At 39.8% G+C, this 112,859-nt stretch overlaps 6 protein-coding genes across 10 annotated transcripts; 2 read left to right on the forward strand and 4 right to left on the reverse strand.

Annotated features, from left to right (window-relative positions):
• Nucleotides 1-4,044: 4,044 nt before the first annotated feature.
• il12rb1 (interleukin 12 receptor subunit beta 1) lies at nt 4,045-21,350 on the reverse strand. Its single transcript, XM_072660401.1, has 16 exons — nt 21,221-21,350; nt 19,826-19,936; nt 18,382-18,505; nt 17,993-18,171; nt 15,519-15,658; nt 15,398-15,428; nt 14,339-14,461; nt 13,754-13,827; nt 12,630-12,837; nt 10,590-10,721; nt 8,747-8,845; nt 8,371-8,517; nt 8,055-8,219; nt 7,879-7,963; nt 7,635-7,707; nt 4,045-6,726 (listed from the first exon to the last, which is right to left on the reverse strand). Exons 2-16 carry the CDS (start codon nt 19,875-19,877, stop codon nt 6,418-6,420), a joined length of 1,941 nt encoding a protein of 646 aa, XP_072516502.1. The 5' UTR covers nt 19,878-19,936; nt 21,221-21,350; the 3' UTR covers nt 4,045-6,417.
• A 9,378-nt stretch (nt 21,351-30,728) lies between these two features.
• mast3b (microtubule associated serine/threonine kinase 3b) lies at nt 30,729-56,533 on the forward strand. 3 transcript variants are annotated; one of them, XM_072661129.1, is made up of 28 exons: nt 30,729-31,017; nt 36,293-36,379; nt 38,796-38,878; nt 39,477-39,549; nt 39,729-39,749; nt 40,183-40,261; nt 41,578-41,735; nt 42,371-42,446; nt 43,369-43,578; nt 47,176-47,277; nt 47,370-47,502; nt 47,587-47,654; nt 47,758-47,852; nt 48,058-48,266; nt 48,354-48,492; nt 48,602-48,734; nt 48,934-49,099; nt 49,254-49,355; nt 49,676-49,798; nt 49,924-50,036; nt 50,134-50,315; nt 50,446-50,567; nt 50,673-50,873; nt 50,965-51,200; nt 51,660-51,782; nt 51,915-52,051; nt 52,147-52,328; nt 53,046-56,533. In XM_072661129.1, the coding sequence occupies exons 1-28, from the start codon at nt 30,974-30,976 to the stop codon at nt 54,074-54,076; spliced, it is 4,428 nt and encodes a 1,475-aa protein (XP_072517230.1). In that variant the 5' UTR covers nt 30,729-30,973; the 3' UTR covers nt 54,077-56,533. The 3 variants fall into 3 exon arrangements, with proteins under 3 accessions (XP_072517230.1, XP_072517232.1, XP_072517231.1); XM_072661131.1 differs by lacking the exon at nt 36,293-36,379; XM_072661130.1 differs by lacking the exons at nt 30,729-31,017; nt 36,293-36,379 and adding an exon at nt 37,469-38,061.
• A 7,356-nt stretch (nt 56,534-63,889) lies between these two features.
• On the reverse strand, nt 63,890-84,508 carry abcb11b (ATP-binding cassette, sub-family B (MDR/TAP), member 11b). 3 transcript variants are annotated; one of them, XM_072660893.1, is made up of 28 exons: nt 84,433-84,508; nt 84,314-84,332; nt 83,042-83,071; nt 82,905-82,962; nt 81,448-81,692; nt 80,317-80,404; nt 80,051-80,184; nt 79,743-79,914; nt 79,149-79,273; nt 76,228-76,402; nt 76,008-76,121; nt 75,444-75,554; nt 75,042-75,167; nt 74,443-74,646; nt 74,115-74,285; nt 73,142-73,343; nt 72,948-73,026; nt 71,790-71,904; nt 71,208-71,381; nt 70,991-71,095; nt 70,179-70,340; nt 69,891-70,094; nt 68,334-68,575; nt 68,040-68,196; nt 67,694-67,891; nt 66,737-66,943; nt 65,107-65,253; nt 63,890-64,155 (listed from the first exon to the last, which is right to left on the reverse strand). In XM_072660893.1, exons 1-28 carry the CDS (start codon nt 84,506-84,508, stop codon nt 63,955-63,957), a joined length of 4,041 nt encoding a protein of 1,346 aa, XP_072516994.1. In that variant the 3' UTR covers nt 63,890-63,954. The 3 variants fall into 3 exon arrangements, with proteins under 3 accessions (XP_072516994.1, XP_072516996.1, XP_072516995.1); XM_072660895.1 differs by lacking the exon at nt 84,314-84,332 and having other exon boundaries at nt 71,208-71,357; nt 72,948-73,017; nt 84,447-84,508; XM_072660894.1 differs by lacking the exon at nt 83,042-83,071 and having other exon boundaries at nt 71,208-71,401; nt 71,825-71,904.
• Nucleotides 84,509-89,622: 5,114 nt separating this feature from the next.
• LOC140537842 (retinol dehydrogenase 7-like) lies at nt 89,623-96,262 on the forward strand. The gene is made up of 5 exons (XM_072660107.1): nt 89,623-89,691; nt 92,170-92,487; nt 94,704-94,962; nt 95,401-95,564; nt 95,699-96,262. The coding sequence occupies exons 2-5, from the start codon at nt 92,175-92,177 to the stop codon at nt 95,920-95,922; spliced, it is 960 nt and encodes a 319-aa protein (XP_072516208.1). The 5' UTR covers nt 89,623-89,691; nt 92,170-92,174; the 3' UTR covers nt 95,923-96,262.
• A 967-nt stretch (nt 96,263-97,229) lies between these two features.
• On the reverse strand, nt 97,230-100,682 carry atp5f1b (ATP synthase F1 subunit beta). The gene is made up of 10 exons (XM_072660106.1): nt 100,541-100,682; nt 99,640-99,813; nt 99,325-99,499; nt 99,101-99,222; nt 98,814-98,998; nt 98,523-98,681; nt 98,316-98,438; nt 98,012-98,224; nt 97,650-97,851; nt 97,230-97,499 (listed from the first exon to the last, which is right to left on the reverse strand). The coding sequence occupies exons 1-10, from the start codon at nt 100,644-100,646 to the stop codon at nt 97,402-97,404; spliced, it is 1,557 nt and encodes a 518-aa protein (XP_072516207.1). The 5' UTR covers nt 100,647-100,682; the 3' UTR covers nt 97,230-97,401.
• A 2,686-nt stretch (nt 100,683-103,368) lies between these two features.
• On the reverse strand, nt 103,369-110,274 carry LOC140538446 (transmembrane protein 275-like). Its single transcript, XM_072660968.1, has 2 exons — nt 110,177-110,274; nt 103,369-107,342 (listed from the first exon to the last, which is right to left on the reverse strand). Exon 2 carries the CDS (start codon nt 107,290-107,292, stop codon nt 106,726-106,728), a length of 567 nt encoding a protein of 188 aa, XP_072517069.1. The 5' UTR covers nt 107,293-107,342; nt 110,177-110,274; the 3' UTR covers nt 103,369-106,725.
• Nucleotides 110,275-112,859: the final 2,585 nt, after the last annotated feature.

Below are 112,859 nucleotides of genomic sequence, written 5' to 3' on the forward strand. Positions count from 1 at the left end.
ATCTATTTTGCCCTAAAATAAAATAATTTGCAATAATTTGCTTCAAAATACAATAAGAAGTTACTTTAATATTAAATTACGAATTTCTAAATTAATTTCCTTTCCTATACTCCAGTACGAGGATTATAGTATATAATAGACAAGACAAGACCATTACTAACTCACTATTAGTGTTACACAGGAATTCAGCCTCCGCCTTTAACCTATCCGGGCTTTGAACACACACATGCATAATAGGGATTACACACACACACACACACACACATACACACACGTGTCCGGAGTGGTGGGCAGCCTTTGCTGCAGCACCCCAGGGAGCAGAGTGGGTGCCCAACAGTGCCCAACAGTGCCCAACAGTGCCAGCTTGCCGAGCCCGGTTATCAGACCCACAACCCTGTGATCAATAGCCTGGTGTTCTAACCGCTGAGCCACCACTGCCCCTAACGTTAAACAGCAATGAAACTTACAGCTCACATCTGACTACATTACGCTGTCATTATCACGATCATTTATAAAAATATTTGTCAAAAGAAGTTTGAATAATAAAAAGTTTCCAAGCAAAACCTTCCTGAAGAGCTATATTTTAGTGCTTGGATGGTATGAATTATTTAATTTCCAGACAAAATGAATTAATTAAATGCATGAATTAATTAAAGGCATTGTCTGATGTTAAATGTGAGTATAAATAATTAAATGTGGCATCATGTACACTGACCAAGCAGTTATATAATCAGTCAATCGTTTATTATTATTACTATCATTATTATTATTATTAATAAATTATTTTTTTATTTTATTTTAAAGCACTTTTTAAAGATCCAAAGACACTACTGATAGGATGAACTGCAATTGGAAGGAAGAGGTAAATGACAAACCGTATAGATGTGTAAATACATGAATAAGAACAGATCAGAGTAAATGACACAAGACATAATAGAATTCAGGATGGAGGGAGTTTGAATAGAGACAGAGTTTGACTGTTGAATTTGTGGTGGGAGAGAGCTCCAGAGGCATGGACCAAGTGTGGAGGGAAATGAAAGAAGTCCAGTTAAAGAAGGCCTGAGAGTGTGCTTAGGTGTGTTAGGTTGAATAAGGTCAGGCAGGTAGGGAGGAGCTACATTACTGAGAGCTTTGTAAGTAAGCAGAAAGAGCCAGTGGGTGAGAAGTGGGTGTGGGTGAGAAAACCTGCAGCGGATTCTGAACCATCTGAAGTTTATGGACTAATGAAGAGCTAATGCCAGCAAGAAGAGAGTTGCAGGATTCAAGGCGGCTAGAGATGAATGCATGACGACGAGTTTCAGTCACAAAAAAGTGGGTCAAGTCAAAGGGGTAGAGTCAAGGATGGCCCCCAGATTACGGACCACAGAGAAGGGAGAATGATTTCTGAGAGGCTGAATTCAAAATTGTCAAGAAGTGGAGTACTTTTGGAATTGGTCTGGAGATAAATCTGTCTGTCTTCTGCATAACAAATAAAGTCAGGATTAAAACATATGCATATGATCTGACCAAGGGAGAGTATATAAGTAATATATAATAAAGGTCCAAGCACTGAGCCTTGAGGGACACCCTTGAGTGACAAATTGTTTTACAATCACTCAGGTAAGAAGTAAACCAGTCAAGGGGAGAACCAACGACACCCAGCTCATGCAGTCTTGAAAGAAGGAATGGCTCACTGTCTTAGAATCAAGGGGAAAATGCGAACTCCAATGGTTTTCAGCACAGTTTACTCAGAATGAGCAGATGTTCTGTAAATCATAACACCTTCAGGTCAACAGAATGGCCACAGGAACTCCGGTAACCACTCTGTTCAGCTGTTGAGCAAAAATTCTTTTTACATTTAATAATTTATGCTCCACATAAAATGAAACTCCAGAATATATGAAACAAAAATATATAGAAAAAACTGTTAATAATAATTTAGCATATGTATTAAATACAGTTTATATTTGGAACTTTTTTGTCTGTACTAGTGTATCAAAACTCAAAAGCAAAATGCAGTGATGGATGGAATGTGAACCGTACCTGACCTCCCTTTCAGTGATATGCACAAAAGCCACTGGAGTGTTAATAACTCCCCCTTGTGGACTAGAGGGCACATCTCAGTGTTAGCTAGCATAACAGAATTGGCAGTTTGCATCCTCCTTGTTTTGCCTTGCCTTTTAGCAGAAACACACATCCAACACCAAACATGTCTTAGCTGATCCACTACGTTTGAGGTAAGGAGCCATGGTCTGGACCAGTGTCGCCTTGTTCTTCATTTCTTTCTTTTGATCAGTTTACATTTAATGTAGTGATGCAGTGCAGTGAAACTGTGTCCTACAAAACAACAGTAGTGGTTGAGTGTCAATCATGATTGACCACAGATTCCAAGATGATCAGTTCAGACATTGGTGGTAAGTACACGTTATTTGCCAAGGTCTGGAAGAAGATCCAAACTGTCACCCTCAGCTGAGAGTAATTTTTTTCTGATGGCCAGGAACAACCCAAGAACCATCAAGGCACAGGCTTGACATGAACTGGAACTGCTGGAACACCAGTGACACTGTCTACAGTCAAGTGAGTTTTACATCACCGTGTACTGAGAGGCTGCGGTTCATTAAAGAAGCGTTTATACAAACACATGGACAAAGAAAAAGCGCTCAGGAGAAAAGCGTAATGGTCAGATAAGACAAAGATTGAGTTGTTTGGCGACAATGTCCACAGGGGTAAAGGTGAGGCATTAAGGCTGATGACCCTGTACCAACTGTTAAACATGGTGGTGCCAGTGGAACTGGTACATTTCTTAAAAGTCGGTTCTGTGCCAGGAACTCAGGAAGAAAAATGGTCAAATGTCCAACCAGATCTCTACCAAAAGCATCTGGTCAGGATGTAACCTGCTGAAGGGCATTTAACCAAAAATTAGGTGACCTGTAGTTGTGTTTGTGTGTTTACATGTGTATGTCATTGCTGTCCTGCAAAAACCTTAATTCTCCATTTTTGCCATTTTTCACCTTTTCACATAATTTGAACGTGGCCATTGTTTTTTCTATTGTGTCCGAATTTTTTTATTATTATTAATTCATTAATTAACATTAATTTCCATTGAAAGTTAACATTTTTTCCTTCTCCTGTAAAGTAACCATTTTGGAGGTACTAGGTTTTTGCATGATGTAATGCATATGCATATTATTAGTGTCGGTGCAGGTCAGATCTCGTGTTATTTTGGGATCCTTTGGGGTGTTTCGTTTCCTGAAAACATTTTGTTTCAGTTGTTCTTCAGTCAGAGGTCGTTGTTTTGACCACTTCTTGTCCAGCAGATGTCACTGCGGTGCAATGATTCGAACGTTTTACAAGATTGCATCATTTTCTGAATCATTTGTTTTGTTTGCTTCCATCTGTGAAAAGCTTATGGCATCACGACTTGTCACCAGACTATTCTATTTAAAAAGTTCAGTAAAGAGTCTGAACTCTTTTATAATAAAATATATAATATATATAATGTATAATAATATAAATACATTTTTACAAAAAAATAACAGTAAAGAACTGGCTGCCGTGTTGCCCACATGCCTTCTAGGGGTTCAATGACTTAAATTACATTTTCCTCAATACTAATGTGCAATTAGTGCAATATTTCTCTCTACAGGAAACACCTCCACATGTACACTTTAAAGTGTAGCACAATAGTTTAGGATTGTAGTGTTTCCTTATTCACAGATTATAAAATAAAACACATTGGTGGAATGTTCCAAACTATGTCAAGTAAAAACTGAAGAGGTCAAAAGCTCCTGCAAGACTCACAAATCCACACGTCATGTAGGTCATTAGCCTAGTTTTCTGTGTTAACACTGAGAATTTAACTTCAACCAAAGCTGAGATATCACTGACTTGTGTTGAACTGTAAAAATGAAGAATACTTAAAATAATAAAATTGACTGTTCATTTACAGCCAAAATGTATTTTATAATGAAGAGCTTTTTTAAAAAGAATAACAGGATAATATTGATGCAAAATGGCTGTTCTTTTACACAGTGATCTCTTAAACACAAAAAGAAAGTCCATCTCTACACGGATATGATGTTTAATGAGAACTGAAAAGCACAGTAAGTGTGATAAAGTGTATGAGGTACCTTTGGTTCAGTACGTCTGTGGACTGTATAGGTTTCTGTTTCGACAGACAGACAGTTTGTCAGACAGATAAACTTGCATCAGACAGATCGTATGAGGAAGAAATGTTTAAATATTGCAAAATATCATCAAAAACAATAAAAATAAATTATAAACATGTCAAACATCAAAACTGACAGACACAAGGATTTGCACCATTAAAAAGGAACTAAGGGAGCTGAGTTCACATCTCTTCTTCAAGTGTCATATGAATGTTTTTTTTTACATTACATTACATGGATTTGGGCAACAGTAGTAAGTTATATAAATAATATACAGTAACAATCTTTTTCTAGAACTTTTTTAGGTTATCTGCTGTGTAATCTGAAAAGCAAGTCATTATAGATTAATCGAATTATTAATTTATTATTAAAAACTGCATGCAGTCATATTAGCATCATCTACAGCTCTGTTTGTCACTCTGGATATAAAATCTTTTAAATTTTACAGCTTCTTGCTAAGTAATTTTGTAGAATTTATTATGAAGTTGCACAGGACCAAAATATTGTCACCTGTCATTTGAAAGATAAGAATCAAGCGTAAATAAAAGACGGGAGTGTGAGACGTAAAATGTCCTGGCATGGATGCATGTGTTTTTAAACTCAGTCGAGACTTTCTCTTACCAGCCTCTACCTCGCTTACAGCGTAGAACTGCAAACATAAACCACGACACCAAACTCACGCTACACTCACGTCCAATCAACCCTCCAATCATCTGTTTCCACTTGATTCGTATCTGAATATTGTGGAAACTATATATCTGATCTGTTGTGAGATAGGATAGGTGCTGACAACCACACACTTCGGTAACCTTCAGTAGGGTAACCTACTAAACTCTGTTCCAGGGTCAGATTCATATCACAGATTCAGCAGAGTAATTAGGCCTGTCACGATAATTACGTTATTGACTTAGCGTACAGTATAGGGACATGGTTATTTTTGCTGACCTCAATATTGCTCAGAGTGTTTACATTTTTTATTCTACTTGTCGTTACTCATACCATATCTTCCTTAATCTGTTGTAAACTCCACAAGTACGCATTTGAGAGTGAGTAAGCTCTGACATTTCAGCCCATTTGCTGAGAAGTTCTCAGGTTGGTTCTTAGTACTTGGGTCATTAATAGTTTCACGTTAGGTAAACAATGTGGGGAGATCTAAAATTGCCGTTTTGGCAAATCATTTCAGCAATGTTGCAGAGCTAGAATAATCTGTGCATGATCTATAATGTGACCCTTTATTTGTCTCTAATGTCTCAATGGGGGCAGTGGCGTCCAATTACCATTCACAAACCCACCTGCAGGTCCAGACTCCTAACCCTTGTTTCAATATTGTAGCCAGTGACAATACAACGAACCTAAAAGCTCTTTATTGTTTGTTCTACTTGTTGTCATTACTTATACTATATTTTACTTACTTTGCACTTTTTGTTAAGAAAGGTTCTCAAGTCTATTTTAATTTAAAGGTTAACTGAGCCTAAGAGTCTGTTTGATTAAACTGTCTATTTATTTCCGATATTTAAACATTTTTGTACTCCAATTCCAATGTAGGAATATTCTCAATAATTTGATGTTTGTTGCTTTTTAAAAAGGTGTAATTGCATTGCTACACTCATAAACTGACAATAATCCAGAAAAGCAGGTATCGTTACAGGCCTAATAGTAACCTACTGCAACCTGTTCTTTGGTAAGATAAACTTCTACGTACGTTATTTCATTGTTTTGGCATACCTGGAACCACCAATTCCTTTTTACCAGCGCAGTGTACATTTAAAATAGCTCCTGAACAACTGAAGAAGATGTTTTGTTCATGAAACCGAACACTTGTGTTAAAAACCGTTACCACAACGGGGTGTTTGAGACTGAAAGCTCTGCCACCTCAGCCCATTTGCTGAGAACTTTTCAGGTCATTTCTTAGAACTTGGGTTATTTCCAGTTTCACGTTAGGTAAACAATGTGGGGAGATCTCAAATTGCTGTTTTTGCAAATCATTTCAGCAACGTTGCAGAGCTTATTGTGTCACGACCTAGAATAATCTGTGCATGCTCTACCTTGTAAAGCTTTTTGCTCATATTTGCTCATGGCTTATTGTCTCTAAAGTCTCATCAGGCACAGTGACGTCTGCTCATCGTCATTCACAAACCCACCTGCAGGCCCAGACTCCCATCCCATGTTCTTGCTAAATACCTGAAAGAGTCATTTTTGCATTGTTATGCATGTAGTATAATGTGTCCTGTGTTTTAGAATGAGAACGTAAGAGTATTCCGTTAAGGGGTCAAAGAGCAGATCCAAGTCTGTATGAGGGTGTGCTGATGGCGTCACAGTGATTTTCCTGTTGGCTTTTGTCTGCTACCTCCAGCGACTCGGGGAGCCTAAGCATCTGCCCTTTGTAGTTGGGATTTGGAAAGGAATTGATCAAATTCTCGTCCTCTTGGTCCTCTTCCTCCTCCTCTTCCCAACCGCTGAGTTGACAGTCTTGCAGAAAAGTGCTTTGCTCCATGTTGGGGCATCTGCTGTGTTTTTTCAGTTCAACGTGGTACAGAAGAGTCACATCATGCACCTCCTCTGTCGCTCCCTTCAGATTCTGCAAGAGTGATCAGTCGTTAGTCAGATTGGGCATCCACCAACATATACACAACACCCACCACCACCAAACACGCAGACACTCATGCATGCATGTTTTCTGAGGTCTAACCTTTGCAAGATGTTTATGCTGTGCTCTGCACCTGTGCAGCTTTTTTTTTTTTGCTTCACCACAAAGAGAAACATTTATGTAGGTCACGCTTTGCAGCCATTAATAACCAGGACATAACACTCCCTGCTCCTGATGTTAAAGGTGTAAACAATAACGCAAATGCCTAAACACCAACACCATTTAACCCTTTAAACTGCAGCCATATTATTCAGTTATCAATCTTAGGTCATATTATCCAGTAACTACTATGTAAGTAACTAATATGTATTATGAAAAACTACTATGAATGATTAAAAACTACCACAGATTATTCAGTAACATCTATAAATTGTTCATTCGCTACCAAAAATTTAAATAACATTGTAAATAAGTAATACAGTAATAATAATATAATAATTAAAATATAATAATTAATAATATATAATATAAAGTAACTAAAATAAAAAGGTACTCATTATTCAGTACAATAGCTATTACAAATAATCATTACTTATTTCAGAACTAATAATTTATATGGATTATTCAGTAATTTCTACAGATTATTTAGTAACTTTTACAGATTATTTAATAACATCTACACATTATTTAGTAACTTCTACAAATAATTTAGCAATGTTTATGAATTATTCAGTAACTTCTATGAATTATCCAATATCATCTATTAATTATCTAGTAACCTCTATGGATTGTTCAGTAACTTCTATAGATTATCCATTAACTTCTAAGGATTATTACAAATTATTAGATTATTAAAAGGGTTAAACCTTTAATCATTCAAATTCAACAGTGATTCAAACCTGGTGACTAAGATAGGAAGCTGTGACAGGAATCACAGGCCTTGGGATCACTGGTAGGAGCTTCCTTCTTAACCTAGAATGTAGATCACACACAAAAATGCATTACACCAAGGATCATATTTTTTTTATGACTTTGACTAAGCACAGGGAAACACAGTGAAATCGTGGTAATCGATGTAGCAGATTGTGCAGATTGAATAGAAAAATATTGGAGCATTCCTTCAAGTAAGGCTCCCAGCCTTACCTTTTGAGAGCAACAGAGAAGCAAACTGAGAGCAGAAGCAGAACCCCAGAAACTCCACAAACAGTCAGGACGGTCTTTGTTAACCCTAATGAAAGAGCAGATATCTTTGCTGATAAGCTGCACAGACTGATGATACGATACATGGACATTTGTAATGACTAAAAGTTGAAGTGTACCATTGTTGGGCACGGGGAAGGGGGTTGTGTTTGTCAAGAAGTTTGCAGTGGAATTAGGCCCAGCTCCAGCTTTAGTCCGCCCAGCAATATAGACCGTGTAAGAGGATCCTGTAGTGAGGTTTCTGAGAAGCAAACTAGTTTGATTTTCTGGCACTTCATGATAAGCTGAGAGAAACAAAAACAGTTACATGAAAGAGTGAGAGTATTCTTCCCATTCTAACAAGGATAGAGTAATAATGAGAGTGTAATAGTAATAACACTTTCACTGCATTACAATGAAAAAACCCAGAGTAATGTCAGTAGTGGGATGCCTCACCTGTGTAAGAGCCTTCCCCTGAGATCCAGACTGCATAATGCAGCAGGAACCCACGCTGGTCCCGGACTGGAATCGGCCCCCACGACAACACAGCTGATTCATAAGTCACGTTTATAACTGTGACATTCTGTGGCTCTGCAACAGGTGCTGCAAAAAACAACAATTTAATAAAAAAATTATTTAAAAGTTATTTACCAGAAATAAAAAAAATATCACTATGAATTTACATCATTTAAATGTGGCAAATGGTTGCAATTGAATAATGTGCGTTTTATGGACATAATTCTTGTCAACAATCAATCAATCAATTCAACTTTTTATGTTTTCTCTATGTCAGCAGGTATATTAATCATAGTTCTGCCTATTTTGAACTTACCTCCCTCTTCAGAATAAATAGGACACATGGTTTTGGTATGTCGATGTTTGTTACGTCCGGCATGAATGAAGTAGTAATAGCGTACAAATTTCTCCATACCTGAAATCAATATCATATTGAAAGCCAAGTACAGTACAGTTAGCTCTAATATGTTTCTAATTTGCATTTTGTCAGATAAAAAACCTTGTAAATCATTTTCTTTTTCCTCATTTTTACACATTTTTTACAAAACGTCAGCTGCCCTTTAGTAAAAGGTACTAAAAAAAATGTTACTAAGGTTTCTGAGTGCTTTACAGATACTTGATGTACATGAAGCATTCATGGCAGTAACACTCCAATTCAGTGACATAATCATATTGACATTCATTAACCCCTTAAAAAAGGCAGAAAGTGTGATTACAAACTTCTATTAGGAAAGTACACCTTAGTGTGTAATAAACCTTGGAGTGTTAAGGGGTTAAACATATTCATTAATATGTGAGGAGAGTATGGTGTAATGGTTTAAAAATGATGTTTATTGTCTAACGTTCAGGATGATTCTAAGGGTCTGTGTCTGACAGGGGCCCTAAAAATGTATAACTGAGTATTTTAGCTAGTTTCTAGAGTGGTGGGGCTCAGTGTTATCTCTATTCATGGGGACCAAAATCTCAGGTTGCGCCCCTGAATTCAGGATGCAATCGTGAATACATTTAAATATACATTTCTTCTTTTTAGGTTTTTAGGCTTTTAATTTTTTTTTTTCATATAATGTTGCTACCTTGAAAGATAGAAATCAAGTCATTTTGCTTAAAATGTTTTTTAAATGAGTCATCTTTAATTGTGTGCTTTTTGGAAATCAGGTCCTCTTTTATTGTTTGGCCAGAGAACTTTTGCAATGTAACGTAAAGCCCATCGTACACTGGCGCCGGCATCGCATGCTGATGCACACAGGCCCTTCATGACTCCAAGTGCACCACGTTACATTAAGATAAAGCCATATCGAGACCACAAAAAGCCACATTAGATCACATGTGACTTGAAATCTAGACAAGGAAAGGCAGCTAGTCTTACCTCAGGTTACCTCTAGGTTACCTCAGCTAACCTGACTATCCTAGCTCTGTACGTTTTTTTTTTTTTTCAGCTCACAGTGGAATAGCCAGCGCACAGTGGAAGAAAGATGCCATGTGTGCAAAGTTTTGCAGCATAATTTAGCTGTATTTCAACTCTTATGTGATATTTTCTAAATGTAGTACCTTTTTTTACATTCATTTCACAGGGTGGAAGAATAAATGTGGGTCAGCCACCGCTGCTGGAAAAACATGCTATGGGAAACACTGGCTTAGCTATTCACAGTTCAGGGAATTTTTGTTGCTGTTGCTCCATTTTTGCAGTTTTTCTTTTTTTGACATAATTTGAGGTGGAAGCGTTCAGGAATCACAGCAACTCAGCCACAAAGTGGCAAACCATACAAAGTTACAGAGCAGGGTTGCCGAGTGCTGAGTTGCTCAGTGCATAGAAGTCGCCAATGCTCTGCTGACTAACTGCAGAGTTCAGAACCTGCTCTGGTAGTCAGCACAAAAAAATGTGCACCTGAAGCTTCATGGAATGGGTTTTCAAGCGGCCAAGCAGCTCCACGCAAGCAGCTCACATCACCAAGTACAATGCCAAATGTTGGATGGAGTAGTGTAAAGCACACCACACCTGAACTAAAGTTTGGTGGAGGAGGGATAATGTTATAGGGTTGATTTTCAGGGGTTGGCCTAGGCCCCTTAGTTCCAACATACCAGAAGAGAGGAAACTGTAAAGTGGGGTTGCCAACTCCATAGTAATATCTATTGATTTAGAATATATATAAAATTCTTACCTTTCTTGATACTTTCCACTGTAGCATGTGTGGATGTGTTCATGTGTGTTGACCGCGTTTCACCATCTATGAGCTGGTACCATTCCAAGCAGCGTTTTTTTGAAAGGCGTGTGCTTGAATATGTGTGGCAGTCTTTGAGAGATACAAACAGAAAATACAGTTGAAGGATAAGGATAAGGATATGGGCCATATTTTAAAAATAATTAGTCTTATTTATAAAGTTACAGTTTCATTTCTCAAATTGTTGCTAATTACATGCTAATGAGCTCATGTTAACTGACATGTTGTTGAGCTTATGCATATATTATTGTATACAAACAATATCAGAGTAATGTCGAATGTAAAAAGGGAAATACTAAAAAGCAAAAAAAAAAAAAGCTTTTTGATATCACACATAGTTTGACACACACTGCAGAGGCACTTCTGATCAGGAATTCTTTTAAATCATGGCAGTGCAGCAGAATGACCTTTTCTCAATCTATATCTATAATCTATATCTATTCTGATTGGCTAAATTATGTTCAAATGCTATTAAAAATATGTGAACTCTGAAATCCTGCACAGGCATCTGTTAGCTGGTGCAGTGGAGCTGGGGACCCGGCGCTTGTCTGCTGCCCAGCAAAAAATAGGCGGCGGCTGGCTTTGCATGTATCAGAGGAGTCATTACCCTCCTAGTGTCGGGAGCATTGCTAGTGCTAGGGGGAGTTACAGACAGGTAGATCAATTGGCAGTAGACAGGTAGATCAAACTGGGAGAATAAAATCTCAAAAAGTACTCAAGTTTCATTTGGGGCCCCCCAGACCACCACCTCAGCACCAGATGCTTCATCATTTTATAGGCTACACTGTGTGTTTGTAACATAACCACTATCATTAGCATAATTTGTAATTAGCTTACATCATACTGGTGTCATTCTGGTTAAACTTACAGGGGGAGCAAACTCACAAAAACGTTCTCTTTTGAATACAGAGTGGTGTGTACATATCCAGTAACATCAGCAGACATAACACTGCATTTACAGTAAACAAATGAATCAGTTTCATTTCTTTTGTTTTAAAATTTTGAACAGATGTGCAAAAGTGTGAGGTAGGCTCCTATTATCGACAGGTCCCCTAACTCCAACTCCATCTGCATATTGCACAATTCACTTTCTCTCTGGGTCAGAAAAAAACAATCAAAAAAGGAAGTGGAAGACCTAAGGTGGGGGTCTTTTTTTTTTTTCTTAGAGTGATTTGCCTAGAAAAATATATTGTGCAATAGTCAGAAGTACTCAGGCCTTTATTGACCACCAAAACGATGCATATCTGAATTTTCCCAACAGTGGCAGCAGCCAACAGCAGGAATTGATTAACCTAGTATTGGTGTGCCAACTCTAAAATTTATTAATATAATTAATATAAAAATATACCTGTGTACTACCATTTTGTTTTATTATTCAATGTTATTTTTAAAATATTAAGATAATTCTGATCTTAATGTCAGATTATTATATATATATATATGACACTGCTATCTAGTGGTTGGGGTTTAAACACAACACAAAATGAAGCACTGTCTGCCACCAATCTTTACATGTAAACTATTCATTAAAAATTAACACTATGTTTTTGAGAATATATGCAGTATTGCAAAACAGAATATTGGGATGTTTTAATATATTTTCCTATACCCCAACTTTTACACATATCTGTAAACCAGCTGAATATGTGTCCATGCATGTTTGATTGCTTGTGCGACCAAACATGCTTGAAAACACCTTATGGAAAAGCTTATTAACTCAACTTACATGCAGTGTATATTTTTGCATGGCAATGAGGTGTCATGAATTGCTAAAGGCACATGCAAATGTGGGCAATTGTTGAAGTGTCAGATATTATGTGAACTATAAAACATGCTGGTAGTCATTTATGAATCTGCAAATACATTATAACAACAGTAACATCACAGTATATCTGGTGGTGTGATTTACTTATCAGAACTTTTCTCTGTTACCTGCATACTCACACACACACACACACAAACATTTCCAAAGAGACTTACGTTTTAAATGTTGGACAGGGGGGATGATAATCTTCTGAAAGGCTGATGTCGATACTTTGTTTATAGCACTGATAGACACCCTGACTTCTGAATTAGTTGCTGTAAGAGTGTAAGACGTTTTGTTTGTGGTTTTGTTTTTGGTTTCACAAGGAACATTCAGAGTCAGGTTATATGTAACACCTCCGTAACTGGCTTCAGGAGGTGGTGCCTAAATAAAAAAAAGTCAGAAGTGTACAATTCAGACGAATTCCACTCTATATACTCTTGAGTAGATTTAACATCACTTTCATGTGAGTAAAACATTTTTATATACAGTGATGTGACAAAATTAGAATCAGGTGCAGCACATCAGCTGCAAGCTCTGGTCATTTCTAGGCTTGACTACAGCAACATGCTCCTGGCTGGCCATTCCATGAGGACCATCAGGCCGTTACAGTTGGTCCAGAATGTGGCGGTTCTGCTTGTCTTCAACCTTCCAAAGTTCACTCACGTCACTTCTCTGCTGGGCTCCCTTCACTGGCTCCCTGTAGCCGCTCGCATCACATTCAAAACCCTGACGCTGGCCTACAAAGCCAAAAATAGACCAGCCACTCCCTACCTCATGGTCAGAACTCGGTCTGTACCTCAAACCCTTCGAGCTTCAAGTACCCCCCCCCCTTACAGAATCCACTATGAATTATTTACTGCATCAGAAGGGGGCTCGAGGAATCTGTATTAAAACTAAAGTTGAAACGTCACACAGCTGAAATAATTCTTCATGGAGGAGAGGGAAAAACCTTCTACCAGTCTATATGGGACTAGTAGATGGTTTTAGGCAATGTCTAAGGAATTTCAACTAAAGGGGGAAATGCCAGCTATTAGAGCATAAGGTGTTCTTACTTTGTCCTCACAAGAAAACTGCATTTCTATTAATTACATTTTAAAAATGATTGACAAAAATAAACAAATTGACTAAATTGGACTGATGTATTTCATATTTATATACATATATATATATAAATTATAAGCATGTTAATTCAATGCAGCGTTATCAGTATTTAGTACTGAAAAAGATAATGTCGCTAAGTTAGTATTTAGTATCTCCTAAATCTGTGCAGTTTTTATACACTTGATCAGAAACTTACATCCCATCTGAGAATAATTGTCCGCTTGCGTTCCTTTTTTTCTTCTCTCCAGCGAACAACAGGTGCTTTAATTTCTGGAAAACAGCGTCACATCCTCTAAATAAACCCTGTTACTTGTAATGCATACAAGCATATTGTGATACAGTTTCTAGTCAGAGATCAAGAAAAATCAGTTTGATTTTTGATATTTTATGTTTTAAAATAAAGTTTTATTTATACACTAGGCCGCAGAACATGTCCTCAGAAAACAAACAATGGTGCAGTTCAGGTAGAACTGTATTGACTAAAAATAAACTCATACTGGTTCACACAATTATAGGGTCTAGAGCCCAGTCTGATTGTCTGTTACAGCCTGAACCTAGACTGGGTTAGAACATTATTATAACATTGCCTCTCCATGCTTTACTCCGATAGGATGCACCAAATTGCCAAATTTTCGTAGTGGACATTGGTTTAAATAAGTCAGGGCAAGTGAAAGGCCCTCTGAGGACACAAATGGTTGGAATTTCAAATTGTCAGTTGAATGCACCCTTACACCCTTGACTTTATGGTTATACAGCAGATTGAAAGCAGGTGAGCACTCACCAACAGGAACATCAACTGTATTGCTCCAGTCACTCCAGAGGTGGTATTGCTTGGCCTTGCGTCTAATCTCGACCTGGTACACTGAATGGTCCTGCAGCTGCAGAGGGTAGGAGTCCCATGAAACTGTAGTGTGCGGAGAAATGTTGGAAAAAATGGAATATCTCACCAAAAACACCATAATGTTAAAACCTCATCCCCAATATAACCATCATATTATTGTGACATATTGCGGCCTTCAAGTTATAGAGGTCCTATATGTTATGGGGAGTTGTAAACATAGACTTATATTTTCTTATAATTTAAGACTATTACTATTATTCAGTAAATGCTAAAAACGATTCAATAGCTGATATGAAGCTAATATCTTACTTATGTTGTTATACAGGCCCAACATATACAGACTTAACTGCGTAAAGACCCAAGGAACTATCTAGTTCCTGAAGGTGACAAAATGTGGTTTTATGGCATCACTTTAAAGAACCTATTTTGGCACCTTTGTTCTAAAGAAACATATGGTCGTCTTTAGAAACCCTTGGTCTGGATTCTCAAAAAACAAATCAAATCCTATCACTCTACTATGTTGTAAGCCCAAGTAAGAGAACTGTTTCTATGTACAGTATATGAGTAATCCTTTTTCACTATATTGTAAATTTTACTAAACATGAGTACCTTTTCTTTGGGGGTATTTTCGAGGGGTTTTCTCCCCAATTTATTCACTGCAAAATGTGACCTTCTGGCTAGGACTTCCCCTATCACACAAGACTGCCAGCCTTAAGCAGTTGCTGAGATTTGGTGATAGCTATGGGTCTCAGGCTTGATTTTGTGCTCAGAATGACTAAACATTACCTTATTATTTTAGGTCACCTGTCTAATAACCACACAATGCACCCACAAAATTAGTGGCTGGGATTTGTTTTTCCAAAATACCAATCCACTTTGTTTACTTCACAACCCTCCTAGCTTTGGTGAACACCTGCCATCTGTGTGCAGAGACCAAACTGGCTTGCAAATTACATTTATTACTTGTTTGACATGATAATGATAAGAAGAGAAACAAACCTTCTTTTCTGTCCTCAGTCTCAAAAGTGTGCTGTGATTTGATGAAACATCAGATTAATAAATCTCTACACTCCTTAGAGAACTAAAATATGTGGTGTAAGATATAAAGAGGGGCACTTACATGCTGCCAAAAATCTTCATCAATCTTTTTCCATTTGATCTCATGAATAGCACCTTTTTTGACCTCTACTCGGGGCCAGCTTAGAGTGAGAATCCCAGCTGATCTTACCTTTTTCTGTATATCGGGGGCACTATATTTGACTGAAAAGTGAAATAACATCATAAGAGCTTCAGAATGTCCATCTTTTGTACCTGATGATTAATAGTAACTTTACCGTACTGGAGAGTGAGGCACAAAACTGATGCAGTAAAATATAGCATTGACATTTTATGTATTTGCACAGATACAAGTTGAACATGCTCATGGTCATTTTCCCAACCTCATTTGTGGCATCTACCTTGAAGACCTGTTTACCCTGTCTGTCTTTGTCTTTCCTTAAAGGTACCTGTTTGTTGATTACTAAGTTGTAATATATGTATGTATGTAATATATACACTACCGCTCAAAAGTTTAGGATCACTTGCAAATTTCCCTCTTTTTGGAAAAAAAAAACACATTTTCATGCAATTCACAAACTTAAAAAATTTATTTAAGTGAACAGATGAATAAAAAATTTGCATTAAAGCCTGTTTTTGTATAGAGGCTTATTTTGCATATAGTCCTATTATCAGCAATTCTCACAAACTGGCTCTAACAAGGACAGAAAAAGGAGGGGGAGGCTCTGATGCACACATGTGCAAGAAGATAAATACCTTTGCAGTGCAGTGCAGTTTGAGAGGAAGACGCCTCACAGGCTGTCAACTGACAGCTGCACTAAATGGAGCCCGTCAAACACCAGTATCAGCATCAATGGTCAAGAGGCAACTTCAGGACGATGGACTTCATGGCAGAATTGCCAAGAAAAAGCCATACCTCACACTGGCCAATAAAAAGAAAAGACTGCGATGGGCCAAAGAGAAAAGACATTGGACAGATGAGTCCAAGTTTGAGGTCTTTGGATGAAACAGAAGAACATTTGTGAGGCGCAGGACCAATGAAAAGATGCATGACCAATGCTTAATGCCATCTGTCAAGCATGGTGGAGGCAGCGTGATGGTCTGGGGATGCTTTGGAGGTGGTAAAATAGGAGATTTATACAGAGCGGAAGGGATCTTAAAGAAAGAAGGCTACCACAAGATTTTGCAAGCCATGCCATACCCTGTGGACAGCACTTGATTGGGGCCAATTTAATCCTACAACAGGATAATGACCCTAAACACACCTCCAAATTGAGTCAGCCGGAATTCTGAATGTAATAGAGTGGCCAGCACAGTCTCCGGATCTGAACCCTACTGAGCTGTTGTGGGAGCAGCTTGACCGTATGGTACGGAGGAAGCAAATCCATGTTGTGGGAGATGCTACAGGAAGCATGGGGTAATATCACATCAGATTACCTCGAAAAGGTGACAGCTAGAATGCCTAGAGTCTGCCAGGCTGTAATTGCTGCAAAAGGTGGCTTTTTTGATAAGGGCAAAATCTGAAGTACACAGTCATCATTTTCATTAAAATCAATATTTCTTACTCTGACAATGTCTGCATGTCCTGTTTATTTGCTTTATGTCATAATCTTAAGTGTGTTTCCATTGAAAACAAGAATATTTCACTATGATCCCAAACTTTTGAGCCACAGTGTATATATATATTATTTATTAAGGTGGAAAAGCTTGTCTGGTTCATGCTGCTCTCCCACGCACCCAGGACCTCTACAACAAGAGAGGAAAACCATCAACATCTCCTCTGACCCCACTCAACCCAGCCACTTCCTGCTCCAACCCATGCCACCCAAACAGAGGTACATGAGCATCAGAGCTCATGTTAAACAGTGTTAAACTGGTCTCACCAGCAATACCAACTACAACCTGAGCACACACACACACAAACTGGTACTGCTACTGGTCACTCTGATCCTCCCAGTTCACTCAGCAGAGCCACACACTGAGCCTCCACCAGCTCAGGGACGGTATTCACTGTGTACTGTGTTTTTACCTGAACGCTAAGCTGCTACGCTCATTGCTTGCTCTATACACTTTGTTTACATGGCTATGTGATGCTGCTTACAAACCATGCGCATCTTTTTTGCTGGTTCAGACCATGTCTTCATCTTATGATGATGATTTGGAGAAGACTGTGAGAGAGGGGGCAAATTCTTTTTTGGATTGGAGTCTCCCCACTAATATGTGGAGCCAGGAATGATAGATGACAGGTTAGGGAGGAAGGGGACAGGGAGATGGAGGGTTGCGCATTTCTAGGATGTTAGATTAGGGAGGAGGAGCATCAGGCATCCTCCCAAAATTCAGTTATTTCATGACACGACTTGGTTGTACCTCACTCTCCATTTAGTTATGTTAAGGGGCCGAAATTTTACTCCACGTCACCTTGGAGCATTTCTGTTGGTCCATTTATGATTAAATAATTCGAGCTACAGTGCAAAGGGCAGGTCTTTGTGCCTGCACTGATATACTCGTCTCATTAGAATACAGAATACAGAGTCTTACCCAAATTGTCAAGGATTACAGTGGTCTTGTTGGAGATGCAGGTTATATTGTCTATTTGTCTCTGTACCCATAGGTGTGACTGAATTTTAGTAAGTATATATTCCAGAGGCACGTGTACATTCAGGTTTCTGCTGCTGAACATGACAGTTTCAGGAGAAACATTAGCAGTTGATGTACTCCTGAGGAGAAGAAAGAGAATTATTTAGGGGGGTTGAATTGGAGATGGAACTCCAATAACTGGGCTAGACTATCTGCTACATCTAAGTCGACTTTTAAGACATCTGAAATATAGCATTTTTTTAGACATGGGGAAGGAAAGTGTGCGTGAGGCTAAGATAATATCATCAGTATAGTCACAGACAAAGACAAAATGATTTAACTCTACTTACTGTATAAAAAGACTATATGTAGCACCCTGAACATGTTCTCGGTCTTTCCATTCGCAATTGAAATCTTCATCATATTGGGTAGTTTTCTTGTAACATTGTAGATTTGTAACCGGGCAATCTGCATCTATTGGAGTATAGAGATTAGAAAATTATCCCACACCTGCATTTACAACTATAGACCAGTAATATAAAGGCATTTATCAGACGCTCTATTTACTCAAGAATAACCTCAGCTAGTGTGAATAGGCTAAAAATTCAAAGATACCTCTGAGTTTAGACACTACTAAACACAAGTCAATAAGGAGACCATAGTACTCTACTATTCGCCCAAGTACTCTTGGAAGAGGAGGGTCTTCAGTCTGCATTTGAAGACAGTGAGCGACTCTGCTGTTCGGACACTCAGGGGAAGTTCATTCCATCACTTTGGTGCAGGACAGAAAAAAGCCTGGACGCTTGTGTTCTGTGGATTTTGAGGGATGGCGGATCTGGATTTGAAGAACATAACTTTATGTTGCACCCATTGCTGACACAGATGTGCAAATGCACACACAGCACAGCCAATTAGTACTGCCAATAGAAAAGGACTATCTGGAGCAGATAAACATGAACCTAATGCCAAATGTCAAGCATGGGCTAGAGGTGATCATCCAACATCCCAACCTCACTAATGTTTTTTTTTTTTTGGCTGAATGCACTCACAGTGAAATCTGGTAGAAAGTCTTAGCTGAGCATTAGAGACAGTTACTTTAACAAAAGAAGGATAAACTCTTAATACCCTTGGTTTCAGAAGAAACAGTGTCCCAATACTTTTGTCCCAATCGTTTATATTCTTGGTGTGCAGAAATCTTTGCAGCATCAGATAATGTCTAACTGTGAAGTGATTCTCTATAGAGTGAATTGCTTCATACTTCCTCCACTACTACGAAGGTCATTGGACACAATGAAAAAATGACTGTATTGACTGGATTCAAGTGTATTACACAATTGTTGTTTTTAGTTTACCACTTTTGTTGAGGATTCTGTCAGTGTACCATTTTATTCATGTGTTACAAGGTGACATATCTGAATCATGTAAATTCCCAGCATTATTATTTTCAGTGTAGACTGACAGTGACATTCAGGTGGTGTGCAAAAAGAACACAGGTTTTCCCCTTGGCCAACAAAAGTGATTTTTCTTTACATGCCTCCTTTTTCCTAATGGCCAAACATGGTAATATGTCGTTTACATGTCCATGCCAGTTCTAGTACAGGTAATACTACAACACTATAGTGCACCTCATTCAGAACCCTGTGCAGTCAGTTCACAGATAATATCTTCACAGGTAAAAATAAATCGGCTTCTTAGTTCGATTTCCGCTCCAGCATATCAGCAACATCTCCTTTTTGTGGTGATGATACTTATCAGCATCAGCGTCTACAGTGTAGTAGTGAGTGGAGGACGTACCTTCAGCACCGAGCACGGCAGCGACAAGCAGTAAAAGTCCTACAGCCTCCATAGCCTCCAGCACTCAGACAGCTTCTTACGAGAAAGAGACAGTGGGCCAAAAGCCTCTACCTGCCATTGTGAGCAGAAGGAGAAGGCTTTAGAGTTAGGTGGCATCTGTCCTTTTTGTCTCAAACTGAAACCTCAGGGGACTCGCGTCAGCATGTTGTAGTTTTTTGCGTACAGACAGCTATACTGCATGACCACAGACCACAAAACATGCTGGGGAGGGGACTTTTGTGATAACTCATGAGAGCTGAGATGAACGCACAGGAGTCTCACAATAGTAAACGTCTAGCTACTCACATTTTGTTGTCAGAAGAAGAGTTAAGGTAGATGCTGGAACGTGAAGACTGTGACTGCTTAATTGGTGATTGTTCACCATTAAATTGTCCGTTAAATTGGAATTTACTTCAAATGTGTGCAACATTGGTACATGATAAAGGCATATTACTAAACTGTTAGCAATTATTGTGTTGGTGGGAAATAATCCTGCTGGACAGAACAATATATGTTAAGAGGTATATGCATCATAACTTTTCTAAAGCTTGGTTAGCAACCACAGAATCTGAAACATCCACAGGCTGAAAGAATCTTCAAGGGTGGCAAGGGTGTTTAACCCTCCTGTTATGTTCAGCTGTAAGGAAAAGCAATTCGATTCCTAGGTCAAACTAACATACCCCCTTACAGATTATGTTTTTTCTCTAAAATGGCAAAAACTAGACAGCATACATATGTTTTATTTATTCTCATTTCATTTTAATTTTTTTTATTGTTGACAAATTGTTTAATAATACAAATAAATCATCTTATTTCTTCCCAGGCAAATGAACTAATTGTAATTGAAAAACATCAACAATAATTTTGTCATTTTAAAACAATGTTATTTTTTAAATAGTCTTTAAAACAAAAAAGCTAAAAAAAAATAATGTGTGAGTATGTGTGTGTGTGTGTGTGTGTGTGCTCCAAAAATTATTACAAATATTTTTCCTGTATTTCCTGCAGTCTTTGAAACAGGTAAATTTGACCCACCAGATAACAGGAGGGTTGAAGGACCTCCACATTGTGTAATATTTGTATACCAGTTAAAAGGTTAATAGCTTTTCCCATAACTAACCAAGCCCAGGGCTGTGTACACTGTTCAAGTGTACACAATTGAATCAAACACATTCACTGCATCACTTTCGCACTTGTTTTGTGAAATTTTGAATCAAAGGGAGGATCATCAAATAACTCAGGTTCCACACCAGAGGTTCCGTATAAAAAGGTCCATTTATTTCACAATAAACACAAACAAACCGAAAACAAACATGGCACAATGCTTTCAGCTTCACATTGAGACTTGCCGTTACTCACCACTCACTGGATCGAGAGACCCCGTCAATCCTGGTAAGAGACACCCGTCTCAGTAAACCACCGAGCTGGACCTGCAGTTCTACTTAGCCGACTCTCACTAGAAAAGAGGGGGAAACCCATCCTTTATATCTTTAACAAAACAAAGAACTGTGCATGGGCGGAGGTGGGGGCTAACCGCTCCCACCAGGCACAGTCTTCCCTTGACCCTTCATTCCAGTGGTTAAAAACAGCACCCTCATGAAAAACAAGTTATATAATTGATTATATAAACATTAGTTTACAGTATTACATAACCTGTGACTTAAAACAGCTGTATAGACCTGTTTCAACACATTGCCAATACATTATGACCTTGATATTATATACCTTTAATTTCAGGTGAACATGGACGCCTGATAACCTTGTATTCGGATATGTAGACGATATTAGCGTGGTTCCGCAGTGCACCTGCACCACCTCATAATGCCTTTCATAGTACAAACACCCTAGCAGCCTATCCAAAGCGGTGGGCCTCTTCCTAGTGGTTATATCCCATAACCGAACAGTAAGTTGCTTATACGATACTAATTGTGTACTAATTGAACAGAGTATACCCCAAGCCGGAGCCTGGGCTTCAGCAGGGTAGAATTCATTCTTATTACAGCACTAAAGGCTAGGGGCAGATGCTGGTAAAACAGGACCTTAGCATAATTAGGAATCGGCTCCTGAAACCTCTGTTTTTACATCCTCATTCTATTCTAAATCCTCTCCCATATCCCTAAAAAGGCCAAGATCCAATCACAGATGAGTGTACTTTCGCCAAACCCAAGGTTCTCCACCTATGACGGACAGCTGCATTCTGTCCGTCATAGGTGGAGAACCTTGGGTTTGGCGAAAGTACACTCATACTCTTGCTCGGTCAAATCCGTGCAAGGTCTAGTGTGTTCTTTCTCAGGTCATGCAGTAGTACGGTTTTTGCACAAGAGTAAAATTCACTAGCCCTCAATGTCAGGACTCTCTCTCTCTGTATTTTTACCATGGTGTTCTTAACCAATGCCATGATGACATTATAATTTAAGGTGAGAAGCTTTTGACCAGGATTTTTATGGATGTTCTTAAATCCATAGCATTCACATGTAAAGAACATAAAGAAAAAACAGTAAGACCAGCATCGAAACACACGAAACTAGATAACCACTGTAAAATGAACACTTTGTGCCATTTTGAGTTTCTTTTTTGCCGTCCTTTAAAAATACCAGCTCCTCTTAATGTTATCTGAACATTTCATCTTGAAGGAACCGATAGACCGATAGATAGTAGTGTAGCAAGAACATACTGTACATTAAAGTTAAGAACAGATATCTTTCTACAACAAAGTTACTGTAAACAAACCATTACAGAAGGTCTTGTACTCATATTTAGTGCTGTGCAAATGTCCAATGTTCAGCTGAACTCTAATGGGGACAGACTGCTAACTAAGCAGCAGTCACATGATCGCAAAAGTGTGCTGCCCTGTACAGCGGCAAAGACAACAGAGCTCAAGATGGCCTACCACCAGTCAGCAGAAACTCATACCAACATACCAGACGTGTTACCTGATTCTTTTCTAATCTAAGAAAGCCTTTTGATGTTTTGCTAAGATCTTTGTTATCTTTGATCTTTGATATTGTAATATTCTGCAGTAACAGGATTCCAGAAAACAGCCTGCTCTAAACTGTTTTATGGTAGCACGTGGTCAGAGTTTGGTGCATGTTATCTTTTGCTTCTGGATGCTACGAAGCTCCAGGCAGAAAGAAAATCACATACTTGAAATGTTAGAACCGCCAAACAAAAATGTGTCACCTTGCATGTTTAAGGTGGTAATAACTTCAGACTCCTGCAGATGGTGTTGCACGAGGGTGCAAATCAGGCTATATCAAAGAGCAGATGTTATTGATTAGCAAAAAAAAAAGAGTGATTGCATTTGGGCATGCCATTGCTGGCAGCCAAAACTTGAAAAACTTACCAAACAAAAACCAAAAAATGTAAGGCAAATATCCCAATATTCAAATTCAGAGAAACATCATTAATGAACAAATATTTTCCTGAATTATTCTAACCCATCTTTAAAGACAATTTCTGTAAATGTATTGTTTTCCCGCTGAATTTAGCTTTGAATATTTGACTTTAATTTAATGTTTTTTGTTTGGTAGCTATTTTCTTTTAACAGTATATCTGCCTAATCAGCCTACAGCAGTTTAGCCTGCCTACTCCCACTGCAGTTATGTAGTAAAGGAGTGTTTTGGTCTAGACTGCTTTTAGAACGAGGCACAAAAAACAGGATAAAAATAGATGTGAAAAATGAAGTATGACTGTATTTGTTACATGAAACCACACAGATATCATAAACAGACATGATGGGAAATATACAATGGATGAAAATGTAATATATGGGACCTTTAAATCAATCTATGGAAAGCAGACCACCCTCATAATATATAATCAGCGGTGGCTCTGTGATGGTCCTTTTCCACTGATCGATGGGGTAGATGGTAATTGGTAATTGTGCAGAAACAGATGGACTAACTGCAAACCTCCAAAGCGTACTTAACAGTGCTTGGTCCTGGACCAAAGTAAATAGGTTTACTTAACAAACTGGCAACTCTGTGTAAAATGTAAAATGACGGTGACTGAATGTAACTGGGCCTCTTCACTTCTACAACAGCACTCCACCCTCACTTTCAGTTACAGCAAAGACTTTCCATTTCTTTGAAATCACACATGGACCTTAGTCTCCACCCCTTGGTAAGGGGAGCCTTGGCCTTGGCTTCCTATTGGTTTGTTTGTATGCTTTTTTGTTTTTTTAACAGAAGCACACAAGCCTTCATCCTTGCGTTCACACATACTTTACATACAATGACTCATATTGTATTGTTGCACCTTGCAATTATGAACTCCTAAACTAAAAATATCCCTATTTAGCCCCCCCTTCAGCATGTCACTGATTGGCCACAACCAGGGTTCATGGGTCTCACTTCTTAATTTCTGTGGTTGTGGGTGAGATGATAAGGAAAATATTCTAACCACATGACTGTGGTCGAGAATACACTTCCATGTGACATATAAGTGACATGTAAGTAAAGGGAAACAGCCTTTGTAGGTAATGCAAACTGCTCAGATTCACAATACATTATATGTCCAAATGTTTGTGGACTCTTCTAATCAGTGCATTCACCCACTGCTGACACAAATGTGCAAATGCCCACACAGACACACAGCTTGTCTACTTCCTGTACTCCCTGAGTGGTACTGCCGATACAACAGGACTCTCTGGAGCAGATGAACACGAACCTGTTGGCCACACGCCTAATGGCAAGTGTGGATTAGAAGGGGTATGAAGTCCACCAGCATTGAACTGTGGAGCAGTGGAATGATGGATATTGGTGCTCCATCCAATACTTTTGGGATGAGTTGGGGAGTTGAAGATGAGGTGGGGTGGAGATCATCCAGTATCCTGACCTCACTTGCTGAATAATAATCAAATCCTCACAGCAGTGCTAGTAAAAATCTAGTGGAAAGCCTTTATCCCTGGGCAGTACAGACATTTACTCCAGTAAAAAAAGCAGGATCAACTCTTTTTAATACCCTTGATTTCAGATGAAACAATAAATGAGCAGGTGTCCCAAAACTTTTTCCATATAGTGTTCTTTAACACAAATCTGACCGTCACTGTCTCTCCAGAACAGCAATTTTACATGAGAAGAAAAAAGCCTTCTAAGCTTTCAATTGAAGTCAATGTCCAAATTTTATTAGGAGCATTTTGGAGCAATTGGGTCACAATGTAAAGAACAACTGTCGGAGTTTGTCAAAAAGGGAAAATCTACAAAAAAGAACCCTGTATTTCACCATAGTGCGAATGCTTACGTTATTAGGCTTTCATAAACAAAAGGTCACATGAAACAACCTCTAACATCTGTTTTTGTGAGCTGTGCAAATGTGGGTCAGAGTTCCAGTTCCTGGAAATTACCCTTTAAGACTTCAGCGTAAACAAAGATTTTCCTGCACATAAAAAAGGTTCAAAAGGAGTAAAAAAAACAATTAGCGTTTTTAGTCAACATCAAAAGGATTATAATGGCAAAAAACTGCTTTGACTAATTTCATGATGTCTAAAGGTGCTTTAACACAAGACCTGAGCTATCATACAGTGTGAGTGTACTTTAAGGTGGGTGGAGATAAAAGCCTTACTGAACTCAAAGCTTTGGAGCTGCAATGAAACGATGACTCAAGTAGAAGTAAAATAGCTTCCAAAAACAATTTCAGTAAAATGTCTTCAAATCCTGCAGTTGCCTATCAAAGTTTTACTTTAAAAATGTATGCCCTTACAGATTACTGATGACCTGGAACGTAATCCTTAGAATTACTGAACCATCTAATGTCCACATAGACCACGTCTCCTCTGTGTCCTCTTGAAGTAAATCCCATGTCTACTACATTATATATACCATTACTGCTGGAAATATGAAAAAACGTACCTCCAAAATAGGAACTTCAAAAGCACAGGACAAAATAATGTAATGTTAATGTAAAAAATGAATATTAACAAAGTCCATTCATCATTTATCTGAAACAATCAGTTTAGACAACCATGAATCAATCCCACGTCTATCTAAAATGGTCCAAACTGGTTCATGCTGGTCTGCTTCAAGCCTGGTTTGCTGTTGTGTGCTAGTTTTCTAGCAGGACAGTGTAAAGATACAGCTTTTTTAGATTGTTGTTTGATTGATGTAAAAAACAAAAACGTCAGAATTTAAGCAGGTTTTATTATGTCAGTAAGAATAGTACTAAAATATTACACTAAAAAAACACCTGCACACTTGTTTTACTACCAAAAAGAAAGATTTAGACAACACAGTGTCCAGCAGACAGCTAACCATACAGCAGTACTACGTAAACTCAATGGCGAGTTTCTAATGTTTCTTATGCTGGTGACAAAGGATTCTTACTCATGTGGGTATTATACTATATAATAATATAGAGCTTTTATCTGTAAGGATCCATAATAAAAGCTTGGGGCAGAGGGGTTGGAGCAAGTCTTAAGAGTCTCATTGTAGGTCTTCAACATTAAAAAATATTTGGTAAAAAAAAATCAAGATGCTCCTCCATACCACTGTCGGGCCACTGACGGTAAAGCTAGCAGCCCAATGACGGCTGCCTCTAGTGATGCACTGGCTTTTTATTGGCTGTATTCTGAGAGGTCCACTAGTGGTTTAGCAGGTAGCTTCTTTTAGCGGCTCATCAGCACTTCCTGAGTGCATAACGGCACAGCCTCAGATATGTCATTGTAAAAGAGAGACATGTGTATCGAATGTAGCACAGTGTTAGCAGCAACAAGCTCGTTTAACCAGGCCTATATATATATATATATATATATATATATATATATTTTTTTTTTTTTTTTTTTTTTTTTTTTTTTTTAATGGTGTTAATAGTTTTGTGATTGCTCTTGTGCAAGGCTGAGGCTAAGGCTGAGGCTGAGGCTAAACCAAACCAACTACACAAGAATGAATAATCTTATAACTAAGCCGCCTTGTGGATATTCATGGCTACAACATGTGCATGGATATTTATTGTAAAAACCTAAACAAGCAAGTGAACATGTCCATCTAAAATCTATATATTACTTAATTCAAATGAATCCATTTATATGCCAATAATTCATCATTTTAGGACATTTTATAGATTTATTCATTAATTCCTAAATTTACCTTAATTTTTTATTGCAGCCAGAAAACTATAAACCCATATACACAATGTGTGATGAATGCAGAAGCAAACACTGCCTTGAAATCAACTACAAATCCCAAAAAAGACATATAATCACCGCCCAAACAAAAGCATTTTGCAGTGATTTAACTCCCCGTTTTATCATAACCTGTCTTTTTTTAAAGTACAGAAGTTACAGAGTTAAACTCACCAACACGTTGCCATTATGGCTTGTAACTTATTTTTAATAACTTATTTTTAAATCAGTGATATGCTGTCTTCATCCCTCTTCTCCTACGTTGCATGCCTCAGGATTTTGACAGAGGGGTCTGTGGGGGTGCAGTCATTGGTGTACAGTTAGAATGGCAGTGGGGAGAGCACACATCCTTGGGGGACACCAGCACTGACTGTTTAAGTGCCTAGAGGGAAATTTCCCTGTCTCATCCGCTGGACCTGTGAGGATGCTGGTGATCTTCTGGCACTGAAGATGAGTGATTAGTGAACACTGATCCTTAGCAGCATTGAATTCATGTTGACATACCAACCTGGGAGAGACGTTGACAACCTAATGTCTTAGCAACACTGAAATTAGACTTCAACTTCATTCTGAAGTTGTGACATTGGGTGCCTGAACTACTCAGCAAGGAATATAAATATACAAAGATCAAAAATAAAGATTTCCAGAATATTGTTCATAACCTGAGAGCATTAGGGAGCCGCTGGGAACTTCCAGGAGAGGTGGGATGTCTTTACTTTGACATTGTCTGCTCTTGTAGCCTTGTGGATCCATGTAGTAGTCAGCTCTGCCTGTAATTAGGCACAATCAGGTAAAGCAGCCAAGGAAATAAAGCCTTAGCAAACTACCTGGACACACCACAAGTGAGCAGAGTTGATTGTGAATCTTGAGGTCATGTCTGATGAAAAGTTGGTTTGAAAAACACGCCAGCTTTCTTTCCTAGGTTCTTTCCTAGCAATTAAACTCAGGAATATATTAATATGATTAGCCCTTCCAATTGATTTTGGGTGACACAAGTACAGTTCTGATGGGTTTTAATTTACAAGGCAATGTGTTCAGACAGAACCATCTGAATAGTGCAGATTTTACTTACATTAGCCTCGTGGCTTTAGTGCAGATCTTTAGAACCAAACATGCTTGTACTGATCAATTTTATTTGGGTTATTCCCACCCCCATTCCTACATGCTTATATTATCTAAAGTCAAATGGGGCCTTATTTTATATCATCTGTAATCCAGTGAAGATATCTGATCATGACAAAGCTGTTAGCTTTGTCTGCCGCGTGATTCCTGATTGAGTCATAAAACATCCACGTGTTTAGAGTGTGTGTGTGTGTGTGTGAGAGAGAGAGGGGGGTGTATATAACCTTAATGTTGAGCATCACATTCTTTCTTCTCCCTGAAGGCAACACTGAACACAGATAGTCATGGTATAGGTAATCCTCATCACCATGGTAACTGAGAGACCTCATCTTTCCTCTCCTCTTCCTCTCTTGCTCTATGTTATTCTGTAGCTCCAGGCTTTTTTTTTCTTCATAGTAGAGATAAGAAGAGAGGAAAGCCCCAAAATAGGATGCCCCCCCCCATTGATCGCAAAATTAGCCTTTATCTGTTTATTGTGTTCAAGTCTATTAAAGCACTAATCATACGCTATTGTGTTCAAGCTTCCGTCTGAACATTAAATGAAATTACAGGATACTGAGCAGCAGTGTGTTTCTCAGTCCTGGCCTGACTTACCCTGCCCTGTGTCAGAGCAAGGAAAACACAAATACATCGCCATTGTAGGCAAAAAAAAAATATCTCTAAATGTTGCTTTTTCTTAAGTCTTCTGTGTCAAAATGTCACGATTAATCGACCAATAGAAATGCTCCAAAATGATTGGGATCATTTTTCACAGGGTTTTTTTTCCTCTATTTTTATAGATACCCATTTTTACATGACAGACACAATCTTCATATGGCCTGGTCGTATGAAGCATCATTGATCATGTCATATTATTATTTTTTTAAAAAGGGGATTGTTTTCCCAAAACCATTTATTAACATGAAAATGCTTTTACCTGCCTACACAACATCTGATCACTGTGCACCGGGGACAAATAATAGTAATACGGCTCCACTGATATGGAAATTGTGGGCCAAGACTGATACCCAATATTGTTCACATACATATACAGCAAAGCTGAAGCTGAAACATATTGAAAATGGAATATTTAAATTAAGATGGTTTAGCATTACAGATACATGTGAACAATTCCTTTTTAGGGTTACAAACTTGGACAAATAAATCTAACGGTCTTAACATCCTTTAAGCCTGCTGGTTAACTTCTCAGTACGATTTTAAATGAGACTGACTTTCAGTCATAGGCCTGCGGTGACCTGTGGGCAACACTGTCAACATTATTTCCACAGAACAAAACATGACGAGAGGAAAGCACCGCTTCAGCTGAACTACACTGACACCTACAGGCTAAAGGAAAAGGAATTCACTCCCGCATCTTTGTAGTACTTTTGCTTCCCGCTGATGTCAAAGGTGGTTTGGAGATAAAATTGAAGAAGCATCTCCAAACCACCTTCCCCCAAAAAACCTCCCCCCAAACCAGTCCCAGAAGAGATACAAGCGCATCAATTCAATCGGAATTAGTGATGGGGTGTTTGATTCATTTCGCCGAACCGATTCTTTCGAATCTCACGGATGTGTAGACGGATTGAATGCAGCGACACACTGATTCACACGGCAACTGTCTGTTTGGTTCAGTAAGTGAGTCTGGAGTTTTACCAAAGCAGAAACAGGGGTTCAGATATCCAGAGAGAGAGAGAGAGAGAGAGAGAGTGAGTGCAATGCCAGTTCAGAGGGGCTGTCAGGATTTGATTGCATTCAGCGACAAGAGCTTTAGTGGGGATGGTCACCACCCACAATGCCAGAGAGCAGTCATTGGTTCCACTGCTCCACAGTCTTCATACTCCTCTAGCCCACACCTGACACTAGGCATGGTGCCAATAGGTTCATGTTCATCTGCTTCAGAGAGTCCTATTCTTTTGGCAAGACCAGTGGCAGTTCACTACAGGGGTTGTTTAAAACGTGCATGCCTTAAAATACTGTACATTTCCAATACTATTAAATATGATGTACAGGTTGTTATGTTTGTGGAGATCTGTTTTAATAAATGCATTCAGCTACTTTAAGTTGCACCCATTGCTGATTCAGATGTGCAAAATGCACACAAACACAGCTTATCCAGCCCCTGTAGAAACGCACTGCCAATTGAATAGGACTCTCTGAGGCAGATAAACATGAACCTATTGGCATATATTGGCATCGCGCCTAATGCCAGGTGTGGCCTAGAGGAGTGTAAAGACCTCCAGTATTGAGCTGTGGAGCAGAGAAGCCAATGACTGTGGAACCGCGTTCTCTGGAATCATGGGTCTCCATCCAGTACTTTGGGATGACAGTGGTGCTCCAAAATCTGGTGAAAAAAAAAAAATCATTCATAATGCCATTAATGCAATGAATAAGCAGGTGTCCAAATACTTTTGTCCATACCGTGTGTATTCTACATTTCATCAAGTTGAATTACAACAACGCTTTCGTATGGTTAGCCTGCACGTGGGCGGACGACATGCAAGAGGTCTTCGGCCTCCAACACGAAGATAAACACGTGCGTAGATGCTGCATTCAGTTTGATTCAGTTTGACTCACGAGTCGGTTCTGTTGAATTCTTCAAAAGAACCGGCTCAAAAGAACGATTCTTTTACAAGTCGTTCACCGCTCATCAGAATCATGTTTAGACTCGGAGAGGTGTGCAGCGTTGTCACACGACTCACTTCGGATTTTTCCGGACTGAAATAAATTAGACCCTCCCGCCTCAAATGGCGTTCATATTCCTGTAACAGAGACCACGAAGCACCAGCATGTGTGAAGCGCGGCTCGTTTTCGGCTGCTCTTGTTGTGCCTTCTTTGAGATTTGAGAAAGAAAGCTTCGCTGCCGGCTCTTCCTGCTCCTTTCCGTCCGAGGGATGAAGAGGAGAGACAAGCTGAAAATCCCCTCCCTCACTTTGGAGTAAGTTCGCCTTTTTCATTTTTCACTATTGATGAATAATTTAGCGGCGGCAGCAGCAGCTGGAAGACTCGGGGAAATCCCTCAGTGCTGGTGAGTAGAGGCTGCACGGCGAGGCAGACCCAGAAGCTGCGAGTGTAACATCAATTTTTCTGGAGGCTCTTTTTTTTTAATATACATTTTTTATGTCGTATGATTGTGTGTGTGTTTTTTTTTTTTAGGGATTTGTCCATTTCTAACGAACAATGAAGGAAGGTTAGCCTTACAGTTATGCAGCACATTCATGTTGAAATCTGAAAGAAATAAATGACATATAGGCAGTAGGAGAGCAGGCCACCGGAGTCAGATGAAAGATGTGCTAGCCTGCCTTTGTCACACTGAAGAGCTGAGAGATGCTGTAAGCAATGCTGAGTGTCTGCATGCTCATTCTTCTAGCATCCCCTTTTCTCCAATACGCAGCATGACAGGAACTGCCCTGTGCGAGACTGATCTGAGGGTGTTCACCTATTCTTCTCCATGCAAACTGAGAACACACTTTCCTGCGTATTTACTGCTGCTACAGTTACAAATGTGGGCTATATTTCAAGCCTGACAGTGAAACGTGTGCTTTACCTCTTCTTGAACACCAGCCATATATAAGAAATAAAACATTAAGGAAAGCAGTGTTACTGAGCTCCCATCGATAAAACACTGGGATCGAAAATAAATAGAAGACCCAGAGCATTTGAAGAGACAGTTCACCTGAAAATGGACAGTTTTCCTCCTACCCCACATGTATTGTATCATATAATACATGCTGGGTGTCTGAAGTGTGCTTCCTTAGTTTTGCAAGACATTGGACCTATGAGGGTAAGATAATAGAAGTCTAGGGTACTGTTTGGTAGGGTTGAGTGATATGGTGTTTTTTTTTATTATTGGGAGAAATTATGCAAAAACATTCTTATTGTTCACTCAGATAATTGTATTCATAAATCTTGTAAACGTGGCCCCACTGAATTTCTGACTGTTCCAGTTATTCAAACTCATAAAAATGAATTATTGTGATCCATATCCTGTACTGTGATATGATATTTTGGCTTTATCGCCCACCCTTACCAGTCAGATGCAGTTCGTTTAACATGGAGAGGTGGGCTAGTGTCATTTTACCAAAGGAACATAGATAATGTTTCAGCCCAAGATAAGAAATCTTGGTAAAAATGACAGAGATGAGAGTGGCTGCTCAATTTACGCATCGCACCACGTCATTTTAGCTGCTCCCAAGTACAAATCCTGTCCAAACATTTGAAGTAGTTGTGATTTCCTTATCACAAGCTGTAAGCCTTACTCACTGTACTCGTTTTAGCGTAGGCCAGTACGTATCACTTCATTTGAGCCCCATAGAATACATGTAAATTACATTTTTTAAGTGCCTGCTTTGATATTTTCCCACAGAATGATAGATTGTTGATCTAGATCTCCATTACTTTTTAGCAACCCTAGCCATATAGCATTACAGCAAAGCGTAAAGCATTATAGCAGCCCTATTAGGAAGAAGTTTTACATGGGGAGGGGGATTTTAGTCCTGTCCGATTGCACCACGTCAGTCTTTTTTATGGACTGTACGCTTCTTAGTCAGTAAAGATTTCGACACTTTTTACCTTCTAGAAAATGAGCCATAAAATTGACCTCATGTTATATTAATCCCATGCAAATCGTATGTATGGAGGCGATCGAGGAACCAGTTAGTTTCGTCCTGCATGGCACAGGTATCTCAGTTTGTTCTGCCAAGTCTGTGGCAAACTTCAGGTGTTGTATAGCGTAGACCAGAAGACGAGCCCAACGTGTCTGTGTAGCATCGCCTATAGCCTTATGTGTTCTGAACATGCAGCTGCTAATTTGGAGGTGACAGCAGTGCGTAAATCAAGTAGCCACTCCCATCTCAGTCGTTTATGCTGAGATTTCTTATCCCATGCAAATCAGTCATGAATTTTACAGATTGTAGTAAATGTCATTACTCCTCCTGCCCATGTCAAACAAATCCTGTCCAAATAGGGCCTAAGAAAGCAAACTTCAAACCCAACAAATGTCTTGATCGATTTTGCAAACTCGATTTTTGGTGAACTGTTCCTTTAAAAGTGTATGTTAGCCTATTTGGCTTCAGTAAACGACTAGGGAGCTTTTAATAAACTTCTCAAGGAAAACAGTTTGGACTGCGACACCTGAGGCCTAGAGCTCTTGATGAACTGACCAAAATTACATACTCATACACACCCACAGAAACTCATGTGGAACATCTGAGATTGATCAGAAGTGTGTTTTGCATATTTTATGAATGTCTGAATATGTGTATGAATATCACAGAGGCCACATATTGTGATAATAACTAACAAAGTATATTCCATGCAGCCCTAACAGTCTATATTTCATGTGAAAAAACTGTCCAAATATCGGTCCTCAAGTCAAATTTCCAAGCTACGTTTTTCCTTATCTCCCACAACAATGTTTGCAGATCTCAGAAATATTACAGCAGGCCTGCATCCACACGTGAGCGCATCACGTAATTGGCAGAGTGGAGAACAAAGGCTGAGGCACGCTATCCCTCTCTCGCACTCATAAGGAATGTTTGCCTGCCTTAAAAGATAATCCCTGCAGCACTCGCGTTCTGTCCTCCCACTCCGAGCACTTAGTAAATATAGCCGCCCTCCTCTGCCCACTAGATGCAGATCCATTATACAGGCTTATATCTGCAGCTCGCTGTCAGTTTGCTCTGTTATTAAGGTGCCCGAAATATGGGATAACTGCGGGTTTTTTCCTTTTACTTAAACAACGGCAAAGCAGCACATATGTGACAAGCTAGCTTGTAATTGTGATGCGTATCTGATGGGACGTTGACATGCGAGCTACTCCCGAGACGTATACCAAATGATTAAGCAAACCAAATGATGGGATTGCACAAGCACCAAAGGGTTGTCTGCACAGTTGGTTCTTCTCCAGTTCTCTCGCATCACTATGACAACACCCTAATCTTACTGCAGCACATGTTGCTATCCATCGCGTTGTTAGATGCTACACTGCCAGACTTCGGCCTTACCATTTGTACATTTTGTGCGAGTCTGTTGTCCAAGCCAGCTTTTCTGTTGTTGTTAATGTTGAAGTTGTGCAACCCCCCCCCCCCCCCAAACAAGTCAAGTCAAGTTTAAATTGGACGTTATGAAAGCCCTTTTCTGTGATGGAGGTCAGAGGCTGTCACCGTCAGTGTCAAAGTAGGACAGCGCCCTTAGTGAGGCACAGTGATCAATTGTTTCCTCGATCGGTCATCCTCAGCCAGCTTTTCGACTTTGGTTCATTGTTCTGTGGTTGGACTTTGGCCATTAAAGGGCCCATATCTTACATTTTTGCCTTCCTTTTCCCACTGCGGTCCACTTCTGATGTATGTGAGGGGGTTTGTGTACCACGAATAGTTCCAATTCCTTTTTACATGACCTCAACTTACCTCTTCCATCCTCTCCAGTTTAACCTCTGTTCTGACTGGCTGCCCTGTATTGAACCACATTGAAAAAGCAAGCAAGGCTCTTTATAGCTTCAGCATGGATGGGCGGGGCTGTTCTGTCGTAGAGTAAATTAAACTCTAAAGTCTGAAGTTGTGCGCATTCTTGTAGTAAACACCAATAACACACCAGTAATGGTGTGATGGTGAAGATAAGCTATGTCAGAACAGTTGTCCAGATCAAGACAGCCCTCTAGATAGTAGGTGTTTCAAAGTCAGCATTTATGAGGAAACTCAAAAAGTAAATACAGAAGGATTGCCAAAAGATGTTAATGTTACCTATACTTATGATGATCATTGAAGTTGGTGAGAAAAACCCTAAAAAAATACCAAAACAGCCTGTACAGTTCTGGAACATCTTATAGATGATTGAGACAAAGACCCTATTTGGAAGGGATTACATTTACATGTGGTCCTGGCATAATTCCTGTCTAATTTTCACCTGGATCGACCATTTCTCGCTCCTCCTCTAACTCTCTTTAACTCTGTCTGGATTCAGATCTCTGTGTTTTTCCAGGCAGATGTCTCCTTGTTTTGACCACTCTTACATACTGTACTTAGTATCAAGCAGAGTATCTCCAAAGAATAAAACTAAAACTACAAACATGAGCTCAGAATTGCGATAGTGAATCAAATGAAACTGTTCTTGGAACTTCAGTGTCTCTTTGATCGTTTGAATCCCACAGTGTGAATAAAGCATAGCTATGTGACCATGTGATCCATACATTGAAGTACTAAAGTCACTTATCCTGCGTAATTTTATCGCCATCCAGATTCTACATTAAACTGTGGACTTTGATCATTGAATACTGATTATTCTAAATCCTCTATTTCTATATATTTTTATTTCTATATCCTTTTTTCCATTTTTTATGCATTTTATCCCTTGTATTTTATATTTTTTCATCTTGTGCTTAATGTGAAAGGACAGTCGTTAAAGCATTTTACTGCAGCTTGTACTGTGTATTACTGTAAAAATAAAATGTTATTTGATTGGTGAGTTTTATGACTGAAATTTGTATTACAGTCATCCTACTGATAACCTTATACATTTAGTAAGGTTACTTATTAATTATATCTAATTATACCTAATAACTATTAACTATTGCTACTTAAATACCAGAATGATGGGAAAAGACAAGGATAAAATAGGGAAACAGACTGCTCATGATACAAAGCATACTAGTTCTGATTTTAGGTTTTAAGACCATTAAGTTAAATCTAGATTAACAATATCATAAAATGTCAAAACCATAGAAAAGGATTGTCTTAGTGGATCTTATTTTTGGTAAACACACTTCTTTATTTTTGAGAAAATAAAAATAAGAAAAAAATTTAATCTTACAAAATTCTCGCATAAATCTTACTTACACATAGATGTTTGTTCTGCATCATGACCAAGTCTTCAAAAACACAAATTCTTTCATTTGTTTGTCCATTAATTGAGTCATTCCTTCATCCATTCATTCATTTTGTCAGTCTTTCAGTCTGTCAACAATGAATGCACCCATTGCCATGTGACTTTTGAAAGCCCTGACCAAGTGTTAAGAAAAAATGAATAGTTTTTATTAAATAGTCTATTAAATCATGCTGATTTGACACCAAGATTTCACAGTGCAAACTGATTTGTATCTAGGCCTAGTGTCATTTTGTAATTCATTAAATTGGCAAAAATAGACAATGGGGGAAGACGGAAGATGCGGATACACTTAGTCAGAGCACTAATGCATGTGAACGTGTCTTGACTTTCAGTTTGTCACCCAACCAGAGCCCCATCACCCCGAGCCCCTGCAGCCCATGCAGTCCATGCAGCCCTTTACAAACCCTACATCCGTGGAGGTAAGAGAGACGCTTTTACACGACAACAAATTACAAACTTGAGTCGGAAAATTTCCCTGAATTATTCTAATCGACTAAATAGGAAGTTTATAAACATAGCACAAAACAGTAAGGAAATTTGTGTTTGGTAGCAAAGTTTGGAAATAAATCTTTTTGCCATTTGCATTTGTGGGATGAGCAGCAGAGCTGAGTATGTGGGTTGTGCCCATGAAGAAATTGCCACATCATCTCTGCCATTGCTAAAAAGCTTATTTTGCTGTTGCTATTGACCCTTGTTTTGAGCATGGGCCTTGTTACAGTGGTCAGTAGGTGTCTGCTCCAAGATCAGCATGCCGCATTTGATTGATCTGGATAGGGTCTGGATAGGGTCAAATCCACCATGAGGCGGGGGTTGAGGATGAGGAGGAGGTAAAACAAGACTACACTTCCCACAATGCCATGCAACTCCTACAGCTTACACTGTATCCTTAGAGAAATCATAGGCTGTTGCTGTAATGACAGTAATGTTAGGAGCGGTAATATATTGTTCAAAAAATATGTAAGTATTAGACTGTAAATAATACAAATAATATATTTACTTAATATATTTATTTCTAGCATGAATTGAGAACCTGGGGACATAAAAGTCCCCCTTAATTGAAGAATCACCAAGAAAGGTCATAGAAGTAAAAGTATCCCATTATAGCACGTATGATATCATGAATCCATATACCATGTTGGCTGTAATAAAGCTAATAAACATGCCTGTGATCCAGTCGTTACTACTCCAGCTCTACTGTAATGATGATCACATTGCTCACAGCTCTATTCTCACTAGTTACGTTAACACGTGTGAAGCTGACGTCAGTTTTCCTCAGCTCGCTGCTAAGGACCCTGTCGTTAATTATACATGGGGACTTTTCCACCAGTTCGTAGACAAACAACAGAGTCCCAGCAGCTGACCTAAGTCAACAAAGGGGTCTTGTTCAATGGTATCATCAGTCGAGTCTTACAAAGACCCTTTTATTAGAAACGCGGGTCTTGATCAACGGCCGCCTCCCTCTTTTTGAGGGAGATGGTACGTTCCAACGTCATCGCCCGGCAATCAACACAACAGAGCGCTGCCACCCCATACACGCGCGCGCACGCACACACACGCAGACACAGGCTAAGTTCGGGTTAATGCACGACACGCACGAGGAAGACAGCATTGAGTCTTTTTAAAAAGCCAAAAACTCAGTGACTGACCAGCTGCCTGGAGGAGACCGCAACCTCACCTCAGACAAGATGAGAAAGTTGGTGGTGCTCGCTGTGCCAGTCGCCCAGCTAGCTACCTAGCTGAGGCTGGCTAACTTTAGCTGGTTAGCTAACTAGCTAGCACAAAGCCAGGGAATGAGAGGAGCTTAGGTTACGTCCACGTACCCCTGCCTGGTGCTCTTTGGCAACGTCTCTGGTACATATGCTGTTGAAAGCCCAAGTCGAGAGGAGACTTGCTCTTCTGGGCGAGACTCTTTTTTGCTTTGTTAAGTGCGCTGGTTAGTGTACTAACTTAGCTGGCTAACGGCGACACCCTGCCTCCCACAAGCGAGCGAGCTAGCCAGCCCAGCAAGTGCGTTCACCATGTCTGATCCCAGTTGCTGGAGTGGAGTAACTAGCAGCAAGCCTCACTTTGTCACTGGTGCAATGCTTAAGCGCTCCAAAAGGTAAGTAGCTAGCTAGCTGTTACAGCAGTAGCTGTTGGGTTGAGATGTAGGATTATTAGCACTGGGTGTTTGCAGTGTTTATTATTTGTATGAGCAACTTTCTCCATGCTGGGTGGCTGTGGTCTGTTATTGTTTAGAGTGCTGCGCGAGGACATGCCAGCATTGCTCACAGCCTTAATTTGACCTTACCTGGGACCTTAGTTTAGGAAATCCGATTAATCTGATTGATCGCAGAAGCTGAATGAGTGATAGGATGAAGATCATGGGGCTTTACACTGTCCCCAATGCAACCTTTGCCAAGGCATGGGTTTTAATATCACAGTTAGAGCCCAGTTTTTAGTTTTGCATGATCCTGCTCTGCCAGCAAGTAGTGCTGCAAGTCCTAAACAGCAGTATCTTTGCACATGGGTGACCGGGGTAAAAATACTTAAGTACTTGTACTTCGTTTCTGTATTCATATTATACATATTATTTTAGTGAAGGTTATTAGCTACTACATTCTTTTTACTTGTTAAATTTTCATTTAGCCCATTTAGACCTCATTTAGAGTTGTGAATCTCAAAGGCTGCAACATATTCTCTTTACCCCCCCCTTGTTTAGCATGTTAGTAGAGATAAGGGGACTTATTTACAGAGTACTGTCAGAGTTCGGGTAGACCCATACCGGTGGGGGTTCATTGTCATGCGCTGTACTTTAATTGTCCTGCGTTGTCTCTGTGTGTCTCTTTGTCACAGTTGCCGCAGCAGTAACAGGAAAAGTCTTGGCGTCGGGACGCCGTCACCTACACGCCCTCTCTCCCCCCTCTCGGTCCACACAGGTGAGAATCACTGTTAAACTGGATTTTGAAGTCTTCACAGGCAGACGGTGTGATCTTTCTTTTTATTTAATGGATTTTACAAATCTAAACATCTTGGCTGTAGTCTGAAAAGAGCATGAGCCCTGGCCAGGCTCCCATGTCCGTGTCCTTGGTGACCGTAGATTCAGTCATGAAGCAGATTTCTCCGTTTTTTTTTTTTCCTGTGGGGGAACTAAACTGCTTTGGTCAGATACAAGCAGGGAGGGAATGGTTGAGGCTTTAAGACGTTTGGGTGTCTGAAAATTGTATTCACTCATCATGGACACACGTCATGGCAGTATTGGGCTGAAAAGAGCTGTTTAAAAAAGTTTGAAATTCCAACATTGCCATGATATTAGTGTCCACAGGGAGTGTATGTAAATGTCAGACCACAACTGGTCTGCTCTTTGTTGATGGGTTTTGTGAGGATATTAGAAGAAAACACAGTCATACGCCAGGACATGCAGGATTCATTGGTTTGGAGCATCATCTGTGAGATCTTAATGCATGTACTGATTATTTGCAGACAGCTGCGTGCTTCATATGTTGTTATTCATATGCTAAGTTTCTCTCCTTCCAGCTGCCAGCAGCCCACTAGACAGTCCAAGAAATGTGTCTGCCATTGCTTCTCTCAACTTCCCTTTTGCCCGCAGGTAAGTAATCCTTTAACATCATATTCATGGACTTGTTTATTGCTGACCATCTGACTGAGTACATGTTTTGGTCTCCCTGCAAAAATCCTCCTCACAGCCTTTCAGTAAGCTGTATCTGTTCCGTTCCTCGTTTTAAATTCTGACAGTCTTTTTCTTCACCCCTCTCTATGTCCTCTCAGCCACCTGGCTCGAGCTGACAGGTAGCACATTTCTCCTTCTTTTCTGTTTTGCATGAAATTCAGTAGTGACGTAATTCCCTTAAAACCTCAACTTCATGGCAACGCACTTTAACAAAGCTCATTCAAATCATGCTAAATGCTTAAATCTCTCAAGCTATCTCCGCTATATCGAGTAGAGATGAATGGTCTCTTAATTTTACTTACTGCGTCCTCATTTCTCTGAGGCACCGTTTGCTTAATTAGGTAAAGAAATGTGTTGTGTGCTCCAGAACATCTGATATTGGCTTTTTGTACTGTAGAATCACTAGGAGAGTAATATTGTTGTGCAGGCAGGACTTGATGGTGAAAAATCTGTACTTATCACTAAATCTTTGGTGAAATGCATTATCCCTTTCTGTTAATTCTCTCTGCTGTTTAATACTGCCTTTCAATGTTGAATGTTTGGTCATTTCAGAGCGGAAGGTAGACGATGGTCACTGGCCTCTCTTCCATCATCTGGCTATGGCACCAATCCCCCCAGCTCCACTGTTTCTGTGAGTACCCTCATGATCTTAACCCAGCATTGAAGGTCTTGCCATCTCTTACTTTCTTTCCGTACTGCGTATTTTTGCTGTTAAGTTATGTTTTGGCAGCATATGGTGCTGCTCGTAAAATTGTATTCCCTTGTGTTTTGCTCACGTTTCTTTCGTTGGGCTGCTTGAAAATTGGTGGGTGATCTGCATCTCACTTCAAGGACCATATCAGCGAATGGTAGCAAAGTGTTTGCTAACTGAATCAGCGATGAGCCAAGGTCCAAGTTCTTCTGTCTGACTATATATGCGGTGTTACTAATGGCTTTTTCAGGGAGCTGAAGTTGGCACGATAAAATTATTACTTTCAGGACATATTCATAACATATACTAATCGGTAGGTGTAAGTAGAGCCGATATCTTATCGTACCGTGACAATTTTTGTTATTGTGATAATATGCTTTTCTAAGCATACCGAGCATACTGTTAGTGCTGTTTGTAACAAACCCTGATCAGCTGCGAGTTTCATTACAAGCTAATTAGACAGTTTTAATTAGTTGAAGTGCAGCAGATGAATAAAAATCACACTATTCAGTACGGGAGAATATTTTAGTAGTAGTTCTACTCAGTATTCGAATCTGTTGCTGTTTTTAGTCTGTGATAAATATTGTGTGTTGCGAAAAAGTCTTTAAATATCGTGTTCCAATATATTTGCCATATCGCTCAGCCCTGGGTGAAAGTTTTTAAGTCATAACTTGGAGAGACATTGAAACAACATTACGTGGTACAGCTGGTTTTAAATTCCAACATGGGGACAGTTTATGTTTAAACTAGGCTATGATTGAACCGTTGTTCAGCTGGTGCAACTGGCTATTGTTGTCTTAATTAATGTTATGGAATTCTATTTTTGTTGCTAATCAGTGGAGGTAGGAAATGATTTTTATCTACTCATGATAATTTGTGATGCACAGTATACTTTTCTAAGCATATGAAGCATCTCGTCAATGCTTATATAACACTGGTCAGCTGCACTTTTTATTATAAACCGTGTAATTAGTCTGGTTTAATTGGAAGAGGTGCTGCACATTTTGAATAAAATTCACTGTAGTAAAGTACTTGGATGGTAGTACAAAAGTAGTAAAAATGTTAAACTGATGCATTTTGTCTGCAATCATGTCAATTGTGATAAATATTGTTTATCGTGAAAATGTCTTTATGTACTGTGATACGATATTTCTACCATATCGTCCAGCTCTACTAATCAGTACTGTTCTGAAGCCCATTAGTCATAATTTGCAGAGATGAACCTCTGTCTAAAGGTGTGATGACTCTTGTTACAGTCTTCCTCATCCTCCCAAGAACGCTTGCACCAGCTTCCATTCCAGCCCACACAGGACGAGCTCCACTTCCTGTTCAGACACTTCCGTAGCTCTGAGAGCATGACTGATGAAGATGGCCGACCCTCATCGCTGATACGCCCACGATCCCGTAGTCTTAGGTAATCCCTCCAACCACACACAAAGGCAATGATGCTTCGTGTTTACATTCAGAGTGCTCTCCCTGTCATGTAGAGTTTGATGAGTCAGAAAGGCTTCATACTGTTTAAAATAAAAAAAAAACAAAAAAACAATAATGAAGCACATCATGATGAGTGGATGCTTGAAAGGCAGAAAGGATAAAGGAAGTGAACACTGGGTTTTAAAATTAGGTTCTCTTCAGTCGTGAAAAGCTGTACCTATGCTTTGGTTTTGCTGTATGCTGTTGCAGAAGATCCTGCAGCAGCTTGAGGCTGTCGGTTTACCTAGCCCACAGTGAAGCTCCTTGCTTTTAAGGATTCAGCAGGTCTCTGTAGATTAGATTCTCTCCCACGCACAGCTTACCACACAGATAAACACACTCCCAGTGTTACCTACTCATGGGTAACAGTGCCGCATGCTACGATTAGGTCATTAAAGTGAGTTCTTCTCTGTTCAGTTTGTATTAAATATTATAGCCAGTTTAATATGTATAGATTAATTTGGTGACAATAAACAATACTTGCTCATCGTCTGAAATAATACAGCAATGCCCAATTTAAATGAGTGTAATAGTCATAATGACCAAATTAATTTTGTTTGTCTTTTCCACTTGCAGTCCTGGAAGAACAAGTGGCTCATTTGACAATGAAACTGTGATGATGAACCATGTTTACAAAGAAAGATTTCCAAAGGTATGTTCTAAAACAAGTCTTGAAAGTCTAGTTTGTTACTAATTGCTGTTGCCAGATATGCACAATTAGTTTCCTTTTGAGTCTTTCCATTTTTTTTCTGAATGCAGTAAGTGTTTATTTCTTATTGGAAGCTGTAGACTGTCTGACAGCATACTGTTTTTCTGATGACGCACCTTCATGTTAGTCTGTTCTTTTTCCACACACATCACATGGTGAGGCTTCGCTTCTGAATCCCCCTCAAAGTCTATATAACTCACTAAAAGTAAAGCACAATCTGTGAGAAGTTAAACACTGCCTTTTATTTAGAACACTAAAATATTCTTGCCATATGTCAACAACATGCCAGTGAGATCAGTAATGTAGTGAGAGTAAATTAATACACTGCCATCAGACACTGTCACTATCATGTGTTTTTATAGATGTCATCATTTTCATACATTTGCACATCTGTTCAGACATGTCTGGATGATAAATATGGCCATATACTATGGCAGTCTGTTAATTATTTCCCATTGTATGTATTGTAGATTGCAGTTTCATTGTCATATGACGTTGCCGTATGAGAAACAGCAAAGTAGGGATGTCCCGATCCAATTATTTTGACCTGATCGTCTTTAATTCTGATCCAATCTTTGTGTTTGTACAAATAATACAGGCACACAGTTCAGATAAGATTTGCTGCTGATTTAAATCAGATCACTGGATCAGGATTAAAATATCCAATACCTTATCCCTTAAAATGTGCCAGGATCTGCCCCAAACCACTGGGTTTAATTGGGGCATCCCTAATGTGAAGTATCTCTAAAGATATTTAAATTCTTTATTTATTTAACATGCATAGTTGACTCTTCATGCAAGCCTGTGCTTTTCATTTTGAATAAAATACATGTCCGGTAGAGTAACAGTATGTTTGTGTGTGCAGGCTACGGCTCAGATGGAGGAGCGCTTGCTGGACATCATCAGGCATTGCTCCCCAGACAGCACGTTGCCTCTGGGAGATGGAGTGCTGGGCTTCATCCAGCACCAGCTGGTGGAGCTGGTCAGAGACTGCCTAGACAAGTCTCAGAAAGGCCTGGTCACCTCCCTCTACTTCTTAGAGCTGCAGGAGAAATTGGAAAAGCTGCTGCATGAGGTGAGACGTGAAACTATCTACACATTTCCTTCAGTGGGAATTGAAGCCTTCAAAACCTTCTCGTGTTTATCTTTTAAACTCAGTCACCTGACACATGCCCTGTTTCCAGTTGCCAACTTTTTCCATTTGAGCGTTTGTTCCTAAATTGCCAGGATGTCTATGAATCATAAGTCACAACACGTTTTCCTTCTGTACTATGACACGTTCGGCTGAAATGCAGTACCAGAGAGGGTGTCTGAGCTAGATAAACAGTTTTGCTTGATGATCTGGGTAAGACATTATTTTAGGTTGTTGGTCATCCGTGGTTTTCCACTATATAATGTTTGTTCTTTTTTATGCTGGACTACAGTAACAGTGATTTTAAAAAAATACAACATTTATGTGGAATGAGTTTTCTAATTTAAATTATGTGCTATGATGTGTTAGCAGTTAGTCAACCGCAGCTGCACTGGGCTGTCAGATACTCTGTTGACCTGTAACTGAGCGAGCTAAACAAAAGCTAGCTAAGCGAGTGGGCTTCAGATCCAAAACCACAGAATAAACTCAAAATAAATTCTTTCTGTCTTGCAAGCTTTCTGTCCTTTCAGCAGCAATCACTCTATCTGAGTGTTTCATTCTCATCTAAATGTTTCTAAGTGAGTGATTTGAGTTAGTTTAGTGGTGAGCAGATTGGTATTCTTCTAACTAAGCTAATGCTAACCAGCTTCTACATCTCTCCTAAGTCTGAGCAGTTTAACATTTATTTATCAGACTGGTAGCTCAATATTTATTAAATGATTGATTCGGTTGGTTCACTTAGTTTGTCAGCCGGTGAGCAAATTGAACTCTTTCTTTGTCCTTGTGGGCAGCTGCAAACTTTAGTTGAGAAAGTGTTGATTGTTGGCTGTAGAGGGTGAGACTGGTGTTTCAGCAGCTTCCACTTGGTGGTTCTTGTATATATGTCCCTGACCATATGGACCCTTATTCCCATAGCTGTGGGTGAGCGTTTTGGTCCAGACAAAGTGACTACACTTTCCAATAACTTGTGCAACATTCCTAAGAGACATTCCTAACTCTGTGTAAATCTGCAGTCATCCTTCCCTGATCTGCATTGAGCTCCTCTGACTTTCCCATTAGTCCAAGCTACCAACTGTAGTCAGTGATGATCACTAACAAGAAACCTTGTCATTGCAAGACATTTTTGGACATTTGGGCATCATTAATCATCTAAGAGAGTGTATATTTCTGACCATTGACATATGTTTATAACCCTGTGTTGATTTCAGAAATGATTATGCTTGTTCCAGTACTTTTGGGTTAAGGTGGGTTGGCGACCATCCTACCAGCCTTACCTCTCTAATGGGGCAGTGGTGGCTCAGCGGTTAGAGCGCCGGGATATTGATAACAGGGTTGTGGGTTCGATTCCCGGGCTCGGCAAGCTGCCACTGTTGGGCCCTTGAGCAAGGCCCTTTACTCTCTCTGCTCTGGGTGTGTGTGTGCTCGTGTGTGTACTCACCCTAACACATGTGTGAGTGTGAGTGAGTTCACTACCAGATGGGTTAAATGCGGAGGACACATTTCGCTGTACAGTGTACACTGTACAGTGACAAATACGTGCACCTTACCTAATGCGTTTGTGGAATGCAATCAAAACTTCACACAATCTAGTAGAAAACCTTAAACTCTTAAATAACCTTAAACTCTTATGTAATAATTCATATTATACAATGAATAAGCAGGTTTCCCAGTGCATGTCCAAGCCAACAACAATTTTGGAACTGCGTAATAGCTACAGTAAGATGCCAGACATAGTCATCATGTCTCTTGTAATTGACACACACACAAAATCACACACATGTCATTGGGCAAAAGTTGTTCGTTGCTTGTCGTGGTGAAATATTCTGGCTGCTTTGACAGTGAGCTAAGGTTCACTGCTGCGCGGCCCGTGGTTGGTTCATGTCAGTACCAGGCGGAAGCAGGCAGAACAAACCCCCACTGTCACAGAGGGGGGAAGTAACATGGCTTACGTTCACAGCTGCACTGTGCCTGTCACCAGCTTAAGAAATGTACAAGGGCCATCTTACCTCATCTCCTTTTCTGATGCTCTACACTCACTGTTTTCCTTCCCTTGTCTGAAAGAGCAACGGGTTCAGGGAAGAGCCTGAGCCCTACACTAAAGGCTGTAATCGCTCATGATGAAAACGTTATTCACAGAGCTGGAGGATCACACCAGTATTTGGGAGGGAATTTCCCTCTGTGTGTCATCCCGGCCTGTGGCTCAGGGAAATGCTTGGTTGAAAATGCAGAGCTCCTGTTTGGCTGGAGTTTTATCTGTACCACTGGAGAGCCTTAGTTTCCATGGCAACCCTTACGCCCACCTTCTGGGTTGTGTGCAGACAACCCCAGGCAGGACTCATCCTTTGCTGTCAGATTGCAGGGCTGGTGTGGACGTTATGCACAGAGCTAAGCTTATTAAAGTGTTTCCCACATCCCTGAGTCACCGGCTGCAAGTGTGCGGGCACTAGATTTTCGGATCCTTTAATAACTCCTGCCTTTTTATGCTCTGTAACCTTCCAGGCATGTATGGCGTCTTGCGTTGGGCTTTGTCAGATTAATAGGAGAATCACATAAAAACATGCAGTAATATAAATGCTAGGATACAAATCTTTGCTCTCCCCTGGCACAACGGATTGACGGCACTTCAAAATGTAACAACGATGATTTAGAAATCGGCCAATCACATTTCATGTTTGATGTCTGCTGTTTTGATACTCCCTGTACTGAGTTGAGTGACTTAAGTGTGATATCGGATTAGTGGTGTTAAAAGCGTTTCATAGGCCCAAAAATAGAGCCCTGTGGCACTCCAAGATGTGCTAAACCAAACAGTTAACAAATAATTCATAGTGTCTGCTCTAGAATTCAAAACCAAACCTTGGGTCCAAGAGAGTATAAAGTGAGAGCGGTGTTTAAAACTTTCACACTGTTCATGTTGAACTTTAGTGGTTGATCCTTGGTTTATGTGTGTGCCTATCCATTAAACCAATAATCGGTACGCTGCTGATGAGCAGAATTATTTTTAGTTATTTATTTTTATGTAAATGTTTTTTGGTATTGAATTGAATGTTTTCATATATGTTGTCCCTTAGTTCAGTTGTGTAGAGTGGCTGAAAGGCCAGGTATGAATCACAGCTAAATGCTAATGGAGGAATTAGCTTAGGTTACGTAAATCTTCCCCCATCCCCCCCTTTTCCTCTTCCACGTTTTTCAAGTGTTTCCCCATTTGCTCTCTCTGAGATGACATGAGGCATCCTTTATACTGATTTGACAGGACAGCTCCCTTCCTACCCTGGACTCATCTTGCTGTCATTTATATAGTAAATGTGATGTGTTATCAGTACCTTGCTGTGTCATGTTGTAAGATTAAATTAAATCAGTCGTAGTACAAATAAGGATTGGGACCCCATAGGTCACACGTACAGGAAGCATCACTTATGACCACCCACACAACGCAGCAATAGCCCAGTTGCCTCTGCAAAAAGTATAGCTCTCTTCTGTTTTTTGTTGTTGTTGTTTGTAAAATGTAAAATGTGCCTAAATTAATCAGTGTTGTTCCCCTAGGCACTGGATCGTTCAGAGAGCGAGGAGGTTACAATCATCACTCAGCTTGTGAAGAAGATTCTCATCATCATATCCCGTCCTGCAAGGCTTCTGGAATGTCTGGTAAGACACCCAGAAGAGCAAAACACATGCATGCTCAGGTGGAGCCACTCTCCTGGTCCGAAATGATGTTTTGCCTTGGTTTACGTTGACAGGAGTTTGATCCTGAGGAGTTCTATCATCTGCTAGAGGCAGCAGAAGGCCATGCTAAAGTTGGCCAAGGCATCAAAACAGACATCCCTCGGTACATCATCAGCCAGTTGGGCTTGAATCGAGACCCCTTAGATGGTATGCAACCTTATATTAAATGCAATATTATCATGCATGCACCAAAAAACGCAGTCCTTCTCAGTTACACCTCTTGATTTGCAGAAGTGAGTCAGCTAGAGGAACATTATGATTCTGGACCCTCCCTCATTGTGGATCCTGAAGACTCTGAAGTAAGCTAAATTTTAGTGGTTCAGTTTCTCTGGCGCAGGGATCTTAGTCTTGATGTAGTTTGTGAACCATAAATGACACTGCCTCTCTTCTTGCTACTTCCAGTTCCATCCGAATAAGTCTGTGCTTACCCCACCAAGAAGAAAACCACTGGAGAGTGACTTTGAAACCATAAAGCTGATCAGTAATGGAGCTTATGGGTAAGCAGATCAACTCAGAATACCTGGCATGATACTGGCACAGTGAACGCAGCACATGAGCGAACACTGTTTCATTTCACCAATTAGATCTTGCCATTTGCTTCTGTTTAGCCACCGCAGCTACAGATGTCATCACAGTAACAGATTCATTACATGTGAAAGCATTTATTTCACACATTCTGCATCTGTTAACTTGAACTTTCAGGGCTGTGTACCTGGTGAGGCACAAAGAAACTCGCCAAAGGTTCGCAATGAAAAAGATAAACCGGCAGAACCTGATCCTGAGGAATCAGATCCAGCAAGTATTCGTTGAGAGGGACATCCTGACATTTGCTGAGAACCCATTTGTTGTCAGTATGTTCTGTTCATTTGAGACACGCAGACACCTCTGCATGGTGATGGAATATGTGGAAGGTATTCATTTTTAAAATACGTAATAAAGTATGTAATAAAAGATGTTCTCAAAGTATTTAAAACAAACAAACTTTCTTCTGAAACCAGGGGGTGACTGTGCCAATCTGCTCAAGAACATGGGTCCACTTCCAGTTGATATGGCCCGGATGTACTTTGCAGAAACTGTTCTGGCTTTGGAATACCTTCACAGCTATGGCATAGTACACCGAGATCTCAAACCCGACAAGTATGTAAAGGATAATCTTAGCTTTGTAGAGAAGTTATTGTCAGATGTTACTTTGCTTGTCTTTATTATATGTTTCACTTGAATTAAGTCTTTTTAAATCTGTTTGCAGCCTCTTGATAACCTCAATGGGGCACATTAAGCTGACAGACTTTGGCCTCTCCAAGATTGGCCTGATGAATATGACGACAAATCTCTATGAAGGCCATATTGAGAAAGACACCAGGGAGTTCATTGACAAACAGGTCAGAGGGTACTTTTGTGTACTGAGAATTAGTTTCAGAGCCCAAGCTCACTCAGTTAAATATGAAATATGCCTACATTTTATTTGTGAAATAATGAATAAAACTTATTGAAAGTAGCAAAATCTGAACTAGGTTTTACCTGTCATGTAGACCTGGATCTGTTTGTTAATTATTTTATATTGACTGAACCCTGCTGTAGGTATGTGGCACACCTGAGTACATTGCACCAGAGGTTATTCTACGCCAGGGGTATGGGAAGCCAGTAGACTGGTGGGCCATGGGGGTCATCCTTTATGAGTTTCTTGTGGGCTGTGTGCCATTCTTTGGAGACACACCAGAAGAACTTTTTGGCCAAGTAGTCAGTGGTGAGTAGATCTGTGTGTGTGTATATAAAAGATCTTTGCTTTGTTCAGTTGCATAAAATGGTGTCCTTTATGAATGTAAACGGAGTTTCAGTGTCTATGTGGTAAGTGCATTTTAGTTACTGAGCTAAATGCAGTTGCCTTATCCCCTTTGCAGATGAGATTATCTGGCCAGATGGTGATGATGCTTTGCCAGTGGATGCCCAGGACATGATTACACGTTTACTGTGGCAAAGTCCCCTTGAAAGGCTTGGAACAGGTTTGTAGTGTCCACTGATGGTCTAGGCCTTCGGTTGTTTGGCCATTAAAGTGTCCATATAATGGTGACAAAATAAGTGCGTTATTTTTGTTTGTTTTTTTTGGGGAGGGGGGCAGGATATGGGCACTTACTTGGATACCACAAGACTGTAGACTGTCAAGGCTGTAATTTTATAAATTATAAAGTGGCAAAATTGAACTTTCTAATAGACCCTGAGTATTTACGTAGTATAGTATCTCGTATTCTTACGATGCTTGATCTTGATGCATTTATTAAATACATTCATTCATCTGTTTCTTTGTGTTGTAAAATATGTGCAGGAGGAGCAACAGAGGTCAAACAGCACACATTTTTTACGGGTCTGGATTGGAATGGGCTGCTGCGCCAAAAAGCAGAATTTATCCCTCAGTTAGAAGGAGAAGATGACACCAGTTATTTTGACAGTGAGTAGAACTGAAGGGATATGTATGATTTTTCTGTTTTTATTAATCACCAAACAACTTGTTTTGGTGGTCTATAGTTCTTAGATTTTTTTTGTATTATTATTTTCTTTGTTGCAACAACCCAGCTCGATCTGATCGTTATCATCATTTGGGCTCTGACGAAGATGACGAAACCAATGACGACGAGTCTTCACTTGAAATACGCCGGTTCTCTTCATGGTCAAATCGTTTTAGCAAGGTTGGTCTGGTGTTTAAAGCCTCATTGCATGTTTGATAATGCACTGATTATATAATGTAGTTTATGTATCTTATTTTCCTCATTTTTCTTTTTGTAGGTTTATAGCAGCACAGAATATCTGGCCACACCATCGAACCTGAGTTTCTCATCTGATCGGAGTCACAGTGAAGAACATGAGGACCGTGCAGAGGGCCGTGAGAGCCACTCCCCCAGCGAAATACGCAGACAGAGCAGCACAGGGGCACAGGACAACAGAAGACTCTCTGGTCAGAGAGCATGGTCAGTGGTGGCAGATAATCTGTTGTGATCAACACTCTCTTTTTGTTTTCCTTACCTTAATACAAGAATTGGAAATTATAAATATACACATTAATACCAGCAAATGACTAGAGTTTTCATTTTGTCATAGCCTGCGTCCACGGGCCTCGTCCAGCTCCTCCCAGTCTGACCGATGTGTCAGCCCTCTGGTGGTAAGCAGCACGCACAGCCTAGAGGCCATGCCACGGTTCGCACTGTCCACAGATGATGAAGGTCAGCACTTGCATACTTTGTTGTTTTTTTTGGGAGGGGGTATAAACTTCCAAAACATATGCTTTTTAATATATACATATATACACAAACTTGCTCGTTTTGCAGCCGAGGTGGTTGTATCCAACTTGCGGCGGATCAGACTGCGTAGCAACAGTACAGGAACAAAGCACTCCTCTCCAAGGGAACATAGCAGTCCGCGGTGCTTTGGCAACCAGCTCGAGACCCCTGACAGACAGCGACTCTCTCCAGGGAGCAAAGTGCCGAAATCTGCCTCCATATCAACACTGTCCCTCATCATTACTCCTGGTGAGAACCCACACATGCTGTGAATAGAAAAAGAAAAACTTTAATTAGCACATTTATAACAAGGCTAAATCTGTATTTTTTTTTTTCCTAGACTATCCAGATGATTCGAGTGGAGGTCTTCAGCCCAGCCCAATTTCCCCACACTCCATCTCCTCCAACCCTTCATCTCGGGATTCCTCTCCAAATCGAGACCTGTCCCTTAGCATCAGCTGTCTGCGTCCACCCATCTTCATTCACAGCTCAGGCAAGAAGTACGGATTCACCCTCCAGACCATCCGCGTCTACTTGGGCAACAGTGACATCTATACCATCCACCACATGGTCTCGGTGAGCAATGCTGCAAGGAAGTGGCACTTGGTTTGAGTGGAGCTTTGTGCTTAAGCTAAATGCTTAACTATATAGCATATGTTAATACCTTGACCATTTCTGCATTTTTTTTTTTTTTTTCTCTCATGATTCTATATTGATGTTTTGTTTTTAATCTGAATACTTTTTGGGCTTGTCCTTGGTTTATTCTGATTAGATGCTTAAGAAATGTCTTATAAATGAAATGATATAAATGAAATCATTTATCTAGCTACAAAACTCTCCTGCCTCTGTTAGTGATGGTGTTTTTTTTGTTTTTCTGATAACTGCAAGTGAAATGTGCACAGCCCAACCTAATGTAATGTTTGTTGTTCAAAGTTCAGGCCTATGCAGCTAATACCAGTTTGACATAATTAAATTTTTGTTTAAAGAAAAGGCAGAGACTTCTCAAGTTTGCTGATTAGGAATATTTTTGTGCAGAGTGTGGAGGAAGGCAGTCCTGCTCATGAGGCTGGCCTGAGAGCAGGAGATCTGATAACCCATGTAAATGGAGAGTCGGTGCAGGGCCTGGTGCACACTGAAATGATGGAGCTGCTCCTCAAGGTAAGACATAGAAACAATATATAAGGGCTGATCCACATATTTGATGGGTTTTTTTTCCCTCTCTTGTGAGTTCTACCATTTTCTACCACTTTCTGCTGATGTAGCTTTGCTGAACACCATATTTTCTTATAGAGCGGTAACAAGGTGGCCTTGCAAACCACTGCCCTTGAGGACACAACCATTAAGGTTGGGCCAGCACGTAAAACAAGCTGCAAGGGCAAGATGGCTCGCCGCAGCAAGAGGAGCAAGAGAAAGGACAATCAGGACCGGTACAGAGTTTTGTTAATGTGTCTTTTTGGTTCTAGTTTGAAAACGTCATGGGTGTTCAGAGAACTAATAAAGCTGCGTTTTATCCTGGCTCCAGGCGACGGAGTGTGTTGAAGAAGCTGTCTAAGCAGAGCACTGTGATGCACAGCAGTCGCAGCTTCTCCTCTGGCCTCCATCACTCTGTATCCTCCAGCGAGAGCCTGCCTGGCTCCCCCACGCACAGCTTGTCCCCAGGCCCTTCCACACCCTGCCGCAGCCCTGTCCCAGACCACTGCGCTGGTAAGTTCTGCACATACTGCATTTATGCTTTGATCCTCTTTCTTTACTCTGTTCACACTTCACATGAGTGATCTAACCAGAAACAAACAAAAAAAACTATTCTAATTGGGCTATGACTGGCTCAGTGGTCTAATGCACCATCACTAAGGCCTGAGGGTTACAAGTTCGAACCATGGCTCTTTGCCATCAGTGCCCAAGAGAGCACTATTAGCTGGGCTTTCTCTCTGGGCGGGTAGACGCTCTCTTCCCTCATCACTCTTAAACTATGTTTTCCACCACAGGCGTCTGTTCTTTGGCGCTTCCCTCTGAGGGTGTATGCTGCCCAGAAGTTCAAAAATAGGCTGCATGTATCAGAGTAGACGTGTCAAGTTCTTACCCTCCTGGTGTGCTAGGGGGTAGTTAATTGGCAATACCAAATTTGGCCCCAAAAAAGATGGATTTGATTTTAAAATAACATTTTAAAATAAACCATATAAATTTTAGAAAAACCATATAAAACCACACCATCATATGAATAAAAGTGCAATGTAACCTATTTATGTATAGTAAAACCATCAAATTTATAAAGTAAGCAAAACAATATATTGTGATATTTTCACCATATATTGATTCATAACCCCTGTATCATGTTGCATATCGCATTTCCAGGTACTTGCCAATACATAGTCTTAAGGTCTCCCCTCTTAAGGTTTTTGTTGTCTGCTGTTTTCCATCTAGATGCAAACCTCCCCCAGAGTGCCTCGACATGCTCCAGCTCCCCTAGTTCCCCCGCTGTCCAGATGAGGCCGAGCTCCCTGCATGGCCTTGGCCCTAAACTGAGTGCCCAGCGCTATACCAAAGTGGGCCGGCGCAAGTCCACCAGCAGCATTCCTCCTTCTCCCCTGGCCTGCACGTCCTCACCCCAGGCCCTGTCGCCACAGCACTCTCCTTCCCCCTTGCCTAGCATCACCAAGACTCTTCACTCCTTCCACGGGAAGACCCTGTCACCCCCAACCATTGTGCGACACGGCGTCCGCTCCCGCGGTACCGAACACCCTGTCTCACCGCTTCTGAAGAGAGTACAGTCTGCTGAGAAGCTCTCTGGAGTCTTCCATGGGGACAAAAAGGCCCACGCCCCACGCAGACACACTCTGGAGGTCCCTCACTGCGAGATGGAGGTGGGCGGAGACACAGGGGAGACGGAAGGGTCCTACCCGCTTGATCACGGGAGGCTGGTTGGACAGAAGCTGCGTGACTGGCCCGGAGAGCGTATGGAGCAGATTGTGGTAATGCGGAAGCTGAATCTGTCAGAGCGCAGAGACTCTTTTAAAAAGCAAGAGGCCGTGCAGGAGGTGAGTTTCGATGAGCCAGACGACCAGAGGGCCGGCCAGACACCAACTTCGGCCACCATGACTTCCACACCTGCTGCCGGCGCCCGGCCCAAACACAGGGCTGAGTGGATGGTTGCTGCGACGAACTCGCAGTCTATAGAAGAGTGTGCACTCAGAAGGGTTCCTCTGGTGCCCCAGATCGCCGTGCAAGGGTCGGAGAGCGAAGAACTGGAGGACTGGCAGCCGTGTTCAGACGAGGAGGACGAGGGGAAAAGCTCTGAGGTGAATTCGACGGAGGACTCTCAGACAGAAAGCGTCTGCTCTTCCATTAAGGCATCGGACCGCTCATATGCGGAAGTGTCCAAGTGCACGGCTCACAGCGCTAATACAGAAGTCTCAAACACAAGTCCAAGGAAGGGGAAACCCAAAGAAAAGTGACTAAAGGGTGGGGTGTGTTGATGTCATTTTGAAAATCCTTCTCCTGCACTCAAGCGCAGGCCAGCAAGTGGTCTAAGCCCACCTCTTTGTGCTGCTGCTGAATGATTGGCCTCCTCAGAGTGTTCCTCGGAGAGTAGCTGGGTTGGAAAGGTAGTTAGTGTTTTGTACATTTTAATTTGAAAAAGAAGCTAGATTTTTACTGGGAATATTTATAAGCTTTTTTTTTTTTAACGTGTGTTGGAATTCTAACAAAGGCGTAAATGGAACCGGATGGTAACCAGCAAGTCTTTTCAACCGGCCAATGAGGGGAAGACTTGACTTTTCTATGACTTGTATTTTCAGGCAGAAAGTTTATGCTAAGGATGACTTGGCTGGGCTGGGCTAGGCTAAGCAAACACAGGCACGCACCTAATTGTTAGCTAAAAGCTTATCAGTGTTCTGCTCATAACCTGCTAAGCTAGTGTGTGTTCGTATGGCTTTGTTCACCTGGTTTTTTTTTGGGGGTTTTTTTTTTTACTGTAATAGTTTTCACAAAGTACACTTCGTTATGCACCCTCTGGCCACACTTTGCTAATGGAAGCGTATTTTGGCTCAGGGCTCTTGGCTGTAGGGATTTCACCGTTCACTTTCCGTTTGGTAACTATGTTGGACGTATTACCAGTAGTTTTTATGTTTGGACAGAGTTACACTGGATATTGTGGTGCAGCAAAGGTAATGTAAATGTGGTGACCCATTTTTAACCATACAACATTTGTTTGTTTTAGTTTTACATTAGCCTGAAAAACTGTATTGCTTTTAAAAAACATGCTAACTGGAATACTGCAGTGCATTTCCATGGCTGAGCTTGAACATGTACCCTGCACCTGTACGTCCAGCAGGTGTCAGAGTTTGTTAGTTTGTTTTATTCCATTTCTTTCTTGGTCCGAAAAAAGACGACCTGTCGCATTTTGTCAGTCATTCATTCCCTATAAAGGATTTAAAAAGCAAGTGTTCATATAGAATATGAAGACCTCAAACTCCCTCGCAACTCACAATGTGTATTTACTCAGCTTTATTTAAAACATTCATCCAGAAACTACCTTCCCAATCCATTTGAGAAGTAACTTGATCCACTTAAGTTATGCATGTAATTATAATGTTTTCCAAGCCATACTGTCTACCTTTTTGTATGATGCAATGTTTACATATAATTTCTTTTTAAAGTCAACTTGAATTTCTATTGTGCAGAGGCTCAGTACGTGTGCACCATGTTTTTAACTTTCCCTTACCTACTGAACGTTCAGTATGTGTGAAATGCACACAGTGGGAGCAATGCACAAGAGGGAGCCTGAAGCCTACTGTAAAGGTTCAGTGTTAAGAGGAAGTCGGCCAGTGACTTCATCTCAAATTTTCTCTGTTCTAGAACTGGCCTAGAACTGGATCTTGACGTTTGTGTTTTCGACCGAGAACTTCTGAAAAGGTTTCTAGGTTTCTTTATTGATTTTGAGGACTAGGCTTCAGAGAAGAGAAGGGATTTCTCTTCCAAATTTCAAGAAACCCAAAGGGCAGTATTTTAGTTGCATGGTACTAATGTTTCCTTTCTAAAAGGTCATTGGATAAGGATTTGGGAATGAGCACATGGTATGAAAGGTCAACATGAAAGGTGTAGTTATGTGGGGTTTTTTTTTTGTTTTGTTTTTTTAATGGTTAATATTTCTGATTAAAACCACTTTTGAAGTCTCTGTAATACTGTTCTAGTGCATACTTGCATCTTGCTACTATATTTGGTGCTACTTGGATCTGTAATGCATTCCATGTTCGACAGTAGTTAATCTCTCTCTTTCCACATAAAGGCTAATTTTTGAGACCTTCCGATATTTGCATGCTGCATGTACTTTATAGTGAGCACACAACAAATGCTCGCATGGCATTCTCAGTGCAATATGTGTCTCTTGGTGCGGTCGATCGACGCCTATGACTTTCCGTAACACTTGCAGTGGATATGATCGTAATATCGGTTACAATAATTCTACGTTTTCTTTTTGAGGATTTTGCTTACTCTTTGTTGTGAAATATGAAGTGTTTGGTCCTTCCGAACTGGCTGCGTAGCACCCAAACCTCTTTTTAAAGCTTGTTCTGATGAAGCAGTGGTTTAAAATAAATAAAAACAACAACAATAACTACTTAAATCGGTAGTTTCAGCTTTGTTTTATCCCTTCCAGATCTGGTCACGATGAAGTTTGCTGGTTCTGAAGCTGGCCAGCAAAACCCTGTTTTTGTACCTTTATATGCAATAGTGATGTTCCTCTTCCTCCATTTCTTGATCTATCAGGATCGTTGGTTTCTGGTCTGTGCTGGTTTGTTTTTAACAAAAAAACAAAAAAAGCTTTTATATATATATTTTGTAATGTTATACCTGTTTGCCAGCCTAATCAGTGTTTTGTAATAAATCATCATGTGTTGGATCTAAACCAGTAACTGTTTCTTTTTGTGGTTATTAAAGAATAATTCCAATGTTTCCCCTTTTCTGAAATTCCTCTGTTTAATGTTTTTGATGGGGTTTTTTTTTTGATGCTCAGAGGAGCTCATGGTTGCTGTAGAACGTCTGAAAAAAATCTTATAAACAATCTTCCAAAACGACGATGCACAGAACATTTATAGAAACCCTGCATGATCATGCATTACCAAGGAAAGCCTGGAATGGTTAATGTGGCATCCATTTCCACCCTTGATCGGTCTCGACACCCCAAAACTCCCCCAAAGTTTGCTCTCCTTTGGAAGCAGTGGCAGGCTCAAATACAGTATTTGCCTTGATCCAGGAGCTTTTAGCGTCACATTGCTGGAGAAGTTCTATGTGATGTTTAAATTCACCATTGGTGTGTGTGTGTGTGTGTGTGTGTGTGTGTGTGTGTGTGTGTGGATCCTAATTATAACACATTTGTTAAACGGTTCCTTGCGCCAGTAAAGGGTGTTTTTACAGGAGGTCAGATTGCATTCAAGGAACTTTTTTAAAAAGAAACCCAGAAGTGAATAAGTATTTAAACTAAATCTGTAGGGGGCAAATACTTTTTCTTGGGAGGAGTGAACGGAGCAAGGCTGGAGCACAAGAATGGTGTCGCAAACCTTAATCTAAAAACAAGTGTCTGGATTATCATCTGTGACCTGACCTGTACATTATTAGACCCCTACTTTTGGGCAGAGTGACCCAGCCTTTAAACACAGAAAGCAGCTTTTCTCTTTTCGCAGGTGACCTGACGACTAGTTCTTGAATGAAGAGCTCCAAGAATTTGAGGCCAGTAACATCCAGTCTCATTTGACCTCAAGTGACCAGGTCATCACTTTGTTGTACCAAAACCAGTGTTCCTTTAATGAGCTAATAATTAACGTGCACTTTGTCCTCCCTGTTTAAATTTGGATAAGGCAAACTATGCACTTTGACACACTGCACACAAGCTGGAGCTGTGTCCATTTGGCAGTTTCAAAAAAACTCTGGCTTCGACTGTATGAAAGAACTTGTCACAGGTGCCTTCAATGATTTGCACGCTGGGTGAGACTCCTGACAGTGTAAAGTATGGGGAATAATGCTTGCAGTCCCTCTCCTGAAACAATAGACAGCATTTTCTGGGCTGGCCAGGCTGGTGGAATCATTCCTGATATCACTCTTGACAGGTCGCTGTCTAATTATCTCTCTCTGAATTCTAGCTTTGCCCTCAACTTCCAGTATGCTGCCATCCAACGGCGCCTCTCCAAGGACCAACTTGCTGTCTTGGATAACAACCTGACCTCCATTTTTGGACACAATTCTAAAGTATCTTACGGAGGCGTGGGGGTTGTGGCGTTTGCTCTGTCACTCCTTTTGGAGACTCTTGTTGGGCAAACCAACGACCCGTACCGGAGGATTTTTGGACCTGATTACTCTTCCGAGATCCCTACTGTTGCCCGTGAGTATCTGACACAAGTTCCTTGGAAGGTGAATGACAGTGAGGGAATGGCGGAAATGACCGAGATCTATGACCAGAAGCTCAAGTATGCACTTATTGAACTTTATGAGAATATGACTATTGACCATCACTTGAACACAGCTGCCATCAAGCAGTGGATCAATGGGGCAGCCATTCATCTACACATGAGGATCCACGGTATCAGGTTGGCGTCGGTTCCGAAGGGATCTGCCGAGTCTCTGCGCCTCTCCTACAGAACAGGATTAGGACGAGTCCTCCAACTATACACTGGATACGTAAGGCGCAACGTGAAGGAGAGGAGCACCTCTCCGGGCCCTCCGGTAAAGGCAGGGTTCTTAATAACAGAACCCAACAAAAAAGTCAGGCACAGGGTGGTCCACAATTCCTGCCAGACACAGAGTATCATCAGTGCCATTGTGGCGAGGATCCTGGCTGCCCAAAATATCAGAGCAACTGAAACCTTTTTTGAGGAAGCGGGTAGACTGCTAGAAAAGCTTGTGCGTCAGCGGGAGCATTTTGAGCTGCAAACAAGAAACCACAGCCAGCAGAGTTAATGTCTGACCTGTAGCATATGTTCTTTGTCAGAGAAAAGGTCCCGTACAAGGAATGAGGAATGTAAAGGTTCTCCTAAAGGTACAACCTGGTCCTTAGTGTCCGGTTGTGTACCCCTGGGACGGTAGACAATATCGCCATGGTCATGCAAAAACCTTGTATCTTTAAAATGGCAACTTTACAGGCGATGTTCTTGACTTTCAATAGCACTCAGTGTAAAAATATTTGATTTCAAAGAATGTGATACTCAATGATCTCAATGTTGTACAATTAAATTCCCTGACTAAAAGTACCTCAGTGACCCTATTTGTTTCCAAACAAGTACAGTTTAGTTCTGTGTTTTACCGCTGATGTAGAAATGACTAGAAGCTCAGTTGGTGTAGAGGCTAACAACACTGCCTTCCCCACGGGCTTCTTTGGGCGAGACTCCTTTTGTATCATTCGGCTACCCATAATTCAAATGAATGCTGTGCTGTATAAGTTCTGACCACTAGCCTGATATTTGCCTTTGACCATTTACTGAAGTTTTTAAAGGGGTATGCTGGTCTCATGGGCAAGTATTATGTAAAAGGTAAATCTGTGTACTGCAAAAATAGAAATTGAAATAGAAAAGAATAATTAATTGTATAATATATTATTATGGACAAAAATCAATCAATGTTTGTCATAAACATTTTTCTTGTTTTGAAAATTTGTGAGACAACCAGGTCCCCAATTCACCTGAAGGTAAAAAAAAAAGTAAATTAAACCTTCACGCTCTTCACGTTTCTTTGTTGGTTTTATGTAAGCCAGTGAATTAAATCATCTGTTTAAGGTAAAGTTTAAGGACATTTTGACATTTTAATACTTAAATTTTCTGGAATTCAACATAGACTTAGATTATCTAAGTAAAGCATGTCAAATTTACATTTATAAATCCAACCTCCTGCTTCAAGTAGAACACCTTCTAACTTTCCTATAGCAAAATAAAAAATAAAAAAAATTAGTCTGCAATAGCTTGTAAAATGTTTTTGTACAAATTTTAATGACCTGTTTATTTGCTTAGTTTTACACACTGAGAAAACAAACACAATGTGGCATGTAAAAATGTTTTACTCTTTTAATGATAAATAGGTGAATTTTATTTTACTATTTATCTTATTTTCATGTTAAAAAAAAAAAGAAATCACAGACACACTATGTAGCACTTTTACCTTAAAATAGCACTGCACAACTGGAGTCATGTTCATAGAACATTGCTTTGTAACATTGATGTAAAAAGTGTTTCGTTTACTGGTGGCTCAGTGTGTTAATTCCGCTTCCTGACTTTATGGGGACCCCAAGAGCAGGAAACAGCAATTCTTACATCATACTGCTTTAAAGGGTATTTCAGCAACTTGTTGCGAGCAAGAGAATTCCACTGAATTCACACCCATTTTAGCGCCATTTTGAAACCAACACACAGTGAGAGTTAGCCAGCAGAATTTGTACACATAGAGCTCATAAACTCTTAATCTCGCTGATTCTGAACCAATCATTTCTTATTTTGTTACAACAGGCAGAATCGTCTTGTATTCCCTAAGACTCGCAATCTGCCATTTTAACCTGAAAACTGTTTTATACCATGAAAAAATATCCAATATTTGATTATTGAATTGTGTGTTCAAGACACAAGTTCACACTATATGATTTTAATCATAAACAGTTTGGTGTCTGTAATCTCAGGGTTATTTTTAACATCATTTACTACATCCCCCAAAGGTAAACAAGTCAGTACATGCCATTCAAATTCAAAACAAATCATGTTTTGGACCTTTTTATTCATCAAAAGATTCATCAAAAACATAGTATATATGTCATGTAAATAAAATATTATTCAATGCTGTCATACTGATAAACATGTTAAATCAAGCTTTTATTTCTTTAAAACTTTGAGAGCAGACTGTACAATGCATTCTCAATAATAACATAAACAACAGTGCTAAGTAAATATACATTCACTACTAATCTGAAATTTACTTGATAATTTCTTAAAGTTTTTGCCTCAGGATTAGCATTTTATGATATGCTCCATATGATGTTACTGAGGTGTAGATCTCTTCGCTTTCATTAAAGGTGTTTAATAAAACAGTATTGCATAAACAGTTTAAGAATTACAACCAATCCATTGATTCACAGGTTTAAATGTAATTGGACAGTTAACCACTAATTAGTTTCATGACCAGGTGAAGCCTGGTCCCTCATTATTTTTGTCAAATTAAGGTGATCTGGAGTTTATTCCACATCATCTATCAAACATGGTGAAGGCACTGTTATGGCACGGCCCTGTATGGCTGCCAGTGGAACTGGGTCACTGGTGTTTATTGATGATAAGGTAATAAAGGCTGCTGACAGAAGTAGCAGGATGAATTCTGAAGAGTATAGAGCTCTACTTTCTGCTCAGATTCGGTCAAATGCTTCAAAACTGACAGGACAGATGGATAATGACTCAAATAATACTGTGAAGGCAACCCAGGAGCTTCTTAAGGAAAAGAAATGGAATGTTCTGACTAACACAACTGAGCAGCTTTTTACTGAAGACAAAACTGAAGGCAGAAAGACCCACAAACAACCATCAACTGAAGGCGGCTGCAGCAAAAGCTGGGCTTCTACCGAAATCAAACATATAAAACAAAACAAAAAAAAGCTTTATCCTGCTTTTGTTGGTCCCATTCTATTAGCACTACTTCTCTACAGGGGCTAGACAAGCAGTGTGTGTGTGTGCATTTGCACATCTGTGTCAGCAATGGGTACAATTTAATGTACTAGTGCATTCACTGTAATGTAGTGTATTGAAAATAATTCATGTATTTATAATTGTTAGTTCGTCCAATTACTTTTGAGCCTGGGAAAATGGACACATTTTGTGAAACCTGTAAATGAAAGCTGAAAGTCTACACATCAATCACATCTTGACTGAAAACTGAAATTAAAATCCATTGTGGTGGTTTATCTTAGATTCAATGCAATCTTATCAAATCTTATCAAACAATTATTATTGTGTACCTGGCCACAGCTGTACATAAACCACTTAACCACCTAATCATTAGACGCTGGTCTGTTCTGTGGAACACGGTTAGCTGATTGGTGCTCCAGTTGTGACCAGCTTGTAATAAGCTCCCTTTAAAGACATTAGGTGATCATGAGTGCCTTTCTCAATCACATAACCTCGTGACATCACCGCTATGATGTCAGAGTTCTGGATGGTGGACAGACGATGGGCGATGACGATGCAGGTTCGGCCTTCCCTCGCTTTATCAAGTGCCTCCTGTACAGTCTGTTCCACAGGAAAGAAGAGACAGACAAAAAGAGAGATACACAAAGTGAGTCTGTAAAAGACATTCAAGGTCATTGTTAATCCAGCGGTAATCTTCAGAGAGGGTCTCTGAGTCAGCTGGGCGTTTTCACTTCACAATAGGTAGCGTGGTGGAGGTTTTAGAGGCGGGCAAAAGATACCATACTTTGATCAAAGATTTTACAAAAGCAAAAAATCTTTTCTTGTAAAACTATAGTACAGATAAAATCATGAATTATTGTTGTTAATATAGGATTGTAAAAGGTAACACTTTACTAGTTATGGGGACCCCAAGAGCAGGAAACAGCAATTCTTACATCATACTGCTTTAAAGGGTATTTCAGCAACTTGTTGCGAGCAAGAGAATTCCACTGAATTCACACCCATTTTAGCGTCATTTTGAAACCAACACACAGTGAGAGTTAGCCAGCAGAATTTGTACACATAGAGCTCATAAACTCTTAATCTCGCAGATTCTGAACCAATCATTTCTTATTCTGTTACAACAGGCAGAATCGTCTTGTATTCCCTAAGACTCGCAATCTGCCATTTTAACCTGAAAACTGTTTTATACCATGAAAAAATATCCAATATTTGATTATTGAATTGTGTGTTCAAGACACAAGTTCACACTATATGATTTTAATCATAAACAGTTGGGTGTCTGTAATCTCAGGGTTATTTTTAACATCATTTACTACATCCCCCAAAGGTAAACAGTGCAAAAAGTCAGTACATGCCATTCAAATTCAAAACAAATCATGTTTTGGACCTTTTTATTCATCAAAATATTCATCAAAAACATAGTATATATGTCATGTAAATAAAATATTATTCAATGCTGTCATACTGATAAACATGTTAAATCAAGCTTTTATTTCTTTAAAACTTTGAGAGCGGACTGTACAATGCATTCTCAATAATAACATAAACAACAGTGCTAAGTAAATAAACATTCACTACTAATCTGAAATTTACTTGATAATTTCTTAAAGTTTTTGCCTCAGGATTAGCATTTTATGATATGCTCCATATGATGTTACTGAGGTGTAGATCTCTTCGCTTTCATTAAAGGTGTTTAATAAAACAGTATTGCATAAACAGTTTAAGAATTACAACCAATCCATTGATTCACAGGTTTAAATGTAATTGGACAGTTAACCACTAATTAGTTTCATGACCAGGTGAAGCCTGGTCCCTCATTATTTTTGTCAAATTAAGGTGATCTGGAGTTTATTCCACATCATCTATCAAACATGGTGAAGGCACTGTTATGGCACGGCCCTGTATGGCTGCCAGTGGAACTGGGTCACTGGTGTTTATTGATGATAAGGTAATAAAGGCTGCTGACAGAAGTAGCAGGATGAATTCTGAAGAGTATAGAGCTCTACTTTCTGCTCAGATTCGGTCAAATGCTTCAAAACTGACAGGACAGATGGATAATGACTCAAATAATACTGTGAAGGCAACCCAGGAGCTTCTTAAGGAAAAGAAATGGAATGTTCTGACTAACACAACTGAGCAGCTTTTTACTGAAGACAAAACTGAAGGCAGAAAGACCCACAAACAACCATCAACTGAAGGCGGCTGCAGCAAAAGCTGGGCTTCTACCGAAATCAAGCATATAAAACAAAACAAAAAAAAGCTTTGTCCTGCTTTTGTTGGTCCCATTCTATTGGCACTACTTCTCTACAGGGGCTAGACAAGCAGTGTGTGTGTGTGCATTTGCACATCTGTGTCAGCAATGGGTACAATTTAATGTACTAGTGCATTCACTGTAATGTAGTGTATTGAAAATAATTCATGTATTTATAATTGTTAGTTCGTCCAATTACTTTTGAGCCTGGGAAAATGGACACATTTTGTGAAACCTGTAAATGAAAGCTGAAAGTCTACACATCAATCACATCTTGACTGAAAACTGAAATTAAAATCCATTGTGGTGGTTTATCTTAGATTCAATGCAATCTTATCAAATCTTATTACAATTATTATTGTGTACCTGGCCACAGCTGTACATAAACCACTTAACCACCTAATCATTAGACGCTGGTCTGTTCTGTGGAACACGGTTAGCTGATTGGTGCTCCAGTTGTGACCAGCTTGTAATAAGCTCCCTTTAAAGACATTAGGTGATCATGAGTGCCTTTCTCAATCACATAACCTCGTGACATCACCGCTATGATGTCAGAGTTCTGGATGGTGGACAGACGATGGGCGATGACGATGCAGGTTCGGCCTTCCCTCGCTTTATCAAGTGCCTCCTGTACAGTCTGTTCCACAGGAAAGAAGAGACAGACACTTCACAATAGGTAGCGTGGTGGAGGTTTTAGAGGCGGGCAAAAGATACCATACTTTGATCAAAGATTTTACAAAAGTAAAAAATCTTTTCTTGTAAAACTATAGTACAGATAAAATCATGAATTATTGTTGTTAATATAGGATTGTAAAAGGTAACACTTTACTAGTTTCAGCCTGGCACTGCCCACATGTAAATAGAGCATCATATATCTGGCAAACCGGATACACCTATAAGGACCCACATGTTTGTGTATTCTAACTTACAGCTTTTTAAAATCATTTGATTAATAAGCTCTGCATTTTGTCTGCATTTTCCTCTTAGAGCAGCCCCTGTCTGCTAGATTTAATGCCACAAAATGCTTACCAATGTTACATTTAATGGATATTTATTTATTAATGAAGTTTAATCATAGTTAAATCTGGTGGTATATTTAAATACTATTATTTTTTAATAAATAATATTCTTTTTAACAAAAAATATATTTTTTAACACACTCTTCCCTCAACAGTTACATTCTGTCTCCTTTAAGTTCTGCACTACTTAAGGTGGAATGGAAAATTAATTAAAGAATAACTCCAGCCTCGCTGGCATGGCCGTGTATGTCAAAAAAAAGTTGCAAAAAGGCTGACTGTGCGGGATAGCATTATATTTTCCGAGGTAGGTGACGTAAAATACATTGCTAAATCTGATTGGTTCTTTGGCCAACCTGACATTCTTGTCAGAAGGCATTAAAAACACACAAGAACCATATCTGCAATAGCACAAACTGAAGCCCGGCTGCTCGTGGCTGTACTGCACAGAACCTACTACAGCAGACTACGCTGGACAGTGTTAAAAATCCTAAGCATTTGGATATTAGGTTTGCTTTAACATAGAGGAGGTAAACACACACGAGTGCCTCTCTGCCTTGCTCTACTCTTACCTTCTCACTCTCTGTGTCCAGTGCTGATGTTGCCTCATCCAGAAGGAGTATTTTGGGGTCTCGTATGATCGCCCTGGCGATAGCGATGCGCTGCTTTTGACCACGTGAGAGCTGTGAACCTTGGGAACCCACATTAGTGTTGTACTTCTGCAAAGATAGAAGACGAAAAAATGGTCATTCACATAGGGCAGCTCAAGATGCATCCTAATAAGGGGAAAATGTAAAATGTGCTTTTAGCCATCTTCTCCTATCCCCTATTGTATTGTTATCTTTTTAAGAAATGTTGTCAATTTATTATAAAGATACTGGCAAATGAGGCCCATTGTTAGAAATGTTTTTGACTAATCTTGTGTGTATAAGCCACATAATGGCAGTGAATTGTCAACACAGGCGTGTGCCCGACGCATGTACACCCCCGCTTTGTGCCATTGAAAAAGCAATCTGCCAAAATCAGACCGCACTTGACTCTTAAAGGGAATAGCGAGTGACACGCTGACTGGTTTGTTGGTCGTTATGCCCAAAACACATCCATGACTAATACATGCTTTTTGCCTTTTGCGTTTCGAGATGCACAAAGTGTACTTTTTACACTGTTGTGATAGCAAAAATACACTGACACCCTAAATCAAGCTGCGCGGTGCGTGGTTGATGGCTTGCCAAAAGATTGCTAAAATTGGACTCTTAAATGTATTTATTTATTCTATTTATTCTATTTATCTATAGAAGTCATGCAAAAATTAAACAATAATTATTTTCTTGCATATTTTTAGACATTTAGGTTGAAAAATGTTTTGAATTAATTGGCACTTCACATCACATTAGTTTAGACTTTTCTAGTGAATGTCACAACTTGCTGCCCAGTGCCCGTCAAATCAGACATTTCCATTCACTGCACTTTGTTCACAATTTCTTTAAATCATCAGCAAAAACCATAAGGTTGTGTCCTGCTCCCCTCTATCGATTTCCAAAGACCATTTAGTTTAGTATTAGAACAGTCCAATGTATAGTTTGAGTATAGTTAGTGTCTCAGGTAGGCAGATATGGTAAGTTTGCAAAGTGCGGACTAGAGAAATGCTCGCTTGGCTGAGGTAAGAAGGAGGGAACAGAACATTTTGGCTTGGAGTTCTGGAGGCTTCGAGCTGACGGGAACCGAAGCCAAACCCTCCCGTGTCAAGCAGAGATTGCAGGGGTGGTGGTTTTTTTTTTTTCACTTTTTGGTATAAGTTGAAGCTGTTAGTTGTTCTTTATATTGAGTCGAAAGTTTATGATGATTAAACCAATAGAAATGCTACAAAATGACCTGGAAAACATTGACTTCCACTGAATGTTAAGGTTTTTTTGGAGATGCAAGGTTTTTGTGCATTGGTGGTATGCTCTCACAGTTTCTTGAGCTACCCTGAGTTTAGAAACCTGAAAACCAAACTGAAATGGAGATCCTTGTGACGGACCAAATATCCAGCAAATCGATAGGATGCTGAGTTTAGTTGGTGGTGGGCTATGAAATTTCATAACGAGAAAGAGAGGGGAGAGAAGTGGTTTTACAGTGTGTGTAGGAATGGAGAGGAGGAGTTTGGGTGTGGTCCTTCTCCCTTTATTATTTACATAACTCCATATAAACAAATATTAGTACCTCAGGAAGTGACATAACAAAGTCATGGAGTTGGGCTTTCTTGGATGCAGAGATGACATCATCCATGCTAAGCTCCCTCTGATTGTCTCCATAACGGATGTTCTCCAAGATGCTGCAGTCAAACAGAATTGGCTCTTGAGAAACGATTCCAATCTTGGAACGCAGGAATTGAACACTGATGCTGCTGGATTCACGTCCATCTACAAGCTGAAAAAAAATAGCAAACACAAACCGAGATGTAAGACAAAGAACAAAGAAATTGAAAATTGAAAATGCTGAAAATGATACACAGGTAAAAAGATATGAGGCCAAATATATTCTTCAGAGAGAGTAAAAAGTATTGCCATTTAAATCCGGAACCATCAAATAATTGCTGAAATATTGAAAATTCTTTAAAACTGGTGTGTTTATTTGACCATCTGAACAGTAAAAACTATCATATATCATATTTGATACATCCAGAATTATTTTATTTTTATTTTTTTTTGTTCGGCATTTCATGCCTAGAAAGCTGTATTACTTTACATATAAGAAAACATTTATATAATTTTCTTTTCTTTTTGTAATTCTTTCTTCTTTTTTTTATTTTAAATTTTTTTAAGTAATTATTGTGTTGTTTGGTGCTGCAGTGGTTTGTACTGTGGTGGCGTATCAGTGGTATAAGTCCTGCACATAAATTAATTAATATAATTTGTGGACAGTTTCATTTTGGTTAGACGTCTTAATAAAAACAATACATTAAATACAATACATAGTCATTGAGATTTGTAACTTTGTAAGTACTTTACAGGTTTAAATAAAAAAGTATGTTTTTCTTCTGTAATACTCTTAAAACTCAAATCAAACAAACAAACAAAAAAGTACAGTTACTCATGTGTTTAATCCTAAAACCAGAAAAAGACCAGCAAGCATCTGGGACTGTGTGCATGTATCTGCTTCATGTTGATGTTTTCTCACCACTTTTCCAAAGTCCGGGTCATAAAACCTCTCAAGCAGCTGGACACTGGTGCTCTTGCCACAGCCACTGCTGCCCACAAAAGCAAGAGTCTGACCCGGCTTCACGCTTACAGACAGTCCGTTTAACACCTGGATATCTGGTCGGCTTGGGTAGGTGAACTTACAGTCTATAAACTCGATATCTCCTCTAAAATCAGCCTACAAGTCCAGGGAGAAAAAGAAAAGGCTTAGTGTGCAGGGTTTAGATTTTCCTTGTATTTTTGTACTTCTGATTTAGATAATTTAATTAGGACTTGTTGGTTGTTTATTTGGTGAAATGTGTAGTTTATATAGTTTAGATAATCACCCATTTGTCTCCTTTGTCGCTGTAGACGCTGATTTTGGGAATGCGGTCCAGCAGACTGAAGAACCGAGCTGCAGAGATTTTTGCTTTGGCGTAATCAGGTGTGTATGAGGAGGCTCTGCCCAGGGCTGTTCCACTGGTCACAATGGCAGAAATGACCCTACCATGAGAGAAAGAGAGCAAATATAAAAACTCTTCTCAACCTAACAGCAAACTGCAGCTTCATTGTAATGATGAATAGACCAATAGATATGCTCCAAAATATCGACTTCCACTGAAAGGAACACTCCAACTGACCTGAAAACCAAACTGAAATGGAGACCCTCGTGACGGACCAAGTATCCACCAAATCGATAGGATGCCGAGTTTGCCATGAAGACCACACACTGGGCAAACCCATAACAGGCACCGTATACATTTGCCTTCTTCAGGGCAGCACGGTATGGAGCCTCCAGCTGAGCTTCATACATCTCTACAAACCTGCGCTCCTTGCCCAGACCAGCGATGGTACGGATGTTGTTCAGGGCTTCGCCAGATATCTGCAATCAGTGCCAAAGAGAGAGTTGCAGGATGACTCAATAAGAAATCAATAGCTTGGTGGAAATTTCAGCATTATTTGAAATATAGTCAGACAGCATTTTGTTAGACACCCCCCCCCCCCAATCTACTCAATTCCCACCCACAACCTAGGTTTCTCCCGATTACACAGAGCTGTCAGTGTGGGGGGGCTAGCATGTACTTGATACGTGAAGGAGAATACTAATTATCATTTCTGTTACTGCCAGCTAAGATGCATGTGTTGACTAGCGCCACCCAGGGAGAGCAAGGCTAATTATGCCCTTTTGGTACTGTAATTAAATGCCACCGTTGCAACCAATCAGTAAATAAAATTTCTTTCCTCCTAGATAGAGTGGTATTATTGAAAAGTGGACGTGTTTAGGCACCACATCACATCTGGCATGAACATCAGCACAATAACTGTGCGTCGGGAGCATAATGACATAGGTTTCCATGGCCAAGCAGCTGCATGCAAGCCATACATCACATGTAAAGCACACTGTCACTAGACTCTGGAGCAGTGGAAACATAATTCTGGATTTGGCAAAGGCCAGGAAATTACTACCTACCTGACTGCACTGTGCCAACTGTAAACTTTGATGGAGGCTGCATAATGCTATGTGGTTGTTGGCCTAGACACCTCAGTTCCAGACATTTTGGACCATTGTATGCTTCCAACTTTGTGGAAACAAAGTTTGGGGAAGGCCCTTTTCTGTTCCAACATGACCGAGCCCCAGTGCACATAAAGGCACAGTTGGGTGAATTTGGTGCTGAAGAAACTTGACTGGCCTACACAGAGCCCTGACCTCAACTCCACCAAACACCTCTCATCCAAACTCAGTTTCTGACCTTACAAAGGCTCTTCTGGGTGAATAGGCAAAACGTCTCACACACAAAAATCTTGTAGAAAGCTGTCATAGCTGCAAGGCGACCAACTCTGTATTATTGGCTATGGATTTAGAATGGGAGCTAAATAAAAGCTCCTGTAGGTGTAATGTGTAGGTATCCTAATACTTATGTCCATATAGTGTATTAAGTCATTAAAGCTAATGAATACCAATTTGTGTCATGCAAGCTGCATGTGTAAATCATTACATTTGGCTCAAACAGTGTTAGAATGAAATGTAGTTTCTAACACCGTAGGACATACTGATGTCTAAACCCACGAACATCAGCTATTGAGTAGGCATTCAGACGACTGACATTACCGAAATAAATTATGTAAAATACTTCTGTTCATTTTTTTCATACTTGCTAGAAATGTTTCCCATGTTAATTAACTTCTTCAGACTCTACCTGCCCAGCTGCCTCCATGGCTTGTTTGTCCTGCTTTGCAAAGCCAGTGAGCATCTTAGCCTGGAAGCCCCCAGAAAGGGCAAGGAAGGGCAAGAAGCACATAATGACCAGGCTGAGCTTCCAGCTGAAGTAGAAGGAGATGATTATGGCCACGCCGATGTTCGTCAGAGAGTTCACAATCATTCCGATCTGCGAGCCTGTGGCCTACAAAGAATAACAGTGAGTTAGTTAGCCGTGCAGGAAGGTCCAGCTAGGCTTAGTAGAAGATCCAGTGGCAATGATACTTACTCCCTGGACTTGTGAAGCATCTGTGGCTAGTCTTGTAGTCAGGGCGCCAGGGCTGTTCCTGTGGTCATCATACCAACCGATTTCCTGGCCTAACATTGCTTGGAAACCTAGACGCCTCAGTCTACGAGTCAACAACTCCCCAGATTTAGAAAAGGAATAACCCTGAGAGATGAAGACACAAACAGAGTTAGGAGAAAGCAAGGAAAAGTACACTGGAGTGAGAACCAGCTCACTGAAGCCTACTCAGTTGGGCTTCTGCAAACTGTCAGTCTGGATGCCAGTGGGTGGATTCTGTCTTTTATAGAAACATTTACATGGTCCTGAGTGGCTTATCCATAGTACAGTGCCCCAATACTGTTGTCCAAGACTGACTCACAGTCAGCCTTAGTACACTATATGGACAAAAGTAATGGGACATCTGCATCACACCTGTTTCTTCCAAAATAAGGTTATTGAAAAAGAGATTATCTTGAAGGCTTTTTACTAGATTCTGGAGGGTTGCTGTACTGATTTGATTGCATTTAGCGACAAGAGCATATGTAAGGTCAGGATGTTGGATGATCACCACCCAACTTATCCCTAAAATGTCGGATGGAGCACCATCCTTCCAGAAAACACTGCACCGTTCTTTACACCCCTCTGGACCATGTCTGGCATTAGCTATGGTGCATGATGGCAATAGCTATGGTGCTGTTGGCAATAACTCTCTACAGGAACTAGACAAGTTGTTTCTGTGCATTTGCACATCTGCGTCAGCAATGGGTGCAACTTAACATAGCTGAATGCTTGCATTAGAAGGATGACAGCAGTACCTGTAGCATTTGTGTGAAAAAGGAGATCACACCGACCAGGACAAAGAACATGCAGATTCCATTGATTTCTCCTCTCTGAGCAAGAGGGTCAGACATGGAGAAGGTCTACAACAGGAAAGCGAGTGATATAGTTATATTCTTACATTAACAGTGAAGGGACACACAGGTTTTAAGCGAGACGTTCATATTTCCTGCAGTCCATGATTAAAGTCCTTACCGCCAGGATTTGGCTGAAGAGTAACGAGTACACTGGATTCACTCCCCCGTTCACAGCCGCTCCAATAGAACCAAAAACCATGTAAGGCCATTCGGGGGCATTGTATTTCAAAATACGAGCCACAGGAGCCGGTTTAACCTGCTCCTCCTCCTCCTCTTCTTCAGCGAGCATGCCCTGTAGACACATATCAGCAACTTGCCTCATTGCAACTGTGGTTAAAAGCGCTCACGGAAATGTATAATTTGTATAATGAAGTTATTATTAGACAATCAGCTTGTATTGTATTGCCGGCTGATGTTTTTTTAATTATTATTATTATTATTATTATTATTATTATTTTACTTTTATTAGACATGTTCATATTATTATTAAGTCTGTGAAGGCTTAATGTGAAATAAATCAATGATCTACCACTGAAACGCTCACTGCAATGCTCACTGCAACTCTTACTGCACTTCTTATTTGGATTATAATGTGAAAATGCCAAACTGAAATGTACAGTAATGATGTGGATATTAGCCATACAATGCAGGCATAAAAGAGCTGTCACTTCATATACTTAAATATGTTATGATATCTGACCTTGGAAATGTAGGACTCAGAGTACGAACTCGGACCCAGTTCTCCAGCTATTGGTACTGAGGACTCTGGGATAACACTGGACAACTGTGACCGAGACCTCCGATGAACAGAAGCCCTGCAGAGAGATAACCAACCAGAGATTAAAATTATTTATCACTAAATCAACACTTCAAGATCACGGTGCACAATATATATTAGTTCTATATTTAATGTTTCTGAGGTTTCATAAATTGGAACAAACAAAACAGCACCAGTAGTCCCACATTAAAATACCATAATCTTGCCCACCTTTAACCCCTTATACACATAATCGGCAACTACACACAAAGCAGTACCAAAACAACTTGCTATATATGCTGGTTATAACAGTGTAATAGTGCAGTATGCTCAGACAGGTATATTGTGATGAAACTGATCATGGAAATGATAAAACAATGCCATATTGCTAACCCCTATGCTCACTCCAGCAAAACATCCACAGAACAATGCATTATTTAGGCATATTTTAACAACATAATAATACCATTTTGTTAAATTGGCCACCCTTATATGGCCAGTTCCACACAATATGTTCAGTTGATAGCAGTGATGCTAAATTTGCTAGATCGAATAGTCTTCATCTTATGATGATTTAAGAAAGTACTGTGAGAAAGGAGGGGATATTTTGGCTTGGAGTTCAAGTGGCTCTTGCTTTGTGGTAGGAAGCCAAGTCCTCTTCTGATGTGTGGAGCCAGGAATGATAGATGTCAGGGTTATGAGGGTTGCGTAGACTTATCATAGAGACATGGACAAGGTAGAGACAGAATTTATGGACTTCAGGCATGTTCCTACTCCCAAAATTCAGTTTCTGAACTCCAAATATGTCCACTACTTTAAGTTGCCCCCATTGCTGACACTAATGTGCAAATGCACATGCACAGCTTATTTAGTCCCTGTAGAGAAGTATTGACGAGTTGAGAGAGTACATGGAAGAGGCGCGTGTTTGTGTTCTCTGGAATGATGGTGCATCATCCAATACTTTTGAGATGAGTTGGGGGGTTGATGATGAGGTGGCGTGGTAGCCAGGAAGCCTTGCAGCTGTAATTGCTAAAGTATTAAATAAATGGGTTGAATATTTTTGTGAATAAGAAGTTTTTGTAGTATTTAAAGTTTTTTAACCTCAGGCTTGCTCGATAGCTTCCTGCTCGAGACAGACTCTTCCTCTCTGCATCAGGATCTGCACATGCCTCTTCTGCCACTGAGGACAAAACCCAAAGATGACTGTTAAATGCTTAATAACATAAACAGTTGGTGATCCATTGTGTGTGTGTGTGTGTGTGTGTGTATTTGTGTACTGAAGGTGTATGACCTACTCTGCTGGGCTTTCTTGTTGAGGGCTTTGTCTCCTTGGCTTTGGAGGGTCACTAGGGTGAAGTAAACACCTTTTCTGTCCAGTAGCTCGTCATGTTTGCCTCTCTCCACAGCCCGTCCGTGCTCAAACCCCACAATAACATCAGCGTTCTTAATCGTCGATAAACGGTGGGCAATAGAGATGGTGGTACGACCCAATCTGACCTTCAACAGAGACACACACAAGTGTCCGTTAATTTGTGTGGAGTTTGGGGACACCTGGTCAAATCATGTGTAGCTGATTTTCTAATTTACAGTTTATTTATTAATACAGTTGATTATTTTATTTATTAATGTAATTGAATATATTGGAAAATAAAAATAAAAACATACACAAATTGCCGGTGTCTGACAAAAATCTTGTATCTCCATTTTTGCTATTTTTTACTTTTTGACATATTGTGAATTTGGCATGAAGTTTTCTTTATATCGTGTCCTGAAATTTGCCTTGATTAATTATTAAAAATGCTCCAAACTTATGTGGAATAAAATTAATTTACATTGACTCCCATTAAAAATTTATAATAAAAAAATAAAAATTTGAATGTATAAATTAGCATTAAATAGTATTTTATTATATTAAACAGGTTTTTGTCTGATCTGGATGACTCAACCGGCTTTACCATATTTTCAAAACTTTTTTTATTTAGAAGTATCTAATTTAGGCCTGCCCCTAAGTGTGGCCCACAGATTTTGCCCACCCGAGAGTTGATGTTATATATAAAATTATCCAATAGAAAATTATTTTCTAAGTGAAAATAAGTGAAAAACTTGTTAACAAGTAAAACAATTTGAAAGAGATTTGTCTGCAATATCCTTTATACACATTATGTTTTTCCCCAGTATATTATGATTTGGGTAAACAACACATTCATTACCTAACCTCTGTCGGGGATGTTAACATATTTTCAGATGTCATTTTGGGCCAAAGCTGACCTTGTCTAGAGCCTCTTGAACAACAGCTTCACTCTCATTGTCCAATGCTGAGGTAGCCATGTCCAGCAGAAGGATCCTCGGATTCCGCACCAATGCTCGCGCAATTGCAATCCGCTGCTTCTGGCCACCACTCATCTGTCCACCACCCTCACCAACCAGCGTGTCAAATTTCTGAAATCCCAAAAAAACCCACTTCATCTTCCCCGAATTGGATCTTCTTACAAAAGGACAATCAGCTTCCTAGCATTGAGGGTGCTGCTGCATTCTGTGAGTGAAATATGGGAGAAGTTAAGAGAGATATATGCATTGTAGTCAGATTACAGCCTACCTGTGGTAAATCCATGATAAAGTTGTAGGCGTTTGCCTCTTTTGCTGCTTTGACAATGTCTTCATGTGACACTCCAGGGCGTCCGTAGCGAATATTCTCAGCGATGGTGGTGGCGAACAGGACTGGCTCCTGCTCCACAATGCCGATGAGTGAGCGAAGCCACTGGATATTCAGGCCACGAATATCATGACCGTCCAGAGTAACCTGGAAACCAATTTTTCAGAAATCAACATTTATTAATTAAACTAGGGGCATTAACATAGAGTTGCATCCCCTTTAACAGCCTCTAGCTTTCTGGAAAGGCTTTCTACAAGACTGAAAAGTCAAAAGAGCATTTATGAAATCAGCTGTTATGTATGTATTAGGCCTAGCTCGCAATCAGCATTTCAATTTTTCCTTAAGGTGTTGAATAGGGATCTGTGTAAGCTACCGGTCTTCGTCCTTACCACGTCAAACAATGTCTTTACGGACTTTAGTTTGTGCACAGGGTCACGATCTTATGGGAATAGGGAAGGGCCTTTACCAAACTGCTGCCACCAAGTTGTCTAAATAGTCTTTATGTGCTCATATTACCCCTCATATTACTTCTTTTCTCTTACCATGCCCTCCTTGGGGTCATAGAAGCGCTGGATGAGCTGTATGGCCGTGCTTTTCCCTGCACCACTTGGCCCCACGAATGCTGTGGTCTCCCCAGACTTCACCTGGAGGTTCAGCTGGTCCAGGATCTGTGAGAGGTAACATGCTGTTATGCAGCTTCAACCAACATTACTATGGTTGAAATACTTGATGACTTGAACATCAGCATTATTATTATGTGATTAATCTTGATCATTTTAACTCAACTACTATGAATCATTTGATGACTAGTATTCAGTTAATACAAAAGTTATGTTGTTAATAGAGTGAGCATCTACAGCTTCTGAGAGTTATAGGGGTTAACACAGAGCACTAGATAGCCATACAGATCTTGGCAATGGTGATGATGCTGAAAAAGCTTTTACCTTCACTTCAGGCCTGGAGGGGTAGTGAAAGGTCACATTGTGATACTCCAAATCTCCCCTCACCCTGTCCAGCTTGTAACCAGCCTCTGACAGGCAGTCTATCTCTGGCTCCTACAAAGAAGACAGGCCTCGCTCTTAGCATGCTCCCAGATGAGTGGAAATGTTTGAGTGGAAATGTTTCACTGGCAGTCTGACTTTTTGTGCATTTAATATTTTGACAAAACCCTTGAATGACACTTTTTTTACACATACAGTATACAAATGACAGGTGCACATCATGCAGTGCGAATGCAAATGGAAAGCAGCCCAATTCTTGTCTTGTTTTGGCTCAGACGTCCACCGGACTGGATTTGAACTGGATCAAAATGCAGATTGTAAGCTTTGGTTCAATGCACATATGTCAACACCTTTTAATGAATAGTATTCCTAGATTTAAGAGACTCAAAGGTAAAGGCCAGTTGGCTGTTAAGTTGCTTCTTTTCAGCTATAAATTTGCATCATAAGTTCCAGCACAAGGAACCAACAAGAAAAACTGTATTATTGTCCATATACTGACAGACTCACGCGGTCAATAGTCTCAAAGATGGTGGTGGCAGCACCTCGGCCCGATGCAAAAGCCTCCAGACACGGGGACGCCTGCCCCAGGTTCAGCGCTGCAATCAGCACCCCGAAAAACACCTGGTGCAATGACACACAGCAGTAGTACGAGCATTTGTAAGTGCATGGCTTTGTAAAAACAAAATTGCTCAGTATATATGTGTGTGTGTGTGTGTGTGTATGTTACCTGAAGCAGTGTTCCAGGGCTATACTCCAGTGTGTCAACCACTAAACTGGAGCCGTACCAAAAGGCCAGGGCGTAACATAGAAATATAATGAACCACATGTAGCCGGTGAAGAATCCCATGATTAGACCTTTCCTAACACCCCAGCGTTGAGCGGAGATCAGATTATGGTCATACCTTAAAGAATGGAGAGTGAGAGAGAGGGATGATGGGTCTGTTGTTACAGAAGTAGTCTATTGTCTCTTCATTCAAAAGATAATCCAGCATAACCATAACAGGGCTGTAAAAACAGGCCAAGTCCAACAGCGTAAACTGATCCATAACTATCTCGACTCTGTTATATCATATTGTGGGAATACAGGTTTCTATGTGAACCCGTCCAGCAAAAGGGGAGCTCAAGCAAAAGCCGGGGCTACCTCAGCTGAACTGGAGCTACACACATGTTAATTGTACCTCAATAGAGCTACAAGATAAAAGCAGGGTGGCCTCTTGGTCTGTAATTAGATAATTACAGTAAAAATTTTAAGAACAGAGTGTTTCAATTATGTATATTGTCACTGTCAAGGAAAATAAAAACTTGTATCTTTGGCATAATGTAAATCTGGCAGTTGTCCTATTAATATTGTATTACAATTTAAAGAATGAATCAACCAAAATGCTCCAAAATGACTTGAAAGATTGTTTCCTCTCTTGGTTGGAACAGATGGAGATGGTACAAGGTTTTTGCATGACAGCAATGAGAGGTGTATGCAACTCTGAAGGGTGGTGCATCTATCTAACTATAAATCTAGCTAATCTATCTAGAAAGGAAATTCAATATCTTAAGATATTGATCTATTTTTTTTTTCAATTCACATGAATATATTGAATTAACTAGTGATTCATTCACCATGTGTAATTGACTTAATTAAAGCTAGTTGCTTTGTTACCATATGAAATCATTTTAGTTTGACAACTGACAAGCCATTTTTACAGTGCTGAAACACTACACTGTTGACCACTGTTGTAACTCAAGTAAAAAAAAAATGCTGTGCAATCAGTGACCCCATTATTTTAAATTGACCTGATTTAAATATTTGTAAAACAGTGAATTATGTACTGTTGAATATTACATTGGTTAGCGTGTGAAAATGTAGTATGATCTGATGGTGATTAGGTGTAGGAATGCAAACCTCCTGGAGAAGCAGATAGCCTAGAGGTTAAAGGGTCAGAAGCTTCAGGGTCAGTCAGATATGGCCTGTTGCAACTGCCTGGATCGTAAAAGTCCTAAAGATTGACCATCTATTCAAAGAATTCACACATTGCCCCTCCCTAAAGCTGTAAACCAATTATAACGCTGTGTACTTAGACATGACACTGGAGAGAACTTGGGGGGAGCTTGGAGCTGAGCTGACTGCAGAATGTACTGTGAACTAAGATCTCCTGCACAGACAAATTAAACAACTTCTTCAGTTCACTTTCTTCTTCTCTGTATGTGAAATACAAGTATACAACAGTGCCATTTAATAGCCTAATGTTGTTAGATATATATTAAAAGTCAAAAATGTTCAGCTTATGATATTTACATGTAGATTTGAACATTTGCCAGTTCCATTTTTAAAATATTTCATATGAGAAGAGACATTAACTGGGTGTATTAACTCAAATAAATACTTTGAAGTATTTACTTGAGTACCCACCTAAAGGTCCCTAAAGTACCTACTTGACAATGCAAAGCAAAATCAACGAGGAAACTTTACAACAATTGAAATGCACTTAAATTGACTTTTTCAAAATGTTTTAACAGGGTTTAAGAAAAGACAGAGAGAGATCATAAATATAAAACCCCTGTGTTAATCCCAAGAGTACAACATGTTACCCTGTTTTACATTCACTGTTCAGTGGCTTACTTATACAGAATACCACATACTAAACTCTCGATCTCAGTGGTAAATCTCCCTTCTGGCAGGTCTTCCTTTGCACACCATCAGGCCCCTGCAACTGATCCAGAATGCAGCGGCACGGGTTGTCTGTATAATGTTTAAAGTTCAGCAATGTAACTATTCTGCTGCGCTCTCTTCACTGGCTTCCTGTAGCTGCTTCCCGCATCAGACTCAAAACCCTGACGCTGCCTACAAAGCCAAAAATGGACCAGCCCCTCCATATTTGATGCCGATGGTCAAAAGCCAATCTGCACCAGAAGCCCTTCAAGCTTTAAGTACAGCTCGGCTGTTTAAGAGAGCTCGCCATCCTTTAAGACAAGCATCCAGACTTTTTTCTGTCTTGGCACCGAAGTGGTGGAACAAACTTCCCCTGGGTGTCCAAACAGCAGAGTTGCTCAATGTCTTCAAACATGAACTGAAGACCCACCTCTTCCAAGAGTTCTTGGGTGAAGTGTAGTGTCGAGAATTGTAGTCTCCATATTGACTTTTTTATTTAGTAATATCTAAGTTTAGAGGCATCTTTTGGATCCTAGCCGACACAAACTAGCTAAGGATATTTTCTGAGTAAACAGTGAAGCACTTTTGTACATTGTAAATGTAGACCATACCACTCTTGCCTCATGCCTCTGTACTGTTGGAATTCTGGAAAAATTTGATTGACATTTTATTCCATTACAAATCTGTTACGTCAACACAATCACTTTCTTTAAGTAGCTTTGATTATTTTTATTTTTTTTCATATTTAAATTATGTAAATGCAAAGTGCCCTTTTTCAGGGCATTTGCACAATTAATATAATTTATCTCATTTAATTTTCTGTGGTACAACAGTTTTATCTCATATTTAATGATAACTATTATTTCAGATACTCTAAATTCAGATATTACTAAATTAGTTGATGTATATAATTTTCTGATACACAGCCAGGTACACAGCCAGCCTGACGTGTTCCTGCTACGTCTAGTAATAAAGATCAGCTCTAAAGAGGTCGTCAAACTCACCTCTCCACTTCTTTCTTCTCTCCTCCAAAGGCTGCCACAGTTCGGATGGAGGACAGGACCTCATCTGCAACAGCGCCTGCTTTGGCATAGGCTTGCAGCTCTCGACCCGTCAGCTTAGCCACAAACTGCAAAACAGCACAAGGTAACAGGAGAATGTTTTACAATGAAAACTGGTCAGCATACAGTATCATCCAAAAGCCAAAAAACACAGGTTGAAAGTGTTAGATTAGTATTTTAAAACATATACACTATAAGTATTGGGACACCTGCTCATTCAACTTTACTGTCCAGGGAAGGCTTTCTACTAGATTTTGGAGCATTGATGTGAGAATTTCATTGCCATTTAATGACAAGAGTGTTAGTGAGGTCAGGATGTTGGGTGATTACCACCTCACCTCATCCCCACCTCCCCAACTCATCCCAAAAATACTGGATGGAGCACCGTAATTCCAGAGAACACGGTTCCACTTTATACCCCTCTCAGTTAGCTTGATGCCTTCAGGTTATTGTTTATCTGCTCTACAGGGAAGACTACAGGGACTGGACAGGCTGTGTCTGTGCATCTGTGGGTGCATTCCAAAAACCAGGTCTCACCAAAGCCATGAGGGCTGCACCCACTCCAATGAGCGGAGATACCGAAATGATGACCAGCGTTAGCTTCCAGCCCCTCACGAAGCCCATGAGAAAGCCACAGACAAAGGTGGTGAAGCGCTGGATGAAGATGCTCACTTGGTCTGCTATGGCATCATTTATCTTGTTGATGTCACTGGGGAGCAGGTCATACAGACATATAACAGAACAGTCCTCTAAATCATGTTAATGTTAATGTGTGTCTTTATTTGTATGTGTGTGTGTGTGTGTGTGTGTGTGTGTGTGAGTGTGTATAGAAATGCTCATCTTACTCAGACATGCGTGTATTGAGCTCTCCGACAGAGTTACAGTCGAACCAACCGATCTCCATCCTCATCACCTTGCTAAAGTACAGCCTGCGAATGATCTGAATTTGTCGAGCAGCGGACGTCACCCACAGGGAGATCTGACCAGAAGCCACCAAAAATTCCATCTCAGATTTCCACTTTTCGCATTGTTTTAAATGGTAAGTAAAATGATATAACTCCAGGCCAAATCCAATACAGTCACAAACAGTGGTAATGCATCGGTCACTCACTTGTAAATATCCTAGTATGAAGACAGCGCTTCCAATGCCAACATAGTAGTACGCAAAATTGGTCATCTCATACTCTATATCTAATTTCCTAGAAGAGATGGAAATGATATTATTGTCAGTTTGTCTGCAGCCAATGCCTTCAGTGAGAGTGCGATATTAATATGAGCAACACATAGTGCAAAGCTATAAATTAAGAAGTGCCAACATCATGCTATTAAAATGTAAACGCATGAATAAACAAGGTAAAAGAGTGTTAATGTGGTTCATCAAAATAAAAAAAAATAGAAATGTATCAAATAGCATTTTTTTTACAACTGGCGTTTTCACAAAACAGCTTTACAGAATCAGTAAGAAGACAAGAAATCAACAACATAAAGACATTAAAACCCAAGACCCCCAGTGAGCAAGACCCCCAGTGAGTCAACAGTGGCAGGTAAAACCCCCTCATAGCTGGAGAAAGATACCTTGGGAGGAACCCAGACTCACAAGGGGGACCTATCCTCCTCTGGTCTGAACTATTTATAAATTATTATAAATATGTTCTACTGCTCAGGTGTGCGAACAAATCATAATATTATAATAATCATTAAAATAATCATGATATAGTATAACATAATATAATCATAACAGTAATGGAAAGAGTACTGAGAGTAATGATGATTAATGGTGGTAATATTAATAATAATAATAATAATAATAATAATAACAGTGGCAGATACATTAAAATGTGCAGATGTGTGTCTTTGTAGATTATATGACATCAATCCTTTTTATACAACTGAATATTATGTTTTATTAAGGTTTTAGGAAAAATATAAAATTGAAAATAAACATCATGTATATGTTACAAACATGTTTCAAAAAAAGAATCTGCTTCAAAGGATCTGATCACAAGAGGACAGCGATTAGAATCACAGCATACCAAGGCACATTAGACAATGTTCACAGCCGTTCTCTTAGAAATGTCCACTTCAAATCAGATCACCCAAGCTGTCGGCTAATGGCAGGTGTGAACAGAGCCCTGGGCTCATTAAACTGGTTAATTTCACTTACTGAAAAGAACTGGTTCAAAAAAAGTCATTCACTTGCAGTTTACATAAAAAAAGAGATGACAGTGATTTGCTGGGTTACCCGCACGATCTGGTCATGTTGAGCTCAAGGTTTTCCTCAGCTGTGAGGTTTCGCCATTGGATAGTATTGTTGGCACAGTGTTTCGCTGGGTCTCTGAGCTCGTTCAACTCAATGTCATACTCAATGAAAGTGTCAGTCAGCAACCCAAACACAAGCAGCATCAGCGGCTGAGCTGAACCGTGCACCACTGCGCACACACTGCCGCCGATCATCATACACACTTCTCGACAGGTAGCAAACCGAAACTGGGCAAGAAAAAAAAAACATGCATATTAGAATTAACTCCAGAAATAGCAGGTCCTAGCTGTGGTGCTTAGATATTAGGTGACTTTATACTAGGCTTGGCCTTCCAGACATTGGCTATAGTCAGTGTTTATGGTTTTTTCTTTTTAGCACCTGGCTATACCTATTCAAGCTAATGTAATCAGTCAGCCAAGACATGTTCGGTGTCTGAGGTTTGCTGTTTTATCTTTGTGCTGTAGCCATTAAGCTAATGTAGCTAACAAGCAATTGTAGCAAGTAATTGAAAGTCTATGTATTTTTGGTCATTTCACGTGTTTCCAGTATCAGGATTATATCTGGACAGGGCTTATCCCATTAAAATGCAGGTGAGACAGAGTCAAATCCAGTCTTTTAGCCCACTTCAGGACAGGGCCTAAGATGCATTTTAGCTACATGTCACACCAGTGTAAGTTCATCCGTCTCTACACTCAACAACCGAAACCCCTCCTAACACAGTGATGCTGCCTCCTCCTGCTATTGTGGGAAATCCTTAGACTAACCCTTAGCCTGCTGTCATTTAACAGAAGCATCACTGCTCCATCAGTTCAGTTCTTAAAGTAAGTTTCTTTGAGTGTGTGGGCCTTCAGGTTGAGCCTGTTAGCTTAAACATAGCACCCGTACATTTCATTGCATCAACATGTTCTAGCTTCATGACAGTGATGGCTTAATCTGATTAACTGGAGGTTCATTTGACTACCAAGTGTTCCAGTCAGTTATAACACACTGCGCTACACTAATACGAGTCCTGGGACAAGACTTTTACTGTACATTTGTCTTCCAGTTTAACATGATTAAAATGTAAGAAGCTCTGGATAACAGCCTCAGCCACATTTTCATCATCTTATCAGGTTACAATGCAGATCGCATGAAAACCAAGCATTTTAACTAGCATTATAGGCAGTTACCATATTAGACTTGTAGGTCCAGACCAAAGAAGCAAATTTCAGACACCAAACACGTCTTGGACAGTAGAGTACATTTAAGGTAAGGGTTAAACTGTGCAATGAAGAGCTACAATATACTATATATACATCCAAACCATGAGCAACTCAAATAGTAGCAAACCAACAAAGTAAAAATAAAGTAAAGGTCCCAGAAATGTGGTCGTCCCAATCTTTTTCATTATTTTAGAGTTATAAAATATGACTATAATGTTATATGTTATATAATGTTACCAGCTGAAAGAACCCAATGCGGAGGGCAGGTTCCTCCTTCTTCTTGCCTGCCTTGGACCTGTGAAAAAAGGGGTAGTTCAGGTCTAACAGACAAGACGACAACTTGATGGCCAACATTAAAGAAAAGGTAAACTTACTTCTTGTCCTTGTTGGAAGATGTGACTGTCCTGTGACGAGACATAAACGAGAAACTAGAGTTTTGATTATGTAACATTAGATTGGATTACCTTAATTCTCCTTTAATTCATTTAAGTCTACCACAATGCAATTAGGTGATGGCTTAAACAACAAAAACAAGTAGACGACACATGTATTAACCAATAATCACATTTAAAATCAGAAACAATTTTATGGAAGCAAGCAATTGGCATTTATTTCTGCTCAATGCTTCTGAATGGCAGGGAATTAAATACACTGCTGTTCAGAAGTTTGGAATCACTCGTCATCTTATTTATTTTGTTAGTAGTATGTACAATAATAACCTGTACAATATTTCAAACTAAAAGAAGTAATTATGTCTTGGGTAATACATTATCTATTTACAATTATTATTGTCCAGTTTTGCGCCACTTTTAGACTGCAAGGTATAGTGAATATTAATCTTATTCTAACTTAATTATTGATGTTTATGGCAGTTTCTCTGTTATTATGGAGTTTACAGCTGTGTTCAGCATTCTGGACATTCCAATTTCTCAGTTGTACAGCTTTCAACTAATGGTTTTCAGCTTTTTAACATGGATTGTAATTATTAAGTACTTCAAACTGTGAGAGCATACAATGCTAATAATCTTTACTAATATAAAGATTAATATAACAATTTCCTAGGTACTGTAGACACTTTCACAGTAATTCAACAGCTAATTTTGTAACCAACATTAAATTCAGCTATTTTTTTAGACCAGATTTAGACTACAAAACAACAATGTGTTAATATTAAAAGCTTTATTAAATGTTAAAACTTTCGATTTAAACAATACTTGTTAGCTTATTGATTACATATTTTCCTTTAAATTAATAAGAAAAAGAGATGAAACTGTCATTGTATTCTGGTTGTGGTGATATCAGAACCTGCAAGAAGAGCAATTCTGAAGATATTTTTCACATTGATCAATTCTTCTTGGAATGGAAGAATTTTGGAAGAATGGAAGAATCTTTTAAAATTCCATCTTTTGGGATATTTTTGAGAAATGAATAATAATTAAAAAGAACTAACAGGTCCTGATAGATGCCAAAATGACATCACTTAATAGCAATCACAACAAGTACATCACTTTGTAGCAATCACAACAAGTCCATCACCCTAAACGTAGTTATTAGATATAAACAGGCTAAAATAGAAAAGAAAGGGTTTACGCAGAATACTCTCAACCCACAATGTTAGAGTTGCAAAGTTAAAAGGGTCTACTTACATGTAATCTGCATTTGCCTCTGAAATTTGAATCAGTAAATTATTAACATTATAGACTGAACATATGCACTGAATATTATGATTGTAAAATTAAATATCCACTCCCCACACCATACTCACCATCATCTGAAAACTCGTAGGAACCATTCTCCTGTCCGAACTTCTTGATGCTGCGTAGCTTCACGGACCCTGGCATTGTGTTTCCTCCTACAGATCAATTCAACTAGCTCAAAGAAACAAATGTCAGGTAATCCAACCTCAGGATCAGTCTGCACTAATAGACTTTCCTAGGGAAACCATTCAGTCATCTTCTGTCTGTACAATCAGAGTGTTCAGGTGCTAGAGTGAAGCAGAACTGACCAGTGCAGAGTTTGGGTAAATACCTGTGTGCATGTGTAGTGGTGGACCATGTGGTTGGTCTGGCTTTCCAGGGTAAGTGTCCTCCAGGTTTGTGCTGCTAGCAGGGTGAATGACCACCAAATGCAAACACTGCTGAGATAATCCCCCAGAAATCAATTACACAATGCAAACCTGTTCATGAGTACGGGAACCCTCATTGTACATCAGTTATTCAGGTTAGATATTTAGATATTTTCTAAATCACTAACATTAACCATAAAAACAAGTTTTTCAAGGGTACCTTAATAAAGGCAATGGTTTTAAATCCCAAAACTTGAACCGTCTGAATGCTTAAATGGTTATTTTCCTGGTTAAATGGTTCTTCCTTATGAAGAGCCTTCAAATTTAAGTTTTCAAGTCAAAGAATCCCAGGATGACACAGAGCAATTTATTCATAGTGTATATGAACAACTAAGTAGATGGTTCTTTAAAGCGTTGTTTTTAAAGTGGTTCTATATAACATCAAAAATGGTTCATTTATTGTTACAAGTCAAAAACCGAATTGAGTGTACAATGGAAATCCTCTTGTAGGTGATTCTTTAAAGAACTTACCAAAACTGTTCTAAACATAACCAAAAATGGGTTCTACTACTGTTACAGAACCCTTTATTCATAGGATATATAATGGGGAAAGCTTGTAGCCCCAAAAATGAATGAACCTTTTCTTTGGAATGTATATAACAATACTTCTGGTAGATGGTTCTTTAAAGGAAATCTTTAAAAATGGCTCGACAGCACCAAATATTTTAAGCTAGCTATAAACACAGAAATAAAGAGCTCTTTTGCTAAACATGAAAGAGTAGGACCACAATCATGTGGTTCACCAGCACAAACAGGAACACTCTACATCCCTCTACACAACAAGGTTCTTCAAGGCTTCTTTAGTAATGGCAATGGTACTGCAGAACTGCGACATCTTAAATAATCGTTTGAATGGCTAAATGGTTGTCTGTCTGGTTATACAGTTCTTCATATACAAGGAAACCCTCCCCCATCTTGTTCTTTAACCCCGTAGACTCTGTATGTACACCCATACAATTTCACTCATCAGCATCAGTTTTACAGGTCCTAAAATAGAACCCTGAGGGACTCCACAAAATATGCAAAACCAAACAGTTACCAAGTAATTCACAGGTGTTTCTGCGTTAGGATTATTAACTGTACAATGAACTTAGGTTTCAGAGAGTTCATTAACCTTTTAAAAATTGTAATTGTAAATAGCACCAAATATGGTTCCACTATTGTTAAAAAACAAACATTCTTTTCAGGACTTTTTAAATTATTTTTGCTATTTCATGTTGAAACTTTTGTAGACTCCTGTTATTTTTCACCACTCTATTTTTCACCACTAGAACCAATTTGCTAAGAGCGGTAGAAAGGTAGAGAGGTAGAAATTCAACACACAAGATTTTATTTTTTGCCTTTTTAGATTTCATGCGTTTTCTGTATAGATGATCTACAGCTGCTCCATCAGATTTATGTCATTTATGTAGCATTAGGAACCTGTGTTTTACCCTAATAACACTCAGCTGTTGATGTTTCATTTAAATATGGAGACCTCTTTCCCTAAAAGACTGAACTTTAACGTGAGGTAAACGCTCGGCAGGTCATTGCACCTCTGTGTTTCTGTCCAGCCAACACTTGGCTTAGGTCAACCTCTTAGCATCTGTATAGACGTCAGATGGTTTCTTAATAATAGTAGTGTAAAAGCAAATGCTATTAACAGCCTGTTATTGAGAGCAGTGGTGGTTCTAGCTTGTACAGTCCCGCCCAAGACCTTCTGTCTTTTTTGTTAGGGTATATGAAAAGACTGGTGACTGCTTTTACTTACAGCATTAGTACTATTATAAGTTATTTAGTAGATTTTATTTTCCCTCCTACCTTAGACATCTAGTGTCTAGACATGAAGGTAACCAACCCCAGAGGGGTCCAAAGTACACAAGTTCCATACTCAAAGTACTAATTATCAAAAAATTTGCTAGTTGAAAAATACTTTAGAAGTATGGTTTACATTTTTTACTCAAGTATAAAAGTACATTCTTCCAAATTTACTTAAAGTTTAAAAGTAAAAGTATTTTTAAAAGTATATTAAATAGAAGAATACATTTTGTGAGCTGTAGATGAACACAGCCATGACACTGAGTGTAAATAATAAATAAGTAGTTTATGCTAGAACTGTAGCATCATCTGCAAAATCATACAATTTACATATTATTGAGTTTGCCAGTTTAATATTCAGTATGCTGGTAAATGTGGCAGTATGAAATGACAATAAAGCCTCTTGATTTGACTTTTCTGTTGACAGCATTGTGTCCAGCAGTCAGCTAATCAGTCTACGTGGATTTAATAGCAAGTTTCTTCCTTTAAAATCTTTCTTTAAATTCGAGTGAATTTTGAAGCTTAGAGAATATTTTAACTGGATAGTTGTAGTCCTTTCCTTTTCATCCTTTTGAAATTTCCATACAGTTTTTAATTGCACGCTATGCTGGGATGGAGGCCACAAGCTAAAGGGGGCGCTGTTAGTACACATTTGTTAGCACTTAACTGTTAGAACTGAACTAGCTTTGTGTGTGTCATCAAAAACAAAAATGTCCTGACGAATTAAATCAGCAGCTGCCTTTCACAAATTCCTTATTAAGCAGTAATGCAGTCCTAATCTTTTTCACTGTACCTCTAATGCTGTACATGTAACACATGTTACTTGTATTTCATTAATGCCCAGCCCTAAACATGACAGAGCAGTAAGGTTTAGATGCTTCCAGAACTAAAAAACAGCCAAAAATACAGCCAGACGTTATACTAGAGGAATATATAGATGTTGTACTAGAATGGCCCTGTAAAATTCCTGGACAGCAACAGCTTGATGTTTTGGGTTTCAGGTCGAAAGTAGATTCAGCTACAGAACCCATCCATCCTAGTTAACATGCTGCAGAGCTGCTGTTCTGAAATCTCGTACAATTTTTATATTATCCTTTTTTATATCCAACATTTTTTCTCACAAACTATAAAGTAAAAAAATACCTTACATGTTCAAATGTCCACCTCACAGTGAAATACTGTTCGTGCCACTGGCTTACACTAGTTGGTTAAGGGTATCGTTTAAATCAGTGGTTTTAAAACTAAACTTTATATGTTTTGTATTTTTTACATTCCATTAAAATGCTATGACTTTTGTCTGTCTATAAAATGTCTTCTGATGTTTCTTTTGGGTAGCACTGTCTATAAGTGTTTTTTTTTTACTTTCTCTGAACTGATATAGCTCAACTGATCTGGATGTTGGTGTAGTGTGTAACATCAGTGTGACATCAGAGTTTTAGTTCTTCTGACTTTAAGGTGTGCTTGGGATCACTGTCCTGTAGGAAGGCCCAATGACACCAAAGCTTCAGCTTCATTGAATTTATCTTGCCCTTTACACACTGCAAGTGTTCCAGAGAAAGCAAAGCAGCCCTAGAGCATGTTTCATTCTTCCTCGTTCAGACATACCGCTGATCCATAGTCCTGAAACGTTTCAGCTTTGTTTCATCACTCCACAGAACAGAAGCTGGTGTCAGGCTCTGCATGACGTTTGCATAACAGTAAAGGGTGCTCTAGTATGCTTTTCATGAAGGAACTGAATCATTCTAAGACTTGTACATTTAAGAGGTTGTACCTTTGGAGAAAACACTTATTTGAGTATCTATTATAATTAATTCCCCAGCTCCGGTACAGCTAACAGATGCCTGTTCTGTTGTATCAGAGCTGGGTGAAATAAATTACAATAGATACTCAAATAAGTGCTTTCTTTAGCTCAGATACAACAACTAACAAGACGCCTGAGCTGAGCAACATTACACCACGAGGGATATGAGGAGGAAGTGCCATCAACCCACCCCTGAGAGAGCAAGGCCAATTGTGCTCTCTCTGGTTCCATCTGCTGATGGCAAGTAGCATGACTTGAGATTCAAACCAACAATCCTTGGAGCATAGTGGCAGCACCTTAGTCCACTGGACCACTCTGAGCCAATTATTATTATTATTATTATTATTATTATTATTATTACTACTACTACTACATAATGATCTGGTACTGTACTTGAAGGATCATGTTTTCTTGGTCAGTAGCATGTGGGTGTGCCCCTTTATTCGGTATGTCTGGGATGGATCAGAGTGAATAAGTTATCTTACACCACCTTAAATTTTAAATGTACTACATTATGTGTCTGTTTTTTCCATCAAAACTTTAAAAAAGTTAAAAAATCATTCATCGTGCAATTTTGACACAATGTAAAGAACAATCGTCAGATTCAAATTGTGTCCAAAAGTGAAAACTGGCAAAACTGGAGAAGAAGAGGTTTTGCCTGTCAGTGATGATATATAGGGTTGATGGTGGTAAAACACTGGTAAAGCTTAAACAGAAAAATATTTCAGTCCTCCGATATCTGATTCCTATCACCAAGACTGTACAGAATACTGCTTTGGAAAGTTTTTCTACAGCAGTGCTTCTCAAATGAACTTTTTCTACATATTAACAATTTAATTCCTAACCAGAGGGTCTTTTACTGAAAGAAAACACTATACTATGCATAACTGTACAGCAGTCTAGCCAGGGGAAGTGTTTAACTTGGCAGAAAGTGTGTTTTTGCTCGCAAAATAGGCCTACGGTGGACTACAGTGGTCAGAATGTGTTGTTTCTCGGTATTAATGTATTATGTATTAATGTATTAATGTGTTGGTTTGGGACAGAATGAATGAGAAATCTGATCTGCCCTTCAACCTGCCCTGCCATAAAACCTGGGTTACTGTGCTGTAGGTGGTCTGATGGCGCCTCCCCGCGATTTCATGAAGTGTCCCATAGACGTTACGTAGAAATCTAACGTAAGACAGAGAACGTCGCTGATTGGCTGAGCGGTTCACTTTCCAGCACGTGACTCAGGAGAGTGTAGGAACGCGGCAGCTGTAGCAGCACTGCGAGCTGTTCTCCTGCACCACGAGACACCAAAGGTACGGCAGCCTTTCACACTGTTAAACTGTGGTAAAACTGCTTTACTGCAGTTGACACCCAGTAAACAATAGCATGCTGTTAATTATGACTTAGAATGTTATAAATAATAATTAATTTTTAATAATTTTAATTTTCGTCAACATTACGAAAGACAGAGAATAGCGTGTTTAATTTTATTTCACTTTAAATAGAGTTTAAATACATAACAAAAAACTTCATATTAAAAAAATATATTTAACTGTAAATGTTAAAAAGTTTTAACGTTAGTGCAAACGACAGAACAGTCATGTCAGGACATTCATGCATTACAGTGCATTACACCAGGCTAGCTCTAGCTGAATATCATCGTTAAAACTGTGTATCGCGATATTACCGTCACTTTTCTAAATTAAATAAATCGAGTAGGTTTTTTTATATTGTGTCAGAATTTAATCAAATGTTTTACACTGATGTGGAAAGTTTCCTCATATATATATATATATAGTTAGTCTTTGCGTGACTGAGACTATATACTAAGTATACCTAACCAGAGGGTCTTATACTGACAGAAAACACTATACTATGCACTATTGTGCAACAGTCTAGCCAGGAGAAGTGTTTATCTTGACAGAAAGTGTGTGTTTTGCTGGGTAAAACACAAATATGTAACATTATCATATGCAAAATGAAAAAAAAAATAGGCCTAATGTGGCCAATAGTAGCCAGACTGTGTTATTTTTCTGTACAGTTATTAATGTGTTGGTTTGTACCCTCCAGCTGAGCTGTCCACAGACTTCTGGCTGGTTCCTGACATCTCTGTGCACTCCCACCAGCTCATTACTGATTAGATAATCATCATTCTGTTGTGCAAAAATCTTATGGTATATCCCCATATACCATGTCATCACTGTCCTGTGAAAAATACGTATCTCCAATGTGGTGACTTTAAAAAAGTCAAAAATGTTCTTGGCTTTGAATGGAAGTCAATGTAAAAAAAAAAAATTCTAAGTAATTTGGAGCATTTCTATTGGTATATTCATCCAGAAGTATCTACAGACAATCTACAGGGTTCAAACCATGGATAAACCTAAGCATGAGTGATATGCTCCATGTAAGCATGCTGCTTCCCCCCTGAAGCAGCCTCATCTTATAGTTTACAACCGTGGGGTTACACAATTCACCCTGCGCACTTTGTATTCATCCCATAAAGCTACATGCATGCTTCTCCTCCCAGTCCCCCTCCTGGAGTGTGTTAACAACACTTTGGCTGAAAAAGAAAAAAGGCCTGCAAGGAACCTGCAATTAAACAACTTTAGGAGTGCGAGTAAAAACGTTAGATCTAAAAACCACTGGTAATGGTAAAGAATGGTAAAGCTCAAAATGCAGGACACAATGGAATTACACCCAAAAATGACTTTAGAAACGGAATAGGAATGACTGAAGTGGAGCAGAGTAAAACGTGAAAGTGAGTTGATATAACAAGTTACTGTCCACATCTTCTGTCACTTTTTAAAACAAAGTTTTGTGGTTTTAGCTGCTAAACCTCATGTTCATATTTGATGAGCATTCAGACCGGTCCCTCTTAGCTTTTTAAATGTTTTATAATGAATTTACAGCTCATTTAAGCATTTCACAGAGTTGTCCAGTTCAGCTGCTAATTATTTGTATTTTAAATGTCTGAGATGTTTCTGTTGGTCACTGAACTAAAGTGACCTCTTGGTTTTGGAGTTCAGTGACCTGCTTTTGGTTGCAGCACTCCAGTAAGGTTAGGCCAGAGGAAAACCAAAGGGAAGGCATTGCAAAAAAGCAACAAAAAAAAAAAGTTTTAATATTTTCACTGTTTTTAACAAATCCTATCATTACTATGTATTCCAATCAGTGGAGAACCCTTAATGCATTGCACCTGAACAGCAGTGACATGGATGTTCATTTTTATTCATTATTAAAGCTACAATCTGATGCATTAGGCTTTCTGTCCAGATCCTGAATTATTAACAAGAGAACAGAAGTCATTAAAAATCAAATAATATATAGTAATAAAATATACAAATAAAATGGAATGCATTATATGTATTATCATTGTTATTATTATTAATTAATTAATATATTTGCATCATATTTATATTATTATATTTTTCATATAAACATCATTAACATGGACATCATTTAAATTTGAAGTACTACTTTAGTGTAGAAAGCATCATTTTAATATTTATGAATCAAACTAAAGGGCTAACTTGTAGAGTCGTGATTCACCACTGGCTCCAACAAAACTAAAATATGATTTTTATTTATTTATTATTATTATTATTAATAATAATAATAATAATAATAATAATGGAAAGTCTTGGATTGCATTCATAAGCTTTAGACCTTGTGGATTCCAGTTTTCAAAAGAAACCCTATTAGGCTTTATTGCAGTTTACGTTGCAGTATTACAAAAGAGGGTCAGGTTGTTACATGATGACACACCCTTGTAACTGCTCTTTTCTGTGCAGAAACCATGTGGATGTACGTAGCAGCGCTGGTTGTTCTGTACTATGTTGTGCGCTGGTATCGTGAGCTGGCGAGAGTTCCAGACAGAGGCAGTAAGTACGTGTATGTCACCGGCTGCGACACCGGCTTTGGAAACCTGCTAGCACGCCATCTGGACAAGTGCGGCTTCTGTGTTGTGGCGGCGTGCTACACAGAGAAGGGTGAAGAAGAGCTGAAAAAATCCTGCTCTAACAGAGTATCAACAGTCCATCTGGATGTCAGAAAGACCGAGAGCATTGACAAGGTTGCGGCCTTCATCAAGAATCTGGTGGGGCACAAAGGTGAGGAAACTGTGATGCTAATTGTGAGTTGTACTGATTGTCTGCATAGTGAAATCATCTAGAGGTAAAAGGTCCGAGTTGATGTGAAATGCTGAAGTAACTGTGGTAGTGTTAGGAACCAGACTTCTCAAGAGTTTCATTGCTCTTGAAGCTCCCTTACAGAAAGTACATGAAAGAGTTGAATACATAACCTGATGCTTGAAAAATTGGTTCACGATAGTTACTGAGTGGCAAAATGACATATTGTGTGGCAGTGTTAGCGTTTAGTGTAAATGTTGTTAATACAAAAACAGAACTGTGTGGGAACAGAACCGTGTGGGAACTCACTGAGTGGTGCAGTCATGCTCTAAAAACAGGTGGGAATAAATAGCTAATAAACACAGCTGTGCTGCCGAATGTTTTGTCACACAGTTCAACGGGGGGCCTGTGGGCAAACCCTCTATGTACCCAAAAACGCACCTTGTCATAAAGATAGTCTATAAGTTTCTCTAGAACAAAGCATTTCACATGTAACCACTATGAATAACTTAACAATCTATTATTGACTTAATGCAGTTCCCCTTTGACCTTCAGAAATGATGTCAGAAATTGGGACTCCTGAGTGGAGAAGCACGAGGAGATTGCTGGTTTGATTGAGTCCCTCATTCTCCCCATCCCTCAACATGAGGACTAGTCAGTGCGGGTGTGTGTTAGCTGATGTAACAGAAGTGGCAGTGAGTGTTCTCCTTCAAGCATGTTTAACTGTCTAGTGAAGTGTTGGCAGCAGTCGAGAAGATGTGGATGGCTGGCTTCATGTGATTTAGGAAACACATGCTTGCCTTCACCCTCCCAGCACTGGTAGCATAGTGTGATGAGTAAGTGTTAGCTAGTGGGTGGGAACTGGAAATGATTAAAAACTGGGGAAAAAATAAAACATCACAGTTGATCTGGTTATTTGATCCTTTCTTCAATAACATAAAAAATTATCCCTTAAATTGTTGAGACTATCTTAACACACACAAAACATTCAGTGTAATATATGGTTGTAAAGGTTAGTCCACTATTATTAATAGTTATCCACCATTATTAAAGGAAGAGTGATCTTTTTATTGTGCACATAAAAGGGTGTGTTTGGCGATGAAACATTTAACCTATTCACCATGACTCTTGTTGTCAATGTGTGGCAGAAGTGGACTTATGGTTCATAGTCTGATAAGGACATTGTAAACTTTGTAAAGAGCCCGAGATAGTGAAACAGCCTTCACCAGGTTTACTGAGGGCACGTGATCAATCTGTAAATGTAATGGGTGTTAATTTTGGAAAGCTAAAGCTTGCTGTGGTTGTGACTGTTGTGTAAAGTCAAATTGGGAAATCTTTTTTCACTCTAACTGTGGGTTTATTATTCAGTTTTTAATGTAATTAATAATCATATGACTACATTTGTAGTAACTAGTATACATTCTGTGCATTATAAGTCAAGTCTTATTTGTATAGCGCTTTTTACAACTGTTGTCGTCACAAAGCAACTTTACATAAATAGTGATTAATAAAAGACAGAGACAAAAAGAAGAAAGCATAAGACACGATGGATCAAAGACCCCCAGTGAGCAAGCCAACAAGTAAGGAATATACAATCGCTGTCATGCAAAAACCTTGTATCTCCATTATTGCCATTGCTCCCTTTTTGAGTCAGAGAGAGCACAATCGGCTGTCATTTCCTCTTCACTCTTAAGCAATGTTTATTAGTTAGTGCGGCAGAGTTGGGGACCTGGTTCTTTCCTACAAGAGCAATGCATAAAGCAATTCATAAAGCAGTACATAAAGCAGTGGTGGCTGACTAACAAATGACTAACAAATTAATAAAATACAAATGTGAAGTGTGGGTCAACATACTGGATTTTTCAACCAGAGAGGAAAATGTCATACAATGTCTAGAGGTGGAAATTGATGCCCAAATATATGCCAATTATATATATTATATATTTGTATTAAATTAAACAAAACTGTGAATTCAGTTGATTACAGTGATTATAGGCTATTGCAGCCAGTGTCCCCCAATTAGTCTTCCCGGTATATTGTAAAAATGCATTTTGGTAATTTAGATGAGCTTAATACATATTATTACATACTAATAAGTACATAATAAAATCTTGAAACAGTGCCTCAGCGTATATTTTTTTTAACTCTTAACTACCATAATATCACATCTGTAGTAACAACCCTTCTGTGACTGGTAGGTCTATGGGCTGTGGTCAACAATGCAGGCGTGTCAGTGCCTTCGGGTCCCTGTGATTGGATGACCCTAGAGGACTACAAGTCCATGCTGGATGTCAACCTGAACGGTGTCATCGGGGTGACCCTGAGCGTCCTCCCGCTTATCAAGAAAGCCAGGGGTCGCGTGGTCAACGTGGCAAGTGTGTTTGGAAGGATCAGTCCAGTCGGGGGACCATACTGTGTGTCCAAATATGGCGTGGAAGCATTCAACGACAGCCTCAGGTACTTGCCTTTACTTTCATGTGCTTTCAGAAATGTACTCTGCACTTAATTACATGCTATAGAAATAGACACCAACTAATTAAATACACAGATAAATATGTTCGGAGTATAACTTAGATTATTTAACAAAGAATGCAAAGATGCATGCAAATGAAACATGAGATGACCTACCTTAAAAGTGCCCAGCAACACTGCGTAGCTAGGGTCGTGATTTGGGAAAGTGGAAGCTGGAGAGGAATGCTCTCTGTAATGTGGTATTTCACAATGAATTTTGATTACAATATTATCTTCTAAACTTCGTACATTACCACCTACGCTTAACTGGGACTTCCTTTTATCCATTTAAATATGTCTGTATGAAAAGGGGTCAGTAAACACATTCAGACAACTATGAAAGTTAAACCACTTTGTGAGAAAAGTTGATTTGCTGTGTTTCAGGAGGGGCCTGCACCCCTTTGGAGTGAAAGTCCTATGTATTGAACCAGGATTCTTCAAGACCAGCGTGACTGACACAGACATTTTAATCCGATGTGTTAGAGGACTTTGGGAGAAATTGCCAAAAGAGACCAAGGAGGACTATGGAGATGATTATATAAGCAAAGGTGTGTTTTAATTCCGATTGAAGTTCTTCAGCTTAAATAGTGTAATGCACTAAAAAACTCTTAAAATATGCCTGCTTTGACAACAGGGGTGAACATTTGTAAATGTGTTGTTTTTACTTTACTGTTTTGTCCAGTGGAGAAGCTGATGGAAGAGAAGTTCGCCAAGATGCCAGACAGTGACCTGATGAAGGTTGTATTCTGTATGGAGCATGCAGTCTCAGCTGTGCACCCTCGCACCCGTTACTCTCCAGGCTGGGATGCCAAACTGTTCTGGCTGCCTCTGTCCTATGCCCCAACCTGGTTCTCTGACTACCTGCTGCTCAAAGACAACGCTAGCCCTGCCAAAGCAGTCATCTAGGTACCACTGCGGCAACTACCTTTGTGTACTATGAGATTAACACAGCGCAGTTCATTTGTAAGTGGCAGTTCAGGTTTGGCTCTGTGCTTAACCAATTATCTTCGGTACCTGTCATTTACAGCTACTTAGCATAAAAGTCAAAGTTTGAGTTTTGGGTTCTGCACTAGAACTAAAACAAAACTTACTTTGAATGCACAGTTTCTAACAGAAAAATTAGTTGAAAGAATGAACAGTACTATGAATCCTTCAAAAGTGTCTACTTGTGAGGTCTCATGTACATGGAAATAACACCATAATAAAACATCCAATACCAGAAGATACTGACAACCTGTAAACCAAACCTTTTGCACATTTTTTTTCAGCATAAGTCCATTGCTACAAGGCCACAAGTTCACTTGGTGAGGTAGATCTCAGGATTTCAGAGAGATAAACTGTCGGCCTTGACTTGCTGATACGAACATACAAGACCGACCATAAAGTCTTTGTTGCACAAGCTACTAAACCGGAAACTACGTTCTTGGAAATACTACCAAAATGAAACATTGCTTGCCCACAGCATATATTGTTCATTTAAATCCTTACATTCATCTTTTTACTTGGATTGCAATCAAATCATAAGTATCTATCACACAGTTGACCAAAGCCAACCCACCGATTTATTTCCATGGGATATTTTCAAAATTCTGGAGTCAGGTTGCAATTGTGAAGGCAGTTGGAAAAACATTAATCTGCACAAGCTGCATTTTGACAAACATGGAGCCTGTCCCATAATGATGCTTCTAGTAAAGATTTTAGCTTGCCCAGTCACCATGAGCCAGTGTTTGCTGATGTAGACAGCCACCCCCCTGATTTTTACTCTGATGCATTCATTCACAAGGGAGGAGACATCACTTACCATTGGTCTAGCATACATGTTAATTCAAGGCATTGCCTTATTCAATTTGAAAAGCTACTACCATCTTTCCTTACATGATGCAGCAACCCCACTCAAAAGGTAAATAGTATCCTAATGCAGATGGCTGCAAAGACCAAGTGCAATAGCACCACTTAGTGGACAAAAGGAACCTGCCACCCCTATGCTTCCCATTTTGCCCAAATTATTCTTGCACATTTACAAACCCCCCAAAAGGTAAAGGCTAATACCTACTGCCTAAAACATACCATTAGCACCTTGCAAACACAGGACACATAATGCATTGCCCATTGCCATGTTTGTTTTAATCATGAGTTTTACTTCATAGAAAACCACTCAAACAGCCTGTAGCAAGTTTTACTTTAAGAAATTGGTGCAAGAACACACAACAGTCCACGGTAAAGACAGATTTATTTCCATCTTAATTGGAAACATTAAATAGAACGTCAGGATGACTGACAATACAGGTACAATTGTTTCTGAATGTTACTTTACAAACCAAGTGCTCCTCCCATGCCAGCTTTATTTTGTCCAACCCTACCCAGACATTTGTATGACAAACTTGTTTATGAGTGCTCCTCAGCCAGTTTCTCTGCCTTCTGGACGACCTCCTCAATGGGACCCACCATGTAGAACGCCTGCTCGGGTAATGCATCATACTCGCCTGTAATAAGAAACAAATCAGTAAAGCTGGTCTACTGGAGGCCAAGCAGCCTTTCATTTTCAGAACTACTGCCACTATAACCAAGACATGGACAAAATCCAAATCTTTAAGCTGGGCAAGTATAAAAAGTATAGTATGATCAAGTCAAACCTCCTAGAATGCTCTTGAAGCCTTTGATGGTATCCTTAAGTGGGACCAGCTTGCCCAAGTGCCCAGTGAAGACCTCAGCCACCTGGAAGGGCTGGGACAGGAATCTCTGGATCTTACGGGCACGAGCTACAGTAAGCTTATCTTCCTCAGACAATTCATCCATACCCAGGATAGCAATGATATCCTGCAGAGACTTGTAGTCCTGTGAAGAAATGCAAGAACAGCATAAAGAGCTATGCAAAAGGAGTGCACTACCTTTACAGACAACCTTGCCTTCTGAAGGTATGAATGTATATGAAGGAAATTGCAGATTATGATGACAGTGTGGACCTGATTGTAATTGTATTCAGCAATTCACACACCTGAAGGATCTTCTGGACACCACGAGCGACATCGTAGTGCTCAGCTCCCACAATATTGGGGTCCATGATACGGGAGGTGGAGTCCAGGGGATCCACAGCAGGGTAGATACCCAACTCAGCAATAGCACGGGACAACACAGTGGTGGCATCCAAGTGGGCAAAGGTGGTGGCAGGGGCAGGGTCAGTCAAGTCATCGGCAGGCACATAGATGGCCTGTATTTTTGAAAAAATAAAATGTACAATCAATTTAATCCATTAACCAGTCAGAAGCTCACATGGAGTCTAATAAAGAAAGGAGACCAACCTGTACAGATGTGATTGAGCCTTTCTTTGTGGTGGTGATTCTCTCCTGCATGGTACCCATGTCAGTGGCCAGGGTTGGCTGATAACCCACAGCAGAGGGGATACGACCCAGCAAGGCAGACACCTAAAGCAGAATACACAAGGCAAATTTTAGATTTAGACTGAGCAAGAGCAGTTATACAAACTGAGAATTTGTGAACGTGATTACCTCTGATCCAGCCTGGGTGAAGCGGAAGATGTTGTCAATGAAGAGCAGCACATCCTGTCCCTCCTGGTCACGGAAATATTCAGCAACGGTGAGTCCAGTCAGAGCCACACGGGCACGAGCACCCGGGGGCTCATTCATCTGTCCGTACACCAGGGCGACCTGCAGAAGCAGAAAACACCTTAATAGGAAAAACTTTGCAGCTGAAGGCACCCTCACCCACTCATGTAGGACAGTTACTACCCACTTATAAGGCCAAGCAAACTAGCTTAAAGACATTAAACTTCAACTCACCTTGGATGTGGTGTCCTTCAGGTTGATGACACCAGACTCAATCATCTCATGGTACAGATCATTTCCCTCACGGGTCCTCTCACCCACACCAGCAAACACCGAGTAACCACCGTGGGCTTTAGCCACATTGTTGATCAACTCCATGATCAACACAGTCTTTCCTACTCCAGCACCACCGAACAGACCTACATAAACATTGAGGAAGACAATCAATAGGGGCTCACCAATAACTTTTGAAGCTCAGACAGACATGAAAGTGTGGGGAACACCAGGGGTTAGTGACATACCAATTTTACCACCCTTGGCATAGGGGGCCAGGAGGTCCACCACTTTGATTCCTGTGACCAGAATCTCCTGTTCCACACTCATGTCTGTGAACTCTGGGGCTTCAGCATGGATTGGAGCAGTCCTAGCAACAAGAGGACATCACTGTAAGGCACAGCTTTAAATGTAATCTGCTATAACTTCATGTACGAGGAATGTGCCTTAACACCAAAAGAGCAGTTTCTACGTTTTTGTGGTGATTGGTCCTCGCTCATCAATGGGCTCGCCAATGACATTCATGATTCTGCCCAGCGTCTCAGGTCCCACAGGGATCCTGATGGGGGCACCAGTGTCCAGAACCTTCTGGCCACGCACCAGACCCTCGGTACCATCCATAGCAATGGTGCGGACAGTGTTCTCCCCTGGTGAACAAAGACATAGGACCTAACAGTTCTAGAACCACTAGAAGACAAGGTCAACTTCAGCTCCTGTTTCTGATGTGCAAGCAATGCAGTCATTGAACGAAAATGCACACTGCTGATTTTGCTAAACAAATACTTACCAAGGTGCTGAGCCACCTCCAGGACTAGCCTGGTGTCGCGGTCGGCCACTTCCAGGGCATTCAGAATTGGTGGCAGGCCCTCGTCGAACTGGACGTCGACCACGGCACCGATGACAGCAACGATCTTTCCGCTGGCTGCAGCGGCGGCTGCGGCGGGAGCAGCATAATCCCTGCCTGCAACATGGAAGAGGTGCGGTCATTCCCCATTCAACACCCTTCATCTTGACCCAAATATTAACAAAAAGAGATCGGCAAACTAGTGGTAAATCAGATAATTATGAACTTAACCATAATCAGTCCATTAAATCTCCAAATCATTCATCATCTATCGTTCAGTGACCTACGGTCAAAACATTAGCCACGTTAGCGTACCAGCTAGCTAGCCGTCTTAACGCACATTAAGGGTCTGTTCCGGTTAGCCTGTCACCAGCCGGAATGACTTGCAATGTGGACTGTCGACAAAGTGGTCAATAAAACAGTTATTTAAAAGCTGTAACTAAAAAGGACGTATTTAAGCATGAGACACCACGGTCAAGTTCAAGCGCATGCAATAGTTTTACAGCTGGCTAAGCTAAGCTAACCTAGCGCTGCTAGCGGACTAGCCGTCTCCCCATGACATGTAAAGGTCATTCGGGTTTTAGTGACAGCTGCCACTTACAGCTACCAGTAGGTCATGCTCGCGTAAAATGCACTTATTCTTCGTGTCGACAAAACATGCAGCTACTGTTTAGATAGCAGTATTACGAGGACATTCGATGTTGAGAGTTTGAGGCCTGCATTGAGTCGCACACCCCGCATGCTGCCATTTACCCGGCCTCGCCACGACCGCACCGTTGACTCGGACACAGATCCGCAAAAACTCTGTTTTAACAAACAAACAACAAACATGGGCATAGCTTACGAGAAAAGAGCGCCGCTGGGGCTCCGGTGAAAGCCTTCAGGGGGGTAACCCCGGGCTTCAGGGCGTGCAGAGCCCCGGTGCAGCAGCGTCCCACAGCTCCTAACATGGTTAAAATGGCTGAAGGTGGAACGGGACAGAGGCGCTCTTCGGTTTATATAGCGGCCGCTTCAGACACACAATACGCATGCGTACAGGACGGTGTCGTCTCTGGCACGCATGCGCCCCCTCTCTTAACTCGGTATGACAAGTTCGGCTCAGTTCAACCGGTTCTTTTGAACTGTCCGTTTGCTCCTGTTCATTTTTAATTCAGCGTTATTTACCTCAATATACAGTTTAGGTTTTTCTCAGTAGTGGAGTCGGTAGTGACTTTCGTAAAACGATATGCAATAAAACTTCGTCTCAGTTATACTAATATATTTAAAAGAGCCGATTCAAAAGAACGATTCATTCAGGAGTCGTGCATCGCCATCCTGAAGGACAGCTCAAGCAGACAAAAGTCAAGGGGGACAGCAAATTCTCGTGCTTTCTATTTTAATCTCGACACTTTGTCTGCAGTTTGGTTTCGTTACAGTTAGACAGTCACAATATTGCGACTGGTTTCGACATAAAACGCGCATTTAGGTGGGTTCAGAGCTTTCAGTTCAGTGGCTATCAACATGGAGTCAAATAAAACATCCCAATGAGTGAACAACAATCCCAACTAGCTACAGAAAATCTCAGCATGCGGTTAAAGAGATAGAAATTGTTCCTGGAGACTGGAGATAATGACTTCAAGCTAAACATGAACGGCACTCAACGTAGTGCTGTTCGTACTTTAATCCCCTTGAATCTCCACAGCACTTAACTCGAAGCATTTTGATCTCTAGATGGAGCTGTTTATCTCTACTTCCGTGAAATACTTGGATCCGATGTGTAGCTGAGGCCCTATAAAACCCTATACAATCTACACCCCACTCAAGTGGAGATGAAGACACATATGCCACATTTAACACAGTTTAATCCTCTTATTACTTGAACACATTCTTTCTAAACAGTGGCAGTATCATTTACATGGACACAGGTCACATGGCTATCTACTTTTAGGAATGGTCATTAGGTCATTAAATGTAGTCATTGTACACTACAGACACCAACCTCTACTACACAATAAGTTGATTCAACTCAAAGAATTGAATGTATGGATCCATCAAACACCTATCGCAAAACAGTTGATGTGAGATATATCTGCTTATATGTACAACATTCAACGACTTCATTTAGTTACAGCTGCAGTGCCTGTGTTGTAAAAGAGGTTGCAAGGTTCGTAGCCAGCTTTACAGAAGAGACCAAGCTAAACTTCATCTTTAAAAATAATCCAAGCTGAACTGATCTATATTTTCCAAGCGATGTGGACCTTTTTCTGGAGCAATATTTCCTAGACAGCATTGAATACCCTTGAATGCAAGTATAAATATTGTATACTTGTTGTAATCAGTCAGAATTCTTAACCATAGTTTAGAAAAAACTATATATATATACATATATATATATATATATATATATATATATATATATATATATATATATATATATATATATATCGATTTGCACAGAAGTGAAAGCAAACTTGATTTTTGAGTGTTGATGGCAAAATGAAGTATTTCAAGGACAGATTCCTAGTGGGCGCTAGTATGTTGCTATGGTATACCAGGCGGATGTGGTGCTATGAAGGTTGCAATGGTATTTCAAGAGATTGCAATGGTGTTGCTAAGGTGTTTCTAAGTGGTTCCTAGGGTGGTTGTTGCGGCAGTTGCTACAGTATTTGATTGCTATTGCGTGTTTGCTTAGGTGTTTGCCAAATGGTTGCTCCCTGTGGTTGGTTGGGAGTTACTAATGTCTAAATGTCTAGAGTTACTAGTGTCTAAATTATTGTGACATATATTCCTATGGAGAAAAATCTATAAACTAGCTGTTGCTACATGGAAACTGCACATTTGATTACACATAGTTACATCGAACAATCTGGAGTTGGAATGGTAACCATAATAATGTTGTTGACTAAATATTCCATTTTTTTTGTGTTCGTATTCTTGTATTTTCCTGTTGGAAAGCTAAGATTACTCTTTGTTGGGAATCAGTCCACTGTGAGTGAGTGTATCTAGAGATCCTAGACTGTAACTGTTTTAGACTGTTATGCTTGCCAGCTTGCCTCTGCTTGTATGTTTATGACCCTGTAAATGGCAGATCCTGTAATGGTTGTTTTATGGGCCGGAATGGTTACTTGGCTCAGTTTAATAAAATATCCAGCCTCTTTGCCCTTTTGAAAACACTCTAGCATAAATGTACATAGATGATATGACCCTTCAGTGCGATGAGAACACAGCTACTGCTCAAAAACAGCAGTAAACACCCCATTACCGTCATCGTTGTGTAACAGTTTGTCTGGAAGTATACACTCAGAATACATTATTGTGGCCTATCTGTGGCCTTAGTTTTGTTTTTTTGTTTTGTTTTTTTGTCTTCCAGCCCTGTTTTATCATATATTTTCCAGCCTGTTATGTATATTTACAGCTGTGTGGCATGCTGTAATGGAGCAGTGTGCACAGATGGTGCTGCAGAGTCCCTGTGCAAACATCCCTGCAAAATTAACAGCATTTACCGCAGCATTAGGATGTTTGTCCTGCATGCACCTGCACGATAAGACAAGATTATGGCATTTTATGTAACGGGGTGGTAAATCAGTAAATCCTGTGTTTTACAATATGCTACGCTTCACTGCATAGTTTATATGGTGTGGTGAGAAGTCGTTGGCTGATATAAGCAGTCGCTGGACATCATTCCTCTCCCCTGTTAATTGTTTATTCTGTAATTTACTTATAATCCTCACCAACATTAGCTTCACAGCAGAAAGCACATTTGCGAGCAGACCCCATTTTTTAAAAGGAGAACAAACAGACAGACTGAGGACTTTAAACAGCTGAATATGAACTAAAATACAATCAGCGATTTCATTAAATATGAAAACATTAAACATCATCATCCACAACAAGAAATAAGATAATAAATCATTCCAGCCATCAAGATCTTAACAAAAGGTCACACATAATTTCTTTCTGCTTCTGAGAGACTCTTTCAGATGACCAAAATAATGGTACCGCTCACACATCTTCACTCAAGCCAGGCAATCCATATCAACTAAAACAGTAATGACTCACTGTAACAAAAGACAGGTCAACTAAGGGGAATTTCACAAATTTTACAACAGTTTTGCAGTTAAATGAAGCTGTAAAATAAGTCATTCAGAGTGGTTAGATGTGAAACTTCCCACAGTCAGAATTGTTCACAGTGGTGAACAGTCACAGGAACCAAATATCTGAAGAATTCAATGTCTCTAAAAGCTCACAGAAATTCATTTAACAGAATAGTGCTGAACATATACATACTGCTGCACACCTGAAACGTTGTTTTATGACAGGTTTGGGATGAAGCATATTTTTTCAAATACATACAGGGTAGAAGAGGCACATGCAGGGTGCAGTAAGGCAAATTATACCACAGTTAGTTCCGAATTCACAACGTGATTGGCTGAGTGATAATATCTTACAATAACGACACTCCAAGCTCATCTCTGTAAGTATAAGTCCGCCTGACTTGCCTGTAACCTTGTCAAAAGCCAGCGAGTGACAACAACTAACCCAAACACACTGATGAACCTTTAAACCAGACAGAGTTTGACAGCTGTCATGCTTCTACAGAGGACCACTGCTTTTACTAAAGGACCCTTATGGAGTCCTCTTTTTAAAAAGTGTATGCACTCTTTAAAAATAGGGTTCTTCAAGGGCCCTTTAGATAAGTAGAACTATAATAACTCAAAGAACAATGCTTACATTTTTTTTCACGATTAAAGGATTCTCCACAATGCACCAGAAAACACTCTGTAGAGGTTTTCCAATATGGGTCCCAGTCTTATTGAAAGTCAAAGATGTAAATGATGTAAAGCCTTCCCAAACAAGTAGAGTAGAGGAAGCAAAGGGAAGACAAACTCTCTATTAATACCACTGATTTCAAAAGAGAGTTGGAGAAGTAGATGGGAACTAAATTTTACACATATAGTATATCATCATGTTAAAACCTTGTAAATCTATTTATTTTATTTACTTTTTTTTTTTTTTTTACCATTTTTATCTGGCAATTTGATGATGAATAGACCAATAGAAATATTCTTTATAATAATAATTACTTGGAATGAAGCTCTTTTACATTGACTTCTATTGAGGGTTTTTTCCTTCTCCTGTAAAGGTGCTACTGCGCCACAGTGACAAAATATATACAGCTCCGGAAAAATGAAAGAGACCACCCTACATTATCAGTTTCTCTGGTTTTAATATTTATAGGCAATGTGTTTAGGGAAATTAACATTTGCGTTGTATTTCATAAACCATGGACCTATTTCCCCTAAATTCTAAATAAAAATTCATAGTCTGCAAATTCAGGTACCTCAGCTTTGTTTGGTGAAATGACTGGAACAAATTGGCTGCCACACACATAAGCAAGATGCAAATTTAAGAAAAAAAAATAAGCAGTATGTTTTTTCCCAGAGCTGTAGATATATACATAATAACGACACATTTATTTAAAACAAGGTTCATTAAGGGTTCTTTAGTAAAGGCAATTGCTCAAAAACTCAAAAAAATACTTGAATGCCTAAAAGGTTCTCTGCCTGGTTAAATGGTTCTTCAAATACAGAGGAAACAAGAAATACAAGAAATACAAAGAAAACCTCATTTAGATGGTTCAAAGAATGGTATATACAGGATTCTATATTGTAGAAGAAGTACAAAAAAACCCTTTTAAGTACTATACAGAACTCTTTTTGCTAAAAGTGTACTGTGCCCAATGTAATTTCACAGCTCTTATCAATGGATTTGAAAAGAAATACTGACATTGGACAGTGTAAGCAATGCATTCCAAAAGCCACATAGGACTATTGTCACACTATGAATCACACTAATTGCTGCCTATTGGTTTTCATTCAGTTTTAGCATTATTTTAGACTAATTCTCTAAACCCGACTGGTAAACGTATATCGTTCTAATCAGTTTTAAAGTAACACAGTAGTACTTAAAGAGTAAAACAACATGAAAGAAGTCTCTGTAACACTAAAGAACTGTAACACTTTCTGATTGGAAGCTTCAGCTCACAGTGCTTGTCACAGTGAGTCAGCGGGGTGAGGTAGAAGTCTTTTCTTCTCCTTTGCAGTCTCATCCGCATGATATGAGGGTATTGTGATGAGCTTTTCTCACTCCAGCAGTGTCTTCAGTCAGTCTGACATGAGGCACCCTTTCTTTTTATCAGATATAGCTACCATAGAGGTGCACTTTGGAGGTTCACAATTACTGACTCATCCGGTGCTGCACAATGTGTCCGCCACCCTCTACCCCACCTGTTAATGGAAAGGGACGACCAGAGGACCACAGGATCTGCTGACCCAGATATGGCCAACATGGCAGTGTCACTGACATGGTAGGCTAACATGTGTTCCACTGGTACATTTTGTACTTTTCCATATTTCAGTAATACCAGTGGGTTAAGCCTGTCAATCCAGTCAGCAGTCCAGTCCTCTGACCACTGATGATGCGTTCAGACTGTTCCACTACTCAAATAATGTCTGGTCACTCGTGGTCACAGGGTGGTCCCTTTGCATTGATAGATAGATGAGGAAGATGCTGTCTGACAAGATATGTAGAAACAGATGGGGTACAGTCACTAACTGTATACCTACAAAGTCAGGGCTGTTTCTGGGCCAGGTTTTATCCTAATTTTAGGTCCAGTCTTGACTGGTAGAGGGAGTGTTCAGTGTGATGCTTGCTCTACCACTGATTGAAAAATCATATTTGTGCCAAGACACTTTTGGGAAAGCCAGTGGGATCCTACTTGATCCCACTTTATCCTACCGGGAGCCCCAGACCACCCTGGTTTATTATTCCAAAACTAAGATAAACATAATGAAACACATTATCATGACTCTGACAAATGATGTATATACGCATTCAAGGTGCCTCTGCTGGCATGGGGGGCCCTAAGCAACTGCTTTCATTCCTTATAGCAAGAACAAGCCCAGAGCAAAGTGCATCAACAGGTTGACGCTGAAATAATGGCAAACGGGTGTACCTAATAAACTGTCAAACTCAGCACATTCATCCAGGTTATGTATCATCATGCGAGGGGCTTAGTGGGATGGTATCATCTCCTATTGAAGACGAGTGACAGGATAAATGGCCATCATTTGCAAAGTCGGTGGGCTCTGATGGGTGGTGCATGACTGCGGGCGAGTGGGTGGGGCTTGAGTGACGGGAGGAGCACGGGGAGTTGGTTGGACTGAGCTGAATGGCAGTGGTGTCCTGCAGTGTGTGCTCACTAGCCTCCATCTCAAACGCAGTGCCGGCCGCTCTCATCAGCCCCCAGTGGTTCTGCCCGTTGGCCTTGCGTGACGGGTGGGCAGCTGGCTGGCGGCTGCACGCGCAGCATGCCCCGAAAAACGACAGTGCCACCAGCAACAGGAGAGGCCCGATGATGATGGGTGGGTTGTTCAGGGGCAGCATCTTGGTAAAACCGAAAGCCCCCACCAGAGTGATATTGATGCCCGCCAGCATGATGCAAAGTCCACATGCACAGCACAGGGCTGGGGACGGGTGGCCCTGCACACGCAGAAGCCTCCTCTGTCCAGATTTCCTCACCGGGGCCACATGTGGGCTTTTATCAGAGCAGATCATCTTTTCCACAAGATGTCCTTACCGTCTCAGCTTTTACTGTTTTAAGGTGTCTAGGAGAGAAAGATAGTAAGAGAGAGGGAAAATGATAGCCAGAGACAAACAGACAGCAGATAGTGCTGAGCGATACGTCAGCTATACCGGTATACCAGTAATAAACCAGTTTGAGAAATGAAAACAGGCAAAGAATGGTACTTTGTTAGGAACAGAAATATCCTCGTATCCTAACTGTTCCATAACAGAAATCTTCTTTTGAAATCTGTTACTTATTAATAATGTTATTTTTAGGTTATGTGCAGTCACTTACTTGTTTGTCTTATATCTCCAAACTCTCAAATATATTTGGTTACATCTTGTATCATTTTATTCAGTGTTTTATTCATTTCTAAGCCCTGTTTTTGCTACAGGATTTTATGTATGTCAAGATATTATACTGAAGCATTCTGAATTATGATTTTCATTACACCCTAAAGTTTGGTAATTACACTGTATTGCCAAAAGTATTTGCTCGCCTGCCTTTGCATGCATATGAACTTGAGTGACATCCCATTCTTAATCTATAGGGTGGATGGGAATTTTTGACCTTTCTTCCAAAAGCACTTTCGTGAGGCCAGACACTGATGTTGGACGAGAAGGCCTGGCTTGCAGTCTCCGCTCCCGAAGGTGTTCTATCGGGTTGAGGTCAGGCAAGTTCTTCTACACCAGACCTGCTCATCCATGTCTTTATGGACCTTGCTGTGTGCACTGGTGCACAGCCATATTGGAACAGGAATGGGCCATCCCCAAACGGTTCCCGCACAGTTGGGAGCATGAAATTGACCAAAAGTTCTTGGTATGCTGAAGCATTAAGAGTTCATTTCACTGTAACTCAGGGCTCCAACTCCTGAAAAACAACCCCACACCATAATCCCCCCTCCACCAAACTTTACATTTGGCACAATGCAGTCAGACAAGACCGTTCTCCTAGCAACTGCCAAACCCAGACTCGGCCATCGGATTGCCAGACGGAGAAGCATGATTCGTCATGCCAGAGCACACCAGAGTGGTGGCTCAGAGGTTAGAGTTCTGGACTATTGATGACAGGGTTGTGGGTTCGATACCTGGGTGAGTTAAATGACAGATATGTGCATAATAATAATAATAATAATAATAATAATGTATAATTATATAATGCATAGTGCTTGGTGATGTAATGTTTGGATGCAGCTGCTCAGCCATGGAAACCCATTCCTTGAAGCTCTCTATGCACTGTTACTAATTGATTGAGCTAATCTGAAGGCCACGTGAAGTTTGGAGGTCTGTAGCAATTGACTCTGCAGAAAGTTGGCAACCCCTGCGCACAATGCACCTCAGCATCCGCTGACCCTTCTCTGTCATTTAATGTTTGTAGAAGCAGTCTGCATTCCTAGGTGCTTGGTTCTATACACCCGTGACCATAGAATTGATTGGAACACCTGAATTCAATTATTTGGATGAATGTGTGAATACTTTTGGCAATATGGTGGTGACGTATTCAGAAGTGCTGTAAGGTAAAGTAGGCCCCCAAAAAATGTTGTTTATTTTACGATTTTACCAGCAACATCTAAAACAATAGTCAATTTGGATAGTAAATAAAAAGGCCATATTTGGCCAGCAGAAATAAAAACCCATGGTTCCCAGACACCACTACTAAGTTGGTAAAAAAATAATGACTCTGTTTACATCTCAAATACTGAATCAGTTTGAAAAACTGGTGGAATTCCCCCTTTATTTGGAGTGATTTAACAGAAAATTTACAGAAACCAGTCCAGTCAGAACCAGCTGTGTGAACTCTGCGACATTCTTGTAGTACAGAAATGGATATTGATAGGCAGGAATTATGGGGTTATTATAATGCAACATTAAATGTCATCTGCAGCGTGATTAATTCGGGTGGTACTGGAAAATAAACATCAACACCGCCCAGCAGTAGCAGCAAATGAAAAAAGAATATGGGGGGGCAGAATTAATGAATGAGCAGAGCAGTGGAACAGCATTTGCTGCTGTTCTAATATCCATCCTGTTGTTTGTTGTGTCATTTTAGCTGGAGAGCTCATGGGAGGAGATATTCAATTAGTGCAGCCAGGTCCAGATGACTGTGATGATGAGAAGCTTTGGAAGGGGACAAATGTACTGTGCTATATAACTTTATTACTTGGTATGTTCATGGACATGTTTCTTTTTTATCCTGGTTTGTCCAACAAATACCTGTTTAAGGAATTTACAAGGAATAAACGAGGGCTAGGGATACAGTTTTACAAAGGTTGGACTCAAACATGCTCCACTGTGCACACACTGAAAAACATGTACTGCTTTAATGAGCAAGACAGGAAGACTTTAGGAAGATCACCAGCCGCTGAAAAAAAGGGTTTCATAATATAATAATGAGAAATAGTTTATTTTATATATATATATATATATATATATATATATATATTTTTTTTTTTTTTTTTTTTTTTTTAAATAAGAAAAAATACTTTTAACCATACAATTATAGGCTAATTTTTAACAGTGTAAATATGGAAACTGTTCCATAATGGCAGATAATGTTATAATCATTGCCTCTATTCATGTTAGCTACTATTTTTAGCAGTTGTCTGAGCTGTATGATCAGAAAACATTAAAATAAGCTAAATTGTAAATAATGAATAAATAAATAAATAAATAAATAAGTAAGTAAATGAACAACTTTATGCGTTTTTTAAGTTTTTTAACTCTTCAAACCAACAACGAAGACCACGATGACCACCTGTGAGCTTAAAAACTCCCCCCCCCCCCCCCTCCCGTTAGACTGAATAAAAATACATACATTTATCATCATCACTGTCCGCTAAAAACGACACTGCACCAAGAACTGATGTCCACTCACCACACTGCTGGGGCTAAGTTCCAGTTTCTTTCCGCTTCTAAGATCGTGTACCAACTCCCAGCGACCCGCACCATGTTGTGGCTTCATCCAACGCGATGTTTTCCTTCCACCGGTTTTCTGACAGAGTCCGTTTTCCTGGTCTAGGATTGGCTGTTAACCTCCCCCGCCTGCGCTCCGATTGGCTGGTAATTCACACACGCAGGCGCAGAAGGCGGAGCTTTACGGAAAACGGGCGAGGAAACAAAAATCCCCACAGTTGTCTACAACCAACCTCACTGAATCCAGCTGGATAACTGATGGGGTGATTTTTTAACCTAACGGGGCGCTATAATCTCAGCAATATCTAATTGCTAATAATATCGCGTACAGCCTTCTTTAAATATAATATTTGATAAGATAAAGGTCTGTCCTTTAGGTCGCATGTTTTAAGGCCAGATTCCCAACAACAAAATCAAGGCTACAAATGGGCTAAAAATCAGCCAGCCATCTGGATGAGAGACTTAAAGACAAACATTCTGATTACTTCCTTCTTGCTATTTTTGTCTTTGCCAAAGACGTCAGCAGTGCTTTATAGCCAACTTACTGCCTCCAATACACATGAGCTTTTCTCTTTGTCTTCTGTGGAGAATCATGAATAACCAAAACTTCTCTTTTTCATTCACAGCAGTGCAGAAGAATTAGGCATTGGATCTTGTTTCCTTACATGAGCATGAAAGACAAGTCTTCACTGAGAGAAGGGCTCAAGCTTGGGACCACACCACTTTTTCTGCATAGATAAAGTTTCTGCCACTTTGTTATCATAGGAATTTGAATTCAACTCACCAAACAACAGCATTAAAAAGGGTTCTGTATAACACCTGGTGGTTACTGGTAAAGCAGTGTCTGGGTTTTACCATCGTGTTAGATACCATTCTCTGGGTGCATGGGTCACATCATAAGATGTCAAAAGAACATGGTTTATAGAAATCTTGGATTTTTAAAGTGCGTTTATGAGTCGTTTCTTTCTAAGCTGTGTTGTCCTTAGAATGTAACTGGTTACAGCTTAACACTCTACAAACGAATCTCCACTAATGCATTTGTGTCACTGTTGTCTGCAGCACCTGACCTGAGTTTAGGTCAGTGTGCACCAGTTGTTAAGATGATGTGTCTTTTCAACTTCACAAGTAGCATTTCTTAGAGCTTTCTTGAGAAATTCTTGTTCTGTATTCTCTTCTTCACTGAGGTTTTTATGTGTTGCACCTCTTTACATGCACTGTGCGTTTCTAGGCCAATCCTGAACAGGGCAGGTGACAGGCCTCTGCCTCTGGTGTCCTTTGCTTGTGTCCATTTCTCCTTCCATCCTCTGAAATGCAGAACTCACATTTGTTTCTTCCATCCCAAATAACCCACAGGCGTAGATCACTATGGTCTGAAATCTGCCTGGGAGTGGATGTTAATGGCGCTAATGGTGATGATGAGTCATTTAGTTATTGTTAGAGAAACTGAATAAAAATAATAGCTCTCGTTCATATTCTTGTATCTTTTGTTCCTTACAAGTACTTGGCTGTCCCACAGTCATCATGCTGTACCGATTGGAACAAATGTTACTTCAATAAGTGTAAGTTCTTTAACAGGTGCAACTTTGAAGTACACTCATGGCTTTGAAGTAGACTCAAAGTCTTAGATGTTACTGAGATCTGCTAAAGCCTGAGTAGACTGATAAATCACTGTACTGATCAGTTTTTTATCTCAGTGTTACTGAGCTCTGCTAAAGCCTGAGTAGACTGATAAATCACTGTACTGATCAGTTATTTATCTCAGTGTTACTGAGCTCTGCTAAAGCCTGGGTAGACTGATAAATCACTGTACTGATCAGTTATTTATCTCAGTGTTACTGAACTCTACTAAAGCCTGAGTAGACTGATAAATCACTGTGCTGATCAGTTATTTATCTCAGTGTTACTGAACTCTACTAAAGCCTGAGTAGACTGATAAATCACTGTGCTGATCAGTTATTTATCTCAGTGTTACTGAGCTCTACTAAAGCCTGAGTAGACTGATAAATCACTGTGCTGATCAGTTTTTGTATCTCAGTGTTACTGGGCTCTACTAAAGCCTGGGTAGACTGATAAATCACTGTACTGATCAGTTATTTATCTCAGTGTTACTGAACTCTGCTAAAGCCTGAGTAGACTGATAAATCACTGTGCTGATCAGTTTTTTATCTCAGTGTTACTGAACTCTGCTAAAGCCTGAGTAGACTGATAAATCACTGTGCTGATCAGTTATTTATCTCAGTGTTACTGAACTCTGCTAAAGCCCGAGTAGACTAATAAATCACTGTGCTGATCAGTTATTTATCTCAGTGTTACTGAACTCTGCTAAAGCCTGAGTAGACTGATAAATCACTGTGCTGATCAGTTATTTATCTCAGTGTTACTGAGCTCTACTAAAGCCTGAGTAGACTAATAAATCACTGTGCTGATCAGTTATTTATCTCAGTGTTACTGAGCTCTACTAAAGCCTGAGTAGACTGATAAATAACTGTGCTGATCAGTTATTTATCTCAGTGTTACTGAACTCTGCTAAAGCCTGAGTAGACTGATAAATCACTGTGCTGATCAGTTATTTATCTCAGTGTTACTGAGCTCTACTAAAGCCTGAGTAGACTAATAAATCACTGTGCTGATCAGTTATTTATCTC

The sequence above is a fragment of the Salminus brasiliensis genome, chromosome 17, assembly GCF_030463535.1.
Source record: "Salminus brasiliensis chromosome 17, fSalBra1.hap2, whole genome shotgun sequence".
NCBI lineage: Eukaryota > Metazoa > Chordata > Actinopteri > Characiformes > Bryconidae > Salminus > Salminus brasiliensis.

Excerpts from the sequence above, each read along its gene's own strand:
- il12rb1 (XM_072660401.1), bottom strand. The coding sequence starts at position 19,877 with ATGGAGGCTGTAGGACTTTTACTGCTTGTCGCTGCCGTGCTCGGTGCT. Across the intron at positions 18,172-18,381 it reads ACATATAGTCTTTTTATACA|GAGTACATCAACTGCTAATG; the intron begins GTAAGTAGAGTT and ends TCTTCTCCTCAG. Across the intron at positions 14,462-15,397 it reads GACTGAGGACAGAAAAGAAG|TTTCATGGGACTCCTACCCT; the intron begins GTTTGTTTCTCT and ends CGCACACTACAG.
- mast3b (XM_072661129.1), top strand. The coding sequence starts at position 30,974 with ATGAAGAGGAGAGACAAGCTGAAAATCCCCTCCCTCACTTTGGA. Across the intron at positions 38,879-39,476 it reads CCCCCTCTCGGTCCACACAG|CTGCCAGCAGCCCACTAGAC; the intron begins GTGAGAATCACT and ends CTCTCCTTCCAG. Across the intron at positions 51,201-51,659 it reads CCATCCACCACATGGTCTCG|AGTGTGGAGGAAGGCAGTCC; the intron begins GTGAGCAATGCT and ends ATTTTTGTGCAG.
- abcb11b (XM_072660893.1), bottom strand. The coding sequence starts at position 84,508 with ATGCCAGGGTCCGTGAAGCTACGCAGCATCAAGAAGTTCGGACAGGAG. Across the intron at positions 73,344-74,114 it reads TTCAAGAGGCTCTAGACAAG|GTCAGATTGGGTCGTACCAC; the intron begins GTCAGCTTTGGC and ends TCTCTGTTGAAG. Across the intron at positions 67,892-68,039 it reads GCGACAAAGGAGACAAATGG|GCTGATTTTAGAGGAGATAT; the intron begins GTGATTATCTAA and ends CTGGACTTGTAG.
- LOC140537842 (XM_072660107.1), top strand. The coding sequence starts at position 92,175 with ATGTGGATGTACGTAGCAGCGCTGGTTGTTCTGTACTATGTTGTGCGC. Across the intron at positions 94,963-95,400 it reads GCATTCAACGACAGCCTCAG|GAGGGGCCTGCACCCCTTTG; the intron begins GTACTTGCCTTT and ends GCTGTGTTTCAG. Across the intron at positions 95,565-95,698 it reads AGATGATTATATAAGCAAAG|TGGAGAAGCTGATGGAAGAG; the intron begins GTGTGTTTTAAT and ends TGTTTTGTCCAG.
- atp5f1b (XM_072660106.1), bottom strand. The coding sequence starts at position 100,646 with ATGTTAGGAGCTGTGGGACGCTGCTGCACCGGGGCTCTGCACGCCCTG. Across the intron at positions 99,814-100,540 it reads CCCAGCGGCGCTCTTTTCTC|GCAGGGATTATGCTGCTCCC; the intron begins GTAAGCTATGCC and ends TCCATGTTGCAG. Across the intron at positions 97,500-97,649 it reads CTTCAAGAGCATTCTAGGAG|GCGAGTATGATGCATTACCC; the intron begins GTTTGACTTGAT and ends TTCTTATTACAG.
- LOC140538446 (XM_072660968.1), bottom strand. The coding sequence starts at position 107,292 with ATGATCTGCTCTGATAAAAGCCCACATGTGGCCCCGGTGAGGAAATCT.